Below are 143,368 nucleotides of genomic sequence, written 5' to 3' on the forward strand. Positions count from 1 at the left end.
AGCTGGTTGTATTTCATCATAGCTTATACTCGATAAAGAGTGGTTTGCAGGTGGCCCCAGGAGACGGAAGGTGATCTGAGTCCAGCTTAGCCTTGACAGAGTGCATGTCTCCACTTTCCCTGTGGGCAAGGTGGGGGACAGGGCCCCAGAGAACATGGCAGGTTTGGACTCCTAGATTAGCAGGGCACAGTTGCACCCCACAAGGCTGGTTCACATATCAGTTCCTCTTAGTTCCCAAGAAAAAAGTTGTAAGACTTTGGAGATGGACGGGAGCCTGGAGGTCTCTAGTTCCACTGGCTCACCTTTTTGGATGGGGAGCTAAGCAGTCCAGCCTGGCAGCAGCGTCAACACCAGAACTCAGACCTTGACTCCAGGGCTGTTTCTCCAAGGGCAAGAAGGCTGCAGAGAGCCTCTCCAGCCTGCGAGAGGAGTCTTTGCTTATCCTGTGATGAAGCCTCGGTGTCAGGGTAAAGCCAGGCCTCCCATGGGAGGGTGAACTTGCTGGAAGAGGCCATGGTGCCTGGTGTCCGGGCCTGGATGGCCTGGTCCTGCCCTTGGCTTTTCCTTCCCCAGCTCTGAATGTCTTTGCAGATCCTGGTTTTGGTGCCCTCAGCCCCAGAGTTGTGGAGTATGGGACATTCTTCCTTAACTCTGCAGTATGGCGGCCGTCCACTCCCTCCCCAGCATTTGTGATGCATAGAACAGTAGCATGACTCTGTGGCTCACCTTTGATTTCAGGCCTCCTGGGCCTGCACAGTTGAGCCATGTCCCGATTCCCGTAAACCTAGAGTCCGCCGAGGCGGGGCTTGCTTAAAAAAAGCAGTCATGATGCAGTCACACTGAAGCAGACCTGTGGCTGGGATTGATTGGAGAGGCTTAAGAGGGCTCAAGAAACTCAAGATTAGTGGTGAACTTATTTTAGGCTAAATGGTCCAAAGTGAGAGTTCCTGCACTTAACTAGAAAAATGTCAGTGTCCCTGAAATTAGTTTACTTTTTTCCCCCCAGAAACACCAAAAACTTGGCCCTTCGAGCCACTGAAGTTGTTTATTATAGCTTCCGGGAACCAGTCATCTGAACCAGATATTACTGTCCCTCTGCTCTGGCGAAACACAGAGGAGTGGGAGAAACATCCTCAGAAATACTGAAGTGTAGTTCCATTAAATTATTAGCAGGGTCTTAAATAGAGAATGGTGACAAGAGTCCTGCTTTGAGAGGTGTTATGGGCTGAATTGTGTCCCCAGATAATTTATATATTGAAAATCTTCACCCCCAGTATCTCAGAACATGACCTTATTGGAAATAAAGTCTTTGAAGAGATGATTAAGCTGAAATTAGGTCCAATCTGACTGGTGTCCTTCTAAGAAGAGGAGGTCAGCACACAGTCACACGTACGGAATCACCATGTAAGGACCCTGGGGGAGGATGACCATACATGTTGACGAGAGAGGCCTCAGAGGAGCCACCCTGGCTGGTGCCTCGATCTGGGATTTCCAGCCTCCAGAGCTGTGAGAGAATGAGCTCCTCTTGTCGAAGCCACCAGGTCTGCGGGATTAGTCAGCAGCCACAGCTGACTAATGGGCTGGGGATAGACACTCAGAAGCAGTGTCTGACATCAATTAAGGGTCCCACGTTTGCTGCAAGCTCCAAGACCGGGGTCGGGGCAAGACTGAACGACTACCACTTTTGCTTCCGTACACCTTCATAGGAAGACTGTACCGTCGTAACGTACAACTTTGATCCTCGTCACATGTTAACTATGGACAGAAGGAGAAGACCGGTAGTGAGCATCACCTTCATAGCTTTTGGACATCTGTGAGAGGTTGCTGGTACCCACTCCTGCATCCACCTTCCCCTTCCTTTGGAGCAATAGAATACCAGTTTCATTTGAGGTGTGGGTGTGCTCGGCTTTTTCCAGCCTCTTGGGCCTCGTATGATGTTCTGCCAAAGGAATGTCCGTGAAAATGTGGGAATTCTGTTTGGTCTCCTCCAAAGGGAAGAGGCACTTCTCTCACATCCCCCTGCTTCTTTCTTTCCACTGCCTGGAACGTGGGTGCTGTGACTGGAGCTCCAGCAGCCATCTTGTTCCATGAGTTGACTCTGAGAAACCACATGTGGCAGAACTGAAAAACAGAAGCAGCATGGGGTCCACTGACTTCATGAAACTGTTGTATCTGCCCTGTAGCGTTTGCTTTAGACTTCTTTTACGTCAGAGAATTAAACCTTTGTGCCTTTAAGACACTGTCGCCAGATCTTTGCTATACTCAGCTGAACTGAATCCTAATGTTTTCCATGGACTGAGATCAAATGAAGAATCATTGGTACAAAGAGGTTAAAAAAAATACATGAGCACACATTTTGGTGATGAGAAATTCCACCTTCTTTTCTGCTGCCCCATGTGGTCTGAGAATCACTGAGTTAAATGGGGCTGGTGAACTCTGGGGTGTCCTTCTGGTTCCCATATTTACCACTTTCAGTTCATGATGGAAATGAAAGCCCCCAGAAATTCATGCATCAGCAGCCCTGAATCCCCGCTTGCCCCACAGAGGAAGCCCTTTGGGACCCAGGCAGCTGTGCCATGAGCAGTGAGTATGGGGAGCTGCTGATGGAGAAACTGAACAACTTTTTCCTCTCCTTGTTTTCCTGGCTTTTGCATGATCTTAATCCATGTTAGCATTTCCATGTGTTTTTCTCCGTAAAATGAGTGACTTTGGAAGTCAGTTGGAGCTTCACAGTTTGGAAAAAGAAGTGGGGTGAAGGAAGGGTGAGACCTGGGTGGGAGTGGCCTAAGCCTTCAGCGCCCACTGTCTGTCTCCAGGCAGGTGCCAGTCAGGATGGTGGGGTGTGTGTGAAAGAGACCCCCAAAGGCATCCCAAAAGGTCAGCACAGGGGGCCACGTTTCCCATGGCCATGGTGCAGGGACTCACCCCAGGCAACAACGGGACTTTGGCCCAGCTGCGAGTAGAGTGGCTACTAACAAGGGCAGGGCCAGAGCCATGAGCCCAGAAGACACTCAGTAATTGCTGCTGATTGACGGAAGGTATCTGTGGTCAAACCAGATGACTTATTTCAAAACAGCAGCCAGACTAGGCACAGCTGGGATCTTCACACTCAAAGACACTCTCTTTCCCCATGTCTAAGGGGTTAGAATTCTTACAGATGCTGTGAGGGCCTGGTGTGTGTACGTGTGTGTGTGTGTGTGTGTGCATGCTCAGTTGTGTCCTACTCTTTGCAACCCTGTGGTCTGTAGCCCAGAATGCTCTTCTGTCCATGGGATTTCCTGAGCAAGAATACTGGAGTGGGTTGCCATTTCCTTCTCCAGGGGATCTTCCTGACTGAGGGATCGAACCTGCGTCTTCTACATCTTCTGCAATGGCGGGTGGATTCTTTACTACTAGCACCACCTGGCAAGCCCAGGAGACCCAGTTATATCCAGAGGCTGCTCTTGCCTAGTCACGCCCCAGGGATAAGGATTTAAAAGGTGAGGGCCTAGAAGATAGTCCTTAGTGTCAGGCTTTCCTCTGGGGGTCCTGACAGTTGAGGCTCAGCCCTGGGGGGACTGGCTTCCATCCAGCCCAAGCTGATCCAGGTGAGATGCTCCCTGGCTGCTGGGTGTTCCCAGGACTGGCCTAACCTGACAGGCAGGTACTGTGCCCTCATGGGAGTGGTTCACCTTGAACCTGCCCCTCCAGGAGGGTGGCTGGTGGGGAGCCACCCTCACCCAGCCCTTTTCTCACTCCTGGGTGCTCATCCATCCTGCTGCGCCTTTGGTTCGAAGCTCATTTTAAAACAGAGTGTCTCATGAATGACCAGATATCATGGTTTGCAGACTTTAAACATATTTACATTGTGCATAACTGGTGACTGGCCTGCTGGGCAGCCTCTAGAATGAGGATGGAACCTCCCTTGCCTGATGGAAGTGGCCCCGGCAGCAGTATTCAGCCTTATTTTGGCAGTGATCAGACTTGGCTGGGGAGTTTTCCAAAAACCTAATGCCTAGGCTGCGCCCCAGCCCAATCTGCACTGGGGAGGGGGGCCCTGGCTAGATGGTGATACAGGTGGGTGTTGCTGCTGTCGGTTCACCAAGCCCTCCCCTCGAGGACCCTGTCTATGGACCAGGGTCTGCAACCAGGAGATCTGAGTTGATCTGAGGTCTTGTGGGCAAGCTCAGGCAAGCTTTGGTCCCAACCTCTGCCCGGGGATGGCAGGACCTCCTCTGCAGGTGTACTGTGAAAACCAGGTGTGAGATCAGCTGGGCGGCCCTGCGGCATGCAGCACAGACACCCTTCCATTAACACCTTAACCTCGCTTCTGGGTAGAAATCAGACAACCCGGGAGGGTGAAACTCCCTGGCTGCTCCCCCCTCCCGCTGGTCTCAGTGTTTTCACACACCCTCCCTGCTCCTTACAGCACTGACTTTTTTCTTCTAAGCATTCTTTCTCTTTTCTCTCTCTCAGTCCCTGTTCATTTCATGTCAGTTTCCCTGCCTGCAGCTCCTCTCTGGAAACACCATAGCAGATGTCTTTTGCTTTCTCCTTCCTTGGCCTTTTCCCTCACAAACATCTAGAATTTCCTGAACTTTCAGGCTTCCCCGCCCCTGCCCCCACCCCCTCCCCAGTCTGTGCCCTTGTCCAGGTGAAGTTGCCCATTCCTTTCTATCATTTCCAGTTTTTTCGCTCTTTCCTTTCATGGGGTTCTATAGTCACCAGAGCCTTTTCCCCAGGTCCAAACCTCTGGAAAGTTGGATTTTGGTGTTCTTCCCATATGGCTCCTTTTGTAGGGCTAAAACACCTTCCATGTGACCACACCTTGGTTGGATGAGTTCGCTGAATGGTCCTCTGGACCTTTGGCTCATTGTACCTCCAAGCTAGAGGGACCTTTAGAGGTCCAGATGGACAAGTCAAGACCACATGTGTGCGCATATTTGCACAGCTGTGTCATATGTGTACATGTGTGTATATATGTGTGCATGTGTGTGTACATGTTCATGGGGGGATGTGTAGGAGTCTGTAATCTGCACACAGTGAGCTGCTTCTCTCCTTCCATCTGCCAGTGTTTCATTCCCAGTGGGCGGAGTATGATACAGTTTTCCGTGAGATTCCCATCAATCTTCCAGCAAGAATAGAAGAAGTGAAACATTGATTTCAGTGGGATTTGTGCTTGCAGCTCTAGGCTGCAAGTAAGGAAAACGCAGTGAGTTTACATTACTCTACTGGGAAAGGTTTCACCCTGAGGATGTTATAAGGATAGTGTTAGGGTGTGGGCAGCAACATGCATCATGGTGTTTTGATCAAGGTTATGAAAACTGACTCCTGAGTTTACAGTTGCTAGCACTCGTTAACAATTGAATTCCAGGGCACCAGGCTCCCAGAGCCTAAAGTCTGCAGTTTAGGTGAGACGGTCATGGTCCTGTGGAGGCTGTTGCCCTCGCCAAGCCTCCTGTGGGCCCCTGAGCTGGGGCTGACCATGAGAGGGCCGGACGGACTCACCCCGGGATTCTCAGGGTTCATGGTTGGGCCCCCCAGGATGAGGGAACCCGCTGAGAATCCATACACTGGCTTGACCTGATGCACAGACTCTTGGCAGCAGGAAGTGGTGTGTGTGTGCATGCCGAGTCGCTCAGTCCTGTCCAACTCTTTGCTACCCCATGGGCTATAGACTGCCAGGCTCCTCTGTCCATGGGATTTTCCAGGCAAGAATACTGGAGTGGGTTGCCATTTCCTCCTCCAGGGCATCTTCCCAACTCAGGGGTCAAACCCAAGTCTCCTTCATTAGCAGGTGGATTCTTTACCACGGCACCACCTGGGAAGGCCAGCAGGAAGTAGGCCATACACTGAGCAAGGCAGAGCTGTCCATAAATTCTAAGTGATAAAAGGCTTGGGATGGTTCCGAGGGGACTGGGGTACTCCCTGCATCTCCTGCCTAGGGAGGCAGAGAAGGGGTCACCAAAGGCCCCAGCCTAGAGCTGCAAGCACAATTCTTTTGTGAGAAAGAACCCAAAAAACGGGGGGCTGTGGCTTCTTCACAACTGCTAAGAGGTAGAGACAGCTCACATGCCCATCGGCAGATGACTCTGTCCACGCAGTGGAGTCTCGTTCAGCTATAAATAAGAACAAAGAGCCGATTCCTATAACAACATGGCTGAAATTTGGAAACATTCTGTTATACATGAGGCCACATTTTGTATTATCCTGTTTATAAGAACCCAGGAGGCTCAGTGGTAAAGAATTTGCCTGCCAATGCAGGAAACACAGATTTGATCCCTGGATCAGGAAGATTCCCTGAAGAAGGAAATGGCAACCCACTTCAGTATTCTTCCTGGGAAATCCCATGGACAGAATGAGCCTGGTGGGCTACAGTTCATGGGATCACAAAAAGTCGGACACGACTTAGAGACTGAGCATGCCTGCATAGGAAATGTCCAGAACAGGCAAATCCACAGACACAGAAAATAGATAAGTGGTTGCCCAGGGCTGGGCGGGGGTGGGGGCGGGGAAAGCTGGGAGGATTGGGGAGGTGATCCCTAGAGGGTGTCTTCCTGAGATGATGAAAGTATTCTAAAGAGGACTGTGGTGATGGTTGCACAATTCTGTGCTTATACTAAAAATGATTGAATTTTGCATTCTAAATGGGTGAATTGCAATCTAAATGGCATATGAATTATATCCCACATAAAGCTGTTGTGACAAAAAGAGAAAAGAAACTGAAGTGGGCGAGCAGCTGTGGACTGTCCAGGTATCACCAAGGCTGACCTGGAGCCCTCCTACTTCTTGGATCTGCCACTGTGCTCTTGTTCTATTTGGACACCTGGACCCTACTAGTTAAATTCTCCTTCTATGGCTCCAGAGAGTCAATCACGATGTCCAACTGCAAGGGCACTTCCTAGTGGTGGTAAGGGAGGCCCGAGTCACCAGAAGCAGATCAAAGTCTGAGCAGAGTTGCTGCCAGGGACTCAGGTGTTGCACAACTAGATAAATGAGTGATGGGAGTATGTCAGCATCCAGGTTGGTTAGGAGCACAGATTTACATGTCAGCACGTCTCATCTTGAATTGACATGAAGTTTTGTCAGTTGCTGCCATTCTTGGCATGGGTCTCATTCATTCCATTTGGAGCCATGTGGTCTGGATCTCAGAGAATGGAAATATCTGTGATGGCTTTCCAAGCTTGTTTTTGTTCAGACACTGAGTCGTGTCTGAGTCTTTGCGACCCCATGGACTGGAGTACACCAGGCTCTTCTGTCCTCTACCAAACCTGGAGTTTGCTCAAACTCATGTCTATTAAGTCAGTGATGCTATCCAACCATCTTGTCCTCTCTCGCCCCCTTCTCCTGCCCTCAATCTTTCCCAGCATCAAAGTCCTTTCCAATGAGGCAGCTCTTTGAATCAGGTGGCCAAAGTATTGGAGCTTCAGTTTTAGCATCCATCCTTCCAACAAATATTCAGGATTAATTTCCTTAAGGATTGACTGGTTTGAGAATTCCAAGGGACTCCCAAGAGTCTTCTCCAGCACCTCATTTTGAAAGCATCAGTTCTTTGCACTCAGCCTTCTTTATGGTCCAACTCTCATATCCATACATGACTACTGGAAAAACCATAGCTTTAACTAACCAGACCTTTGTCAGCAAAGTGATGTCTCTGCTTTTTAATATACTGTCTAGGGTTGTTATAGCTTTTCTTTCAAGGAGCGAGCGTCGTTGAATTTCATGGCTGCAGACATTGTCCACAGTGATTTTGGAGCCCAAGAAAATAAAATCTGTCACTGCTTCCACTTTTCCCCCATCTATTTGCCATGAAGTGATGGGACCAGATGCCATGATCTTCATTTTTTGAATGCTGGGCTTTAAGCCAGCTTCTTTGCTCTCTTCTTTCACCTTCAACAAGAGGCTCTTTAGTTCTTCTTTGCTTTCTGCCATTAGAGTGCCTTTCAGAAGGTAGTTCCCAGGATCACCACCCAAACCAACTGTTTGCACTCTGATCCTCACCTTGGAGTTTGTTTTGAGCAAAGTAAAATTCGGGCTTTGATGCAAATTCTCCTTATATCAGTCAGTCAGTTCAGTCAGTTCAGTTGCTCAGTCGTGTCCAGCTCTCTGCAACCCCATGAACCACAGCATGCCAGACCTCCCTGTTCATCACCAACTCCAGGCGTTCACCCAAATATGTCCATCAAGTCGATGATGCCATCCAACCATCTCATCCTCTGTCGTCCCCTTCTCCTCCTGCCCCCAATCCTTCCCAGCATCAGGATCTTTTCCAATGAGTCAGCTCTTCACATCAGGTGGAATACTATCATCAATTACATTCATTTATTTGGAAAATGAATAAGGGTGTGTTATATATTGACTATGCCAAAGTCTTTGACTGTGTGGATCACAATAAACTGTGGAAAATTCTGAAAGAGATGGGAATACTAGACCACCTGACCTGCCTATTGAGAAACCTATATGCAGGTCAGGAAGCAACAGTTAGAACTGGACATGGAACAACAGACTGGTTGCTAAGAGGAAAAGAAGTGCGTCAAGGCTGTATATTGTCACCCTGCTTATTTAACTTATATGCAGAGTACATCATGAAAAACGCTGGGCTGGAAGAAGCACAAGCTGGAATCAAGATTGCTGGGAGAAATATCAATAACCTCAGATATGCAGATGACACCACCCTTATGGCAGAAAGTGAAGAGGAACTAAAAAGCCTGTTGGTGAAAGTGAAAGAGGAGAGTGAAAAAGTTGTCTTAAAGCTCAACATTCAGAAAATGATCATGGCATCTGGTTCCATCACTTCATGAGAAATAGATGGGGAAACAGTGGAAACAGTGTCAGACTTTATCTTTTTGGGCTCCAAAATCACTGCAGATGGTGATTGCAGCCATGAAATTAAAAGATGCTTACTCCTTGGAAGGAAAGTTATGACCAACCTAGACAGCACATTCAAAAGCAGAGACATTACTTTGCCAACAAATGTCCGTCTAGTCAAGGCTATGGTTTTTCCTGTGGTCATGTATGGATGTGAAAGTTGGCCTGTGAAGAAAGCTGAATGCTGAAGAATTGATGCTTTTGAACTGTCATGTCAGAGAAGACTCTTGAGAGTCCCTTGGACTGCAAGGAGATCCAACCAGTCCATCCTAAAGGAGATCGGTCCTGGGTATTCACTGGAAGGACTGATGCTGAAGCTGAAGCTCCAATACTTTGGCCACCTCATGCGAAGAGTTGACTCATTAGAAAAGACCCTGATGCTGGGAGGGATTGGGGGCAGGAGGAGAAGGGGACGACAAAGGATGAGATGGCTGGATGGCATCACTGACTCGATGGACATGAGCTTGAGTAAACTTTGGGAGTTGGTTATGGACAGGGATGCCTGGTGTGCTGCAATTCATGGGGTCTCAAAGAGTCAGACACGACTGAGCAACTGAACTGAATTGAACTGATGTCCATTTAATTGAAAATGGATAAGGGCGCATCATGTTTTAGAAAGGGAAAATATTATTCTAGGAGTAATGCTCTGTGATCCATTTCATTCCATGACAATGAGTCCAAATTATCCATCATAATCTTTAGGTAACAGTAAAACATCTGGAGCTAGGATTTTCTGACATTTAGAAACTTGCTTCTAAATTAATTTGTCCTACAAAATCGACGCGTAGCTGCCAACTGCCATCCTACTCTGATTAAGCGTGAAGGGGAGGAGGGAATTCAGCCCAGTGGTGCGTATCTGGGGCGAGGTGACCATCCTAATGAGCCTGGAATCGCACTGCAGAGGAATCATCTGGTCAGCTGGGCCTGAAGGGGACGTCAGTCCTGATCTTCTCGCCACGAATTGCACCCAGCTGGTGTCTTCCCTCAATTACACCCAGCTGGTGTCTCCTGCAGGGTGAGATCTGAAACAGATGAAAACACAGTGGGAGCTTTGGATGTCGGGGAACAGGTGGCTGCCAGCATGTTGAATCCATATGTGATGGGCCTCAGAGACTTTTAATTGACAGCAGTGGTGAATCACGAAGGTAGATGCTTTGCTATGACTGGAACCAGAGCCAAGGATGGGCAGAGACTGCAGTCCTCGTCGACCTTCCTTCTTTCACTGCTGGCTGTGAGGTATTGCAGCCGAAGGCAGAAGGAAGCTCAGCATCTGGGCATGCCCTTGTTCATTATGTGTCTCCTGCTGCAGTAGTTCGTGGGTGCAGGCTTGCCCAGCTGGCCCTGGTGGTGGCAGGTGGGTCCTGCTGGCCCCTCGAAACTGTCTATGTTCCCTGAGGCTGAGGAGGGGATCCCTCCATGAGGGGTCCTAGGTGGGCTGCATGAAGTGGTGGTGGGGCTGGGGACCACAGGTTCTAAAAGGTGATATCCTATTTCAGAGCATCTGTTTACCCCTTTGTTAGGGCACTCGTGCCCCCTCCCCCTCCAGGACACAGCCCCTCCTTCAGGGGCTCCTTACCTCTCCATCTAAGGAGTCAGTAGACCAGGGCAAAGACTGCCACATGCTCGAGACCTCAAACCTCACGGTCTCTTGGGGGGAATGAGAGAGCCATCGGACACCTGTCGTGCTGAGCAAAGGGTACACAGGGCCAAGGGTTGTCACCTTGACAGCTAGTTTAATACCATCACCCGTATTTATGACACCATTAACATGACAACTCAAATCACTTTACAGTTTTACAAAGGCTTCTGCCTCCATGATTTCATTTGATGCTGACGAGGACTTGGGGGCCAGGTATGAACCTCCTCCTCATTTTACCCACGAGGAAGCATAGACTCAGGGAAGCAAGCTGCAGCCAAGTAGGTGGTAAATGATGAAGCCGGACCCTGTTGGAACTTTGAGGCTCAAGACCTGGCTCTGGTTCTGTCTGGGGACAATGGCTCTTCTTGGGACAACTGTGCACTTGCAGGAGGGTAGGCGCCCTGGCCAGGCCCACAGTTCCATCCGTGAGCTCTTGTCCTGCCCCTAAGAACCAAGAACATCATTTGTCAGATGGCTAACAAGGGCCATGTGTTGCCTTGGGATCCATTGGGTTAAGGCTCAAACATATAAGTCCCATGTAATTAATTCCTTTTGTCAAGGACTCCCAGTCCACCTTTTGTATCCTGTTCCCTTCCCCACCCCACCCAGTCTGCTTCAGCCTGGGGGTTTTTCTGGGCATCTGGTTCCGGTCTTGGCTCACCCCACATGCCCATGGGCTATGGTTTTGATTCCCGGAATAGGCTTCTTCAAGATCTGGCAGTCCCCTGCATGGGAGGTAACCGTGAAGAAATGGACAAAATTCCATCATCACACAGATTCTGTGTACCTGCTGTGGCCTGAAGGTTTGAGTCCCCCACCCCTCAAGTTCACATGTTGAAATCTTAATGCCTGATGTGATGATGGTCTTGGGAGGTGGGGACTTGGATAATTGATTAGGTCATGAGGTTGAAGTCCTCATGAGCAGGATCAGGGCTCTTATAAAAGAGACCCCAGAGAGCTCCCTGCCCCTTCTTCCATGTGAGGACCCAGCAAGAAGGCACCATCTGTGAACCAGGAAGAGACTCTCAGCAGACACCGAACCTCCCACAGCCTTGATCTTGGACTTCCAGCCTCCAGAAGCATGAGAAACGAATGTCTGTTGTATCTTAGCTGCCTGGTCTCTGGTGTTTCAGTTGCCTGAACTAAGAAGTTATCTATTTATATTGTATATATTTTCAGCTTGGGCCGCTTCTTGGTGGGAGGGAGAAGAAATTGATTTCACAGGTTGACAATCTATTGCATAAAGCAGTGCTATTTTCTTATTTCCCTCTTTCTGATGGTGTGGAGCTCCTCTTGGGTATGGGGCTTGGGATTAGTATAAAGACATCTGAGCCCAGCCTTTCTCTGGCTCAGCCACCAGCTTTGACTGCCATCATGAGCTGTCGTCCCCAGCACTGGCCCCACCCAGCACCTCTGGTTCTGTTCAGTTCTGGTCTCGTCTCGTCAGCCAGGTGACCACAGGGCAGGAGGGAGCAGACCCCTCTTCTGTCCACTTTGGGTAGTCACCAGGCTTCCCTGGGGCTTCTGAGGTCTTGGCCTTGCTTGATTCAGTGCTTGTGAGTGCGTAGGCCCCCTTTGGGGCTGGGTGGGCAGGGGCAGTGAGAGGGGGCTGTGGACAGAGTGAAGAAAATGCCCCCGAAGCAGATGCCTTGACCTTGACTCCTCAGTCCTCCAAGTCCTGGGACTGGCCAGTAAGTCACTTGCCAACCGCACTTAGACCCTTAGCTAAATCTCATGTGGGAGATTCCATCTAAATGATGTAGGTACGTGTTTATGTCTCTGTGTGCAGTATTACTATGAATTTTCCACCTTAAGAATTTCAAAGGGCTTTCCTGGTGGTCCAGTGCTTAAGAATCCACCTGCCAATGTGGGGGATGCAGGTTCGATCCCTGGTGGGAGAATTAAGAGCTCATGTACCCCAGGGTGACTAAGGTCTCACCCTGCAACTGCTGAGCCCTTGCAGCAAAATTAAAAAAAAAAAGATTTTCAAGACCTAGGGATCTGAAGCATCCTTGTTTTCACTATCCTTCCCCTCCCCAAGCCTTGCCCACCCACCCCCCACCTCCCCACCTCCCCCCCACTTCCTTGGTCAGTTCTCCTTCCCTTCCTGCTTGTTTCAGGGCAACCAGGTCCCTGTGGTCCCTGGAATCTGCCAACGAAGGCTGGCATCTGTCAGGGTGCGGGATATATCTTACAGGAGCACAGACCCGAACAGGTGGAAGAATGGAGAATTCAAATCTGCTCTTTTGGTGCTGCACATGGAATTCAAATGCAGACAGGTCTTCTCATCACTGGAATCCACGGTAGAGAGCAGAGCACAATAAAGAATGATTTGTTGGAAGGCAGTCTTTCCTCCAGTGGTTCTGCATTTCTGTGTGTGACTTGGGCTGAGATTAGCTCCTATCTATCCTCAGACATCCCTGAAAGGAGGCATGAAAGTGTAGGGAGGCAAAGGCGGGGCAGGATGCGGCCTTGGAGATGCAGGGCAGAGCAAGCTGATGGGGGAGAGTCCCTCCCCTAGATGTGAGTGAGTGAATGTAGGAACCGCTGGTTTTCATGCAAATCAGAGTGGCCCTATTGACAAGGCAGGCAGGGAAGTTAACAGGTAAATAAGCTAGAAGACATCGAGTAGAATCAGAAGTGTGTGCTTTCTATGTACAACTTAACTGCATTTAGGGAATGTTGCCTTCCTCTACCCTAGCTTCCCAGAGGGTTCCGAGGTGGCTCCATTATTACAGCCACCTGTTAGGTGACTTTAGGGTGTGGAGACCTTTCATTCCTTCATGACTGCAGTCTCCACCACCACCTTTGCATAAACAGCTGAAAGGCCAGCTGCCCAGCATGTCTGGAAGCCTTAGGAGGTTCCTGCTGGCTGCCCTGGACTGAGGCTGACTCCTGCCCAGCATCCACCCCATCCCCCTGGCAGGTATAGGAAGAGGGGCTCCAGGAGAAGACTCTGCCTCCTCGATTCAGCATGATTTTAGGACAAGGGTCATCATCCATTACTCATCCTCTCCCTGTGTCCCAAAATGCAGAAGAAAAAGTCAGGCCATTTCAGCAGACTCCAGCACAAGAGAGGGTCAGGGCATCACGGCTTTTACATTTTGTTTTTAAAACAATAAAGGCAGGATTTAGACATTGGCAACTGACTAGTCTATGTTTGGTTGAAACAGGATGGAATCTTTGACAGCATTTACTCAAAACCTGGCTCAGTGGGGAAAAAGATTTTGGCTCGTCGGAGGCTGTGCTGGGGGAGGGGAGTGGGGAATTCCGGGAAACCAAAATTGGGTTTCAGCATCTCCAGTCCAAACATTTGGGGAGCCGTTGGTTTCCATGTCTGTTGGGGAACAGGATGACCTCATCCTGATGCATGTGGCCTGACCTTGCTGCTGCAAAAGGGGCTGTGTGTTGGGGAGAAGTGATCACCGTTTCTTATCTATAGGGAAAGGTACCCACTGTGCATATCAGAAGTTAGAAGGTGTAAGTAAAGCAATAGAAAGCTGTCACTCTAAGCCTTCAGAACTTCAGTGTGGCCAAAAGGAATTTATTTTAAGATTCTGATGTCATAACCTCGGCAGTTTATTTTCTGAGCAATGCGCCTTGTCTTGGAGACACGGACACCTCACTACAGCGTTAGGTCATTACCACAGCTCCCAGATGAAAGCCAGGTATGAGGTCACTGGCTGGCTGCTACTGAGTCCAGATTTACAACTGAGCTGTGGACCACTTAGTGGGGCAGCTGCCATCTCCGATGCTTTATTGCTCTTACTGATTCTAGCTGATACTTTTTGGCACATGAGGTGCTGCGCTATAAGGAGGTGAGGTCCAGGGAAACAGAGCTGTACAAACACAGGGAAGTAGTAGATGCTTCTATCCTATTGGAGTGCAGGAAAATATCCAATTATTTCCTTTCTTCCACAGTAACAAGGTCTTTAGTAGTCTTCCCTGTTGCCTCAGATGGTAAAGAATTTGCCTGCAATGATGGACCTGTGTTCCATCCCTGGGTTAGGAAGATTCCCTGGAGAAGGAAATGGCAACCCACTCTAGTATTCTTGCCTGGAGAATCCCATGGACAGAGGAGCCTGGGAGGCTACAGTCCATGGGGTCTCAAAGAATACATGACTGAGCGGCTGTCGCTCAACAAGGTGGGGGAGGATCAGCTTCTCTGGAGACTTGCTTGCATCCAACTGACCTCTTTTGTAACTGTCTGTTAGTTGCTTGTCTGATGCAAGGGACAGGTCATCTGGAAGTGGTGGGAATTTGTGCTGCAACTTGGGCATTTACACCTGTAGCAGAATTCATTGCTCGTGGGTGGACATCCTTGATTAAAACTCCATCACCTTTCTTTTTTCTTTTTTCCCCATAGCAAGCATCCTCTAAATGAGCTGCTACTCAAACACTGATGTACCTGTGAATCGTCTGGAGGGTTTACGAAACGGCAGCTTCTGATGTAGTGGGTGTGAGGCCAGCCTGGGTCAGTGTGGACTAACTGTGATGCTGCTGCCAATGGTCCGGGGACCACACTTTGAGTAGCCAAACCCAAAACCTCCTTGGGCCCCAGGAGACTTCTAGACTGCTTCTGATATGGTTTCCTCCATAGCACCTGAGGTCCGCAATCCTGACAGGTGAGTGAACACACAGTCTCCGTGGCCCAGCTGATGGCACAAACGTGGATGGACAGTGAGTTCCTATTGGTGAGAAGCAAGGGAAAGACAGACGTACCTGTCAGCTGGGAAGGCATGGGTGGGAGACCCTGAGGTCGGGAGGAGAGAAAGCCATGGGGCCTGAGACTCAGAAGGCAGAGGGGCTCTTGCACAGAGGGCGGAGGTCAGCAGGGTCCATCTCAGAAAGGAGGAGAGAGGACAGATGGTGTAGGGGAACTGAGCAGGACCTGGACACCCTCGAAGAGACCTCAGGGGACCTCGGAAGTGGGCAGCCAGGGGCTCACCTGTCAGAACACCACGTGTAGCCAGTGATGGCTTCAGCCCAGAACCCAAGAGGGAACTTGCACTGACCGCACTGTCCAGGGACCCTCTGCTCCCAAGGTGTGTGGTCTGCATGTCCCCACTCATCATGTCACAAAGCCCAGCAGACAGCAGCCCATGAGACCTTATTGTAGGCTTTTGACTCTATTGTTATTGCTGTTGTTCAGTTGCTAACTTGTGTCTGATTCTTTGCGACCCCATGGACTGCAGCACACCAGGCTTCCCTGTCCTTTACCATCTCCCAGAGTTTGCTCAAACTCATGTCCATCAAGTTGGTGATGCCATCCAACCATCTCATCCTCTTTCACCCCCTTCTCCTCCTGCCTTCAATTTTTCCCAGCATCAGGGTCTTTTCCAATGAGTTGGCTCTTCATATCAGATGGCCAGAGTATGGGAGCTTCAGATTCAGCATAACTGCCCTTTAAACCCTTTATGCCTATAAACTCCAAGCAGGTGTCTTGACTTGTAGGAGTCTTCAGGGCAGATGGCCTGGACAAGTACTGCCCAATGAGAGACCACCTTTCTCTGTTCCCAGGTCAGCCCAAGGGGTCAAGGCAGTGTGCTGCCATTTTGATTATTTAAAAACTCATTGTGATATAGAATTTCAGCCTTAGGAAAAAAGTTACAAGAACAGGACAAAAAATTCCTGTACTTTCAACTGATTCTCGAGCTGGTGGAATTTTGCTCCACTCTCTCTCTCTAGTTTAATCTCTATGTATATATCTTTTTTTAATATTTATATAGCATAATCTCTCCCATCACTTCATGGGAAATAGATGGGAAAACAGTGGAAACAGTGTCAGACTTTATTTTTTGGGCTCCAAAATCACTGCAGATGGTGATTGCACCCATGAAATTAAAAGACACTTACTCCTTGGAAGGAAAGTTATGACCAACCTAGATAGCATATTGAAAAGCAGAGACATTAGTTTGCCAACAAAAGTCCGCCTAGTCAAGGCTATGGTTTTTCCAGTGGTCATGTATGGATGTGAGAGTTGGACTGTGAAGAAAGCTGAGTGCCGAAGAATTGATGCTTTTGAACTGTGGTGTTGGAGAAGACTCTTGAGAGTCCCTGGGACTGCAAGGAGATCCAACCAGTCCATCCTAAAGGAGATCAGTCCTGGGTGTTCATTGGAAGGACTGATGCTGAAGCTGAAACTCCAATACTTTGGCCACCTCATGCAAAGAGTTGACTCATTGGAAAAGACCCTGATGCTGGGAGGGACTGGGGGCAGGAGGAGAAGGGGACGACAGAGGATGAGATGGCTGGATGGCATCACCAACTCAATGGACATGAGTTTGAGTCAACTCCGGGAGTTGGTGATGGACAGGGAGGCCTGGTGTGCTGTGATTCATGGGGTTGCAAAGAGTCAGACATGACTGAGCGACTGAACTGAACTGAGCATAATCTCTTTATGTCTGTATCTTTTCATGTATATAGTATAATCTCCATCGGCACATGGATATCTTTTCTAAGATATTTATAGTATAATCTGTCTCTCTCTATATTTCCTTTTATATATACATATAGAATAGTCTGTTTATGTATATACTTTTCATATATATAGTATAATCTATATATATATATATATATATATATATATATATGGCAGAAAGTGAAGAAGAACTAAAGAGCCTCTTGAGGATGGTGAAAGAAGAGAGTGAAAAAGTGCAAAAGCTGGCTTAAAATTCAACATTCAAAAAAATGAAGATCATGGCATCTGGTCACATCACTCCGTGGCAAATAGATTGGGAAACAATGGAGACAGTGATGGATTTTCTTTTCTTGGGCTCCAAAATCACTGTGGACAGTGACTGCAGCCATGAAATTAGAAGATGCTTGCCTCTTGGAAGGAAAGCTGTGACAAACCTAGACAGCATACTAAAAAGTAAAGACATAACTTTGCTGACAAAGGTCTGTGTAGTCAAAGCTGTGGTTTTTCCAATAGTCATGTACTGACATGAGAGTTGAACCATAAAGAAGGCTGAGAACTGAAGAAATGATGCTTTTGAACTGTGCTGGAGAAGACTCTTGAGAGTCCCTTGAACTGCAAGGAGGTCAAACCAGTCAATCCTAAAGGAAATCAGTCCTGAATATTCACTGGAAGGACGGATGCTGAAGCTGAAGCTCCAATACTTTGGCCACCCGATGTGAAGGGTTGACTCATTGGAAAGGACCCTGATGCTGGGAAAAAATAAAGGCAAAAGGAGAAGAGGTGGCAGAGGATGAGATGGTTGGATGGCATCACCAACTCAATGGACATGAGTTTGAGCAAACTCTGGAAGATAGTGAAGGATGGGGAAGCCTGGTGTGCTACAGTCCATGGGATCACTAAGAGTCGGACACAACTTAGCAACTGAACAAACAAAAATTATATAGTATAACCTTTATGCTATGCTATATACATATACTTATATGAGTATATATAGTATAAACTCTGTGCTATGGTCTGAATGCTTTTTTGTCTTCCCAAAAGTCCTATGTTGAAATTTAATTGCCAATGTGATGGTCTTAGAAGGTGGGGCCTTTGGGAGCTAATGAGGTCATGAGGGTGGAGCCCTCATGAATGGGATCAGTGCCTTATAGAAGAGGTCCCACAGAGGTTCCTCACCCTCTACCATGTGAGAATACAGTGAGAAGATGCCCCCTACAAACCAGAAAGTTGGTCCTCATCAGACACTGAATCTGCTGGAGTCTTGATCTGGACTTTCCAAGCCTCTAGAACTGTGAGATATAAATTTCTATGGTTTATAAGTCACCCACCTAGTCTCTGGTGGCTCAGACATCTGCCTGGGATGAAGAAGACCCAGGCTTGCATCAGGAAGATCCGTTGGAGATGGAAATGGCAACCTACTCCAGTATTCGTGTCTGGAGAATCCCATGGATAGAGGAGCCTGACAGGCTACACTCCATGGGGTCTCAAAAGAACTGGACACCACTGAGCAACTAACACTTCCACTTTTTCATCTAGTCTAGGTATTCTGGTTTAGCAGCCTGGATGGACTAAGACACTGTGTCTAAACATGTATCTTTTCATATATATATTTGAATCTTTATGTATTTGTCTTTTCATATGTACATATAACATCTCCGTTTCATCTGTTTTCATATGTGTGTTTGTACCAAAGACATCCTCTTGTGTCACCATAGTACATTTGTTAAAATCAGGAGACAACATTGTTACGTTCTAGTCTCTCATCTGTCATCCATATTCACAGGTAATGTCTTTTTTTATGTTAAAAAATGTAAATCTGGTTAATAGCATGACTATCTGATACTGATCAGTTCCACTTCCACCATCAATGCATCAGAGCAAATTAAAATGATGGTGGCTTGTTCCTGTGAACAGGATGACTTTAAGTGAAACAACTTTGCTATGACCTTTTCCTGGTGGGTCAAAGCTGCTGGTTGGCTGGTTTGTCATCATCCTCACAAGTTCCCTCCCCAGGACGAGTAAGGGAGCTGCCTGATTCTATTCCTTTGAAAAGGTTTAGAGAGTTTGACAAACATTCAGATAATTATGTGTTCTGAGATTACTTCCTTAGGAAAATAGAGGGATCCTTTCTGCGAGGAAGATATTGTCCCTGGTGATGAGTGCAAGTAAAGAAGTCTTACAAATGAGCTAAACGTTTTTGTAGCTTATAAAATACAAAATTACAAAACAGAATAGAGTCATGGATGTAAAAAGCAGACTTATGGTTTCTAAGGGGGAAGGTGGGGAGGAATAAATTGGGAGATTGGGGTGAACATATACACACTGCTGCTGCTGCTGCTAAGTCACTTCAGTCGTGTCTGACTCTGTGCAACCCCATAGACGGCAGCCCACCAGGCCCCCCCATCCCTGGGACTCTTCAGGCAAGAGCACTGGAGTGGGTTGCCATTTCCTTCTCCAATGCATGAAAGTGAAAAGTGAAAGTGAAGTCGCTCAGTCGTGTCCAACTCTAGCGACCCCATGGACTGGAGCCTACCAGGCTCCTCTGTCCACGGGATTTTCCAGGCAAAAGTACTGGAGTGGGGTGCCATTGCCTTCTCTGATACACACTATTACATATGAAATAGATAACTTATAAGGACCTACTGGGGCTTCCCTGGTAGCTCAGGTAGTTAGGAATCTTCCTGCAATGCAGGAGACCAAGGTTCAGTCTCTGGGTTGGGAAGATGCCTGGGAGAAGGGAATGACAGCCCACTCCAGTATTCTTGCCTGGGAAATCCCACTGGCAGAGGAGCCTGGCAGGCCATAGTCCATGGGGTCACAGAGAGTCGAACATGACTTAATGACTAAACCTCCACCAAGGACCTATTGTATAGCACAGGGAAATCTACTCAATCCTCTGTAATCACCTATATGGGATAAGAATCTGAAAAAGAGTGGATATATGTAAAGATATGGCTGATTCACCTTGCTATACACCTGAAACTAATACATTTTAAATTGACTATACTTCAGTAGAAATTAATAAAAAATATTGCTGTTGTTTAGTCACTAAGTCGTGTCTGACTCTTTTGTGACCTCATCGATTGTAGCCCACCAGGGTGCTCTGTCCATGGCAAGAATACTGGAGTGGGTTGCCATATTCTTCTTCAGGGGATCTTTCCAACCCAGGGATTGAATCCACATCTCCTGCACTGGCAGACAGATTCTTTAACACTGAGCCACAGGGGAAGCCCAATTAAAAAATACATATGCCCTTTACAACTACTTTTTTGGGGTCCAGAATCCTTTTCAGAATCACATGTTATTTTAGTTTTATGATCATAATGATATTGAGGGAAAATATCTTCACTTTCTTTCAGTTCAGTTCAGTCGCTCAGTCGTGTCCGACTCTTTGTGACCCCATGAATCACAGCACGCCAGGCCTCCCTGTCCATCACCAACTCCCAGAGTTCATTCAGACTCACATCCATCGAGTCAGTGATGCCATCCAGCCATCTCATCCTCTGTCGTCCCCTTCTCCTCCTGCCCCCAATCCCTCCCAGCATCAGGGTCTTTTCCAATGAGTCAACTCTTCTCATGAGGTGGCCAAAGTACTGGAGGTTCAGCTTTAGCATCATTCCTTCCAAAGAAATCCCAGGGCTGATCTCCTTCAGAATGGACTGGTTGGATCTCCTTGCAGTCCAAGGGACTCTCAAGTGTTCTCCAACACCACAGTTCAAAAGCATCAATTCTTCAGTAAAGGAAAATGCAAAACTAGAGTCAATGGCATAAATATTGCTTTATTTAAAGACTTGGAATCCACAAATTCTTTCTATAGATAAACAAACATCTAAACCAATCAGCCTGGGCAAACCTCCAGTGACTGACACTGTGGAGCAGGGGTATAAGGCCCAATTTCAGGTGTGTCTACGGTTCATGCCATCCTGACCCTGGCCTGGCCTGGGTCTGGGAGGTAGTGCCTAATTCTCTGCCCTTGAACCTGGTTTGAGACTCTGCTCTTGTGTTAAAAGGCAGATTTCTGACCCCATTCTTCCATCATGAGGTTGATTACAAAGTTCTCCCTAGCCATGAAGGAATGAAAGCTCCCCAGATAAGTTTAAGCCACAAGTCACTGGGTTTCAAAGGGATCAGCCATCTTCCCATAAAGTGAAAGTGAAAAAGTCACTCAGTCGTGTCTGATTCTTTGCGACCCCATCAACTATATCGTCCATGGAATTCTCCAGGCCAGACTATTGGAGTTGGTAATCTATCCCTTCTCCAGCAGATATTCCCGACCCAGGAATCGAACCGGGGTCTCCTTCATTGCAGGTGGACTCTTTACCAACTGAGCCATCAGGGAAGCCCATAAATGAATAATAATTCTCTGTCCAGAGTGATGTCGGTCACCCCAACCTCAAAGTCCTGTCCCTCTATGGGGTGGCATTATCACCGAGGTCCTGAGTGGTTTAAGGGATAAGAGAGGCAACAGTGAGATGGTTCTTGGCCACACTCTTTCAGCCCTAAGCCAGGGCAGGATCGAGACCGGAGTGTCTGAGCACGCCCAGGGCTGGGACCTCCTGCATTCCAGCCTCCAGCAGGAGAGACTGTGAAGTACCACCTGCAAAATTAAGATGTGTTTTTAGCCTGTTTTTTATCTTAAAAAACAAAAACAAAAACAAAAACAACCAAACCTTTGTAATGTTTATTAAATGTTTTACCCAACAGCAAAATGTCCAGGATGCTTCATGGGTGAACAGAGGATACTTACAAGGTAACTAAATCTGGCCCAAGTCACACATTGGATTTCTCCAGGTGGGGTTTTGAGGTGGTCTCACCTTCCTACATGTGCTTTGATAGTGGTAGCAAAAAAAAATGTCCCGTGGCACCTGTCCTCCTTTGCAGGTGAGGAAGCAGGGGCTCACAGCATGCAGGAAGTTTGTCCACGGTGACCCAGTTAGAGCAGGGCAGAGCCAGGTTGTTTCAGAGGCTAACATTTTCAGAGGTCACCGGTACCTCAGAGGCCATCACCTGCAGTATCATCAGGTTTGAGGCCACCAGTTCAGAGGTCACCATCCCAGAGGTGGCCAGGGTACGGCCTGGTACCGGAGGTTGTGGGGATGCTGTGTGAGCCAGAAGCCAGTCATCTGGCGGTGTGTGTGGGCACAGCCTCTGCACCTGGCCGGCTGCGCCTCAGCCCCGATCTGCCAGGCGTGTCCTGCTGCGCTCCCTTTGATGATTAACAGCCAAGAGATCCCCAAACGTCGCTCCCGTGCATCTGCTCTTCTGCCCAAAGCGCCCAGTTCCCTGTTGAGGCAGGATGGGGGTGGAATCAGACGGTATGAGTCTGAATCCTTGTTTTCTGTCTGGAAAGGAGCACCTGAGCACGTTTCCTGTCCACTCCCTCAGCTGTTTCAAGAAATCCACGCACTCGAAAGCGACAACCCTGTGGCCTGCATCTTAACAGCATGATCAGATACACAGAAGGAACCTGGCCAGGCTTTTGCAATTGCTGTCTGTACACCTTCTGAGGGATTAGGGCTTTTGGGAACCAGCACTTTTTTTTTTCCAAATTTTAAAAAATTTATTTTTAATTGGGAGACAATTGCTTTACAATATTGTGTTGGCTTTTGCATACAACAACATGAACCAGCTATAAGTGTACATACATCCTTTCCCGGAAGCCAGCTTTTCTGTCCTAAGCATTTTATTATGAAAATGTTTAGACATACAGAAAGGTTGGCACAAATTGTGACAGTGAGTACTCTAGATTCTACAATTAACACTTGCTACACTCACCTTCTCACATCTTTAGTATCCATTTCCCTCCATCCTTCAGACTGGGCTGTCTTGTTTTTGACACAAAGTGACTTGCAGATGTGAAAGCTCTGCATCCTGAATACTTCACTGTGGGTAACATTAGAGTCCAACATTTGTTTACAGCTTTTCATTTTTTAAAAATAAAATTTAGATACATTGATATGCACAAATGTTACATGTACAGTCACTGAATCTTGATGAATTGTCAACATTAGTGGCTCCCAAGGATGTCTCTGGCCTCTGAATGTCCTTACGTGATCCAAGTTCACATTGTTTTTCTGCTGCTGTGCTCTCTTCCCAAAGCTCCCTCCCACTCACTGGACAAACCCACTTTCCCCTTTAGGGACTTTCCTGTGAATCAGTGTCTAAGACTGTTGCCCCGGGCAAGGGCTCAGCCTGTCCCAGCACCATGGGGCCAGCCTGCAATCCTCCAGCTCTTAGAACCATACATGGTCTGCAGTCTTCTTGAATACTCGCAGTGTCGGGGAGCTTATTACCACCCTTGAAAGCCATCTACCCTGATCTAAACGTGAGAAGGATAATTCCACGGACAGATGAGCCTGCTGGGCTATAGTCCATGGGGTTGCAAAGAGTCGGACACAACTGATCGACTAACACTTTCACTTTGGGTCTTCCTAGGTGGCACTGTCGGGGAAGAGCCCGCCTGCCAATGCAGTATACATGAGAAACGTGGGTTCAGTCCCTGGGTTGGAAAGATCCCCTAAAAGGAGGGCATGGCAACCCACTCCAGTATTCTTGCCTGGGAAATCCCATGGACAGAGAAGCCTAGAGGGCTACAGTCCATGGGGTTGCAGAGAGTTGGACAAGACTGAAGCAATTTAGCACACCCACAAGCATGAGAAACCTCTTCCTGAGCTAAGCCGAAACCCACCTGGGGATAACCTCCAGCCATCATTTCTTGTCTTACTTTTTGGCTTTCTACCAAATAAATACGTGCTGCTTATCCCTGACAGACGTCCAAACATTTGACATCGGCCACTAGGCCTGCTTTTGATCTTTTCTGAGAGAGCTATTTGCATACGTGGGCACCATACCTGTTCTGCCCGCTCCTGACCCACTTCTAGCGAGCCCAGATTTCATCAATCTTTTCTCTTCTGGCATAGATGTCAATTAACTAGTAGTTGGCCCTGTGTTTCCAGAAGATCTGGATTCCAGCTGGTGTTGGCAGAGACGGGTACAGACCAGGACTGGGTGTCCAGAGTGAAGTGGGGTCAGTATGGCAAGCTGCAGAAGGTGGGCCTAGCCTGGCCATGCCCTTGCCCCACACCATGTGACTGGAGTGGAATGAGTTGCGGGGGCAGGTGTTGTGAGCCTGGGCCAGCAGGAAGGTGCTGAGACTCGGGAATGGAGGGAAGACCCCCAAGAAAGGGTAGATTGAGACTTAAAACCTGCCTCCCAGCCTTGCCCTGGGCATTGCGGAGCCAGCCTGGCACAGATGAATGACTTGGAACTCAGCTGAATAGACGTCTCCTTACTTGGGACCTTCTGTGCAGGGAACACAGGCCACAGGGCCAAGGGGGTGACACCACAGGGAAGGGCCTCTCCTGGTGTCCCCCCACCCTTCGCCTCTGGGGTGTCGGGTCCCTGGGTGGTAGGTGAGTCTCATTCTCCCCACAGAGATGAGGCCCGAAGGCAAAGTCACAGGTGTCTCTGCTGGAACTCCAAGCATATGATGACAAGTCCAAGGCCAGGGCTGGACTCACTAGCCCAGGGCAGTGGGGGTGGCACCACGGGGAACAGAGTGACCATGCAGGAAGATGGCCCTGACCCCCAGGGAATAGCCATCTCTCTGGGAGCTTTTCCCTCCTCCCTGCCTCCTTCTCTCCCATCCAGTCTTCCTTCTTTCCTTCCATTCTTCTAAGAAAGCATCTCCAGGAGAATAAATTGGATGATCACAAGGCCTTTTTATTTCTATTTTATAAAAATTGAGAAAGTTCAGTTCAGTTCAGTTCAGTCATTCAGTCGTGTCCGACTCTTTGCGACCTCATGAATCGCAGCACGCCAGGCCTCCCTGTCCATTACCAACTCCCGGAGATAACTCAGACTCACGTCCATCAAGTCAGTGATGCCAGCCAGCCATCTCATCCTCTGTTGTCCCCTTCTCCTCTTGCCCCCAATCCCTCCCAGCATCAGAGTCTTTTCCAATGAGTCAGCTCTTCGCATGAAGTGGCCAAAGTACTGGAGTTTCAGCTTTAGCATCAGTCCTTCCAAAGAAATCCCAGGACTGATCTCCTTCAGAATGGACTGGTTGGATCTCCTTGCAGTCCAGGGGACTCTCAAGAGTCTTCTCCAACACCATAGTTCAAAAGCATCAATTTTTGGCGCTCAGCCTTCTTCACATCCAACTCAGAAAAGGAGAATTCAAAATTATTGTACATCCCTGTGTTTCAGCTCTGCAGGGCCCAAGGCAAGATGTGGGTGAATCCCTTGGTTGACAGGTGGCCGTGTCTCCGGTTTAAGCCCCTTTGGCCATGCAAGGCCCGACCTAGCCCAGTTGGTCCTGCCTCCCACCCCCCATCCCCCACCACCACTCCCCGGCCATGCTCCCTTTCTTGGGCGCTTAGTGAACTACAACGTTCTTCCCTTGGCTCATTGGCTGGGGGAGAGGAGATTCCTCAGCCTGGAAGCAGAGTCCAAGCTCGGTTTCAGAATTCCTCACTGTATCCTCTGTTCCCACCACTGCCTGCTCAACAGTTTCCTTGTCTAATTTTCTCAAAATAGTTTGGGAAATCCTGAGGGCAAACCACTTAAAAACTTTGCACTAGTTCTGTGTCCAGAGGCCTTAGTTACTGTGTGCAAACATATCTCAGCAGGAGAGCCATCCCCTTCCTGTGGTTTGCCTCCGAGCAAGCATTAACACACGCTTCTACCTTAAGACATCTGTGGATACGGGCAAAGACTTAGGGGTGGGACCTGCCTGAGACCTGTGGGTTGCCTAATCCCTTTCCATTGTAATAGTGTCCTGGGGCTGTTGCAACAAATTACCACAATGTCTGTGGCTTAAAACAACAGAAATTTATGGTCGGAATTGTGGAGGCTGTCCACAGGGCCGTGCTCCCTCAGCCGGCTCCTGGGATGAACTGCTGCCTCTTCCAACTCTTGAAATTTCCCTATCCGTGGTGTCTGTCCTTCTGACCTGGGCCTGGAGATGGATCACTCCAGTCTCTGCTCCTCTGGATGTCCTCTTAGAAGGACAGGCTCATTCCATTCAGGGCCCACCCAGATCCAGGGTGATCTCACTCTCTGTCTTTACCTTAATTACGTCTGCCAAGGCCCTACTTCTAAGAGTCACATTCTGAGGTTCTGAGTGGACACCACTTTTTGGGGGGTGAGAAGGGCTGGATAGCATCACGGACTCAATGGACATGAATCTGAGCAAACCCTGTGAGATTGTAGAGGACAGAGGAGCCCGGCGTGCTGCAGTCCTAGGGTCACAGTCGACAGGACTTACTGACTGAATGACAACAATGAACACTGTTCAGCCCACTACATTTAATACCCTTGCCTCTTTTCCTTCTCAGATGCCCTTTCTTCCTTCTTCTAATCAAAATTCTTTTTATTTTTTAAATTTAATTTTTTGGAGTATGGCTGCTTTACAACGTTGTGTTAGTTTCTGTACAGCAAAGTGAATCAGCCGCATATACACACATATCCCCTCTTTTTTTGGATTTCCTTCCTGCTTGGGTCACCACAGGGCACTGAGTAGGGTCAGGTGCCCTTTCTTTTTCCTTCCAGCGCTGCTGAGATCTGTAAGACGGTTGCCCCCAAACACTGCGTGTATCATTTCTCCCAAACTCTTCAGCAAATTCCCTGGGTGTTGTGCTGGAAACGCTGTGTGCCCGGTTTCCTTCTGGGATGGAAAACTGTTCTCCACAGCCCCGCCAGTCAGTGAGACATTCCAGTCCAGTCTTTCCATTTGGGCTTTCTCATCTGTCTGTCTTTTATTTACACAAGCCCCAAACCACCGAACGCTGCGTGGTAAACACTCATTCATTTACTCTGCAAATGCTGGGCTTGGAGTCCCAGGCCCTCCCTCTCCTGGGGAAGCCTAGGCAAAGCACTGGGATGCCAGGGGACTTTCTTCACATACTTTGAGGTTTTCTGAAACGGTATGTTTTTCCTAACATCACTTCCAATGTATTTCTTAACCAAAAAAAACAAAAAAACGTCCTAAGCTTCGGAAAATGGAAAAGGGTTTACTCATCTCATCTGGAAGGAAGCTCACAGTTTTAAGAACCCATCACCAAACCCTCAGGTGATTGTGATGGCCTGGCTGTCCAGCACCCCAGAAAGCATTGTTCAGCAGAGATTTCTGTGTTATACCGGGAATCTTCCAGGTTCAAATACTGGCCAAGATTTTCCAGAGGGTCTTCCTTGTCCTATTGTGTGATACTCTTTTTGAGTCTTTTCTTGGTTAATGATTTGTAATGCGGTCCTGTTTAGAGGTACCTGGATTATCACCCTGCTTATTTAACTTCTATGCAGAGAACATCTTGCAAAATGCCGGGGTGGATGAATCCCAAGCTGAGATCAAGATTGCTGGGAGAAATAGCAACAATCTCAGATGTGCAGATGGTACCACTCTGGTGGTAGAAAGCAAAGAGGAACTAAAGAGCCTCTTGATGACAGTGAAAGAAGAGAGTGAAAAAGCTGGCTTGAAATTCAACATTCAAAAAACTAAGATCGTGGCATCTAGTCCCATCACTTCATGGCAAATAGAAGAGGGAAAAAGTGGAAGCAATGACAGATTTTGTTTTCTTAGGCTCCAAAATCGCTACAGATTGTGATTACAACCATGAAATTAAAAGATGCTTGCTCCTTGGAAGAAAAGCTATGACAAATCTAGATAGCATATTAAAAAGCAGAGACATTACTTTGCCAACACTGGTCCATAAAGTCAAAGCTATGGTTTTTCCAGTAGTCATGTATGGATGTGGGAGTTGGACCATAAAGAAGGTTGAGAATCAAAGAACTGACGCCTGGGAATTGAGGTACTGGAGAAGACTCCTGAGAGTCCCTTGGACTGCAAAGAGATCAAATCAGTCAACCCTAAAGGAAATCAACCCTGAATGTTCATTGGAGGGACTGATGCTGAAGCTAAAGCTCCAATAGTTTGGCCATCTGGTGCAAACAGCCTACTCATTGGAAAAGACCCTGATGCTGGGAAAAACTGAAGGCAAAAGCAGAAGGGGGCGATAGAGGATGAGTTAGTTAGATAGCATCACTGACTCAATGGACATGAGTTTGAGCAAACTCCGAGAGATAGTGGAGGACCAAGAAGCCTCACATGCTACTGTCAATAGGGGTCACAAGGAGTTGGACACAAGTTAGTGATTGCATATTAAATTTCAATTAATATAAAATTCAGATGTATTTCCAAGACCATATGCACTATTGGGCGTCAGTTTCTCTCCTGGGAATGTCTTCATCTCACTCTTGGATACCTACTTTAGGAAGTAGATGAAGAAACCTGCCAAAAATTACGGTTCCCCATTTTCAGTCTCTAAGGGGAAAGGAGGCCCAACCGGTCTAATCACAAGAAGGAAGCATTTTCCTGAAGGGCTGAACACCAGCGTGGTCTTGGTTACTTGGGGATGCAAGTCTGTGGTTCTGTTAGGGTATGTTTACCCCAAAACAAGGTGCCCTCAGGGCAGAGGGTGGGGAAGCCAGCCATGGGGACCTCTCTTCCATGTGCTTGTCTTGGTGATCCTCTAATGTGCGTGTGGGCCGACCCAAAGCCATTCATGCAATAAGCACTTATTGAGCACCTCCTGTATGCCAGGCACTGGGCTAGGTACTAGGAGGAGGTGGTCTTAGCTATGATTCCTCCTGTTGAGTTGCCCATCATCCATCAGGGGAAGACACATTTATTGCCATGGCTACAGGGGGCCAAGGGGTCAAAAACATCAGAAGAAAAAGAGATGGGAGAGGGCAAGGACAGGAGGTCGAAAGGAGGAATTAGTATTTGAGCAGGTGCTGATCAGACCCATATTTGTTTCCCTGTTGGGCCAACTCTGATCTGATGGGCCTGGGGTCCTTCCTGAGCATCGGCCCCTTAGGCCGAGCTCTAACTGTGATGCCTGACCTTGGCTTCTGATCCCAGGCTGGCTTGGACCTTGGAACATTTCCTCCTGCTCAGCTTTGCCTCTGTCTGTGCCCTGGTCCTGTGGTCTGTTCAGGGGCCCTCCTGGTCTTGAGATGACCCTGAGCACTGTCCTTCTGGGATCAGGAGTTTCTGGCCCATGACCAGCTCTGCCACGCCAGTGGATCTCCCTGAAGCTGGCTGGCTCACCCCTGCCCTGGTTCACTGTTTGTGGTACCTATGTACCCGTGATCCACACTGTGGGTCAGCCCACAACTGACATGGCCCTGGCTGAGTGCCTCTCAACCCCACACCACGAGTGACAGCAGCTCCCCCAGCACCACCAGCTTCCATGGGGTCCCTTGCTGCCTGTGTATCTGTCCCTGATCACCAGTAGCAAGGAGTCTACGTGTTCAGTGGGACCCACACATGGACATGACATTGCACAGCCTTTTCCTACACAAGGTCATCTCATGGTCACTCTCGTTTTCTGTCTTCACGAGGGGGAAACTGTGATGAAGCAATGGTCACATGCAAGGGTCTCCAGCTCATCAGACCACCCATGAGGAGGTGCATTGTCCCTGTCTGCAGACAAGGCTGTGCCCAGGTGCCTTCCAAGGCTTCTCAGAAAGCCATGAGGACCGGGCGATGGAGCCGGATCCTTGAGGCCAAAGGCCAGGGGCAGGCTCCTCATCCTCTTCTGCCTGGTGGTCCGTGGGTCCCTCTTGCTCTGTATCCTGTTTCCTGGAGCTGAGTTCCTATTCACCCCCAGCTGAAGTCGCCCTCTTGGGAAGTGAGCCTTGCCCTGTGCTGTAATCTCAGACGTGGAGTCTGGAGGCGTGGAGGTGGGGCTCCTGGATGTGACCTGGTGGGGAGGATGGGGTGGGGTGGGGGAGCCCCAGAGGCCTCGGCAGGTTCAATAGCACTAGATTTTCCTCATCACAGTGCTCTGGACACTGCATTCCGGGGCTTAACAGCCCTCATTATCTGACCCACATACCTCCTGCTGAAACTAACCTCGACCTCCTGTGACTCGGCCCTGAGTGACCTGGAGGCCGCGTCATGCATCTCCTGGAGGCCGGCACCTTGCTCCTGGGTGGAGGTGACCCAGCAATGCGTTCCCTGGCTCTCTGCCTCGGTGCCCACTTCAAGAGAGGCTCGGCTCTCAGATGCCATGTTGTTCTCAGCTGTTGCTGGAAGGATGCCATTTTGTGAGGACTGGGGCGGTGTCTGGCCTCTCTGAGCCTCGGGGCCCTCCCCTTCATCAGTTCCTTAGAGGAGCTGAGCTCCTGGCCCAAGGCCTTTGCAGCCAGTGCCTCCCCCTCCAGGTGCAGCTCTCACCCCAGGGCAGAAATAGCTGTGAAATGGTCACTTCAGTTTTAGTCTTCTCCAGCTTCTTGGAGAGTCTTCTCTGTGCTTCTTGGTGCAGCGGTAAAGAACCCACCTGCCAATGCAGGAGACATGAGATGTGGGTTTTATCCCTGGGTTGGGAAGATCCCTTGGAGAAGGAAATGGCAACCCACTCCAGTGTTCTTGCCTGCAGAATCCCATGGACAGAGGAGCCTGGTGGGCTACAGTCCATGGGGTTGCAAAGAGTCAGACACGACTTGGGGACTAAGCAACAACAACAAAGTCCACTCTGTAATGGATTTCTAGGCCCACCCTAACAAGCACCACAAACTGGGGGTCTGAAAACTATAGAAACGTGTTCTTTCATAGCCTAACCGGAAGTCCAAACTTGAGGTGTTCGCAGGGCTGTGCCCCCTTGGTGGTGGCAGGCAGTCCCCAGCACCCTTTGACTGGCAGCTGACCCCACCTCTGGCTCTGTCATCTCCCGGCTTCTGTAAGTCTGTATCTAAACTTCCCTCTTGGGAGGAAAACAAGCTCATTGGATTTAGGGTCCACCCTAAGCCAAGACAACCTCACTGTAACTAAATTACAGCTGCAGAGACCTTATTTCCCATGTACTGGGGGTATGGTTTGAATATATTTTTGGGGGAGGGGGACATGATTTAACCCATAGCAGCCCAGACTGTTGAGTCCCCAGGTGGCCCCAGAATGCATTCAGCGATGTCTATGGGATAAATAGACAGACAGATAAGGAGCTGACTGAAAACATGTTGTGGATGAAAAGGTTGGACATCTCAGAGGAGTCTGATGTGCGCTAGTGAGCTCTCTGTAGTCTCCTTTCTTATACCTTTGATTCTTTCTGACTTGAATCCTCTGTGTCAAGGTTTCCCTTCTCCCTCCTCCTTTCTCACTTCCTGTTTCCTGCCCCTCCTCCAAGCTGTTTCAGAATGAAGCCGTCAGAGCTGGATGTTCTCCTGGGCTCTGGCCCACATCCATCGGTCCCCAAAAGCTTCTCCTGTCACCTTGGAAACGAGAGCACGCTAGGCTGTGATGTGGACCCCCTTCCCCCATCGGAGGCCGAACAGCACCTCTGTGTCCTCCTGTTTCCACTTGTCTGCCGGCAAAAATCCCACCCAGGGTGCCTCAAGAGCCCAGCTCGGGCTGTGATCTTGGGAACTTGCTCTGCCACCAGGAGGCATGGGCCTTATCTCTGACCCAATCTCAGAAAACCAGGAAGATCCACAGTGCTGAGTGGTCACTATCATTAACACTGCTTCTGGCACTTAGTCAGCAGGGGCCACAGACTGTGTGACTCCAACAGTACACATTAACTCTCTCACAGTTCCTGAGGCTGGACGTCCACCATCAAGGTCCAGCAGGGTAGGTGGACCTTGCTGGTGAGGAATCTTCTCAGCTTGCAGACAGGTGCCTTCTCACTGTGTCCTCACGTGGCTGAGACAGAAAGAGAGAGAGAGAGGGTTCTGGAGTTTCCTCTGATAAGGGCACGAATCCTATCAGATCAGCCCCCGCTCTTTTGATCTCATTTGTGGAAGAAAAGCTATGACAAACCTCAGTTCAGTTCAGTTCAGTTCAGTCGCTCAGTCATGTCCGACTCTTTGTGATCGCATGAACTGCAGCACGCCGGGCCTCCCTGTCCATCACCAACTCCCAGAGCCCACCCAAACCCATGTCCATTGAGTTGGCGATGCCATCCAACCATGTCATCCTCTGTCAGCCTCTTCTCCTGCCCTCAATCTTTCCCAGCATCAGGGTCTCTTCCAATGAGTCAGCTCTTCGCATCAGGTGGCCAAAGTGTTGGGAGTTTCAAGTTTCAGCATCAGTCCTTCCAATGAACACCCAGGACTGATCTCCTTTAGGATGGACTGGTTGGATTTCCTTGCAGTCCAAGGGACTCTCAAGAGTCTTCTCCAACACCATAGTTCAAAAGCATCAGTTCTTCAGTTCTCAGCTTTCTTTATAGTCCAACACTCACATCCATACATGACTACTGGAAAAACTAGTCTTGACTAGATGGACCTTTGTTGGCAAAGTAATGTCACTGCTTTTTAATATGATGTCTGCTGCTGCTGCTGCTAAGTCTTGGTTATAGCTTTCCTTCCAAGGAGTAAGCATCTTTTTATTTCATGGCTGCAGTCACAATCCTAAGTGATTTTGGAGCCCCCCTCCCCCAAAGAAAGTCTGCCACTGTTTCTCCATCTATTTGCCATGAAGTGATGGGACCAGATGCCATGATCTTTGCTTTCTGAATGTTGAGCTTTAAGCCAACTTTTTCACTCTCCTCTTTCACTTGCATCAAGAGGCTCTTTAGTTCTTCTTCACTTTCTGCCATAAGGGTGGTGTCATCTGCATATCTGAGGTTATTGATATTTTCCCCAGCAATCTTGGTTCCAGCTTGTGCTTCATCCAGCCCAGCATTTCTCATGATGTACTCTGCATATAAATTAAATAAGCAGGGTGACAATATACAGCCTTGACATACTCCTTTTCCTATTTGGAACCAGTCTGTTGTTCCGTGTCCAGTTCTGATTGTTGCTTCGTGACCTGCATACAGATTTCTTAAGAGGCAGGTCAGGTGGCCTGGTATTCCCATCTCTTCCAGAATTTTCCATGGTTAATTGTGATCCACACAGTCGAAGGCTTTGGCATAGTCAATAAACCAGAAATAGATGTTTTTCTGGAACTCTCTTGCTTTTTTGATGATCCAGTAGCTGTTGGCAATTTGATCTCTGGTTCCTCTGCCTTTTCTAAAACCAGCTTGAATATCTGGATGTTCATGGTTTACATACTGCTGAAGCCTGGCTTGGAGAATTTTGAGCAGTACTTTACTAGCGTGTGAGATGAGTGCAACTGTGTGGTAGTTTGAGTATTCTTTGGCATTGCCTTTCTTAGGGGTTGGAATGAAAATTGATGTTTTCCAGTCCTGTGGCCACTGCTGACTTTTCACAGCATATTAAAAAGCAGAGACATCACTTTGCTGACAAAGGTCATTATAGTCAAATCTATGGACCATATAGTTAGAGCAATGTACAGATGTGAGTGTTGGACCATAAAGAAGGCTGAGTGCTAAGGAACTGGTGCTTTTGAACTGCAATCCTGGAGAAGACTCTTGAGAACCCCTTGGACTGCAAAGAGATCAAACCAGTCAATCCTAAAGGAAATCAACCCTGAATATTCACTGGAAGGACTGATGCTGAAGTTGAAGCTCCAATACTTTGGCCACCTGATGCGAAGAGCTGACTCATTGGAAAAGACCTGATGCTAGGAAAGATTGAAGGCAGGAGGAGAAGGGGACGACAGAGGATGAGATGGTTGGATGGCATCACGGACTCAATGGACATGAGTTTGAGTAGCTTTTGGGAGATAGTGAAGGACAGGGAAGCCTGGCATGCTGCAGTCCATGGGGTTGCAAAGAATTGGGCATGACTTAGTGACTGAACAACAACAAACCTTAATTAATCCCTTACTCCAAATACAGCCACAATGGGATGAAAGATTGTATCTATGAATTTTGAGGAGACAAACATTCAGTCCACAATGTACTTGCCAATTCTTTCAACACAAATCTATTTTCTTGTGAAGCACACAAGGACTGCTGCCAGGTACTACTGGTTGAAGCCATGACGGGCACAGAGACAGAGGTGGGGTCTGGATTGGGGCCCTGGGCACCCAGTGCTGGGTGCTGGGTGTTCTGGCACCACCCCTGGCTCTGCTAAGGCCCCAGTGTTGACCCCCAGGACTATGCAGAGGGATAAAGCCTCAGGACAAAACAGCACTCACTGTAAACTGCCTACTGTGGGCAGTATGAGAAACAGTGTGAGAGAATCTCTAAGTGAGAGTGAGTGGAGGTTTGCAGAGAAGCCAGGCAGGGCCAGCGCCAAGCGGGAGCAGCTGAGGGTGGGCCACTTGTGAGTCGCCTCTGCAGGGGAATCACCCAGACGTGGCTGAGACAACACAGCCAAACCCCAAGCATACCTCCCTCCACCAGAGGATGGAAAAGGTGCTTTCCTAGTGGGATGAAGGTGTTATAGACCCATTCAATCAAAGGGAGAGACCTTCCAGGGCATGGCTGGCAGTGCAGGGCCGTGGGCTGAGCGGTGAACGGGAAATGCCCAGGGTGATGATTCTCAGTCATCTCTGGAGACACCTCCTGAAGGCCTTCTCCCAGCTCTGCAGGCTGCAGAAAGCCCCCCACACCTGGAAGCCATGGAACCCGGCCGGGTTATTTTAGGTTGATGCCTACACTTCCTGAAAGGATGAATATGCAAGTCACCTCCAGACCCCACGATCTTCAAATGTTTCTCACTGTTCACCACAAATAAACTCTGCTGGAAGTGGGCCGACTTGTGGAGTGAAGAGGGGAGGTGGGCAGAGGGCGGGGGTGATGGGAAGCGCACCACCACCCGGGGGCCCGGCGAAAGCTGGCTGAGACCACCTCTGGCCAGTGCGGTGCGTGAGTGTCCTGGGGCGACTGCAGAGCAGCCCGGCAGGCAGGGCCCCCGAAACAACAGAACCTCAGTCTCTGACAATCCTGGGGGCCGGAAGTCTGGAACCAAGGAGTCAGCAGTGTGGTTCCTTCTCAAAGCTCCTTCCTCACCTCTTCCAGTTTCTGGTGTCCCTCAGCTGCGGACGCATCACTCCTGTCTCTGTCTTGGTTACGTATGCAAGACTCTATTTCCAGATAAAGGCACGTCCACAGAGACCAGGAGTTAGGACCTGGAGATATCTTTTGGGAGGGCCGCTCTTCAGCGGGGACACGGGGACACCTTGTCCAAGGGCATCTCACATCTGTCTCTTCGTTGGCGAACTGCCCTGGGTCTGGATTGGACAAGGGATTGTCCACCTTGCTGTCTCCCTGAAACCACCCTCCTCGATATGCCTTAAAGGAAGAGGATCCTTAATCAATGAGGTCCCACTGCACAGCACAGGGAACTCTGCTCAATGTTATGTGGGAGCCAGGATGCGGGGTGTTTGGGGGAGAATGGACACATGTATACATATGGCTGAGTCCCTTTGCTGTTCACAACATCGTTAACTGGCTACACTCCAGTATGAAATAAAATGTTTTAAAAAGGGGAAAGAAGTAACTGCTCCTCCCCGAGAGGGTCTAAGCCATTTCCTGGGCTGGGGATGGGGAGAGGGAACTGGTGTTTCTTAACAAGATTCCCAGTAGTTGACAAACTCATCCTGGTTTTCATGGGGCTTTCCTGGGGTTTGTAGTGAAAGTCCCACATCCTGAGAAATGCCTCAGCCTTGGCAAACCAGGAAGGTTTGTTACCCCATCCTTAGGGCAGGCAGGAGTGAAAACCTCCAGCTGGACACCCTGGGGTGGGCCCTCTGGCTGGGAGGAAGGGCAGTGAGGCAGCCACCAGGAGTGTCACCCCACGTTCCACTGGCTTGCCCCTTCCCTCTGCCCCAGAGCAGGTGGTGTAGCCTCCAGGCACCACAGGTAGAGTCGGATGTCCATCCAGAGGCAGCGCAGCTGGAGCAGAGCTTGCCTTGGGCATGGGCCCTGTTCCCAGGCCAGTCTTCTGCACCTCACTTCCTTGTATCTGGGCCCCTTCTGTGCATCTGTCTCTGTGTGTGTGTCTCTCTGTGTCTGAGTGTTTGTGTGTCTGTGTGTGTCTCTGTGTGTGTCTGTGTGTGTCTCTGTGTCTGTGTGTGTGTGTCTCTCTCTGTGTGTGCCTGTATGTCTGTGTGTGTGACTGTGTATTTGTGTGTCTGTGTGTGTGTCTCTCTCTGTGTGTGCCTGTATGTCTGTGTGTGTGTCTCTGTTTGTGTGTGTGACGGTGTATCTGTGTGTCTGTGTGTGTGTCTCTCTCTCTGTGTGCCTGTATGTTCGTGTGTGTGTCTCTGTTTGTCTGTGTGTGTGACTGTGTGTTTGTGTGTCTGTGTGTGTGTCTCTGTGTGTGTCTCTGTGTGTGTGTGTCTCTCTCTGTGTGTGCCTGTATGTCTGTGTGTGTGTCTCTGTTTGTCTGTGTGTGTGACTGTGTGTTTGTGTGTCTGTGTGTGTGTCTCTGTGTGTGTGTCTCTCTCTGTGTGTGCCTGTATGTTCATGTGTGTGTCTCTGTGTGTCTGTGTGTGTGTCTGTGTGTCTCTCTGTGTGTCTGTATGTGTTTGTGGAGGAGGAGAGATGAGTGTGTGGGGAGGGACCATAAGAGCAACCACACTGAAAATGAAGATGCTCTGAGAACCCTCCAGAAGAGATGTCAGCCATCATGGGGCAGGCTGATGTGGTTTTGCCATCTGGTTGCAGGGAGGACCAGAACCCCTGTGGGTAATGGCTTCAGGGTGGAGGTCAGCTTTGATGCCCGTCGAGAGGAATTTTCCAGCAGAACCACTCCCCACGGGACGGGCTGCTCCCCACAGGGCTGTGTCCTCAGGGATTTAGAAGGGTTGGTGGGTGTGCTCAAGCTTCTGTGTGCTCCTGAGGGACTTCAGCCCCTTGGGCCCCTGTACAGCCTGAGAAGTTTGGGGTGAGGCTGGGGGCTCCTGCACTTCCAACAAGCCCATCTGCATGATTCTGATGTGGAGGCCCTCACTGTGCCCTGGAAAACATGGCTCTAAGTGACCGGGGTGGCAGAGAGTGGCCTGGAGTGGGTCAGGTGCCGAGCCAGGATCCTAGGAGGTCTTTGAAATCCGACGTTTTCCCATCTTGATGAAGCTCCTTTTCAGCTGTCCGTCCATCAGGGCTAGTGTCCAGTGGACTTTGTCCATTCAGGACTTCGCCCATCATGGCTAGTGTCCCTGGAAATGACCCTTTAGAGACGGGGGCACCTCCCCATCTCCAGCACCAACCTCACCAATGGACACCAAGCAGAGCTGTCTCCAGACCCCACCCCGTCCCCAGGGCCCACGTGCAGCTCCCACCCTTGGTCCCCACCTCTGCCACCCACACCCCTTCTGTGCATCCTGCCCCTACCTGGGTCAGATAGAGCAGGAAGGCACCTGGTACCCCATGGCCCCACCTGCCCGCCCTTCCAAGTGGACAGTGGCCACTTGGGCTGTGTGTGGAGCAGGATTCTAGGAAGGAGGCTGTGAGTAAAGCCGCCCGTGCTCTCTCCACCCCAGATGACATCTGGAGCCCATAATGGCCCTGCACACACACGCACACATGATGCCACATCCCAGGTTGACACTGGGCACGTATGCATTCTGGAGTGCAGGGTAACGGCAGGTGTGATTCTGTAGTGGAGTCAGCAGAACCTTGCTCTTAGGACCACAGAACTCAGAACCGGAGATGAGAAAGGCCCTCTGGAGGTCACCTAACTCAACCCCTCCTCCTCCAGAAGGCTCAGCCGAGGCTCTGTCACCGATGGCAGCGGGCACCGCTCCGCCCTTGAAGATGTGTGTTCTAGGGTCGGGGAACTCATCCTCATCCTGCATGTTTGTATGTGTGTGAGAGAGTGCAAGGGTGTGTGTCTGCACATACGGGCACACATATGAGCTTGTGAGTGTGCAAGCATGCTTGTGCAGTGTGCCTGCAAGCACTGTGAGATTGCACACATACACATGTGTGTGCCAGCATGCATGTGTGCTTACAGACACACACACATGTGGGTGTGAATGTGGACATGTGTGGGTGAGCCTGCATGTGTGACAGTGAGTGTGTGTGAGTGTGTGAGTGTGTCATAGGTGACTGTGAACATGCCTACATGTGTGGATACCTGTAGTGTGAGTGTGGACAAGTGTGTGTGCAGGTCCTTGGATCCAGCCTGCACCCTGCGGGCTTCCCCCAGTCCCCTAGTTCTTGGACACAGCATCGGCAGGATGCTGGATTTATACACCAGGAGGGGCACCTGGGGGCCCTTTTCTGGTTAAATTGGTGGCCAGATGCACCCAGATGTGACGTCCTGGAGGGCCATCCCTCGCACTGCTTACAGGGCATGGTTCTTTCTCCTCAACGTGTTTACAGGGGAAAGTCAAATGTGGGAAATCCCTGTGGCATCAGGCAGAAAAGCACACAGGAGGGAAACACCATGCTGTGGATGAACCAGAAACACACAGCCTACACGCTTACCCTGCCTGTGCCCGGAGGATGCGAATGCAGGGCGAGAGCGGACAGAGCTAGGCCAGGCTGCCAAGACTGAGGGATTTTTTAATCCCATGGTTTTGATATGAAGAGAAAGCATACTGTGACAATATTTCATGGACAATTTCTGGTTAGCAGGAAGTGCTCAGCAGACAAAATGTCTTGATTTTGCTCCCCTCTCTTGAGTCTGAGGCTGGGTTCTCTCCTGGTTGAACTACGTCCAGACAGGGGTGGAGCGTGAAGAACGTGGGCTTCAGAACTGAATCCCCCTTGCCAAGGGCCTCTTGGACCCTCAGTCTCTTTATCTGTACAAGGAAGATAAGGGACCTACTTCATAGGGTGGTTCTGAAGATGAGAAAAAGTGGTGCCCGAGGCCAATTTCCAGTTTCAAAATACAAGATTATCCTTGATTCCACCTCATCTTTTAGGGAAGTGCTCATATCTTACAGCATCAAACGTTCTGAGGGGTGATGGAATACTGGAATACAGATTCAACTCATATTTTAAATGTTCATATTTAGCTTCATTATAATACTTTTCCTATTGGTGGCTCAGCTGGTAAAGAATCTGCATGCAACTCTGAAGATCCAGGTTCAATCCCTGGGTCAGGAAGATCCCCTGGAGGAGGGAATGGCAACCCACTCCAGTATTCTTGCCTGGAGAATTCCATGGAGAGAGGACCCTGGCAGTCCATGGGGTTGCAAAGAGTCAGGCATGACTGAGCAACTAACACACATACACAGATTTATTCTGTCAGTGCTAATTGAACTTTATTCTCTTGCATGTTCTATTACAACTTTAGCATGCATTCTTTTATTGACACTTTTTAAAATTTTTTTTTTTTTTTATTTTATTTTTTTTTTGGATTTTATTTTATTATTTAACTTTACAATATTGTATTGGTTTTGCCATATATCAACATGAATCCGCCACAGGTATATACATGTTCCCCATCCTGAACCCTCCTCCCTCCTCCCTCCCCGTACCATCCCTCTGAGTCGTCTCAGTGCACCAGCCTCAAGCATCCAGTATCGTGCATTGAACCTGGACTGGCAACTCGTTTCATATATGATATTATACACGTTTCAATGCCATTCTCCCAAATCATCCCACCCTCTCCCTCTCCCACAGAGTCCAAAAGACTGTTCTATACATCAGTGACTCTTGCTGTCTCGTATACAGAGTTACTGTTACGATCATTCTAAATTCCATATATATGCGTTAGTATACTGTATTGGTGTTTTTTTTTTTTTTTTGGCTTACTTCATTCTGTATATTGACACGTTTTTTTAAACCTCTGTTAGAGCAGCAGGATTTGTGAGTCAGTCCTGGAGTACTGTTTTTCTATAAAGGGTACTGGCTCCCAGGAGACTCGCTCTGAGCCCCTTAACTGCACGATTATTTCCAGTTTTTTTCTCTTGTCCTGGTATCTGTGATCTAGTCATTAACCATGCAAACGAGCAGTTAATAATCTCAGGGGTTAATCTCTGGAGAATTAAAGATGTAGTCATGTTCTTTGGGAATTAGGCCAGAAGGGCCCTCCTGGCACAACTGTTTTGTATGCTGAGCACGAGGGAATTATACATCTGAACCATGGAGCCGAGCTGGATCTTTATTATCCTATTTGAAAGTTTTCTCAGTAGAACCAATGAGATCTTTGTATAATGTTCACAATTGTGCCTAGTTTAATATTAAAAATTGTACCACGCAACGAAAGATGACCCGATAGAGGAATAAGAAGATGGCATTGGCTGGGAAGTATTCGATATGAAATTTACAAATTCAGTTCACACCTGATGGCTACTGAAATAAAACATAAATCAGCTATCATTCTGTCATCGTTTGTCGCTCAGTCTCTCAGTGGTGTCTGACTCTTTGCGACCCCACGAACGGCAGCACACCAGACTTCTCTGTCCTTTACTATCTCTCAGAGTTTGCTCAAACTAATGTCCATTAAGTTGATGATGCCATTCAACCATCTCATTCCCTGTTGCCCCTTTCTCCTCCAGCCCTCATTCTTTCCCAGCACCAGGGTATTTTCCAGTGAGTTGTCTCTTTGCATCAGGTGGCCAAAGTATTGGAGCTTCAGCTTCAGCATCAGTCCTTCCAATGAATATTCAGGGTTGATTTCTTTTAGGATTGACTAGTTTGATCTCCTTACAGTCCAAGGGACTCTCAAGAGTCTTCTCCAGCACCACAGTTTGAAAGCATCAGTTCATCCTTACCATGTTTTATTTCTCCGGCCCTTCTCGGGCCGGGGCCACTTTTATAGAATCATGGAGTTGTTATTTTTTCTTGGAGACAGAACTGTTTGAGGTTCTGCTTTGATGTCACAAGATGAGAAGCTGTTTCCACGCTGCTAAGTGTCCTTCCGGGGTGCATGTCTGGGCGATGTTACATTCACACGCTCTGTACTAACTTACTAACCCCCTACCTCCCTGAGGCTCACTTCCACACCCTGCGGCTTTAAATTCTGGCAAGTGATGAACAGCTCTGAGAATGCAGCTTCATGGCCCTCAGACCCAGCTTCAGGCAGGAATCACTGGGTCACAGGGGTAGGTTTATGGCTTTTGATCTGTTTGTCCAATTGTGCGAAGGATGCTCTCTGAATCTGATGTACCACTTTGATTTGCTGCTGTTTTCTCCTGCCAGTTTGCTATGATAAGGTAAGAGAATACTTTGGACTTGATGGAGGGAGTCAGATTCGGGTCTGAAATGTGTTTTCTGCGTAACAACGAGATGGGACCCTGTGATGTAGTCTGGCAGGTGGGTACTTACCTTTCCTGAGAGATGCCATCTGCCTGGATGGAGAATGAGCCATGACACAAAGGTGCCCCGGGGGACATGGCCACAGTGGTGGCTGGTGTTTACGAGCAGGCATAAGGGACTGCTCCCGGCAAGCACACGGTCTGAAGCCACTGCCACAGTCAGTGGTGCAGGGGAGAGACGGGCCTTCTCTCTGGGTCCAGGCAGCCCAGGCCCCTTCGTGCTGCCACTCAGGAGAGACCCAGAGTCACCACCACTGCCCAGCCATGCTCAGGACCCTTGGGATGGCCCTGCTGGCCCTGCTCATCATTGTGAACCCGAGCCAGGCCAGTGGTTTCACAGGTGAGGGGTCTGGGCTCCGTGTGGGTGATGCTGGAGGGGCAAGGGCTCCCAGGAGAGGGTCTCCTGAGGACAACAGCCCTACCAAGAGTGGGGCAGGCAAAGATGCACCTGCTGGGAGAGTCAGGGACTGCTCCTTTTTGGGAAAACTTTCTGTAACCACAAAAGAGGTGATGGGAATGCTTCAGAATCAGCTAGGGGTGAGTGGGGTTCAAGGGCAGGTTCTGAGTCATCGGGTCTGGGGTGGGACCCAGAACTCTGCATTTCTGCCAGTAGTACAGATGCTATAGGCCTGCTGAGAGTAGCACATGCCTGGAGATGGAGAATCGAAGTCTCTGGAACCTTGGCCCATTAGTCTTCAATTTACAGATAAGGGGAGGGAGACCCAGAGTGGCCAGGGACTCACACAGGGTCACACAGCTGGCCAAGGGCAAGATTTCCACCAGGACGACCCTGCCCTTGATCCTGACTCTGACCTCCTTTCCCCCACCAGGGAGGGGGGTTCAGGATGTGGGTCTTCCCACTCACCTGGGGCTCTGCCAAGCCCATTTCCTCGACATTAAACAAGGATGCTTATGGCTCAGGGGGATCAGAAGGGTCGGGAACACATCCAGGGCCTTTGAGAGACACGTGTCAGCTGCCAAACACTGGGATTCACAAGCCCCAGATTTCAGAGCGCTGAGATTGCAAAGCTTTTAGGTCGTTTTCTCCTACACATCCATCTTATTCTGTTGGGGATTCAAACAGAGCCCTTCTGAGTTCCTGCTCTCAGTTTCAGTTTTGAACTGGTTTAAAATTTCTTCACAAATTGGCAGAATTTTGTTATTTCTTTTTATGAACTGTGATTTTGTAAGGAAACTTGGTATTTCCTCCGGAATGAGTAACGTGCACATCATTCAGGCCAGTGGCAGGACAATGGGAATGTCGGGAAGCCAGATGAGATCTCAGGGGGCGTTTCGTGCATGTGAGGGCTTGGGCGGTGGCAGCTCAATGGTCCTTCAGGCTGCAGGTCTGTCTGCTCCCAGGTTCCACATACTGAGGCGACGGCCATGATGCCATTTAATCCTCCTACGATCCCAGGCACAGCTATGATTTTACTAAAGGCAAGACCAGGGCACCGAGAGGACCTGAAATGAGGTCAGAGCCACATGGCTGGTATTTGTGGAGCTGGTGTGAGTGCTGGCCTCAGCACCCACCAGAGCACTTAGATTTTCTCCCTCTGGGATTAGAACCAGGGAACCCCGCTTTCTGTGCTGCGGAAAGGATTTGTTGAACAGCAGAATATGCCCAGTGGTTTCTGTGGTGGGCTCTGGCAAGAAGCCAGGCCTGGGAGGACTTGGTGGCCTCCAGCACAAAGTAAAAGACAAAGGAGAGGCAAGTGGAGTTTGGAAGATTTGTGTGTGTGTGTGTCTGTTTGTGTGCCTGTGTCTCTGTTTGTACGTGTGTCTGCTGTGTGTGTTTGTATCTATGTCTGTGTGCATGTGTGTGTGTCTCTGTGTCTGTGTGTGTGTGCATGTGTCTCTCTGTGTGTGCATGTATCTGTGTGTGCGTGTGTCTGTGTGTGCACACGTGTCTGTGTGTGTGGTGTGTCTGTGTCTCTGTGTGTTGTGTCTCTGTGTGTGTCTGAGTGTCTCTATGTGTTGTGTGTGTGTGTTTGTATATGTGTCTGTGTGTCTGTGTGCATGTGTGTGTGTTTGTGTGTGTGTGTGTGTGCACGCGTGCATGCCTGTGTGCAGGAGGGCTCTGCTGAGGATCAGCTGGGACCTTGTCATGATCAGGCCCAGAGGCTTTCTGGAGGCAGAGGAGTAATCTTCATCAGTGGTTGCATCTTGCCTTCAGTTCAGATGAAAAACAAGGTCTAGGTCGGCCTCACCAACTTCTCCATGCAGGAAGCTTCGTCCTGTTCACCCCATTGCTCCACGGTGACCCTGCTCGCTGCACATCTTCTCCAGCCCCCGTCCCAGTCACCTCTAAGCTCTGGCCTCGGAAGCTGTCTGCTCCTGCCTCACCCCACCCAGCCAGGGGCCTCCTGGTCCCTCCCAAGACTTCCTGGGACCCGCTCTTTGGTGGGTGCAGGTTGTGTCCACTCCCAGAGGCCTGGCCATCCCCAGGGAGGCCACCATGTGGCTTTGGAGCAGACTCGCTCTGGGGTGGTGGGATTCAGCACCCGACTCTGTCTGAAGGAAGGCTGCAGGCTCTCCCGCCAGCCTGAGCACGAGGGCTTGCTTGGCCTCATTCCTTCTGGGGGTCACCAACCTCCAAGCCTCGCTTTCTGCCTGCTTGTGGGCACCCATGGGCTTCCCAGGTGGCACTAGCGGTAATGAGCCTTCCTGCCAATGCAGGAGATGTAAGACATGTGGGCTCAATCCCTGGATCAGGAAGATCCTCTGGAGGAAGGCATAGCAACCCATTCCAGTACTCTTGCCTGGAGAATCCCATGGACAGAGGAGCTGGCGGGCTACAGTCCATGGGGTTGCAAAGAGCTGGACACGACTGAAGCAACTTAGCACGTGTGCACTTGAGCACGTGGAGGACAAAGGTGGGAGTCACCAGGGGTGTTGTGCTGGTGTGGGGATGAAGGTGATTTCTGATGTCCCCTCTGAGCTCTGCCCCAGAAATCCAGCTTCTCCCTGAAGGTTTACACTGTAACATAGAGCCCTGTCCAGTGAGTGTACAGTCTCATAGAGCTTAGAGCTCTATATGAGGTTGAATATATGAAGACGTAAGATATATTCAAGTCATTCATTCGTCCTTCACTGACAGCCCATGAATGCAGTGAGTCCCACACTAGTCTCAAATGTGGAGGGCACCCCATGGTCCCCATGTCAGCCCTGGGGTCTGCAAAGCACCACAGACTGGGGGACTTGGTGGTGGTGGTTTGGTCACTGAGCTGTGTCTGACTCTTTGCGACCCCAAGGGCTGCAGCCCACCAAGCTCTTCTGTCCATGTGATTCTCCAGGCAAGAATACTGGAATGGGTTGCCATTTCCTTCTCCAGGGAATCTTCCTGATCCAGGGGTTGAACCCGGGTCTCCTGCATTGCAGGTGGATTCTTTACCACTGAGCCACCAGGGATTCCTGGGGGACTTAACAGTTGAGATTTATTTCCTCTCAGTCTGGAGGCCAGAAGTTCAAGATCAAGGTGTGGGCACGGTGGATTCCTCCTGAGTCTGGGAGGGGGGTCTGTCCCAGACACCACGTCTCCAGAGGCTTGGGTCTACTTGTGGTTTGAGTGACCTTGGCCTGTAGGAGCATCACCCTGACCTCAGCCTCATCTCCCATCTTATCTCCCTGGGTGTATTCCTGTCTCTGTGTCCGTTTCCCCTTTGATAAGGACACTGGTCATGTTGCATTAGAGGCCACTCTGCTCCAGTATAAACTCATCTCAACCAGTTATGTCTGCAGAAACCCTACTTCCAAGTAAGGTCACATTCTGAGGTCCTGGGCCTTAGAACTTCAATGTGTGAATTTGGGGTGGGACACACTTCAGCCTGGATGCAAAGAGCTGACTCATTGGAAAAGACCCTGATGCTGGGAAAGATTGAGGGCAGGAGAAGGGGACGACAAAGGACAAGATGGTTAGATAGCATCACTGAATCAACGGACATGAATCTGAGCAAACTCTGGGAGATAGTGAAGGGCAGGGAAGTCCGTGCTGCAGTCCATGGGGTCACAAAGAGTTGGCTACGACTAAGCGACTGAACAACAGCCACCACCCTTCAGCCCATAATAATAGTCCCTGCTCCATGAGGCAGTAGAGGCTCCTTGGGCAGATAGAACACCCCAGGACCCCAAGCGAGCTGGTCCATGACATTGAGACACGGGGCTGGTAACAGCAGGTGCCACAGGGTATTGAGAACCAAGTAGTAATGCTGACGAAGGCCATGGGCATCTGTGCCCAGGAGCCAACCTCCAGGTGAAAGAAATTCAGGGCCGGATAAGGCAACCTGGGTGTTTCACTGCAGACGCTGTGCCCTCATCTCCTGCTGACGATAGCAACAATCAGACTGTACTTTACCATCTATGCACGTCTCACATGGGCTTGACATGTGTGTTTATCTTCCATCTCATTCCAAAATGGGTGTCACTGCCAGTGTGCCCAGCATATGTTGGGCTGGCGTATTCACTGAGGGAACTTCTGTGTGTTCACGTTGCACATGACAGCCCTTACTGTGGAGATGAGAGGTGTGCACAGTGTCTCTGGCCTGGAGAGTCTGAGGACCCACAGCAGAGCCCAGGACATGAGCCCCAGATGCTTGGTTCCTCTGTATCCCTCCCTTCAATGTAGAGCACCGCTGGGAGGAGGAGCAGGCTGGGAGGTGTCTCCTGTCTTACAGAGGAGGCTTGCTCATCATAGGTGTCATGCTTTATCCCTTGAGTCTCCATGCCTGCATTGCCTTCTCAGATACAGGCCAGTGGGCAGACCCTCTGGGGTCTGCCCTGTGCAGGGATTTTGTTTCACCTGCTCTTGCAGAAGCGGGGGACTTGCAGAGGACCCCACAGATTGTTTGATCCTAACATTTTCTTCTCTTGTTTCTCCATCTTCCTCCCTCCCTCATAGAAAAAGGCCTCTCTTTGCTGGGCTTCCGGCTGTGCAACTACAGCGTGAGCCAGAGCGTGCAGAGCGTGAAGGCTGTGCAGATGTCCCGCCTAACCCGCGTTCCCTGCGGGGGCTGGATCCCCTTATGGCGCTGCCCGAAGACCGTCTACCAGACCCGGTACCTGGAGGTGGAAGTTCCGGAGCCCAGGAATGTGACCGACTGCTGCGAGGGCTACGAGCAGCTGGGCCTCTACTGTGTCCTGCGTGAGTCCTGTCCAGTGTTGGAATAGCCACTGTTCACACCCTTAGCCCTGAACTGACTAGATCCTTCTGGAACGCTGCTTCTCGGCCTCCCGTGAGCAGCTGGGTCATTCAGAGGGCTAGCCCAAGCGCAGGGCACTGGCCTCAGCCCAAGGTTTCACATCCAGGCGTGGACTACACGTTCTCATGGGTGCTGATGCTGCTGGCATGAGGCCCCACTTTGAGAACCTGTTGTGGGTGTTGGCTCTCAGACATGGCTGCACATTAAAGTCCCCAGAGCTTTAAAAATGCTGATGGCTGGGTCTCTTCTCAGAGACTGTGATGGATTCTGTCTGGGGCAGAGCTTGGGTACTGAGATCTTTTTTTTTAAGGCTCCTCCAGCAATTCTTGGGCTTCCCCGGTGGCACTAATGGTAAACAACCCACCTGCCAATGCAGGAGACATAATAGACCAGGGTTTAATCCCTGGGTTGGGAAGATCCCCTGGAGGAGGAAACGGCAACCCACTCCAGTATTCTTGCCTGGAGAATCCTGAGGACAGAGGAGCCTGGTAGGCTACAGTCGGTGGGGTCACAAAGAGTCAGACGTGACTTAGTGCTTAACAGGCACAAATGTGCACCAGAAATTCTAACCGGCGGCTAAGTTTGAGAACCAGAATTTGTATCTCCTCTATGTTGGCAGCCAGGTTTTTCATTCTAAAGACTGTGAAATCCTTATCTAAACACCAATCTGTAAGAGATGGAAAGGGGCCCCCAGGGGCCCCTAACTGTCCAGAGGCCTCCAGGCCCTCTTATCCTTTCTGTGTGATTTAAAGATGCTTGGGGTGGTGATCAGCACTGGTGTGGCTGGTCCTGGCTATGTCTGAGATTGAGGGGACCAGGCTGTGTGGGAGTTTGGGGCTCAGCCTCTTGGCCCAAAGGGAACTTCCCAGAAGACTTCTTCCAGGGTGAGGGTGCAGGTGGGTGCATGTGTGAATGTGGGGGAGGTGTGACCGTTACTTTGAGTCAGTTCCAGAGCTAAGATGGGTTTCTGAACAGTCAGGAGGTTGCCCTGTCCCCACACCCATGATGGAGGGGAAGCGAGATGGGTGGGGCTCCGTGGGTGGCCATGGGGCACCCTGAGACGTGAGGGCCACCACCTCCAAAAGCAGAAAGTGCCAGCTTGGGAGGGTGCAGGGAGGGTCCCAAGTGCACCATCACCAGGGCCAGAGGCCAGGACAGGCAGCAGGCTAGGTGTGGACCCCGCACCCCCAACCCCGGGGGCTATAAGATGTAGAGTCGGGAATCAGCCAGACCCTGCAGATGGTTGTGTGGGTGGAACACAGAGTCCTTCTGAGCTTGCCCTCCCTCAGGCCCCCAAAGTCCGCAGAGGTCAGGAGAGCTGACATCTCTCCACTCAGTGGCCAGACTCAGAGATGACAGGACAGCTCAGAGTGAGCAGGTCCAGGAAGCGTACCTCTCCCTGGAATTTTGAAATGATACCATGGCCACCACCAGTAAAGCTAGGAAGGGGCAGGGGGCATCAGGTCTGGAGCTGGGCAGATGCTGTGCATTCATGCTGGTTCCTTAAAGGGAAATTTGTGGGCGTTGTGTGTGGAGGGGCTGTCCCTTGGTTCTGGGTTCAAAGAGTCTCTTCCTGTGCTGAGTGTGGGCCCCTCTCCACTCTCCCTGTCTCTAAGGGCCACATGTACAAAGGGTGGTGTCCCTGCCCTGGGAGCACCCTATTCCTGGGGGGTTGCCATGTTGGGGAGGCCTTGGATGGGGCTCATGGCACTTGGTTTGGAGCATCAGATTCTGGTTGATGGAGGGGCCATCCTGCCTCAGTCACCTTCACTACACTTCCCACCTGCTGGCTGTCATGGGGCTGGTGAGGTCACAAGTCCAGAAGGCCAGAGGCATCCTCGGCTCCACCCAGGCCCAGCGGTCACCTTTCTCTGCACTCTGCTGCCCTGCAGCGCTGACAAGCAAATTCTCCCGGATAGAAGGCAGGGAGGCACCTGCCGCACATGTTTCTTCCCAGCAGACCAGCCTCTTGGGGACTCAGCCCCACTTGTAACGTGTTAACACCTTTAAATAGAAACTCACCAGGCAGGAGAGGCCCAGAACATTCTAACTAGAGTCCTGTAGGCAGATCTGCTCTGGGAACTGCAGATCGTGGGGTGACTGATGTTTGAGGGTGGGGACCGGGTGGAGGTGCTGGGAGTGAAGGAAGGAGCACTCACCCAGAAGGCCCCCCAAGCCCCACAAAGGGGGCTGAGATGGAGTGGGGGGTCCGCAATCCTCCTGGACCTTAAAAGGGTCACTCCAGAAGCAGCATGGAGAGGAGCCAGTCAGGAGCCCCGAAGGATGGAGAAGAGAGAGGAAAAGGGGGCTTGATTGAGGGCATCCTATAATGTTCAGTGGAGGCTCCTCCTCACTACTGGACAGGAGCTGATGGGGACACAGCCCGGGGAAGGCGAGTCCCTTGACCAAAATGGGGCAGACTTGGGCCTGAGTCTCCCTGACCCCCATTGGGTTCAGTGTGTGGTGATGGGCCCAGAGCCCACTGGGAAAGTCCCGGTTTGGTGTCTGGACCCCACTGGGCATCGCGGCTGCTGAGGGGACTGGTGTGTGAACACAGAGCTGGGGCAGGGATCTGCAGCGCTCATTTGCTATGGCTTGTAAGGTCCCTGGTGAGCATTTGATTCCCCCCACCTCCAAGCTCAGGGGCACCATGTGGGCAGCTGGAAAGTACCCCGTCAGAAGAGTTTACACCATGGGTACCAGCAGCTCAATTCTCTCCACGCCTGCCTGGCTTCTCTGATCAAAGCCTGAATGTTGGACCAAAGTTGGTTCTGTGATGCCTCCTGACAGCCTGGCTCTTTGGAACTGGAAGTGAGAAGTCTCTGGAAGTGATGTACCGAGACCTGTGCTGGGGCTGACCGTCAGGGAACCAGGCAGAGGCCAGACCCTGAACGTGCTGGCCAAACGCGGCTCACCTGTGTGTGGGGCTTCTCACGTCTCGGCAACCTCAGCTCAGGGGTCTCATCTCAGCAGCACCAAAACCTCAGCCTTGCTGAGGATCTAAAAAAGGGAAGAGCATTATGAGAGCATGTGGTATGGTTTTCAGTCTAGATGACCTTTTCAATTTTTTTAAGTCCCACATTTTGAAAGCAATGATAAGCCATATGTGGTTTTAATTAAATGTCTCCTTAAAACACAAAAAGGAATACACAAGCCATGGAGAAAATTTGGAAACAAAGAAGAGAGAGAGAGGAAAAAAAGGGAAATTGCCCATAATCAACCCCCTCCTTGCCCCACAAGAATAACCACGGTTAACATTTTCTTCTAGTTTCCTTCAGGGCAGATGTTTTACAATAGCAGGGTCACCCTGTTGAAGACATTTTATAGCACGCTTTCACCCCTTGGCAATTTATCTGGAACATCTTCTGTGTCAATGGATTGCATTCTCCAGCATGATTTAATGCCCACAAGGCATTACCTCATAGGGATGGATCAGCACTCAGCAATCTCCTACCACTTAATATCTCGTAGTTTCCAATTTTTTTTCGTTATAAATAATGCTGCAATGAGTAATATATGGTGCAAACACGGCTGCGCACAAGTTGGAATATTGACCCAGGATGGATTCCTCAGAGGAGGACCGAGCATCACAGTGGACACTCAATACCTGCTGTTCCTGCATGGCTGGTCTCCTTCACACAACACACCTAGGACCCCGCTGGACTGGGAGCCTACCCCAAACTTCCCATCTCCTGGGCTGATGGCCAGGGTCCCTTTGAGGAAAGAGGATTCTGAGGAGGGTTATAATCTGATTATCCCAGAGTGGATCAGATTCCCCAGCCCTGGAGAGTCCTCAGGGCTGTGGCTCAGAAAGCTCTGCCTTATCTCATTGAACGTGCCTAACGTGGGATGGCCAGGTGCTGGGCAGTCCGGAGGCATTGCTTGTGTCGGGTTAGGGAAGGAGAAGCAGATTTTTAACTTTCTACCAAGTCGGAACTGTTGACTGTTCTCTTGGGCTCTCCGTAGGCTGGACAGCCCTGAGGGACAGAGAGAGATTACCAGCAGCCTTCCAGTTAAGACAAACTGTAACTCGAAAACGCTTCTGTTGTGAGCAAGCAAGCATTTTGGGAAGTCAATTTTTCTTCGTGTCCTGTATTTTCCTTTCATTTAGATAAACCTCTTGTTGTTCAGTCACTCAGTCGTGTCCAGCTCTTTGCAACCCCATGGACTGCAGCACACCAGGCCTCCCTGTCCATCACCAACTCCTGGACCTTGCTCAAACTCATGTCCATTGAGTTGACGATGCCATCCAACCATCTCATCCTCTGTCATCCCCTTCTCCTCCTGCCCTTAATCTTTCCCAGCATCAGGGTCTTTTCCAATGAGTCAGCTCTTCGCATTAGGTGGCCAAAGTATTGGAGTTTCAGCTTTAGCATCAGACCTTCCAATGAATATTCAGGGTTGATTTCCTTTAGGATTGACTGGTTTGATCGCCGGTGCTGTCTAAGGGACTGTCAAGAGTCTTCTTCAGCACCACAGTTCAAAAGCTTCAATTCTTTGGTGCTCATCCTTCTTGGTTTAGAATAGTTTTAGATTTCCAGACAAAGATTTGTAAAGACAGTAAAGAAAGTCCCCCGCCTCCTCCCCCAGAGTCCCTAATGTTAGCTCTGACATTTCCAGGGTGCATGTACCAGCAAGTATCAACCCTAGTGCCTTACTGTTAGCTCTACTCCATGCTTTATTTGGATTTCTGTTCCCCCCCGTAACATCACTTTTCTGTCCCAGGAGACCAGGTTATTAATACATTTAGATTCATGTATCAAATACCTTCAGTGCTGAGGTGGTTGGTTTTTATGATGGATGAGAAAGCACAGAGCTCCGGATCCCTGGTTGGTGGCCCTCCAGGGATTCCCGCATTTCCATCCCAGCCCCGCCTTTCGGGCTGCCCTGCATGTCTGTTCTTCACACCCCAAAACCTTCCCTGTGTGGCCGCTTCTCCAGGACTTCAGACATTGGACTAGCCACCAAGACAACTAGGAAGTGAGGAAGGAGCCAAGGGCAGCGAGGGGAGGAGAACACTCCTGAGAGTGACCGCCAAGCCCAGACTCGGCTTCCACAAGGAGAGAGCTGACGGGGACCCTCTCTGCATGTTTCAGCAGCTAAATCTTCTCCTTGGCTGATGCAGCTGCCCTGGTGATGTGTTCCCAGCAGGAGGGGCCACTCCCCTTTTTTTCTGTCTGTGGAGCATCCTGCAGAGAGCCCAGGGGACCCCAGAGGACCACTGTCAGTACTCAGCACTTGCCTTCCACCAGGCGAGCCCACAGGTCTCCCCAGGGGTGGGTCCTTCCCAGCTCTGTAGGCGTCCTTCCAGAGCGTGGTTGTCACGCCTCCTCTGACTTTCCAGGGGTTTGAGGGGCCTGGAGCTGTGCTTCTGAATGTCGTGTGGGACACAGAGCCTTACGTGGATCTGGGTGGGAGCCGGATGGGTTTGAGTGACATTCATGCTGGCATGGAGCACTTATCCCAGGGTGGGTAGCCAGACCTCATGCAGGCCCTTTCTCGGATGCTGGCACTGGGGTCTCACCTTCCTTGTACTTTTCTCCCTGCTGCTCTTAGCCCCCTGGAGCTCAGGGCTGTGAAGCCTTTGGTGTCCTGTGCCGCCCTCAGCTCCATCTACTGCTGGGCTTGCACAGACCCACAGATTCTCCCAGGGGTCAGTCCTGCTGCCCCCAGTGCCTGGATCCTGAGTGTCCCGTAGCATTGGCTAATACCTGGCCACCTGCCTCCAGCCAGCTTCCCCAGGTTTCAGCTCTATCCATCCTCTGTGCTTTTCTATCCCTGAATATGAGCACCTGGCTCCTGGCTAGATCCCCTAGGAGCCTGCAGATTCTTAGATAGTTCTTACCTTTCTTAGATCTCTAAAAGCTCTTTTTCTTTAAAAGCCCACTCGTGACTCCCCCAGACCCCTGGCTAAGGGTCAGGGCACCGGTTTCCCCGAGTCTCACATGGTGGCTCCAATCACATCTGGCCACACGCCCCGACTCTCCATCGTTTTCACTTCCTGTGGGCTCTTGCCTGCTCATCTGCATCATCTACCTGGAGCTGTATCACTCCAGGTGGAGCATGTTGTGAGTGGTGGCCCTGCCCTTGCCCGCATGTCTGCATCATCTGCCCAGAGCTTTATCACTCCAGGCAGAGCACGTTGTGAATGGTGGCCCTGGAGATGTGCAGCCCACAGCCATGCTGCCTGATCTTGGTGGACCTCCCGGGAATTGACCAGAGGAGGGGACAGCCCAGGCTGCCCACATTTCCATGTGTAGGTCCCGAAGGCGTGCCAAGCTTCCCATCTGCACAGCCAAACCCTGGCTGTGCCTGAGCCCGTTCTTCCTGCAGCTTCTCCCAGGAATGGGGCCAAGTGGATGACCAGGCCTGAAGCCTTCTTGAAGCTTCTTCTTTCACATCCTGTCCTGTCTGTCAGTACATCCTGTGGACAGTTGCAGCTGCATATTCCCAGGATCGGAGGCTTCCCGCTGCCTCCACCCATCACCCTGGTCCAGCCTGCACCATCTCTCACCTGGAGCATCACAATGGGCTCTCAGACAGGCCCCTGCCTCCCTGGCAGCCGGGACACAGCTCAGACGAGCAAGTCAGACTGCTCTCGTGGAGGTCAGCGAAGCAGGATAGGGGAGGGAAGGAGCGGAGGATGTGGATGACTTCATGGCGTTGGCAGAGGGGTGGAAAGATGGTTTGTCAAACTACAGGTACTGGGGGCTCTACGTATGATGTGCGGCAGCTCCAGTCCCCAAGAACCACCTGAGGGTCCTGGAAGATGGGGACACGGAATAACGTGAGATGGGGTCAGAATAACGTGAGAATCTGGGCAGGGCAGCCACGGTGTCCCCTTCACCGCAGGACTGCCCTGACCCTCCAGGCCCCCTGTGACAACACCAGAGGGTTTTCCATGACCCAGCCCCCCTGCTTACCCACTATGCCATCACCAGGCCCACTCCTCATTCTTGCCTTACCCCTCACTCTGCACACTGCTGCCCCCTGCCCAGGCATAAAGGCTGACGGTTTGCAGGCTCCCCCACCTCCCTGGACCTACAGACGCTCGTCTCCAGTGCAGTCTTCTTGCCCACCTGCTCCCGGGCCTTGCCTTCCTCCCTGCAGTGTTCATCTGCTCAAACTCCCATAGTTCTGTTTGTACATTGGCCCCCATCCACTAGGCTCTAAGTGTCCTGAAGGCAGAGACTTTGCCTCTAGGCTTCTGCTGGGTCCTGGGCACCTTGTGCTGGGCCTGGCACATAGTAAGTGCTCAGTAAATACTGGATGAGTGAGTGAGCTGTTAAGCTGCAAAGCAGCAAGGGGGCCTCTCAGGGGGTGGTGGGGGCCTCTCTACACAGACTCCTAAGGCCAAGAGAGAGGACACCCAGGCCCCCAGCCAAAGTTGCCCTCCTCCCAGAAAAGTCAGTCAGGCTGCATTAGAGTCAGAGCAAACAGTCTTAATGGCTGCTCTGCAGGGCATGGCGAGGCCCTTGAGCGGGTTGCTCTGCGTGCCTCGGAGCCGCAGATGGATCCCTCTGCCCAGAGGCATCCGGATGCAGCACCACATGGCCCACTGGGATTCTAGAGCCAACACCACTCATCACTCATCACCTCATCACCTGTTCCCCCAGCCCTGAACCGGTCTCAGGAGTTTGCATCCAGACCTGGGAGCTGCCCAGTGGTGGGGTTGGAAACATCCGCCTTGCTGTGCACTTTGGATGCTGAATGTCCTGGTCTTCAGAAGTGCTGCCCCTCATCAGGGGGCCACCGCTGCTCAGCCCCTGCAGCCCCAGGTAGGACAGGGGCCTGATCTTGGAGGAGGGGGGAGTGGGTTTCCGGAAGCAGCTGCTTGGGTTTTACGGGGAGCCTACAGCCTGTGTCTGGCCTGCTTCACTCATCAATATCTGGCCACTGACCTCTGGGGGGAACTGTGCTCACAGATGCCCCAAGTGGGGAAGACGTTCCTGGAAGAGCAGGTGCCTCAGTTTCCCCACATTGCCAGGGGAAGCCCTTGGGGCCCCGGTGAGTTTGCTGGGAGCTGAGCTGTGTCAGAGCTGGGCGGTGTCGGGCTGTCAGCTGGTGCAGCCCCGTGAGGACCCCCCTGTCTGGCAGGTCCATGGCCTGGTTCTCAGTGCAGGCCCCTAGGAGAAGGCGTTCGTCAAGGTTCAGAGACAGGGAAACACACATTTGTGTACATTTTATACAGGCTTCCCAAGCGGCACTAGGAGGTAAAGAATCTGCCAGCCAATGCAGGAGCCACAGGAGACTCGGGTTCAATCCCTGGTTTGGGATGATCCACTGGAGAAGGAAATGGGAACCCACTCTAGTATTCTTGTTTGGGAAATCCCATGAACAGAGGAGCCTGGTGGGCTATGGTCCATGGAAACAATCGGAATAACTGAGCACGCGTGCATCATATTATATATGGTGCAATATATATTGTAATTCATTATTTATTGATATGTTACATGTAGTATATATAATTTACTGTATTATATTACAGGACTTCCCTGGTAGATCAGCTGGTAAAAAAAAATCTGGCTGCAATGCAAGAGACCCCAGTTCGATTCCTGGGTTAGGAAGATCCTTTGGAGAAGGAATAGGCTACCCATTCCAGTATTCTTGGGCTTCCCTGGTGGCCCAGCTGGTAAAAAATCTGCCTGCAATGCGGGAGACCTGGGTTCAGTCCCTGGGTTGGGAAGATCCCCTGGAGATGGGAACGGCTACCCATACCATCATTCTGACCTGGAGAATTCCATGGACTGTATAGTCCATGGGGTATTATATTACATATATATATACTATAAATAATATATACTGTATTTTCTAGTATCAAAGTGAAGTTAAAGTGTTAGTCTGTCAGTTGTGTCTGACTCTTTGTGATCCCATGGACTGTCATCTGCTGGGCTCCCTTGTCAATGGGACTGTCCAGGCAAGAATATGGGAGGGATTGCCATTCCCTGCTCTAGAGGATCTTCCTGACACAGGATTGAACTCGGGGCTCCTGCATTGCAGGCAGATACTTTACTGCCTGAGCTACCAGGGAAGCCCATCTAGTATACACTGTATGTAATAATATATTATATAGTATACATAGGATTATCTGTAATATGAGAGGAGCGGGGACGGGAGGTGGGGGAATGTGCCACACCGCCCCAGTGACCTCTGACGGCCCCACCCTGTCCTGGGCCTGTGGCTCACCCATGTTCCCTTGCGCAGCTCCAGAGAGCAACCGGGAGGGTTGCTGGTACAACGTGACAGTTGTGGTGAAGATGGACTTCAAGGAGCTCCAGCAGGTGGACCCGCGGCTTCTGGATCACATGAGGCTTTTGCACTCCATGGTAGGTCGGGGGGAGGAAGGGGCTCCATGAGTGACCCCAAGTGACTGCCTCTGAACCAAACGTGAGATCTTCCTTAAAAATGGCTTGAAAGAGGTATGATTTTTCATGCAACAAAATGCACTCTTACAAGCGTGCAGTTTGGCGTGTTTTGAGGTATCTAATATACAAGCCCTGCACCCTCATGGCGCGGAGCAGGGAACCCCTCCTCTCTCCAGGGTCTGTTGCTTAAACACAAGGGTGCCGGGTGCAGCCTTCCCAGGCCCTGGAGCTGTGCCCTCGAGTACCTCCCTTAGGGATCCCAAGTTCTGGCTCCCGATTGAGGGAGTATCTCAGAAGTTTGCAAGGTGCTGGATGAGGCCTCTAGGTAGGGCTCCACCCCCTCAGCACCATTCACGATTGGGGCTGGACAGGTCTTTGCTGTGGGGCTGCCTGTCCCATAGGATTTTGCAGCAGGCCTGGCTCTAAGCACAAAATGTGCCCAGCTGTGACAACCAAAACTGTCTCCAGGTGTAGCCACAGGTCCCCCGAGGGGTGACACTGGCCCCCGGGGGAGCCCCAACCTAGACACAACTCAAACTTTCTGGCGCCTCAGCAACACCTCCAACCAGCAGGATATCTTCACCTGCTGGGTGTCCCCCACAACCCCCACCCAAGTTCTAGGAACCCAGCCAGCAGGGGCAGGCACTGCTCGTCACCCACTGTGAGGTGCCTGCCCTAGATGGTGGTCTGACCTCAGGCGGATGACCCACACAATCCCCCACATGTTGCGAAAGGCCCTGCACCTGGTGAGATGCTTGGCCACTGCCTCTTGAAGTGCTTGATGATTCCTGAACGAGGGGCTGCACATTTCCCCTGTGCACTGGGCTCCGCACGGTGTGGCTGGTTCCGCCTGACCATCAGGCCCAACAGATGTGTCTCATGTGCCATGACATCAGACCCAGAGTTGGATGGGATGAGCCCAGTTAACAGAGGGCACACTCCCTCCCCTTGCTCTGGGCTGTGCAGTAACTGGTTTGAGAGGTATTCTCAGTCATCACCTTGACCCAGAAGTGTCCTTAACTGCCCCCACTGGAAGAGATTTCTGTCTCGCCTTAGCTTGTTGCAGAGTTTGGGATGCACAGTAGGCCAGTAAGAACATGGCCAGTCTGCAGCCAGATTGCCTGGATTCAAATCCCAGCACTGTCACTCATCAGCTGTGTGACCTTGGGCAAGTTACTTAACCTCTCTGTGCCTTAGATTCTGTTAAACAGAAATAATCATAATCTTACCTGAGACAGTGGCTGTGAGGTTGAGACAGTCCATGTAAAGAGCTTAAGATGATGCTGATCTGGGTAGGTTCTGAGCTGGGGCAGTTGCTGGGTTTTGTATGTCACTGTCTCCTGTCGCCCTTTATCTCTTCGTGTGTATAAGCTTTGTTCCTCGCTGCTGGAGGGGCCTGTCCACACGGGACCCTGACTGTAGCAAATGTTAGGCACTCTGACTAAGGGGTTTGCAAGAGGCCGGTGTTGGCTTTCTGCTCTGCTGACCCTCGTGAAGGGTTTCAAGCCTGCTGAGGAGGGCACGGGCTTTGTGCCCCCACCCAAACACGTTCTGGTTCCCTGGGGAGACTCAGGAGCTTTTTGGCAAAGCCCACTTCAGGGTTCTCCTGGTGGTCATGCTGCTTTGCCTGGCTTCCCAAGGCAAATAATACCTTGAGATGTCAAGATCCTAGACTGGAGCAAAAGGAAGTCAAGTGGAATAAGAAAAGGGATCATTACACTTCAGAAAATACCAGACGTGACTTGACACCTAATTCCAGACCTGATTCTCTGCTGTCAGCTGCAAGGGGTGGTGGGGGGGTCCCGCACTGACCCGTGTCTCTTTTTGGGGCTGCCGTGGCAGAGCGCACAGGCAGGGGTACGTGTCAGACCTCTCCTTGGCTTCTCCCTGTGTCTTCACACCATTCCCTTCTGCCAGTGTCTGTCTGTGTCCAAATTCCTTGGTGGAAGGACACTAGTCACATTGGAGCAAGGCCCAACCTAATGAGCTCATCTTAATAATTACATCTGCAGCAGCCTTGTCTCCAAATAAGGTCACATTCTGAGGTGCTAGGACTTCAATGTGGGGATTGTTTTTTGGTAGCGGGGGACACGATTCAGCCCCTAAGTATTTATAATCCGGTTTGCAGGACTTTTATTGGAATGAAGGCAGAAGTGAAAATATTGTAAAGATTTCTCTTTTTTGCACAGGTGAATGATGCGTGTGTGCGTGTACCTTGTGTATGTATAGCTTATAACATCTCTGGACCTCCGTCCTCTCCCAGTCTACCTGATGGGGTGCCCTTCTACCGCGTGATGCTCTGACCCTGGTTTCACAGGTCACCAGTGCTCTGCAGCCACTGGACACCACTGTCCACCACCTGCACTCAGCGAGGGGGGACACCTCCACCACAGTGTCCTGGCTGCTGCTGGGCCTGCCAAGGCCGATGCCCGTGGCCCGCGTCTCCGCAGTGCTGGATGGCATGGTGAAGCGCATCTATGAAGTGATTGATGTCCAAGTGCAAGGTGGGGCTCCCTTCAGTGGTCCCCTTGGGTCAGGGGCTGCAGGACTGCTAGGAGAATCATCCAGTTGAGGGGGTAGGGTGGACTCGTCTCTGGCTCACTCTAGCTCGAAGTTTAAACTCTAGATGCTGAAGCCAAGACTTTGAGAACTGATTCTGTACCAGCATCGCCTTCCTCTCCCCTCACCCCACCTTGTCCACCTCTCATGACGGGTTTCTCCTTCCATCCAGGTGGGACTGGAGGCTGAGTCCCAGAATACCCTACAAGTAACCCACGTCCTCTGTTCTTAGGGTCCCAAATTGCCCTCTAGTCTCTTTCCCACCCTTGCCAAGGACATCCTTGTATCTAGAAGGCTCTTTTTTAAGATTTCTTTTGGCCATGCCGCATGGCATGTGGGATCTTAGTTCCCTCACCTGGAATTGAACCTGAGTCCCCTGTATTGGAAAGCAGATTCTTAACCACTGGACCATCAGGCAAGTCCCCAAAGAGTCTTGAACCAGAATTTACACAGAGCTGAATTTGGTGAAGCACACCAATGTGTTTCTGGAAGAAATTACCTGGTATTTGTGTGTGTGTGTGTGTGTCTATGTCAGGGGTCGGCAAACTTTCTGAAAAAGGTAAATTTTTTTTACCTTCTAGTAAATTTTTAGTAAATTTACTAAAAATTTTTAGTAAATTATTTTGGGGCTGTGGGCCTCACGGGCTGTTTCAGCCGCTTAGCTTTGCCACGTGGCATGAAAGTAGCTGTGGCCAGTCCATGAGCAGATGGGTGGACTTCAGTAGAGGGCTCTTTTGAGCTACAGGAGGCAGCTGAAGATTGCTGTGGCCCTGGGAGGGTGGCTGCTCTTATGAGAGGACGCTGAAGGCCATACACCAAGATGCCAGAGAAGCAGCCTGGGGAAGGCTCTTTTGCTGCTGTTGTTGTTTAGTCACCAAGTCGTGCTGACTCTTTGAGGGCCTGTGGACTATAGCCCACCAGACTCCTCTGTCCATGGGATTTCCCAGGCAAGAATCCTGGAGTGGCTTGCCATTTCCTTCTCTAGGGGGGTCTTTCTGACCCAGGGATGGAACCCACATCTCCTGCATTGGCAGGCGAATTCTTTACCACTGAGCCACCTGGGGAGCCTGGGGAAAGCTCTAATGATGGCATTTAATTATCTTCAAATTCCACGAATGTTCTTGAAAACCAGACTGAGCAGTGCCCATAAGCCAAGCACTAGTCTTGTCTGTTCTGACAGGTTTCCATAGGGGGGACCCTGAGAACTTCCCTGTAGGTGAACAAGGAGGGATTGTGTCTTGATCACTTGCATCTCCTGGGGGAGGGCGTTGGAGAGCATCCATTATGGGTACAGCTTGAATTGGGTGGTTTGGGAGAAGAAGGGGTGAGGATGTGGGGCTTGTTCTAGCTTGGGTGCTGTCCCAAAGCAGAGGCAATTCTGTGATTGGGATCTCAACAAATCTTACCCACAGGAAGGGGCAGCCAGCATGAAGATGTGCTAGGGTTGGTAAGAATGAATAGCCCATCACTGTGGCCAAGAGAGGGGGTTGGTAGTTAGTGGACAATGCTGGTCTTTTTCCATATGGCTTAGATAAATGGTCTTGCCTTCTGTCACTCTGTCCTGGTCATGGAGAAGCCTGGTTGCCTGTTCTGAGCTGTGCTCCCACCAGATAGGGGAGGACCAGGCCCCTTCTGCACCGCAGGGGCTGCTCTACCCTCTTTCCCCGTCCACACACTGCTGTACACAGGGCTGATGCTTGGGGAGGAAGCCCAGACGCCATGAAATCAGACTCAACACAGCCCCAAAGTGATTTGCTCAGGCCACAACCATACACTGAGCTGTGAGCTGGCTGCTCCGGTGGAGGAGGCTGTGGCCAAAGAGGCCTCTGGGGCAAGGCGTCAAGACGGCCCCCAAGACTGCAGCCTCACCCACTTCCTCAGCTCGTGTGACACACATCTCGAGGTTGACGGGGATGGCTCCGATGAGCGTCCTTACCTGTTCTCCTTCTCCGCAGATGTGAATGAATGTTCCTATGGTGAACTCAACACCTGCTCAGGGAGGGAACTGTGTCTGAACGTGGAGGGCTCACACCAGTGTGTGGGTTACCTGAAGTCCCCCAGCTCATCTCCCCCGGGGCTGGACGGCGTGTGTGCAGGTGAGCAACTGGGCTTTCCGGGTGGGGAAGAAGGGCCTTAAGGAATCTTCCAGGCCGGACGGTCCTCTGACAGCAAGACCCTCTCTTCTGCAAAGAGGGAAAGACTGGCTTATAGAAGGGAAGGCTCACTTAGTTCTTTTGAGCGTTCTCAACCTCGTGGCTGGATATTCGTCTCTTTTGTTTTTTTTTTTATACTGGTTTTCCATGTTGTGTTAATTTCAGGTGTAGCAAAGTGATTCAGTTATACGTGTGTGTGTGTATTTACATGATTTTTCAGATTTTTTGCCTTATAGGTATTACAAAATATTGAGTAGAGTTCCCTGTGAAAGAGTGGGATATTCTTATTCTCTTTGAGTTAACAAATGTTTATTTATATGCCATTCACCATGCTGCTGCTGCTGCTAAGTTGCTTCAGTCGTGTCTGACTCTGTGCTACCCAATAGACAGCAACCCACCAGGCTCCCCCGTCCCTGGGATTCTCCAGGCAAGAACACTGGAGTGGGTTGCCATTTCCTTCTCCAGTGCGTGAAAGTGAAAAGTGAAAGTGAAGTCGCTCAGTCGTGTCTGACTCTTAGCGACCCCATGGACTGCAGCCCAACAGGCTCCTCCGTTCATGGGATTTTCCAGGCAAAAGTACTGGAATGGGGTGCCATTACCTTCTCCAATTCACCATGCTAGATGCTGGTAAACATTTATGAATATGGTGTGACAGATATATGAACAGGTCATAATCTTTGCTCTCGGGGAACTCAGTAGAGAACATGCCAGATACTCTCCAGGCTGGTATGTAAACAGGATGCCTTTATAATTTATTGTTTAAACTGGGACTCTTTAAGAGTGAAGGCAGCATGATTACTACTTACACTGGGTCCCCAGGAGTAACCTGGACTGTCCATGGGTTGGTGTGGTCAACTCCACACCAGTTTAAACTGGTTAAAAAAGCAGTTGAAAGCAACCAACTGGATGGCAAACAAAAGTGCCGAGTGCTGGTGGACATACCTGGAAGGAAGTCCTACTCTGTGTGGGTCTGGTCATGGGGTCATCTGCGGGAGCCAGGTATGAACAAGCTGCTGGTGTATGTGACTGGCTCCTGTAAGAAATCACTGTATTTCGCAAAGAGCTGAGTCTAGGTGGTGAAAGGCAGCAAGGAGAGACGGATTCAAGGAACATTTTAGAGACTGAAGCTTTGGGACTCACTGATTAAAGAAATGCAGAAGAGGAAGAGAGGAACAAGGCAGCGTGTCCGGGTGTAACCACGAATAGAAGACTAGGGTTTTAAAATCATGTTGACAATAACAGTTTAGACTGAGATGGAGATGAAAGCGGGTGGAGATGCGAGGTGCTGACTGTGCTGGATCATTGGGGCTCGAGCTCAGAGCAGGGTCTGGGATGCAGTAAACCTGGGTCGTCCATGTGCAGGTGGCATTTGAACTCTGGGCTGGTTGCGAGAAGGGAAGGAGCCCTGTATTTAAATATCTTCCCAGGTGGCTCAGTGGTAAAGAACCTGCCTGCTAATACAGGAGACATAGGTTTGATCCCAGGGTCGGGAAGATCCCCTGGAGGAGGAAACGGCAACCGACTCCAGTATTCTTGCCTAGAGAATCCCAGGGGCAGAGGAGCCTGGCGGGCTACAGTCCATGAGGTTGCAAAGAGTCAGATGCGACTGAGTGACTAAACGATACCAGGAGGAGGGGCTTGCAGAAGTGAAGTGAGGTGGAAAGAAAAGCAGGAAAGATGATACCCAGAAGTCAAGAATGGGTGATGATTTACAGACATTTACCAAGAAGGGGCTCAGAGACATCAAGCAGAATTTGGAGAAAATATGGGCTTCCAGTTTAGTTCAGTCACTCAGTCGTGTCCGACTCTTTGCGCTTCCAGGAGGGTCTTATTTAAAGACGGTGGTGCCAAAACATATCTGTGTGCAGTGGAAGGGACACACTGATTCTCACAGCTTCAAATGGTGGGTTGGAGATGAACAGGTAGAGGGTTCAGCTGACACCGACAGGGCACTGAGGGTCAGGGGCACATCCATTCACTTACCGGATACATTTTAAAGAGCACCTATTGTATGCCAGTCACTAACTGCTCTAGCTGAGGTTCTTCAGAGTCCGAGATTCCCTTGCTCCCTTGGAACTCATATTTCAGTGCGGAAGATGAAAAAGATGTGGACAAATATGATACAAATTATGGTGCAACAGTTCTGCTGCGGAGGAAAATGATGTAGGAAAGAGGTGGGGCAGGTGCACTGTCTCAGGTGGAGTGGCTGGGGCTGCCCCTGGGGTGGGGTGAGCTTTGTGAGTGTGAGGGGGTCATGAGACCGACAAGGGACAAGGAGGAGGTGGTGGGCTGAGCCATGATCCCCAAATGACCTCTCCCTAGTCCAGGACCTGTGAGAAGGACATCTCATACCACGAGGTGCAGAGGGCGCTCTGCAGGTGGGATTAGGCTGAGAACCTTGACACAGAGGTGACCTGGATAATTTGGGTGGGTCCAATGTCATCACAGACTCCTCAGAACAGAGAGGCTGAGGGTCAGAGCCAGAGACAGCAGACATGAAGAGGGAGGCAGAGAGGGGAGAGGAGCCGCCTCTCTGGCCTTGGAGGTGGGACGGGAACACCAGCCTCAGAGTGTGTGCCTCTCCATGGACTAGAGCAGAAAGAGATGGTTCTCCCTGGAGCCTCCAGAAGGATTGCAGCCACATCTCGATGTTAGGCTTCCGGCCTTGGGCTGTGAGAGCACATTCCTCTTGTCTTTAGCCTCTAAAGTGAAAGTTCTTTACAGCATGGACTTTACTTTCACCACCAGACACACCCACAACTTGGCATCGTTTCCACTTTGGTGCACCCTTTCACTCTTTCTGGGGCCATTTCTCCATTCTTCCCCAGTGGCATATTGGACACCTACCAACTTGGGGGCTCATCTTCTGATGTCATACCTTTTTGCCTCTACGTACTGTTTATGGGGTTCTCAAGGCAAGAATGCTGGAGTGGTTTGCCATTCCCTTCTCCACGTTTTGTCAAACTCCACCATGACCCGTCCGTCTTGGGTGGCCCTACATGGTTTGGCTCATAGTTTCATTGAGCTACACAAGGCTGTGATCCATGTGGTCATTTTGGTTAGTTTTCTGGATTGTGGTTTTGATTCTGGAGACTGTGGGATTGTCGTTCTTGTTTTTTCTATCTGCCCTCTGATGGATGAGGATAAGAGGCTTGTGCAAGCTTCCTAATGGGAGAGACTGGCTGTGGGGGAAATCTGGGTCCTGCTCTGGCGGGCAAAGCCATTCTCAGTAAATCTTTAATTTTCTGCTAATGGGTGGGGCTGTGCTCCCTCCCTGTTAGTTGTTTGGTTGCCCTGAGTTAAGTCAGTCCTGGGGTCTACAAACTCTGTGGTAGGGCTAATGGTGACCTCCACGAGGGCTTATGCAGACACACGTCTCCCAGGGCCGCGGCTGCCAGTGCCCCGTCAGCAGGTCACTGCTGGCTCATACGTGCGCAGGAGACCCTCAAAGAGTCAGACAAACCTCCGCGACTGAACAACAACAAAGCGAAAGTGTTAGTCGCTCAGTCCTGTCTGACCCTACGACCCCAAGGACTATGTAGCCCACCAGGCTCCTCCGTCCATGGGATTCTCCAGGTGAGAATACTGGAGCGGGTTGCCATTTCCATCTCCGGGGGATCTTCCCAACCCAGGGATCAAACCTGGGTCTCCTGCATTGCAGACAGATTCTTTACTGTCTGAGCCACCAGGGAAACCCGAAGTGTGTGGTAATTCTTCCCAGCAGCCACAGGAAACTGATGCCAGGAATCAGGGCCCAGCAGCATGGAATTCAAAGACCAGGAAGCCAGCGGGGGTGGAGCCAGGCAGGAGGGTCGGGGACAGGAGGCAGAGCCAGGCAGGCCCACATGGTGTAGGCACAGCAAGACCACGGGGAATTGTAACATTTTACTCTAGAAAATTGTAGACAAGTATTGGAAGGAAAGTTATGACCAACCTAGATAGCATATTGAAAAGCAGAGACATTACTTTGCCAACAAAGGTCCATCTAGTCAAGGCTATGGTTTTTCCTGTGGTCATGTATGGATGTGAGAGTTGGACTGTGAAGAAGGCTGAGTGCAGAAGAATTGATGCTTTTGAACTGTGGTGTTGGAGAAGACTCTTGAGAGTTCCTTGGACTGCAAGGAGATCCAACCAGTCCATTCTGAAGGAGATCAGCCCTGGGATTTCTTTGGAACGAATGATGCGAAAGCTGAAACTCCAGTACTTTGGCCACCTCATGTGAAGAGTTGACTCATTGGAAAAGACTCTGATGCTGGGAGGGATTGGGGGCAGGAGGAGAAGGGGACGACAGAGGATGAGATGGCTGGATGGCATCACTGACTGGATGGACGTGAGTCTGAGTGAACTCCAGGAGTTGGTGATGGACAGGGAGGCCTGGCATGCTGCGATTCATGGGGTCTCGAAGAGTCGGACACGACTGAGCAACTGAACTGAACTGAACTGAACTGATACACACAAAGAAAAGAGTACAACAGATATCTCCTCGTCCATCCACCCCCTCCTCCCCCATCCCCATTATGCCGAAGTCTCCTTCCTCAAACCACTTCATCTGTTACTACATCAGAATGAATTCCTAGGAGAGAAGAATGAGATTTTTAAAACATTTAAAAAACCAAAGCAGTAATTCCTTAATATCATTGAACAGTGTGTTGAAATTTCTAGTGGTCTCACCTAGTGGTCTCATTTTCATAATTTTTCAATTTGAGTTACAATTTAAATCAGATCTACCCATTAGTAGGCTTCAAGTTTGATCCCTGATCGAGAAGATTCTCCTAGAGGAAGAAATGGCAACCAACTCCTGTATTCTTGCCTGAAAAATCCCACAACAGAGAAGCCTGGTGGGCTAGAGTCCATCCCCACAAAACAGCTGGATATGACAGCACACAAGCATGCATGCTCACCCGTTAGTAATGGTATCTCTTACGTCATTTTTTAGACTAGAAGTTTGCCCCTCCATCTCTGTTTCCTTGTAGTTGCTGGAGGATCCTGCTCCCTTAGCCCAGCAGAGTTTCCCACCGACTGGGGTCTGCCAGTTTGCATCCCTGGGGCTCCCCATCATCATGACCCCTTGCTGGAATTTCTGTAAACTGCAGCTGGCTCTGGGGCAGGCCTTTCTGGTGGTGCCCAGGCCTGCTCTGTATCAGGTGAAGTTAATGAGTGCTTACAAGTGCGTTGAACATATAGGGTGGTAGAGTAAACCAGCTCTACCGAGACACAACTGTGAAAACCTTACAACCCTGACCGGGTGACACAGCTGTCGCTTCCCACCTGTTGCATTCAGAATGGGCTGCACTCAGCAGCTTTGTGTGCCCTGCTCCCTCACTCCGAAGCCCTCACCAACGGCTCTGGAGTGGTTTAAGGACACCCCCAGCTCCCTCATTCTTCAGGGGAGGGGGTACGTATGCTGCACCCTGTTCCGGACTTTCCTGAAGGGTCCCACTCTGCTCGCTGCCTGAATGACATACACTTCATTGCCACCTTCCTTCCTCCTGGGACATTATGCCCAAATGTCCCAAACAAACCGCGGGCTGCGGAATCCCTGTCTCCAGGCCAGCTTCCCAGAGAACTCACACTAAGTAGTAATCCAAGCACATCTTCACTCATTTATCAAACCGTGACGCCTGGCTGTGGGGAGAGGAGTGCAGGCGACACTGAGACGGGCCACATGGTCCTGCGACGTGAGACCTCCTGGGATGTGTGTGCACACCAAAGTCACAACGAAAGGAAATGTGACGTTTTAGACCGAGGTCAGTGAAGATAAAGATTTTTTTTTCTCATCTGAATTTTGCATGAGTGCTACTGAACCAGACTTCGGTCCGTTTGCTCCTGTGTAACAAAGCCAGTCTACTGATGCCAGTCACGGTGAAGGTCATGAGCCCCTGGGCAGGGGACCACGAAGGCCGAATCCCATCGGTCATCAGAGTCATGCGGTGGCCTTGTGGATAAGCCCCAGTTACCAAGGATGGCGGAGCAGAGCGCGAAGGAGGCTGGGCCTGAGGATCAGGGACGTTTGCTTAGGGCAGACGACCTAAGCCACCCCTCCAGCCTGACCGCTGGACCTGCCCCTACCCTCACCCCATGTGAAGAACCTGCTCACGGCCCCCCACCCACACCTTGGGAGTGAGCAAGGGACACTGTTACTTGTTCACGGCCCCGCCCACCCCACCCCTACTGCAGCAGGGGCCCCTGTAGAGCCTCACCTGCATTTCTACTATTAAAGAGGCCAAGAACCCTGGTCAGTAGCAGGGGGACAGAAGAGGATGCTGTGGGGGAGGTCTTTGATGGCCTTAGTATCTCCTCTCAAGCAGTTCAGCAGAAATGTGGGTACACCTGATTCAATTTAGCCTCTAAAACTTCCTCTTATCATTCTGGGATCTGATCTATTACTTTAACAACATGCTAACAGCAGTGGAAGGATAAGTCACCCCTAGTCTTAGCACCCCAGCAAATTATTTTTATTTTCCCCTGTTTCCTTCCAGGTTTTTGTTTTGTTTTTTTTTTACCTTATTTAAGTCCTGCTACGTATGCAATTTTATATTCTGGCTTCTTTACTTCCCATTATGTCGTGTAAAGATTTCTGAGAAGCAACCTGGTCTTTTTGATTACGATTTTCCATGGTTGGGTAACAGTGGTATGCTATAGCAGTGATATAATTCGCTTAGCTGTTTCCCTCGGGGGCAGCTTTTAGGTCACCTCCAACATTCTGCTCTGAAGACTAGAACGTTCTTGCTAACATTATGAAGTGGTTCTGGAGAATATTGTTACAGTTGAGTTTGAATTAATAATTTAATCCACATGTTCCTTTCCCTTTGAAGGGAGGGGTTGGCTATTCCTAACGTCTCTGGGTTTTTTAAAACTTTTTATTTTATATTGGATTATCTGGTGGCTCAGACTATAAAGAATCTGTCTGCAATGCAGGAGACCTGGGTTTAATCCCTAGGTCAGGAAGATCCCTTGGAGAAGGGAATGGCTACTTGCTCCAGTAATTTTGCCTGGAGAATTCCATGGACAGAGGAATCCGACAGGCTACAGTCCATGGAATCACAAAGAGTTGGATACCACCGAGCAACTTTCATACTCATAGCTGATTAACAATGTTGCGATAGTGGACAGAGAAGGGACTCAGCCATACATATACATGTATCCATTCTTCCCCAAACTTCCCTCCCATCCAGGCTGCCACGTAACATTGAGCAGGGTTCCATGTCCTATACAGTAGGTCCTTGTTGGTTATTCATTTTAAACAAAGCAGTATACTCATGACCATCCCAAACTCCCTAACTTCCTTACCCCACTGTCTTACCCACCTGACAACTCTAAGTCTTTCTCTAAGTCTGTGAGTCTGTTTCTGTTTTGTTAAGTTCAATTTAGTTCAGTCGCTCAGTCGTGTCTGACTCTTTGTGACCTCGTGAACCACAGCACGCCAGGCCTCCCTGTCCATCACCAACTCCCAGAGTTTACCCAAACTCATGTCCATTGAATCGGTGATGCCATCTAACCATCTCATCCTCTGTCATCCCCTTCTCCTGCCTTCAATCTTTCCCAGCATCAGGGTCTTTTCCAGTGAATCAGTTTTTCGCATCAGGTGGCCAAGGACTGGAGTTTCAGCTTCATCATCAGTCCTTCCAATGAACACCCAGGACTTATCTCCTTTAGGATGGACTGGTTGGATCTTCTTGCAGTCCAAGGGACTCTCAAGAGTCTTCTCCAGTACCACAGTTCAAAAGCATCAATTCTTTGGTGCTCAGCTTTCTTTATAGTCCAACTCTCACATCCATACATGACTACTGGAAAAACCATAACCTTGACTAGATGGACCTTTGTTGGCAAAGTAATGTCTCTGCTTTTTAATATGCTGTCTAGGTTGCTCGTAACTTTCCTTCCAAGGAGTAAGCGTCTTTTAATTTCATGGCTGCTGTTACCATCTGTTTTGTAAATAAGTTCATTGGTATCATTTCTTTTTAGATTCCCCATATAAGGGATGTCACACAACATTTCTTTCTCTGACTTCACTCAGTATGACAGTCTCTAGGTCTATCCATGTTTCTGTAAACAACATTTCTTAATGATGGGGTAATATTCTGGTGTGTGTGTGTGTGTGTGTGTGTGTGTGTGTATACAGACCACATCATCTTTTTCTCTTTTAAAAAAGCACCTGCCAGCCCCACTTCTGCAACAAAACACTTCTCTCTTGTGCCCTGGGTCTTTGTCTGATTAGAACCTTGTGCCTCTTCTGTGCACAAATGCCCCCACAGAGCTTTTCACAGAACCCCTACAGACCATCCCAGATCACCTGGACCGACCCCCAGTGAGCATGAGCGCTCAGTCACTTCAGTCATGTCTGGCTCTTTCCGGCCCTATAGACTGTAGTCCACCAGGCTGCTCTGTCCATGGGATTCTCCAGGCAAGAATACTGAAGTGGATGCCATGCTCTCCTCCAGAGGATCTTTCCAACCAGAGGTTGTATCCGAGTCTCTTATGTCTCCTGCATTGGCAGTAGATTCTTTAAATCCTAAAGGAAATCAACCATGAGTATTTATGGGAAAGACTGAAGCTGAAGCTCCAACATTTTGGCCACCTGATGTGAAGAGGTGACTGATGGGAAAAGACCCTGATGCTGGGAAAGATTGAAGGCAAAAGGATAAGGGGGTGACAGGATGAGATGGGTGGATGGCATCACCGACTCAATGGATGTGATTTTGAGCAGTCTGGAAGATGGTGAAGGACAGGGAAGCTTGGTGTGCCGTGACCATGGGGTCACAAAGAGTCAGAGTCAGACACGGCAGAGCTACTGAACAACAACAAGTACCACCTGGGAAGACCAGTGGCCATAGAAGGTCGGAGCAGTCATCGGCTCAGGCATCTGCAAAAACATCAGGCTCCACTTACAGACAGGAATACTGCCAAACTGCCATGCTGCTGCATTGTAAGTTTCCCTCAAGATAAAGGGCCACCTGAGAGCTAAACACAAACAGAGAAATAGCAACACCCCAGATTCACTTCCAACAGGGCAGGAAAGACATGGCTGGTGTCTCCAGATCAGAAATTTAGAGTGAATTCCAATTGTATATGGCTAAGGGGAACAGCACATGTTTTAAATTTAGAAGCTAATATAATAAATGAGCTATCTGCTGGAACGAGTTAGAGGTACAAATTCATGGAAAATACAGCACAAATCTCAGATGCTTTTCTTGTGAAATTAGTCACCCAATTAATGACACACGGGGCAGCTGGAATCTTGCACAAAACAAAAACTGTAAGAGATATCGCCCAGTTTGCACTTAATGTTCCAGGAACGTGTTCTGCGTTTAGGATGGATGGAAGGAACTGGATTCAAGGGTCATCCTAACTCCCTTCAACATGGTCCCTTCCCAGCTGGGGCCTGATCATGGTGAGCATCTTGGTAAATAACTGTGCTGGGTCTGCTGCTTGAGGAAGGCAGGCTGCCAAAGACAGCCACTCAAGTTCACAAGCCTGATCTGCAATCAGGTTTCTGACAATTGAAGGCTCAACACCTTCGCTCTAGTCCTGTGTTTGTACCTTTACAAGGTTCAGGTGTTCAACTGAGAGGTCCAGGGGTTAGAAAGGAGTGGAGCCTGACACGGGAGACACGGGAAAGGCCATGGTGCGGGCATCAACCTTCCGGCCCCACCAGACGTGGGTCAGGGCTGCCTGGAGAAAACAAGGGCTGAGACCCGTGGACACAGAGAATCTAACATGCTTCACTGAGATCAACGTTGACTTCTGAATTCAGGTTCACAGCTGTAGCCTGGGGAGGACCACAGGGCAGAGGTACCCTGGGATCACTCACAGTCGAGAATCGACTGATTTATTTTCTGGGACCACATTTTAAAAGGAGGGAGCATTGCCAGGCCGGGGACAGCAACAGAAATTGTCCTGGCCGATGAACTTAAATCCAAGTCAGAGGGAAGGTGGCAGGGTCAGAAACAAAGGATTATTGCCAGCTTACAGTATCTGTCTGTCCTACAGGAGAGGGAGGGAGTAGCCTTAGCGTGTCAGAAGTTGGCTGGGTTTGCAGCAACATGGAGAACTTTCCAACCAGCTGTGCTGTCTCGCCAACTGCTGCCTTGAGAACTACTTAGACTGGGGAGGTGGATTCATTTTCTGGGGCTGCTATCATGAAGTGCCACAAACCTAGGGGTTTAAAGCAACAGAGATTTGCAGAAACCTGTCATCCTTATCCCTGGGTCCAGGTCGAGGTGTTGGCAGGGCAGGTCCACTTTGGAGGCTCTAGGGAGACCGCTGCTTTGTACCTCCCTCTTTCTGGGGGAGCACGAAGTCCTTGGCTGTGGCCACATCACTCCCACCTTCGAGGCCGACACAGCATCTTCAACTCTTCTGCTCCTTCTTCACGTAGTCTCCTCTTCTGTGTGTGTGTGTCCACTCTCTCATCTTGTGATTGCACTGAGGGCCCACCTGGATAATCCGGGACCGTCTCTTCTCAAGACCCCTAATTTCATCACCCCTGAAAAGACTCTTTTTCCAAATAAGGTCACATTTGCAGGTTCTAGGGATCAGGAGCTGCTGTCTTTGGAGGTCAGTCTGTTCCTGGTGATGGAATCATTTAGGAGTACAGCACAGGGCAGTGGGGAGCTTTGTCATTAATTATTAGACAGCTTTGCCACTTACTTTCTCCTTGACATTTCTAGGCCTCAGTTTTGTCCTCTGTAAAATGGGATCATAGTAGTACCTGGTATTGTTGGAGAGGCTGTGTGGTATGACATATCCTGTGCAACAGCACTCAGCCAATAGCATCTCTAAGTGTGTTACTGATAGCCTGGCCAGCAGTGTGATGGAGTCATGGGAGGGGGTTTTCCCATATCCCTCTGCTGATACGATGCCAGCCACACTGGCTTGCACATCCCATGCATGTGTCTGGTATTGCTGTGGACATTAACCCATCTTTGTTTCCGTCACTGCCTGGGGGCACAGTAGCTACTCAATAAACATCAAACCATATGAAATTGCCACTGTTTGTTTGACAAAGGCACAGAAAAACACTGGATGATTCAGTGAAAGGACTGACGTGTACAGGCTCCCTCCTCCTGCAAGGAGAGGTCTCAGAAAGCTGCGGGAATTCAGATGGAGGGAAGCTGGGCTCACATGTCTCTCCAGCATCCGCTGGTTTATACCCTCTTCTTTGAGGAGTCTCGCAAGGGCTTCTGGTGGGGAAGCACAGGGCACTGCCATTTCTAAAGGGCAGCTCAGGGAGGGCACACAGGGCTGGGTTGCAGGGCAAGGGAGGGACTCCGGTCTGACCCTGAGCCTCTTGGCAGCCAGGGCAAAAAGTGAGATGGTTGACTTGTACCAGTGATAATTTTTACTAAAAGGAAGCATACAGCTTTGTCTGAAAAGACATTTTTTCATAATATTTGAAAACATATATCCTATGAATCCTTATAAGTAGGGCTTTGAAAACAATGCATATTTTAATTCTTTATTCTCTAGTATGGCTTTACAAAAGATTAAAAAAATTGCCTTCTTGCTTCTTATTGTACTCGAATTCTGCTGTAAAAGTGATTGTGCCTAGACTTTCGGCCACCTTACTTTTTGTATAATTCATGTTGCCCAGTTGCTTGCTGTAAAGCCAGAATTTTTCTCCCACAAGAGGGATTTAATTCCATGTGAGCATTAAAATATATTTTGGTTGTTATATTCAAGTGTTGCTCTTTAAAACATGAATTTCAATTTGAAAACACAGAGCACCTCAGCCTGACTCTGGTCTTGCTTCCCTACCGGGCCATTGTTTTGGGGATGAATTAGCCAAGTAGAAGTCCAAAGGAAAGTGATGAAGTGTTCCTGAATCAGAAGAGCGGGCCCTTTGATTTTGTGTTGAGATAAACATAGCACAGAAAGCTCACACCATGTGTTAATCTGCTCAGGCTGATGATACACATCACAAACTGGGGGCTTAAACAGCAGACAGGCTTTTCTGGTGGCTCAGTGATAAAGAATCCGCCTGCCAATGCAGGAGACACAGGAGACTTGGGTTCAGTCTCTGTGTTGGGAAGATCTCCTGGAGGAGGGCATGGCGACCCACTCCAGTATTCTTGCCTGGAGAATCCCATGGACAGAGGAGCCATGGTTACAATCCATGGGATCACAAAAAGTCAGACACGCCTGATTGGCTAAAGAACCACAACGAACAGCAGACATTTACTTTTCTCTGTCTAGAGGCTGCAAGTCCAAGATCAGGGCATGGGCAGGCTGGTGCCTTCTGAGGCCTCTTGGCATGTAGATAGCTGTCTTCTCCCTGCGTCCTCACAGGGCCATCTCTCTGCATATTTGTGTCCTGATTGCCTCCTCCTGTAAGGACGCCAGTCACACTGGGTTAGGATCTAGCCTAATGACCTCACTTTAACTTAATAACTTCTTAAAGACTCTGCCTTCAAATACAGCCACATTTTGAGGCATTGGGAGTTAGGACCCTAACACATGAATATTAGGGGAACACAATTCTGTCCATCGCACATCATAATGTGTTTTGACCGCAACTACAAAAACAGCTTGGTTATTTCCATGGCTTGGTTATTGTGCATAATAACGCAATGAACATGGGGGTGCAGGTGTCTCTTTGAGCTAGTGATTTTGTTTCCTTTAGATCAATATCCAGGAATGGAATTAATGGAGTGTATGGTAGCTCTATTTTTCTTTTCTTGAGGATATTCCATGCTGTTTTCCATGGTGGCTGTACCACTTTATATTCCCACCAGCAGTGCATGGGGGTTCTCATTTTTCTTTTTTTTCACATTTTAAAATCACTTTATTGAGGTGTGATTGGCATATAAAAAGTTGTATGTATTTAACGCACATGACTTGATGAGTTTGAAGATAAGTATACACTCTTGAAACCATCAGAGGTTTCCCATTTTTCCATATCCTCGTCAATATTTATTATCTCTTACCCTTCTAATAATAGCCATTCTAACACTTATGAACTGCTACCTCAGGATGGTTTTCATTTCCATTTCCTGATGATTAGTGACATTGAGCATCTTTTCTTGGACCTGTTGACCATCTGTATGTCTTCTTTGGAAAAATGTCTATTCAGATCTTCCATCCATTTACAAATTGGAGTATTATTTTTTCTTGCTATTGAGTTGCATGATTTCAAATATATTTTGGATATTAGCCCCTGATTAGAGGAAAAATTTACAGATATTTTCTCCCAGCCTGTAGGTTACCTTTTCATTTCGTGGCTGGTTTCCTTTGCCAGGGAGTAGCTTCTCAGTTTGATGTTGGTTCACTTGTTGACTTTTGCTTCTTTTGCTTCCCTCTGATGTTTTCTGCATCTTTCTTGTTCTACCCTTTTGCAGATTACCCTCCCATCAGGGACCTCATGATCCTCAATGTCACCAGCAGCAGCTTTCAAGTGTCCTGGAGCTTAAACTCCACCCAGAACCACACTTTCTGGGTAAAGGTTTACCAGGGTGAAGAGTTGTTCAGGAGTGCCAGCACCCCCGGGACGAGTCTGGAGGTGGCCGGGCTGGAGGCTGGAGTGAGGTATGGGGTGAAGACCAGCTACCAGGCATGCGGGGCCAACATCACTGCCATGGTCACTGCCAGGACCGGTAAGGCCACATCCAAAATCCTTATCACCTGTGAGTTTCTCAGTCTAGTCCAGTTCTGTTGGCCGTAGTGATTCAAATCATTGTGCTTCCTGTGAGCAGAGCAGGGGTGGTTACTGGCCTGACCCCACCCCTCCTGGGAGGGGGACAGTGGACGCGCTCCGTGTCCTGGAGCAGTGCCACGGCACTCCTTGTCTGGACAGGCTCCCTCGCTCCCCAGCACCTCACCCTGACTGAGGGCTCGATGAGGGCTCTGTGGAGACCTCATCTTTCTGGGGTTTGAGGGATGCATGAAGCGGTCAGATAGAGTGAGGCCCCAAGTGAACTAGAGCTGAAGACACTTTTCCTCCCACATAAACACAATATATTCATGAATTGGGGATTCCAGTATCCATGTGACTCTGACTGGTGGCTGACACTGGCCACCTCCCCTCTGCCTGGTCTCAGTGGTGCTGGGTTCTAGAGACTTCTGTTGGGTTTGGCCCCCGGGGTCGGGGAGTTCCCTCCTAGGCTGGCCCCTGGCAACAGGACAAGGAAGTGTGCGTGGGGACAGTGGGCTCTGAGACATTCTGGGGACCAGAGAAGCGGGGAGCCCCAGCCTAGGGGTTCTGAGCAGGCAAAGGGCAGAAATCCCTGCATGAAAGACCCTATGAGGAAAGGGTGGGGAGGAGGGATATATTGGGAGTTTGGGCTCAACATGGACACACTACTATATTTAAAATGGATAAGCAATAAGGACCTTCTGCAAAGCATAGGGAACTCTGCTCAATATTATGTAACAACCTAAATGCTACAAGAATTTGAGAAAGAATAGATACATGTATATGCATAACTGAACCACTTTTCTCTATACCTGAAACTAACATAACATTGTTAATCAACTTTACTATAATATAAAACATTTTTTAAAAAAGGAAAAAAGAAAAAGACCCTACGGGGGTCAGTTTCATGCACAGGGATAATACCCATGACTGAAATAAGTGAGGTATGACAGGAGCAGTCATACCCTGCTGTCCTGTCATACCCTTTATGAACCAATTCAGGGCTGTCCCATGCAAAATCGTCAAAGCACACAGCACAGGTCCCTACCCAGAGGGCCCCTAGAGCCCTAGCCATGCAAACAATGTAAGCCCTTGACTTTGCTACAAGCCTCCAATTTCCAAACTGGTGCCGTCTCCTCTTCTTGTTTTATTTTCAAATTGTTCCATGAAGAAAATGGGGGACCACTTGCTTCCCTTTGAGGAGACAGGGATGGGTGGGGCTCATCCCTGTGAGTCATCCTGGGGATGGCCCAGCCCTTCTGACTGCTGGCTTCTTTCTTCCGCCCCCTGCCCTCTACCTCCCCCTAGCTTGCCTCAGACATGACCATTTATGGAGCCAACATCCCAGCACAGATTCATCTCTGCTAGGACGTGTAGTAGGAACACGTAGCTCCCCTCACTCCCACTGACTCTGTGCCCCCTTCCCTCCCTTCCAATGCAGGATAGATAATTTGGAAGATTCCAGAAGACTCCTGATTACCAGCTTATTCATTCCCCAGCTGATTCTCTTTCCTTCTGTATATTGCAAAAATGCCTTCTATTTGCAGAGCCTTTTTTTTTTTTTTAAAGAAACTCGATTGGCTTTAGAGGTCTTAGCTAATTAATTTGACAGTGGTACAAGCCTGCTATGTTGGAGGCAGTGGAGATTATTGTAGCAATGGAGACCCAGGGCCTCATGGTGAATCCCGGTTCCCCAAGCACTGGTGGATACCGACCACTCGGGAGGCTCTGTGATGTGGGCAGGGCTGGGGCTCGGGAATCCTGGGCCTCAAGGTTCACTCGTTTCTCTTGCTGAGGTGGGAGACAGTTCAGAAGAGTCCTGGTCTAGAAATGGGCACTATTCAACCTGGGGACATTTCTGGGACTGTGTATGTGCAGCGGTGATAAATTCTGCCTTTGCTGGCTAGTGGAGAGAGCCAGGGTGGGAAAGAAGTGTGAGTGGCCTATAGGTCATTAGAGCTGCTGCAGCATCTGCTGTGGGTGTGGGCTTCATTTTTGATAATGAAAGAGACATACGTAAGCTCCCACATCCCACCTTGAGGCTTCCAGCTTCCCTTATGTCCACAGGAAAGGATGCTTTCTTTGTAGGGTGACCAACCCTACCATTTTGCCCTGGAGTGGGCCCTGGAGAGGTGGGAATTTTATTTTTGGAAAGCCAGAAACTCCTGGGCAAGTCAGGATGAATTGGTCACCTGAGAGGGTGGGACATGCACTTGTGATCCAGGCCAAGGAAAGCAGCGGCCACAGCTTGTGAGGGATTGCTGGAGGGAGAGGTCTTCATAGGCTACGTGGCTGGTTGACCGGTTCCTGCTGCTATGAACTATGTGGCATTTATACCTCGTTCCCCTGTGCTGGCTCTAAAGGTGTGTGTTTGCGTCTGAGTTTCCATCATGCCAGTGTAGACGTATCATATTCCTTGTGTTGGTTTCTCTAATGTGGCCACCAACCTGAGACACATGCCTCAATCTGTTTTCTAAAGCCTCCCCCTCCAAAGAGTAAGAGAAATTGGAAAATGTTAACAGAAAAGTTCACGGGCTTCAGCTAATTCACATTATCGTCTATCTCAGATGCCCGAGTGTTTGAGGTCGTGGTCAGGATTCTAAACCGCAGTGTGACGGAGGAGCTGCTGGACGGTGGGAGTCCCGAGTTCCAGGACTTCTCCCAGCAACTGATGCATGAGGTAAAGCCTGGGAGAGGGGCTTCCGAGGGTCTGAGCCAGGAACCCAACTGGTGACCAATGTGGGTGTGGGACGAGCACCTGTCAATAGGGCTGGGGAGGGGGCAGTCTCAAATCCCATGGTTTTACTCAAAATGCCCCCTTTATGGGTAACTTACCTAGATTTGGGGCCAAAGTATCTTGGATTCAAATGGACTGGACCACTTGATGGCTTAGCTGGGTTTTCTGTTGAACCTTCCATCTCGGGGGGTCTGGGGCTGCTACCCTCCTGCTTTGGGGCAGATTCACTGAAGATGTATTTACCAGTGATCACAGCATCCGTCCCTCCCTGGGGTTGAAGGGAGTCACCAGCACAAGGCTTGGGAGAACAGGGCCAGTAGTGACTACCATTTATCCTCATAAGCTGAGTAGGAGAAAAGAACAAAATGCTGAACTGTCAGAAACTACGAAAGGTCTAGGATTTCATCCTGCCTGCAAGCTGGTAAGTTAGACTACTGGATGGAAGCTGGCAGAGGATGCGAGATGCCTGGATCAGAGATAAGGACTTCATTGCTCACAGCAGAGCAGGCAGCATGAGCATCAGATGGGTGCCAGGTCCCCTGCTGGCCCCCAAGTCCCGAGCAGGTGACACAGAGGGAAACTGGTTCCCTCTGCATGTGGTTGACGCACATGTAGGACCTCTGCATCACTGCTGACAGTCCCCATGCAAACCTGCCTAAACCTTGCAGAAAGAGACCTTATCTTTTTTTTTTTTAATATTTATTGCTATTGGTCAGTTGCTGAGTCATGTCCAGCTCTTTGCGACCCCATAAACTGCAGCACGCCAAGCTTCCCTGTCTTTCACCATCTCCCACAGTTTGCTCAAACTCATGTCCATTGAGTCGCTGATGCCATCCAATCGTCTCATCCTCTGTCACTCCCTTCTCCTCCTGCCCTCAATCTTTCCCATCATCAGGGTCTTTTCCAATGAATAGGCTTGCTGCATTAGGTGGCCAAAGTATTGGAGCTTCAGCTTCAGAATCAGTCCTTCCAATGAATATATTTGCTTTTATTTTTTATTTTTATGTCTACTTTGCTGTGACATGTGGCTTGTAGTTCCCTGATCAGGGATCGCACACAGGCCCCCTACATTGGAAGCCTGGAGTCTTAGCCACTGGACCACCAGGGAGCTCCCAAGAGACATTATCTTTGCGACATCAGACAGTGAATAGATCTGCCCTTGGTCTGGATCGGGCCATCCTCTCTCTCTCCCAAGGCGTTTATCCCACACGTGTCTTGGAAAGATATTCAGGAGCAAGAAAGAAGTTCTGCAAGTTCCACTTGCAGGATGTGTGGAAATGGGACACCCTGAAGGAGGGTTGCCTCTCTACGTTCACCTGCGGGGGCGGGGGTCAGTTTTTGACCTTTCTTGGAGAAGTCTTCCTACTTTTTAGCAGTGATTGGCCTGTGGGTGCAGGAGTGGTGGGGACGGGTTGGGGTCTCCTTGCTCCAGCACAGGCTGCCCTGAGCACCTGTTTGTACCTGTGTTTCCTGGGGATACAGCCCAGGGAGGGGGGCAGTGCTAAACAGCCATGAGATTGCCCCTCTTGGTCATTCCACTAGCCCACCAGTCAACCCAACTCTCTGTCTCTCACACACACGTTAACCTTCACACCAGTTTCCGGGGCACAGGGAGTGGATCTAGGGCTGCAGGACGGGGAGTTGGCTGTCGTGGTCTCAGCATCCTCAGAAAGACTGATGAGGCCCGGCCCACTCTCCCAGGGCTCCAGTTATCTGGGGGTCGACACTGTTGCCCCAAGAGGTGGGTGAGGGCACCTCCTCTCAGTCATGAAGGGGACCCGTGGATTCTGTGCACCATACCTGTGCCACTCCGGGGGCCTCAATGAGTGGTGAAGACCTTGATGGCGAAGTCCGCTCCATCTGAGCATCTGTCGCCTCTCCCGGGCCAGGTTGCTGCCTCCTTGCCGCAGGCCATTTCCGACTTGTACCGAAGAGGGAAGCTGAGGCTGCAGGTCGTGTCTCTCCAGTCCGGAAGCGTGGTGGTGAGGCTCAGGCTGACCGTATGGGACTCTGAGTTCCCAGTGGGTGTGCCCACACTGGCCCCTCTGCTCCCGGCTCTGTGGGCGAGCACCGTGTTCCAGGTTGACCAGCAGGGGACACGCGTGCAAGGTGGGTCCCTCTCCCCGCACCCTGGGCATGCCACCCTCATGCCCTTGAGTCTAGGCTGCATCAGTTCTGGTCAACATTCACTTTATTCCAAAAGGTAGATGGTGGTGGTGGTAAATCACTTCAGTTGTGTCCGACTCTTTGGGACCCTATGGGCAATAGCTCACCAGGCTCTTCAGCTCATGGGATTCTCCAGGTGAGAATACTGGAGTGGGTTGCCATGCCCATCTCCAGGGGATCTTCCCCAGGGGATCTTCCCCACCCAGGGACAGAACCTGGGTCTCTTGTGTCTCCTGCAGTGGCAGGAGGGTTTTTAATCACTAGCGCCACCTGGGAAGCCCAAAAGGTAGATAAAGTAAATGAAATGTGAGTCCTTATTCTGTGCTCCTCCTTGGGAACTGGGGCCTGAGGCCAGCCCCCCCAAACCATGGAGCCCTCGTGCATCCCACACCTCCTGATTCTGACAGGAGAAGTGACCTGTGGGGCCTGAAGACACTTACTCCCTTGGATGGAGCCTCTCATCTGCAGTGGGCCTGGAACCCAGGGCAGAACCAGGCTGGAGGAATGACAAGGGGCACAAGAACGGGAGCTTCCTGGGTCTGCGTGGGGGCCCAGTGCCAGCTGGCCGCTGTGCGACTCGCCAGCATGGGGGTCTATGTCATTAACCCAAACACCTGTAATTTGACTTGGTGATGCAGGAAGTCACAGATCAGGGTAGAGGGGGAGATGGAGAAACAGAGAGAGTGGGGGGAGGGTGGGGGCAGGGGCAGTGAGAGATGAGGGAGCAGGGGGCTCAGAATCAGGGATAAGACAGAGACAGACACACTGAGAGACAGAGAGATACAGGGGATCCAGAATGGACTGGGTGGGGAGAGACAGGGACTTGGAGAGACAGATACAGAGATGACAGAGACAGTGAGCCTTAATGTCAGGAAAGTTTCGCCGTCCACTTGGGGATGCAGTTCCCTCGTGTGGTGAGGGCACCACCGTCTCTACATCAAAGAGCCTGTGTGGGGCTCAGTCTGGGCATGGCTGGTCCCCCTCAGTGGAGCGGGGCCCTGAGTGGGTGCTGCTAGCTCTTGTGAGCTCAGTCCCTTCCGGCTTGCTGTCTCAACCTCCCCCAACCCATGAAGGCAGGGAAAGTGCCGCTGGAGCATCACACCTGGGCACACTGCCTGCTTAGCCTGCCGTCTCTGTCACTCACCCCCACGGGAATGGACATGGTGGCGGCCCTCTCTAACATGATGAGCTCTGCCTGCCTGGGCTCAGAGGCCAAGTGCCGGGCAGACACCAGGCAGCCTGTGGTAGATCCCCCAGGGCCCACTTGAGGCAGATCTGAACCGTCTTTGGAAGATCCAGTCCTCCTCGAGGTGCCTCCCAGCCACATCTCCCAGCATCAAGGCTTAGGTTACTCCATATCCTTGTCAAGTGAGGCTGTGGGTTGAATGGTGATCTTGCAAGATAAGAGAACACAGAACTTCAGATGTGACTGTGTTTGGAAGAAGGGTTTTTGCAAATGACCAGGTCCCAGCAGCGTGGCCATTATGTTGTCATGACCTCATGTCTTCCCTGAGGTCCATTCACCGCCAAGACACTGGGTGGCCGCGTGCCCTGGTCTTCCTCCGGGGTGGTGTACATGTGCGGGGAGGCCCAGTGTTGAGCAGCACCCTGGTTCTTGGATCCTGTCCACACTACCCAGCAAAGGAGGCTGGCTGTGGTGGAATCCCAGCTCTGATGCTGGCTCGCCGTGGGCCACTGTACAAGGGGCTTTGCCTCCTGGGCCTCAGTGTACTCATGTGGGAGATGGGAAGGTGAGGACACATCCCACCTCGTGGGTAAACGAGGGAGTGCTGAGGGGGATGGGGGGCACTTAGAGGTGCCCGGCGCAATCTGACAGCACCGCCCAACACGTCGGGGTAATGCTTCTATAGGACTTACTTCCGTACTTTGGAAGAGTTCTCGGGCCTGGACGGTCCCCCACCGGACCTCCCCACTGCTCCTTCCCCTTGTTCCCCTTGTCTCTCCAGCCTTCGCCCCCCACCCCTTCCTAAAACTCTGCTCAGAAAGGGCTGTGCTGCTCACCTGCTCCAAGTGCCGACGACCCACTGGGCCTCCACGTGTGTCCACGTGGCCCCTGCATGCCATCATGCCATGTGCAGACCTCGGCCCAACAAGGCCCTGACGGTGGCACCGTTTAGTGTGAGGGGTCCCCTGGGACACCGCAGTACCCGGGCAGTAATGCCTCCTCCTGTGAGCTCAGGACAGGCCCAGCCACTCTCCCCAAAACTTCCCATTGGCCACGGACCCCTGACAGCCTCGCAGATGCAGAGGCCCTTCCTGTCGCCTCTGTGGGCAGTGGGAGAAGGCGTGGGCAGGGGAGCCTGGCCCCGGGACTGTCACCATCCCCCTGACCTGCTGATGGGGCTCTTTCACCACCATCAGTGGTGCTGCCTTTGGTGCCAGCTGCCGTTAGAACCCAGATCTCTGTGCCCACCTGCCTCCTTGAGTGAGACTCTGGCGCTGGCCCCCAGGAAGGGCTGAGGGCTCTGGCCAGGCAGGCTTCACCCCCAAAGGCCACCGGGGCCTCCAAGACAGCTTGGAGCCTCCCGAGGAGCCTGCCTTTTCAGGGATGGGGTGGCTTGTCCTTGGGCCTCCTTGCCTCATTCCTGAGGGTTACTTGTGTAGGGAGTTGCAACTCTCCCATGGCCTCCCCCTCCTCTGGTCAGGGGGCCACACCCTCATCCCAGCCTCCTGCCTGTAGGAGCAGAGCGCAGGCCCCATAGGGGATCCTGTCTGCATCCTTGTCTGGTGGTCCGGGAGGCACGAAGGTTGCGCAGCAGCTCCCACGCTCACAGGTCTGAAGCCGAGACCTGCACGGCCCCAGGCTTTGGTACAAGACCAGAGTTGTTCCGGCTTGCTCCTGAGCCCTGTGCTGGCTGAGTGAGCAGGGAACCACCTCCCCAAGATAACCTCCGAAGATCTGTGGATTGAACTCAGGTCTCAGTGGGGCCTCCACTCTCCTCATGGTCATCTGCCCCGGCTGGCCTGGCTCCGGCCCTGGCCTTAACCATCAGCACCTTTGAGCCACTGCAGGCTGGAGGGTGGGCAGCACTCCAGGGGATCTGGGCCAGCGGGGAGCCCAGAGTCGGGGTGTAACTGTTGCATCAGCTGATGAGCCTGCTGGTCTTCTGTGAAGATCACATGAAGCAAAACTGAAAACCACAAAATGGGCCTCTGAGCACCCAGCTGCAGAGCTTTCTCTGCACAAAACCGAACCTTTTATGCCTTATCTTCACTCAAAGCCCAGCCAAGTCCAGGCTCCTCGGGCACCCTGAGCCTGGCCAGGGAACCTGCCCTGCAGCTCTTGGGAAACCTGTGCAGAGGGCTGGTGACCACCCTTCATGGGGACCATCAGCCACCTCAAGTACCCAGCTTCCCCTGATGGCAGAGGGTGACTCTGCTCAGAGCCACCTGTTCTCTTGGAGTGGGGGTGGGACAGGCAGTGACCCACAGAGCCAGACCTGAAGGATGGATTTCCAGGGCTGGGGAAGACTGTTCCCCCACCTGGCTCCTCCCAGGAGATATAGCTTGAGTATTTTATTTTTGTTTACTTTTAAATCGGAATATAGTCGATTTACAATGTTGTGTGAGTTTCAGGTGTATAGCAAAGTGAATTACTTTTACATATACATTTGTTGTTCTTCAGTACCTAAGTTGTGTCCAACTTCTGCAACCTCTCTTGGCCAGCAGGCTTCCCTATCTTTACTATCTCCCAGAGTTTGCTCAAACCCATGTCCATTGAGTCGGTGATGCCATCCGACCATCTCATGCTCTGTCGTCCCCTTCTCCTCCTGCCCTCAATCTTTCCCAGCATCAGGGTCTTTTCTAATTTATCAGCTCTTTGCATCAGGTGACCAAAGTATTGGAGCTTCAGCTTCGGCATCAGTCCTTCTAACGAGATTCAGGGTTGATTTCCTTTAGGATTGACTCGTTTGATCTTACTGTCCAAGGGACTCTCAGGAGTCTTCTCCAGCACTATAGTTCAAAAGGATCAAGTCTTCATGGCTCAGCCTTCCTTATGGTCCAACTATTACATCCGTACCTGACTACTGGGAAAACTGCTGGAAATACATATACATAGATTGCACAGAGTTCTCTGTGCAATGCAGTAGGTCCTTATTACTTATCTATTTTATTACACAGTAGGGTGTGTATTGTACATGTTAATCCCAGCCTATCCCTTCCCCCTTTCCCCTTGTAACCATAAGGTGGTTTTCTACATCTGCGACTCTCTCTCTGTTTTGTAAATAAGTTCATTTGTACCCTTTTTTTCCAGATTTCCCATATAAGTGATATATGTTTGTCTTTGTTCCTTAAGGTTTTATCCTGCTAACTCTCCTATAGCACCTTATTGATCAGTCATGCGTCAACATGCCCAAAGCTATCAGATTCTTTCCTCCGGCAGGGCCACACATGGGGCTGGGGGTGACCAGGGGGCCCAGAAGAGGGGAGGGGAGGGGGCAGCGGGAGAAGGAGGAGGGGGCATGCTCCTGATGAGTTTTCCCTAAAGCTGGCCCTGGGTGAGAAAGGACGGGAAGCTTTGGGGGGATTTACAGGGCTGGGGGCAGTGGGTATTTACAGGGCTCACTTAACAGCCTACTTTGCCCAGATCAGAAGAAGGTTCAGGACTTCTAGTGGCTCGAGGCCTTTGAGTCTCTCTTGGTCTTTTACCAGACCCGGAGAGGAGGTGTGCAAGGGCCGTCCTGGGTCTCAGAAGGTTCATGTTGTAGTGACTGGATACCACCTGGCTCAGTTATTTTGCTGTTTCTTTCTTGAGACACTAAATATTAAGGGATGCTGGCACATCAGAGAGAAGAGACAGCCCCTTGGGAGCAAAGAATACACAAGATGGGACTATATTCACACCTGTGGGTGCTGGTGGCGGTGGTTTGGTGGTTTAGTCGCCAAGTCGTGTCTGACTCTTGCGACCCCATGGACTGTAGCCCACCAGGTTCCTCTGCCATGGGATGTTCCAGGCAAGAATACTGGAGTGGATTGCCCTTTCCTTCTCCAGAGGATCTTCCCAACCCAGGAAATGAACCCAGGTCTCCTGCATTGCAGGCAGATTCTTTACCGACTGAGCTATGAGGGAAGCCCATGGGCACTAGTACCCCCAAAGGAACCGACGTTGCCGTTTCTGCCTCCAGATCAGACAGCAATCGAGGCAGGCAGACACTCCATTCAGGTGGTCCTTGGTTCAGATGGAAGCTTCTGGGAGGGCTCTGTGCAGGGCCCCCCACGTCCCCATCAGGTGCTGGATGCCACGGCCTCACTGACGCCCTGCCCCAGACCTCTGTGCGTTCACTGAAAAGACGGTCATGGAGAGCTCGATGCCACGACCACCTGTTCTCTGAGCAGCCTCTGCAGTGTTCTCACCGTGTGGCCGTGTTCACTTATGTCCTCGCTCCCTCCTGTCTGCAGACTGGGACGAGTGTGCAGACAGCCTGGAGCACGACTGCTCGCCGGCAGCCCAGTGCATCAACCTCGAGGGCTCCTACACCTGCCGCTGCCGGACAGCCAGGGACGCCAACCCCTCCAGACCCGGCCGGGTCTGCCACGGTGCGCTCCTTCCCCACCCCCAGCTCTGGGCGGAGCCCCCTCCCCGAGGGCCTGGGCTGGAGCAGGGCCGACCTCCATCCAGCAGGGTGGGAACAGTGCCTGGGGCCCACCATACCGTTAGGGACCTATGAGCATGGCTTAATTTCTTTTAAAACCAAAACAAAAAATTAATATAATAACTGTCAATTATGAACCTAGTCTTTATAACAAGGCAGTTTTCAGAAAATGTATCTATTTATTTATTTTTGGCCATGCTGGATCTCTGCTGCCGTGTACACTAATTGCCGAGCACAAGCTTCTCAATGTGGTGGCTTCTCTTGTTTCCGAGCACGGCTCTAGGGCACTCAGGCTTCAGTAGTTGCAGCCCTCTGGCTCTAGAGCACTGGCTCAGTAGTTTTGCTGCACGGGCACAGTTGCTCTGTGGCATGTGGGAACTTCCCGGATCGGGGATCGAACTTGTATCTCCTGCATTGCCAGGTGGATTCTTTTCCACTGAGCCACCAGGGAAGCCCCTGTACCAATACAGTTGTAAAGTATGATTTTAAATTATTGTTTTGAATGAAAAGGCCTGAGAAAGTCCTGATGAAACCTCTAGAGGGAGAGGGTGGCCCCTTCCTGGGTGGCCCAGATCTTGAGAGGGGTAGAAGCCCAGGTAAGCAAGGAGAAGGCCTCGAGGTGAGGCCTTTGAGCCCCATTCTAGGCACCTCTCAGCCCCAAGATTCTGGGGATAGGGTGTGGTTCTGACCAGCTGGTTGGGGATACCTGGAGTGCTGAGCTAAGAAGCAGGAGGAGGTCATGTACAGATGCGCAGTGCTGTGATTGACTAGCAATGTCTGCTTTGGGGGCAGGTGGGCAGTGGAGATGCTCAGCCACCTGTCTGCTCTGCCATCCCTGCTAAAGCCTTCTGGCTGGAAGCACCAGCAGAGAATTTTTCCCTAGGGACCAAGCCTCTAGTCCTTACCTACTGTGTATACTGTCCTGCTTCTTGAGAACCACACAGACACTCCCCTCCCATCCTCTTTCTTACATGTGTAATGCCCAGCAGGCTGGTAAGAGTGACCAGCACCAACCCCCACACTGGGCACACATTTGGGGGAAACTGTCCAAGCTTCTTAAGGGCCAGATGCACCCATCTGAGGCCTGCAGGAACCAAGCCCTGCATTTATGTTCTGGTTCTGCAGCCACTGGGTGGACCCCCTACTGACAGTAGGGGCATCCTCACTGGTCAAATGAAGAAGCCTCCTGGCCTTTAAAGAGAGTTCTTGGGAAACCAAATACATGGGTCCTGTTGAATACTCTGAATCACCCACTGGGACAGCCTGTGTCCCCCTTGAATTCCCCTGGCGGGTGGGTGCGCTTGGTCGGGGTAGACCAGACACCCCGTCTGAGCCTGGCTGTGTCTTGGCAGGTGACATGGAGGGTCCCATGGATGTGCCATCTCCAGTGTCAGAGGTCACAGCCTCAGTTCCCAGCACAGAAACAACATCCTTCAGTCTGGAGACCCCTGCCTTGTCCCCCGGCCCTGGACACCTATGGAACACCCCTGCAGCAGGCCAGGCCTGGACCCTAGGGCTCCCACCCAGGAGAGGAGTCAGTGGCTTGGGCAGCCACAGTGGTAACAGCACCGGGCATGACATGGAGAAGGCCAGCGTGGCCCCAGGCCTGGGGACTGGCCAGTGGACGGCCAGCAGGGTGGCCTTCTCCCCCAGGGTTCCTGGGCCAACACACAGCTCCTCTCTTGGGGCCACGGACAGCCTGCCAGACACCCCTGGACAGTCACCCCCTAACTCTACTGTGGAGCTGCCCTTCTGGCCCACTCCTGCCCCGGATCCCAGGGGCCACATAGAGTGGCACTCCAGCCTCCCCGTGAGGGACACACCCCCAGCGCCTCTGGATCCCACGTGGGCACAGAACTTGGACCCCAGGCCCTTCAGCTCCCCAGACCAGCCCTTGGCCCCCACGCCTGCGCCTCTGAAGACCCCAGCCTGCGGTGAGTGGCAGGGAGGGCACGTCCTGGGCCTGTGTGGAGACACGTGGTGTGTGAGCTCCCTTAAGCAAAGGCTCACACCGTCCAGGGCCATCAGCAGCACTGGGCGGGCCCTCATTTTATGCTGTGTAGACCCACTGCAGCACACCCAGTCCCCGAGAGGCCAGCTCCCAGTCTAGTTAGGGTGAGAACTTGGTGTCTCCTCTTTCTCTCCAACCCTGTCTTCCCCCTTCCTGCTTCCCTGTTGGCCAACAGCAGGAGCAGGAAATTGAGCAGGTGTCGCATTAAGGGCCCTGAGCACGGGGGTGCTTCCCCCCAGTAGTGTTGGGCCCCAACCTTTTTGCCCCTCTCCAACAGGGCTGCACCCTTCACCCAGGTACAGACCCCAACAGGGCTGCACCCTCAAGCCCGCTGCAGCCCCCAGCAGTTCTGTATTCCTCCTACCACCTGCAGCCGCACCACCCCCAGCAGCTCCACATCACCCATTACCTGCAGAGGTTTGGCCATTGTCAATAGTCCAGGGTGATACCCCAGGAGTCAGGTGGCCACTCTGAGAAGGAAACAGGCCTGGCCATGTGGCTCCCATGGAAGGAGAGAGCCCTGGCACCCTTGTGTGAGTTCCCCAAGCCAGTCTGACCAGGGATTGCATCCACATGAAACCCACTGTCAACTGTGGCTCCATTGATGCATGTCCTCTGCTGCACAAGGCTGGATTCCAGACTAAACTCTTAAGCCTGCATAAACAGCCCCAAGTCACCTGCAGGAATGGTCTGTGACCAGCAATGGCCACCTGGCTGATTCCTTGGGAAGTCTGCCTGGGGGTTGAGGAGGGGGACCCCTAGAGGAGCCACCCAGGACCTCCTCAAGAAAACTTTGTTTCTGGAGGTCCTAGGACCTCAAGGTGGACACAGAGCCAACCTGAGGGCAAGGAAGCCATGCTTGGGAGCCCAGGGCTCAAGGGGGCAATCCAGGGACCCTGCACCCAAACGTGCAGCTGGTGGCAAGTGGACTTGACATCCCTTGAGGATGCTCGTGTCCCCGCATGGTGGGGTGAAGCTTATCCTTCCTGTTGCTGCGAACATTGGATTGATTTTAATCGGGGGCATTTATATTCTATTTCTCAGCTCCTGTCCCCATCGGAAGGGTCACTGTCTCCAACGTGACCAGCACGGGCTTTCATGTGGCCTGGGTGGCTGATCCCACCCTGCGCCCCACTTTCCAGCTCAGCCTGGTTTCTGCTCGGAGCCCCACCATGCACCTGCAGACACAGAAAGCAAGCCTGACGTTGTCAGGCCTGGAGCCCGGCGTCCTGTACCTGGTGGAGATCGTGGCCAGAGCATGTGGGCAAGAAAGTGCCAAAGCCCAGCTGAAAGTGAGGACAGGTAACAGGCTCTAGAAACAATGTCACCATGGGTTCTTAAAGGGAGGAGAAAAAGTAGGAAAGAGCTTTTCAATGTGTGAAGGTTTAAAACAGCTGCATTTATGTGTGGATGTTGGCTTTCCGTTCTTCTCAGTGTAGGAACACCTGGCTTGCTTCTTCCTCAGCTGGGGTTCAAAGGCCATACAGGAGGGGGCTTATTTCAGGGACAAATGAATGAAGGAGTGAAGTCGCTCAGTCGTGTCTGACTCTTTGCAACCCCATGGACTGTAGCCTGCCAGGCTCCTCTGTCCATAAAATTTTCCTGGCAAGGATACTAGAGTGGGTTGCCATTTCCTTCTCCAGGGGATCTTCCTGATCCAGGAATCAAACCCAAGTTTCATGCACTACAGGCACACTCTTTACCATCTGAGCCACCAAGGAAGCCCCATTTCAGGGACAGGTGGTGGGCAAAGAGGCTGCTTTGCACAGTGTCCAGACTCTGCAGAGGCTGCAGATCCTCGATCACCTGTGTCCTCATGGCTACACGGCAGGGAAATGGGCACAGTGCTGTGCCGTGTGCTCAGTCGTGTCCGACTCTCTGCAACTCTGTGGACTGTAGCCCACCAGGCTCGTCTGTCTATGGGATTTTCCAGGCGAGAACACTGGAGTGGGTAGGCATGCCCTTCTCCAGGGGATCTTCCTGACCCAGGGTCTCTTTCACTTCCTGCATCACTAGACGGGACCACCAGAGCCACTGTGGCGCTTGAGCAGTGCTGGTCTATGCAGTTCCTCTGACCTCTCTCACTCCTAGTGGACATGGCCTTCAGGAAAGATGATGATGGATAGATCTGTGCGTGAGCCCACCCTGAGCCTAGGGCTGCAGACTAAGAGAGAGGGGAGTAGAATTAAGCAAGTCAAATGTATTAATAAACTCTGATAAGGTGGACCTGATTTTTTTTTTTTGCAGGCGGGGGCGGGGGGGTCTGGGTCTCCTTTGTGGTGCTTGTGTTCTATACAAGCTTGTGAGAGCCTGTGGCTCACGAGGGCGTCTCAAGTTGCAGAGTGTGGGCTCAGTAGGTACAGCGCACAGGTTAGTTGCCCCAAGGCATGTGAGATCTTAGTTCCCCGACCAGGGATCAAACCTGAGTCCCCTGTGTTAGAAGGAGGATTCTTAGCCACTAACACAAACCTGTATTAGTTCCCTGTGTAAGATGGAGGATTCTTAACCACTGGACCACCAGGGCAGTCCCAAGGTGAAGGTGATTTTTGTCGATAGGTATATATTCAGGTAATATTCCTCTTTTCTCCTCATTAGCATTTGTCATCCACATATTTTCTTGAATATCTAACTTGCCTGAGCAGCCAAGGGCAGGCCTGGTGTTGCAGATTAGTTATCAAATCTTGGGCATCCATCCAAGAATTGGTAACAGTCATCTCCAAGGTGGGGTGTGCACCCCTCGGGTGATACCTAAGATGTCCCATTAGGGTGTAGTCAGAAATGTCTAGAACTTTTGTTTATATGCTCTAACTTCACTGTGGACTGGGATTTAGAGAGGAGACGGTGGGTGAGGGTGCTAAGTGCAAGTTCACGGTGAGCTGGAGAAGGGGAGGTCGCTGCTGGCTGGACGAGTCCAAGTTGCAACGGCTGATCTGGTTCTGTGGCTCCAGAAAGGTCTCTGTCTGTTTCCAGGCTTTGTCCCGCTGTCCTCTGGACCTGAGGGGCTGTGTCTATACACATCGGGTGCTGTTCCTTCTTTACAGAGTGCAAACCAGCCTCCCTTTGATGTTCTTCCTGACTGATATGAAAATACTACTATTAAGACAGAGATGATAACCTGTTACCTGACACTTACCATGGCAAACATGTTTATTCTCCATCCTGCAGTGGCTCAGAAGCTCAGTGGGAAAGTCAGAATAGTGAACGTCAGGTATTTAGAATCCTTCAGCAACACCAGCAGCGAGCAGTTCCAGGCCTTCCTAGAGCTCTTCTTGAGGACGGTAAGTTGGTGGAATCCGTCCTTATTTTCTCCTGGGATGTGAAGGAGGGAGGTGGTAGTATCCTGAAAGCCAATGGGGGTTCAGACTTGACTGAGGAAGGTCACGGACTCCTCGTTTCTGAAGGAAGCTGGGGCATCCAGCTCTGCTGAGGGGCCTGTGTGTTCCGATCTGTCATTAAATAGACACACCAGCAGATGAGGGACACACCTTCTCCTCTGCTTCTTGTTTTCTTTTTCCTTCTCTTCGTTGCAGTGCACTCTGGAACCTCTTTGGCATTTTTTGGCATCCCTAAGAATGTACATTGTTACAATTTATTTATAGTAGCAATATGTTATTTTTGCTGGTGGTTAGGTTACCTTTTGATGAATAGAGAATGCACTAGTTGAGATCTTGTTTGCATAGAGCAAGAGTCCCCAACCTCCAGGATCGTACGCCTGGAGATCTGAGAAGGAGCTGGCGTAATAATAACAGAGATAGAGGGCAAAATAAATGTAATGTGCTTGAATCATCCCAAACCATCTCCCCCGGGTCTGTGGAACATTTATCTCCCACAAAACCAGTCCCTGGTGCCAAAAAGGTTGGGGACCGCTGGCATAGAGGACATCTGAGATATTTTAGCATTTCCTTACTCTGGGAGTTTAAGATGCAGAACTGAGAGAGCTTGGCAGCGCCACCTATTGGTGGAGTCATAACAGGACGAAGCCTCAGCAACGCTGGTGGCTGCGATGTCTGGTGATACTTCTCAACCCCATCAGCGTTACTGATAAAATAGGCACACTGCCTCCAGGAACTGTCCCATTGGTGATGTTTGGGGTCTGGGATCCTGCTTTATTTATCCTGAGGTCCCCAGCTCCTGGCCCAGTGTGTGGATAGATTCAAGAGCTGTTGATGGTCTGATTCACGTGTGTATCACCAGCCTCCTTGGGTTAAACGATAGTTGCACATCACAAGTTGGACCATATAGAAGGCTGAGTGCCAAAGAATTGATTCATTCAAATTGTGGTGCTGGAGAAGACTCCTGAGAGTCCCTTGGACTGCAAGGAGATCAAACCAGTCAATCTTAAAGGATATCAACCCTGAATATTCGTTGGAGGACTGATGCTGAAGTTGAAGCTCCACTACTTTAGCCACCTGATGCAGTCAACTCATTGGAAAAGATCCTGATCCTGGAAAAGACTGAAGGCGAAAGGAGAAGAGGAGGGCAGAGAATGTTGAGATAGCATCACTGACGACAGACATGAATTTGAACAAACTCCAGGAGATAGTGAAGGACGGGGGAGCCTGGTGTGCTCTAGTCCATGGGGTTGCAAAGAGTCAGAGACAACTTAATGACTGAAAACGGACTGTAGCCTGGCCACCAGGCTCCTCTGCCCATGGAATTCTCCAGGCAAGCATACTGGCGTGGGTTGGCATGCCCTCCTGCAGGGGATCTTGCTGAACCAGCAATTGAGCCTGTGTCTCCTGCACTGGCAGGTGGATTCTTTACCACTGAGCCACCTGGGAGGCCCCTAAAACAACACGTATCACATTAAGCAACAATCACTGAGATCATATCACACAGCTCTAGTGGCCTCACGAGACAGCTTCATTACCACTCACTTCAGTTCAGTTCAGTCGCTCAGTCATGTCCGACTCTTTGCGACCCCACGAATCTTGGCACGCCAGGCCTCCCTGTCCATCACCAACTCCCGGAGTTCACTCAGACTCACGTCCATCAAGTCAGTGATGCCATCCAGCCATCTCATCCTCTGTCCGTCCCCTTCTCCTCCTGCCCCCAATCCCTCCCAGCATCAGAGTCTTTTCCACTCAAGTTCCCTGATTAACCTTTCTTTTTAAAAACATTTCATATTTTTGCCTATTTGAGGGGACAGTTTGCTATCTGGAATTTCTGCATAGCAAATAATTGTGTAACTTAACACCTACATAGGACATTAGGACACGTTTTGGGATGTTGTGGGATAATGTGTCTCTTTTTTCTTTGTCACTTCCTAGCAAGGGGCTTGGAGCTTTGCTTTGAGTCTGGCTTGTAATGCAGACAAGAGTGACTTTAACCCAAGGCTCTGACAGAGCCATCTCTGGAAATCCCAGAGAAAAAGAAAGAGAGACAGAGACAGAGAAGACCAGCTCTTCCAACGACAGTGGTGGCAGCCACGTGAATGCAGGCAGCTTTGGGGTCTCCTGAGTGTCCACAGTCTCTTGTGGGTGATATGCTCACACTGGCTGTCCCAAGGCTGGGGATCCACAAGCCTGTGCCTGAACCTCATGCAGTTTAGACGCAGATGAGGTATTCTTATGAGGGCAAACCATGGAGGTGGGCTTTTCCATGGCAGATTTGTGCTATATGGACCACTCAAAGCTCATCATACGATGGGGGTAGTTTTTAGGCATTTAGGCCATGATAGGTTAGAATGGAATAATATGATTATTATTATACACAGGGTTCTGTCCAAACTGATAGAATAATAAGCAAGGCTTATAAGGGCAGGACTCTTGAGAGTCCCTTAGACAGCAAGGAGATCCAACTAGTCAATCCTATAGGAAATCAGTCCTAAATCTTCATTGGAAGGACTGATGTTGAAGCTCCAATACTTTGGTCACCTGATGCTAAGAGCTGACCCACTGGAAAAGAACCTGATGCTGGGAAAGATTGAAAACAGGAGGAGAAGGGGACGACAGAGGATAAGATGGTTGGGTGGCATCACTGATTCAATGGAGGAGTTTGAGTAGGCTCCGGGAGATAGTGAAGGACAGGGAAGCCTGGTGTGCTGTAGTCCATGAGGTCGTGAACAGTTGGACACGACTGAGCAACTAAACAGCAACAACAGCTGGGTTGCTCAAGGAAGCGGTCTTTGGGAAGGCAAGCGGCGAAAAAGAAAGGCGAATGTCCTGCAGTGTGAGAATCACAAGGACTGTTCTGGAACAAACCAAGTTGGGGAGATGGGGTCACTCCCTTTGACCACTCGTTCAACCGTCCCCCACCCCCACGGCTCTGAGCCAAGAGTGATCAGCAGATCCTAACTGCCCTTGTGAGCCCCCTACCAGGTTACGAGCCCCATAGGGTAGGGCTTTGGCACTCAGCCCCTGACTGGCTGGTCGGTGGGGAGGACAGGACTCATTGTCTCAGACTCCACTGGTATTTGTGCTGGGCCTGGGGACTTGGCAGACAGGGACCAGGCCAGAGCTGACCCGTGGCTTTGACGCCTTTCCCAAGGCCAGCCCTGCTGCTGGCCACAGTCCCCAGAGGAACCACTTTAGAATGAGGACCCTGTCTCCTCTCTCAGTGGACAGCTCTTCTCACCAGCCCTGTTTCTCTGAAGGTGCGGAATTCCTTGCCAGCCTTCATGCTTCAGCACCTGGACACAGGCGGGGTACGCATAGAAGTGACCGGCATCTCCAACGGCAGCGTCGTGGTGGAGTTCACCTTGCTGGTCATCACAGACGTGGATGTCTGGGAGGTGTCTGCTGCATTCCTGGCTGCCTTTCGGAACACCTCTCTGCTGGAGGTGGTCAGAGACGACACCTTCATAGGGGGTAGGTGGAGGCCAGGCCCCCATGGAGACTCACTCCCCAAAGGAGGCAGTGAAATCCCCCCACTGGCTTCATTTCTGAAAGATGTGCCTCCTCGTAAGGGCCTCCCTGCGTGGGATGAAAATGGAAACCTATAGGACCCTTGTCTCTCTTATTGCTACTATGGTTTTTTGGAAAAGGTGTAAGGGTTGAACACATCTTCTGATGAACCTGCCAGGATGCCCAGGGACACTGTCTCCCTTCTGTGTCCTGCTCCTTCCTCCTCTGCTGCTCTTCAATAGGATGGGCAGAGGGCAGACAGGCCCCTCTCTGCAGCCAGACTTCCTCCCAGGCACAGTTGCCAAGGAGATCTTAGGAAGAATAATTGAAAAGAAAAGCAGGGAGTAGAGGCCATTCCGAGTCTCTTCTCATATTGTATTGGTCAGCCCAAGCTGTCGTTAAAAACAAAACAAAACAAAAACCACGGATGGAGTGACTTTGTTTATAGACATTTATTGTCTCACAATTCTAGACACTGGATGCCAGCTGATTTTGGTGAGGGCCCTCTCCTGACGTGTCGGGGCCACCCTGAGGCTGTATCCTTGAGTGGCCTTTCCTCTCTGTGTGTAGACAGAGGGCTCTGGAGTCTCTTATATAAGGCCATCAGTCCTGATCAGATCAGCGCCCCTCTCTTACGATCTCAGCTAACCTTAATTATCTTCTGAAGGGCCCATCTCGAATTACAGTCCTACTGGGTGTCAAGGCTTCAACATACAGATTTTGAGGGCACACATTTCTGTCCTTAGCACGCACCAGGCCCAAGAATACATGATAAAAGGCTTAGAGTTATATGTATGGGTAAAATCAAAGACAATATAGATGAATATTTTTCTGAATTTTGGAATGAGAAGGGTTAAGCCTACAGAGAAAAAGACTGAAATAGCTACCTCTATGAAAAATTCAAGCTCTCATTCAAACAAAATAGTCACCATTGTAAAGCAAGCAACAGACCAAAAAATAGTTTCAACAATCTGGTGAAGAATTATATCCCAAATATAGAGTGATCACTTGCATTGGTAATAAAATACTAAGAACACAATAGACACAGGTACAAAAGACCCAAATAGACGGTATGTGAAAGATGAAACACAAAGATGGAAGGCTTTGCTGAGCCCTTTTAGTTTTTATCCATTTTCTTTAGTAAAGCTGCATTATTGCTAATAAGATGAGTAGCTGAGTGTAGAGATGAGGGCAGGTGGGTGGCGGGGTCCCTCTGCCTGAGACCAGGGTGAGGGTGGGGTCCTCCTTGTCTTCTGGTCTCCAGGGAGCTGAGGGGATGCTGCTGTGCCCCTCCCCCACCCCAGCATCCCTGGGTCCAGGAATCTTCCATCCAGAACAATCTTAGCAGACTTTCTGCCACCTGCTCCCACCCCATCCCCTGTAGAAATTCAAGGTGCCACCCTGCTCTTGAGCCCTCCAGAACTGGCCATCTTTTCTGTCACTTGATAATTTTAACTTTACTCCCCAAGATGCACCTCCCCCATCAAGCTGCTGTGAACCACGGCACGGCCGCAATGCTCAGGTCCCCATGAGGGTTTCTCGTCTTGCTTTCTGAATGCTGCAGATTATGATGAGTGTGCAAGCCAGGAGGATGACTGTGCCCCGGGCTCTGCCTGCCGCAACACGCTGGGCTCCTTCACCTGCAGCTGCGAGGGAGGTGCCCCTGACCTCCTGGTGGAATTTTCTGGAAGACCCTGCGAAGGTAATATTATCAGGATCCTTTGTCTGGAATACCGTCAGATAGGCTGTTCTTTTAAGGACACTCATCCCCAAAGTGCGTCTTTTCTAAATGAGGTCAACATATTTTTAAGTCCTGGGCAAGTTTCTGGAGTGTGTGTGTGCATGTGTGTGCCACACATGTGCATGTGTAGATACATATGTGTGTACTTGTGCATATGTGTTCATGTGTATATATTCTGGTACCTCCCCATCCTTCCACACACCGCCAGCCTTCTGGAGGTACCTCATCTCCTAAGTGCCTCTGATGCCCGTGATGAGAAAACACACACAGCCACTCAGGTGTGTCCTCTCAGATGCTAAAAGATGATCTTTCAAAACCCAAGTCTGTGTGACAAACGACATATGGAAATCTTTCTACTCAGCCGCACTGTCCATGCAGCACTTCTTCCACTAAATGCGACCTTGTGGATTCACTGTTGACCCTGAGATGACCCCTGCCCTCTAGGGATCTGTGGTCAATTGGAGGAGACAGACGTTTATAGGAGTGAACACGATGCCTCAGGGGATGCGAGATGTGGGCTACTTGAGGTAGAAGCAGCAGGCCCAGAGGACACTAAGTTGCTTCAGTCCCATGGGTGATGGTCAGGGTGTGGTCAAGAAAGAGGTGTCTTAGCGCCAGTCCTAAAGGATGGCTCATTCGTCATCTGGCAGAGGGGCTGCTGCGGGATGGGGTGTGGTGGTGGGTGCAGGAGTGAGAACAGAGCTGTTGAGGGTGGGCAGGGTCCAGGCACACAACCTGGGCTGGCTGCAGTTAGCACCTGCAGGAGGTGTGCGGGAGAGCCGGAGCAGGCTGCTCAGCGAGGCCAGATGAGGCCAGCTGAGAAGGCTGTGAGCACTGGGAACAGGGATTTGGGCTGCTGCATGGGGCCGGGCAGCTGGCGAGCGCCTCAAGATGGGATGGCAGGGATCAGGGGGGCAGGTGGTGGAGCTGGGCTGTAGCAGAGGCCCCGGGAGGGCTGAGCGTGTCCTGGGTCTGCCCTCAGAGGATGGGGGATGTTCTTACAGAGCCTCATGCTCTCCCAGAGGTTGAAAGTGAGCGTGCTTTAGGGAAGCGGGAAGCTAGGTAGGAGTGAGGAATCTGAGGATCCAGAGTATACTTCATTAACCTGTTTTACTTACTTATGTACTTTATTCTTGGCTGCACTGGGTCTTTGGTGCTGCGTGTGGGTTTCCATAGTTACAGCGAGCAGGGGCAGCTCTCTAGTTGAGGTAGAAGGTCTTAGTTGCTCTGTGGCATGTGGGATCTTCCCTGGACCAGGGATCGAACCCGTGTCCCCTGCATTGGCAGACAGACCAATAACCACTGGACCACCATAGAAGTCTTTCATAACCCATTTTACAGAGAAGACTCAGGGGCCCCCAGGGGTGATGGCTGGTCCCAAGTCCATGGACTCATCACACGCCCAATGTCAGCCTGGGAGGACAGAGGGCCCCACAGTTCCCTGGCCACGGCGGCAAAAGTAAGCCAGGGCATGCCCAGCTGCTTGGGCTGGCGGGAACATACAACACGCGTGTGTGTGCAGCCGTGCTGGCATCTGTAACCTCATCATGCGTGGCTTCAGGCTGTGAGTGCTTCCCATCTGCTGTCTACCTTCTGCACACACCCTCCCACCCTGTGCCACCCCGCTGGCCAGGCTCACGTGGTGGGCCCTAAACACAGACCCACTCTATGCTTCTGTCTCCTGTCTTGCAGGTGACTCTCCTGGCAACACAACCCAGGCCCCTGGCCCAGAACAGCCCCCGACCCCAACGGGAGCTGGAGCTGCCTCTGGGCAAGATGCCCGCCCTGCCACCCAGGGCCTCTCCCCACGGCTGAACCTGACTGGGGCGGTCAGGGTGCTCTGCGAGATAGAGAAGGTGGCCATTGTCATCCAGAGGCACTTCCTGCAGCAGAAGGGCATCCCCGAGTCCTCGCTCTACCTGGGGCAGCCGTCTTGCAACATCAGCGACCGAAACAGCACACACGTGACCCTGGCAGCCACGTGGAGCGAGTGCGGGACCACCCTGCAGAGCGTGAGGCTGGGGAGAAGGCTCCGGGCATCTGATCTCTGGGTGGGAAGGGTCAGCATCTGGCCTGGGGGACTGGGAAGACACTGCACTCCGGGGTCTCCGACTCTGAGTGCAGAACTGAGCCGGGGTTAGAATAGGGTAGAGTTCTCATGGGGGAACAGGTGCAAAGTCAGCGTTTGTAAAATCCCCCCGGTGATTTGGCTGCACAGGCCAGAAGGAGAGGTAGTGAAGGAGAAGAAGGGGCAGGAAAGCTGGGAGCCTGCGTGTACATGTATGTTCACATGTGCATGTGTATGAGGAGGTGTCTGTGTGTACGTGTGTTTGTGTATGAGAATGTGTCCACGTGCATATGTGTCAGCGGTTGTGTATGAAGTGGCAGGAAAGCTGGGAGCCTGTGTGTGCATGTGTATTTGTGTATGACAATGTGTCAGTGTTCATGTGTGTTGGGGGGGATGTTTGTGAAGAATGTATGAATAATTGTGTGTGTGTGTGCGCATTGGTGGGGGTTACCTGGATGGAGGGCCATCCAAAATTTTATTTGAGGGTCTTTCCTCTGCGGTGCAATGTGGGGAGTGGGCTTGTCCTGGCCAGAAGGCATTCACATCTCACGTGCAGAGAGGGGCTCTTGGCCTCCTTTCACCACTGACTGCTGGGGTGACTCTGGGCCAGGTTCCTGGGCCCCACTCCACATCTCTGGTTTGCAGCATCCCCATATGGCGGGCTGACGGCTCCAGGTCCTGAGTCTCTGAAGGCTGTCTCTAGTCCACGGTTAAACCCCTGTTTCCCCCCATCTCCCCTCCCCCCGCTCCCCACATTTGGCCCCTGAGCACGAGGGCTCTGCTTTCAGGGCCACACCAGGCAGTGGCAACACATTCTGTGGGTTCAGCCAGCGCCAGGACTCGGGGAGAAGAAGCAGTCCCAAGCAGGTTGTCCTTGGAGAAACGTTTGGTCCTGGCATGGAGTGGGGGCCATCACCCAGTAAAGCCAGGTGGGGCCAGGCCAGCACTCAGCCCAGCACCCGGCTCGTGCCCTGGGGTGGGGAGAGGCCTCTGCAGGGAGCCTGTGAAAGGAGGCTGAAATGGTCCCAAGGGACATATGGAGGGGACCATGCCTATGGCCGGGGACAAGTGGTGGTGGCCGATGAGGGAGGCCAGGAGTTTACGTGATAGAGGGTATCTAAGTGGCTCTGGCCAGTGGGACAGGCTGGGCTCTGGGTGGGAGGGCCGCACCAAGGGGAAGGGTCCCCTTTTGGAAGTAGGCTAGGGAGGGTCTCGCAGAGGGTAGGCCATGGCCCTGGGCGGGGTGGGGGGTGGGGTGGGGGATAGTCCTTATCAGGGAAACTGCTGGGTTAACTGTGCTGCTGGGTGGGGAGGGCCCTGAGGGTCTTTGGCTTCATTTCCTAGAACAGGGGTGGGGAGGGTACTGGGACCTGCTGGCTGGGTATTTAGCTCCCTCATCAGCGCCAGGCTGGGTATTATTAGAAAGAAAGAAAGTGAAGTTGTTCAGTCATGTCCAAATCTTTGTGATCCCATGGACTATAGCCTACCAGTCTCCTCTGTCCATGTAATTTTCCAGGCAGGAGTACTGGAGTGCATTGCCATTTCCTTCTCCAGGGGATCTTTCTGACCCAGGGATCGAACCCAGGTCTCCTGCATTGCAGGCAGATGCTTTACCCTCTGAGCTACCAGGGAAGCCCCTGGGTATTATTATCCATGTTTAATCAATGGGACCTGGAAGCTTACCAAGGTCTAAGGGGTAGGTCAAGGTCAAGGTTGCCTGGCCTCCGAGAACCCTGTAGCCTCTGTGACTCTGCTGCTCCGAGGGTCTCAGTGGCACAGGGTGGGACCCTCAGCGGCTCTGGCTGGAGCCCTGGGTGAGCTCTCTCGTGGGACAGGGGAGCCTGGGCACAGCTTGCTGATGACCCCAAGTCTAGGGCACAGGGAGGCGGCATCTCAGGCTGAAAGGGTCAGAATCAGTGTTGTGCTAAGCAGGAGGCCCGGACATGACCCAGGGCCTGCATAGGATGGGCTGGGGGAGGGGAGGTTGGAGATGTGGTGCAAACGCAACTCAGAGTGCCAGCCCACCTTGATGCCAGACCCTGGGCCAAGGGGGGCCAGGCAGCTGGAGGTCAGTAGGGACCGGTGGGCCTGGCTGCCCCTTGGAGGGGTCCTCAGATCCACAGACAGGGCCCCTGGATTGAAGGACCAGTTAGGATGCTTCTGGTGAGCACAGCCTTCTTCAGCCCCTCTCCAACCCTCTAACCAGTACAACCGGAAACAACCAGGGTTATGGTTCTCTTTCTTAAAGATCCCTAAGACTCTCACATGCAGGTGGGTGCACAGAGAGAGGAGGCGAAGCTGCTGCCGTGGTTCTTGGGGCCACTTTGGTGCGGGGCTTGTAGAACCAGGGAAAGATATGAGAAATAAGATGCTCCTGCCTGTGGTGCTCAGGTGGGAGGGGCCCTGGGCTGCCCCATGGGGGAGTCGTCGCCGCCCACAGGACTGGAGGGCAGACAGGGGCCCAGAGACAAGGAGAAGGCTGCATTTGTCAGCTCTCCTGCTTGCTTGTCTTTCTGAGTTGGACAAACACCTGGTTGAGCAATTAAATTCAGTAAGACTCAGAGCCCATTCAGAACAAAAGGAAATTCATGTCTTATGAGTCATATCCAAGCCCTGGAAGCCACAGGAGCTCTTAAATGTTTTGAAATTTGTCAAAAACTAAGATTCTCCCCAAGGCTTCCTTATACAAATACAGCAGAGTATATGCTGTTAGTGGGTTCTGCCTCCTTTTCTTTTTGGTTAAATTTTATTGACTTCCTAGTTTTTAATAAAAGTGAAATTTAGGGTCTCCCTTCTGCGTTTGATTCACTCTACACAGATGATTTAGATCTGGCTAGGAGAAGGCACTGGCGACCCACTCCAGTACTCTTGCCTGGAAAATCCCATGGACGGAGGAGCCTGGTAGGCTGCAGTCCATGGGGTCGCTAAGAGTCAGACACGACTGAGCGACTTCACTTTTACTTTTCACTTTCATGCATTGGGGAAGGAAATGGCAACCCACTCCAGTGTTCTTGCCTGGAGAATCCCAGGGACCGGAGAGCCTGGTGGACTGCCGTCTATGGGGTCGCACAGAGTCGGACACGACTGACGCGACTTAGCAGCAGCAGCAGCAGCAGCAGGAAGAGATAGGGCTTCCCCAGTGTCTCAGTGTAAAGAACCTGCTTGCCAGTGCAGGAGACGGAACATGTGGATTTGATCCCTGGGTTGGGAAAATCCTCTGGAGGAGGAAATGGCAATCCACTCCAGTGTTCTTGCCTGGAAAATCCCCTGGACAGAGGAGACTGGCAGGCTACAGTCCACAGCGTCTCAAAGAGTCGGACACGACTGAGTGAGCACAGCGAAGCACTGGAAGAGATAGAAATGAGCCCATGCCCCAAAGATTTCCTGGAGTACAGAATCATCTTCATAATTTGTGTAAAATTCGTACGACGATGGAAGGAGACTGCCCAGGTTTTCCGAGGCAGTTTTTAAAGTGAGTTAAGGCACATGACGTCCACCGCTGTGAGGGAACGTGTTCTAGATTCGTTGTCTTTAATAAAGCTCATCCAAGATGTGACTTCATGGCTTTGTAAAACCAGATGTGCTCAATGAGATTCTGTTAATGAACTCAAAAAGCACGCGACTTACAAACATCATGCAGATCATTCAAAAACGCGGAAAAGATGAACGTGCGTGCGTGCTTCATAGATCAGTCGTGTCTGACTCTTTGTGACCCAATGGGCTGTAGCCCACCAGTCTCCTCTGTCCATGGAACTGGCCAGGCTAGAATACTGGAGTGGGTTGCCATTTCCTTTTCCAGGGGATCTTCCTGACCCAGGGATTGAACCCATATCTACTGTGTCTCCTGCTTTGGCAGGAGGATTCTTTACCACAGCTCCGCTTGGGAAGCCTGGAGATATGAACACAAGCACTTTATTTTAAAAAGCAATCATAGGAGATAGGTGTAAATTCAAAGATGTTTAAATGTTTTCATTTTGAATCGTTCACTTAAGAACCCGTGTGACTTTCTTCCTAGACGCTAATGCATCTGGAGTCTCTACCAAGGAAAATGAACTCTAAAAATTATGATGACTTTCACTCTAATTTCAGTGTTTGTATAATAACCTAGAGAGACCAATACTATCCAAGAGCTAAAGATTCTTTAAAAAATGTTTTCTTCCAATTTTATTGAGAGATAACTGACATATAGCACTGTAGAAGTTTAAGGTATATACCAAAACGACTAGGGACTACCCTGGTGGCTTAGAAGGTAAGGAATCCACTTTCAATACGGGAGACCCAGGTTTAATCCCTGGGTCAGGAAGATCCCCATGGAGGAGGAAATGGCAACCCACTCCAGTATTCTTGCCTGGGAAATCCCATGGACAGAGAAGCCAGATGGGCTACAGGCCACGGGGTCTCAAAGAGTCAGATAGGACTGAGCACACACACACACACATACACAGGACTACATTCATCATGAAATACTTATCCAATAAGTGTAGTGAACATCCATTATCTCATATAGATACAAAACTTAAAAAATATAAAAAGTTATTTTTCCTTGGGATAAGAGCTCTGAGGATTTACTCTCTAACAACTTCCATGTATAAAGTGCAGCAGGGCTAATTATATGTATTATGTTGTGATACATATGAGGTATGATACATCTTACCTCTCTAGTACTTATTCATCTTATAACTGCAAGTGTGTGCCTTTCAATCACCCTCATCCAATTCCCCTGCTCTCACTCCTGCCTCTGGTAAGCACACATCTAACCTCTTTCTCTATGTTTGTTTCTTTTTGAAGTATAATTGATCTATAACACTGTTAGTATCTGTTGCAACATAGTAATTCAATATTTCTATGCATTTCAAAATGACCACCATGTAAGTTTAGTTCTGCTGTGTCACCATACAAAGACATTAACTAGCTATTGACTGTATTCCCCACACTGTACATTTCATACCATGGCCCATTCATTTTGTAGCTGGAAGTTTGAATCTCTTACTCTCCTTCACCTATTTCTCCTCCCTTCCTCCTGGCAACCACTCTTTGTTCTCTGTATCTATAACTATTTCTATTTTGTTATGTTTGTTCATTTGTTTTGTATTTTAGATTCCACACACATGGGATAACATACAGTATTTGCCTTTTTCTGACTCATTTCCTTTAGCATGACACCCTCTAGGGCCATCCATGTTGTTGCAAATGGCGAAATTCCATTCTGTTTTTATGGCTCAGTAGTATTCCATTATGTATATTGTTGTTCAGTTGTCCTGTCATGACTGACTCTTTGTGATCCCCGTCCCTCTGCCTCCCTGTCCCTCACCATCTCCCAGAGTTTGCCCAAGTTCATGTCCATTGCATCAGAGATGCCATCCAGCCATCTCATCCTCTGATGCCCTCTTCTCCTCCTGCCCTCAATCTTTCCCAGCATCAGGGACTTTTCCAACTAGTTGGCTGTTCGAATCAGGTGATCAAAATACTTGAGCTTCAGCTTCAGCATCAGTCTTTCTAATGAGTATGCAGGACTGATTTCCTTTAAGGTTGACTGGTTGGATCTCCTTGCCGTCCAAGGGACTCATAGGAGTATTTTCCAGCCCCACGGTTTGAAGGCATCAATTTATTGGCACTCTGCCTTCTTTACAATCTAGCTCTTACAACTATACATGACCACTGGGGAGACCATAGCCTTGACCATATGGACTTTGTTGGCAGAGTAATGTCTCTGCTTTTCAACACACTATCTAGGTTTGTCATAGCTTTCCTGCTAGGAAGCAATCATCTTCTGATTTCATGGCTGCAATCACTCCTCTGCAGTGATTTTAGAGCCCAAGAAGAGGAAATCTGTCACGGCTTCCACCCTTTCCCCTTCTATTTGCCATGAAGTGATGGGATGGGGCTGGATGCCATGATCTTAGTTTTTTTTTTTAATATTTAATTTTAGGCCAGCTTTTTCACTCTCCTCCTTTACCTTCATCAAGAGGTTCTTTAGTTCCTCTTTGCTTTCTGCCGTTGAAGTGGTATCATCTGCATATCTGAGGTTGTTGATGTTTCTCCCACCTATCTTGATTCCAGCTTATAACTCATCCAGCCCAGCATTTCTCATAATGTGCTCAGCATATAGATTAAATAAACAGGGCGACAACAGACAGCCCTGTGGTACTCCTTTCTCAATCCTGAACCAGTCAGTTGTTTCATACAGGGTTCTAACTGTTGCTTTTTGACCCATATACAGGTTCCTCAGGAGACAGCTAAGATGGTATGGTATTTCCATCTCTTTAAGAGCTTCCCACAGTTTGTTATGATCCACAAAGTCAAAGGCTTTAGTGTAGTTGATGAAACAGAGGTAGATGTTTTTCTGGGATTCCCTTGCTTTCTCTATGATCCAGCAAAAGTTGGCTATTCAATCTCTTGTTCCTCTGCCTTTTAAAAAACTCATTTTGTACGTCTTAAAGTACTTCCCTGGTAGCTCAGATGGTAAAGTGTCTGCCTACAATGCAGGAGACCTGGGTTCGATCCCTGAGTTGGGAAGATCCCCTGGAGAAGGAAATGGCAACCCTCTTGCCTGGAGAATTCCATGGACCGAGGAGCCTGGTAGGCTACAGTCCATGGGGTTGCAAAGAGTTGGACACGACTGAGCGACTTCACTCACTCACTCAAAGTACTTGATTCGCATAATGCTAAAGACTAGCATGCAAGTTCTTAGGCATGACCTTACTAGCATGGGAGATGAATGCAATTGTCTAATGCTCAGCGCATTCTTTAGTACTACCCTTCTTGGGAATTGGGATGAGGACTGACATTTTCCAGTCCTCTGGCCACTACTGGGTCTTCCAGATTTGCTGACATATTGAGTGTAACATTTTGATAGCATCATCTTTTAGGGTTATTCAGATCCTGTGTCCATTTTTAAATTGGGTTTGTTTTTTTTGATGTTGAGTTGTATGAGTTCTTTGTATGTCTTAGATATTAACCCCATCAGATATGTGGTGGGTTAGTTGCTAAGTTGTGTCTGATTCTTGCAATCCCATGGACTGCGGGCCACCAGATTCCTCTGTCCATGGGATTTTCCAGGGAAGAATACTGGAATGGGTTGCCATTTCCTTCTCCAGGGGATCTTCCTGACCCAGGAATTGAACCTGAGTCTCCTGCATTGCGGGTGGATTCTTTGCCAACTGAGCCACCATATATCGTTTGCAAATATCTTTTCCCATTCAGTAGGTTGCCTTGTTTTGTTGATAATGTGTTTCATTATGTAAATTTTTAGTTTATGTAGTCCCATTTGTTTACTGCTGCTTTTGTTTCCATTTCCTGAGAAGACATATCAAAAAATACTAATAAGACCGATTTCACAGAGCATACTGCCTATGTTTTCTTCCACAAGTTTTATGGTTTCAGGTTTAACACTTAAGTCTGTATCCATTTTGAACTTTTTTTTTTTTTTGCATGGCATGAGAGTAAACCAGTTTGATTCTTTGGCATGTCTAGTTTTCCCAAAACCATTTTTTGGATAAGTTGACTTATCCTCATTGTGTATTCTCATAGATTAATTTCCCAAGTAAGTGTGGGTTAACTCCTGGGCTCTCCACTCTGTTCCGTAGATCTATGTGTCGGTTTAGGTGCCACTACCATGCTGTTTTAATTACTGTAGCTTTGTAGTATAGTCTAAAGTCAGGAAGTATGATACTTTCAGTTTTGTTCTTCTCTCTAAAGATTGTTTTGGTTGCTTGGGGTCTTTATGTTTCCATACAAATTTTAGAATTTTTTTTCTAGTTCTGTGAAAAAGGCCCTTGGTTATTTGGATAAGGATTGCCTTGAATCTGTAGATTGCCCTGGTAGAATGGTCATTTTAACAATATTAATTCTTCCGGTCCATGCACACAGTATATCTGTCCATCTGTTTGTGTTGGCTCCAGTTGCTTTTATCAGTGTCTTACAGTTTTCTGAGTACAAGTACTTTACCTCCCTATTTAAATTTATTCCTAGGTTTTTAATTTTATTTTTTGATGTAATTGTAAATGAGATTGTTTTCTCTTTCTGGTAGCTTATTAGTTAGTTTGATAGCTCCTGTTAGTGTACAGAAATGCAGCAGATTTCTATATATTAATTATGTTTCTGCAACTTTACTGATTTCATTGATGAGGTTTTTTTTTTTTTTTTTTGGTGATGTCTTTAGGATTTGGGGGCTTCCTTGATAGCTCAGTTGGTAAAGAATTCGCCTGCAATGCAGGCAACCCTGGTTCAATTCCTGGGTTGGGAAGATCTCCTGGAGAAGTGCTATTCTACCCACTCCAGTATTCTTGAACTTCCTTTGTGGCTCAGCTGGTAAAGAATCTGCCTGCAATGTGGGAGACCTAGGTTTGATCCCTGGGTTGGGAAGATCCCCTTGAGAAGGGAAAGTCTACCCACTCCAGTATTCTGGCCTGGAGAATTCCATGGACTGCATAGTCCATGGGGTCACAAAGAGTCAGGCATGAGTGACTTTCACTTTAGGATTTTCTATGTATAGCATCATGTCATCTGCAAAGAGTGACAGTTTTACTTCTTTCTTTCTAATTTGGATTCCTTCTATTTTTTCCTTGTCTAATTGCTGTGACTAGGACTTTAATAGTATGTTGAATAAAAGTGGTGAGCATTCTTGTTTTGCTCCTGATCTTAGAGGAAATGCTTTCAGCTTTGAGTGTGATGTTAAAGAGCTGAAGATTCTTTGATGTAAACAACTTTACCAGATTGTCCGGTCTGTTTATTATGCACACAAGTAAAACATACTCATTCTATGATTTATTATAATACAGCAAATAAGGAGTAGATGCAGTAGCTGTAGAAGGAAAGATAATTCAAAATGTCCTTCTGTTCAGGAACTTTCTGATCATCAGAGAGCAGACAATTCCCTTCCTACTCCTCTAAGCTTTGTCCTGCAGATGAAGTTTTGTTTTCAGACCCACTCAAGTCAAGGCTTAATTGTCCATTGGGTTTCTTGTCAGGTAGAGGCACAGGTCACATTAGTATCAGTAATCTCAGAATCTCTATTTTCAGCAAATGCTCTACTGGCAACCTTATCAGGATTAGGCCATTTATCATATGGCTCATACTCTGCTTTGCTCTGTCGTCCTTCAAGCAGTCCAATAACATTTACTTTACTTGGCTGTGTATTTCCACCAACTCTAATTCCAGCTTCTTCATTGGCATAATTTTCAGCCACGCCTCTTGTTTCCTCTTCACACAAAATTTCCCTTGTCTAGTTCTAAACTGTTAAGGTTGGTGACTTTAACAGAAGCAGAACAAGGCCCACTGCTGGCCATGGTGCACAATAAGCATTACCACCACAGGTCACCCAGGCTGTTCTCGGTTGGTACTGAGCTCTGTCCTTCTAGTGATACTTGTGAAGGTGTCAATAAGGGGTATTCATCTTGGGGAGGCTACTACCATGACAGTCAACCTCCAAGCCACTGGCAAGTAAAGCAACTCAAACAGGTAATTACAACTTCAGGCATTTTGTCAAACAAAAGACTTTGGCTTTCACAGAAATTCTTCAGGCATTTTGTCAAACAAAAGACTTTGGAATTTCACAGAAATTCTTATCTCCTCCAACAGTGCTCTCCACTGAATCAAATGATGAAACTGCCCATCTCAGGGTTTTCATCTCTGCTTTTGACTCTGGAAAAATTTCAGAACTCTCTTTGATATTGGCAAGCCCATCTCCTTGTACTGGTTGGTACACAACTGCCTGAAAATCTCTTTTTTTTTTCTGCTAAACATTCACATTCTGAGCAACCAGTCCTTAATACCAAGTGACCTTGGGGTCATTTCTCTAGCATGAAACCGATTTGCTCTGCACTTCTGCTTATGGGCTTAACCTTGTTAATACTAATGGGCATCACAATGTTCCCTGGGGACTCGTGTCCTCAGGCGTGAACTGCATTATCACCTCACATCCCCCAGTCCTCTTCCAGATCACATTCATTTTCTTTAGGTTGCCCTCTGGATCTTTGGTTCTGTGTTATTCTCTGCAAAATTACAATGCAGTTTTCTGAGTCACGGACTTTAACCGATTTATTTTAACTCGATTTCTTCAGTAAGGGCTCTGTACTCTCATTTTCAGAAATGCCCTTGAGGATTATTTGGGCAGCAGCCTGATCTGTTGTTTGGGGTATCTGATCTAGTTTGTCTCTGGCTCTCTTTTAATGCAGAAAAGGAGCACAGGAAATAGGCTAAATCAGGTGTCCCAATGTTAAGTTCTCTTTTGCAGTTTATACTGGGGGAAAAGTTGTCAGCGTTTTCACACTTGGAGGGGATAAACTTTAAACAGCCCCTGCACCCAGAGCCGTGATCGGCAGCCATGTTGGTGGCTGACTGGGGCCCGGGAACTCACTCACTTCCTGTTCGTTCTCAGAACATGACCACTACGGTGGTGAGGACCACGCTGAGGAACGACGTGTCCCCAGAGGGCATCATCCACCACATGAAGATTGAGAGCCCCATCCACTGCGCCTTCCAGAATGACCTCTTGACCTCATCCGGCTACACGCCCGAGTGGGGGTGAGTGCAGAGGTCTCTCCCCTACTCAAAGGGGCTCATACTGTTCCCAGCGCCTTCATCTGAGGGTTTCTTTAGGGTTTCAGTCACTTGAAGACCCTTCTGAGAGACTGAACGTACACACGGATACTGGCCAGGACTTGACTGCCAGTTTCCCTAGATTTGTCCCCTTTTCCAGTTTGAACCAACCAGAGATAGTCAGGTCTGCTCCCCCAGCCCATCACATAGGATGCCATCGGGCACACCTGAGCTCCCCTTTCCCCTGTGAAACTCATCCCTCCTCTGCCTGCCTTCAGGTCTCCACCAAGCTCTGGTCACCGGGGCTGGCCCCAGCTCCAGCCAGCTTGGGGGAAAAAATAGCCTTCCTCTGCTTGTTCTCACTGGATGGTCTTTTATTTCCGCCCTTCTTTGGAGTTGCATTCTGGGGAGGAATGGGAACAAGTGGGTCAAAGAAGCAGACCCCTGCAAACACTCTGTCTTGCAGGGTTTACACTATCATCGAGGACCTCCACGGCGCTGGAAGTTTCATCACTGAAATGCAGTTATTTATTGGAGACTCTCCGATTCCTCAGAATTACAGCGTGTCTGCCAGCGATGACGTCAAGATCGAAGTAGGGCTCTATAAGCAGAAAAGCAACCTGAAGGTGGTCCTGACCGAGTGCTGGGCCACGCCGTCCAGCGACGCCAGGGACCCGGTCATGTTTGGTTTCATTAACAACAGGTGAGGGCTCGGGGGCCACTGGGCACCTGCCCCCTGCTGTGCAGTCTGATTTTGCTGTTGTTGCTCAGCCATGTCTGACTCTCTGCAACCCCATGAACTGCAGCACACCAGGCTCCTCTGCCCTTCACTGTCTTCTGGAATTTGCTCAAATTCATGTCCATTGAGTCAGTGATGCCATCCAACCATCTCATCCTCTGTCGTCCCCTTCTCCTCCTGCCCTCAATCTTTCCTAGCATCAAAGTCTTTTCCAGTGAGTCCACTCTTCACATCAGGTGGCCAAAGTATTGCAACTTCAGCTTCAGCATCAGTCCTTTCAATGAATATTCAGGGTTGATTTCCTTTAGGGTTGACTGGTTTGATCTCCTTGCAGTCAAAAGGACTCCCAAGAGAATTCCCAGATACACGTGGATGCAGACATGGGTTTAGGCAGTGCCCTCAGGATACCGTCCTGTTGGGAACTGGAGACCTAGCCATCCTTGCCTACTTGGAGACTTGTGGGCATGCTCCAGCTGCACTCAGGTGCCGTGTAAGGAAATTCATCTGGCAACAAGGACAGGAGGGCCAGTTTAGAACTAATGAGTCACCTTCTCTCTTCCCAGCTGCCCCATCCCCAATACACACACGAACGTGATCGAGAATGGCAATTCCAACAAGGCCCGGTTTAAGCTGAAAATCTTTTCCTTCATCAACAACTCCATAGTCTATTTGCACTGCAAACTCCGCATCTGCATGGAATCCCCTGGAGCCACATGCAAAATAGTAAGTGTAACGCTATTCTAAACCTCTGGACTCACGCTCTATGCTATGAGGAGGGAGGCTCCAGGATCAGAAGCCTGGGGTTTGGGCAGCTCTGGGACCCGACTTCATGGAGGAGGTTCTGGGCCCCACAGAATTGGCTTTTAAAAGGCATGCAATGAGGTCTTGATGGTGGACAGTCTTGGGTGGAAGACCCATGCTGCTGGGTGATTCACTGGAGCCCTTCCTGGGGCCATACCCTTCCACTGGCTGTCACATCAGACCTTCCTTCTCATAGTGCTGTAGTGCCTCTCTTCAAGGTGATCGAACACATATTTAGGTGTAAAAATGTTTTAATTTGGAATTCTTTTTAGCAAGTTGACGGAACGCTACTGAATCCTAGCCATTACGCTGTTTAATCTTTTTTATTCTTTCCCGTTCAGCATTTATGCTGGGATTATGAATAACTTTACATTCTCATTTCCTCAGACCTTTGAAACTGAGATGTGCTTTGCATTCCTGGGTTGGAGAATTATTCTTTGTCTACAGACAAGTAGGTGCAGTGACTGTCACGTGTCGCCTGTGGCAGAGGATGGCACGGAGAGCTCTGCTGGTCTTTGAGTCAGCCACTGCCTGTTTCTCTTTCCTTTGGGGGAAACACTTTTTCCTGTGCTCCTCACTGAAGTTGGGTGGTTTTCCAGGGTGATCAGTGGCAGGGCATCGTCTGAATGCATAGGAGAAGCCCAGCGACTCTTGGTTTTTTTGTTACTTTTTCTCAAACAGAAGATCTTCTGGAACAACAGGAGGAAGGGAGCACGGACTCTCAGTGCTTGCCTGTGGAGGGACCCTGACCTGCATCGGCCCCTTAGAAGCACTAAGGGTGTTTTATTATTTATTTATTTGGCCGTGCTGGGTCTTGGTTGTGGCACACGGGATCTTTAGCTGTGGCGTGTGAACTCTTAGTTGGGGCATGTGGGATCTAGTTTCCTGAGCAGGGATCAAACCCGGGCACCCTGCACTGGGAGCATGGAATGGTCTTAGTTACTGGACCACCAGGGAGGTTCCAGCACCAAGGACGTTAATGGCCATGATAGCCTCGGTAAGGAGCTGCCAGTTCTCAAATTCTCTCTAATATGGGCTGCACATACTTCTTTCCAACTTCCTTTGGGATAGGTGTTGTATTGTCTTCCCAGGGCTGCTGTAGCAAAGTGTGTGCGTGCATGTGTGCGTGCGAAGTTGCTTCAGTGGTGTCCAACTCTTTGTGACTCTATGGACTCTAGCCCGCTAGGCTCCTCTGTCCATGGGATTTCCCAGGCAAGAATACTGGAGTGGGTTGCCATACCCTCCTCCAGGGGATCCTCCCAATCCAGGGATCAAATCCCCATCTTTTGCATCTGTTGCATTGGCAGGAGGGTTCTTTACCATTAACACCACCTGGGAAGCCCTGCTGTAACAAAGTAACACAGGCTTAAATAGCAGAAATCTCTCCTCGCACAGCTCTGGAAGCTGGAAGTCCAAGATGGAAGTGTCGACTAGGTTATTCCTCCTGGGGCTGTGGGGAGAATCTGTTGAGGTCCGGCTCTCTGCCTGGTCAGTGCCACCTTCTCCCTATGTCTTCACACATCTTCCCTCTGTGCACGCCTGTGTCTGTGTGCAAATGCCCCTGTTTACAAGGACACAATCACACTGGGTTAGGGTCCACCCTAATGGCCTCATCTTACCTGGATCCTCTGCAAAGACTTTAATTCCACCTAGCGTCACATCCACAGGTACTGGGGTTAGGACTGTAACATCTTTGGGGGCAGGGCACAGTGCACTCAGTCACAGGTATATAGCAAGTAGATTCTATGTCACTGAAACTTTTTGTAAGGCAAAGGCATTAAAAGGAGCAAGTGTCTGCAGCAGGCTGTGAAGAACACAAAGGTGACTCTGAGATGAAGCCAGAGCTAGTAACTGGAGACAGCTCAGGAGGCTACATCTCACTTCCTCAGACCCGCCTGCTGCCTGGTACTCCCCTCATTTAGCTGGGCATCCAGCCTGGTACAGTCCTTTGGTCCAGGTGATCTGGGCTCCCCAACATCCTTCCCCACTGATTGAACACATCCCTTGTGACTTGATGTTTCTAGCAGGAAAGAGCGTGTGCAAATCAGTGTACCATCCCTGAGAGTGGGTACCTTTCTCATAACCATTTTTCAACTAATGTGAACACTTTTTTCCTATGAAAACAACAGAACTGTGATGACTTTCGGTCACTGAGAAGCAGCGAGCCATCCGTGATGCACCAGATGTCCTGGGGACCCCTGATTCGGTCTGAAGGTGAGCAGGTGACTCGGATTAGACAACTAAACCTGGGCATTGATTCAGAAACTGCTAGCTGTCCCCAGATATCTGTTCTTCCCTCCTTCAATGGTAATAGAACCCTCAGTTTTTAGGGGACAGGTGGCTGCCAAGAAAAACTTTAGTTCCCAGCCAACTTCACAGCACGAGTGGCTGCATGAGTGAACTCTGGTTAATAAGATGCAAAGTGAAGTGAAGTGAAGTCAGTCAGTCGTGTCCGACTCTTTGCGATCCCATGGACTGTAGCCTACCAGTCTCCTCTGTCCATGGAATTCTCCAGGCAAGAATACTGGAGTGGGTTACCATTTTCTTCTCCAGGGGATCTTCCCGACCCAGGGATTGAACCCAGGTCTCCTGCATTGCAGGCAGATGCTTTACCATCTGAGCTACCAGGGAAGCCCCAATAAGATGCAAACGGGAGTGTCAAACGCCCTCCTTATAAACACATGTCACGCACCCAGCTGCCTGACACGCAGGGGAGGTGGCTGCAGCCAGCTACCACCTGGGGCCATAAGGACCATCCGGACAGGAGCTGGAAGGAACTGGTGCCCCAGGACACCCTGGAGCCAAGCTGCGGGGCCAGGCTTGAGCTCTGACCTCCCATTTTTATGCCAGAAAGAAAGAAACTGCCGTTTTCTTTGTACTGCTATTTTGGGGTTTTCTCTTTCTGACAGCTAAACCTAATCCTAGTTGATTTTCCCTTTTTATTCTGTTTCTTCCTAATCCGGATGGCCTTCTTTGTCTCTCTATTTTCTTGTTCAAGAACCTCTGGGTTCTGGAGGCAGGGTATAAACCAGGACAGGAGTCCTGACCAGAGCTTGGGAAGGAAGGCTTTCAGCCAATGATATTCAGCTGCTGGTTCTCATCCAGAACATTTCAGAAATTTAAAAGATCACAGGTCCCCAGCCAGGCCCAGGCCTGTCCACTCAGGGTCTCCCAATCTGGACTCCAGGCCCTGGCGTTCGCACTGGTCCTTGGGCAACCACTGGCCCGGGTCCTGGGACAGTGCTTTTCCTGGCCTCTTCATTGTCTTAAATTGCCGAGAGCTGGTTGATCTGGGGCTCTAATATGAAAGAGAACATATATGTGAATTATATTCACTAAGAATCATAAACTGAGTGGTTAAAATAACAGAAAATACTCTTGAAATCTGGAGACACATATCCAAGATCACATAGTGGGTGGGGCTGGCTCCTTCCAAAGTCTCCGAGGGCCTCCGTTCCAGGCCTGGCTCCCAGCCTCTGCCGGTCCTACTGGGTGACCTGGCTGTGGCCGCCTCCCTCCAGCCTCTGCCTCTGTCATCTCGTGGCTTCTCTTGAGCACCTCTGTCTTCTTATGGGGACACTGGTCATTGAATTAGGGGCCTCTCCCACTTCAGTATAACTTCTTAACTAATGACGTCCCCAAGGACCATATTTCTGAATAAGGTCGCATTCTGAGGCACTGGAGGTTCAGACCCAACACATATTTTTTGGAGGATTGTGCTTCAACATGTAACACTGTTTGCTGGCCTTTTAAAGGAAGAATCCACCCAGGCAATCCCTGAATCTGTGCTGCCAACAGATCATCTATCAGCATCATACTTTTTTGCACTTAATTTTTGGAAATCATCCATGGCCATTTACTTTTCCAGAGAACATAATTTCTCAGACACTACAGTTTTGTGTGTGTGTGTGTGTGTGTGTGTGTAAGGAGTTGAGAAAGTTTGAGGTTAATGTCCTATAGGCTTCTGAAATGAACCAGTGGGAAGGGTCTGGAACAATTGTGGAGGAGGCTCAGAAGTGAGAAGCCTGGGGGTCCCCAGATGGTGGCTGAGTTCAGCCTCTGGAAGGCCTGGGTTCTAGGTTCCCAGCTCCTGGGTTTTTGCACACCTCCATCACTATCCCTCACTGAGATGTGTCCCCGTCACAGGGGCAGTGACAGTCTTTGCAGAAGGAGTGGTCATGTACGTCACACCATGATGTCGCCACTGCCCTGTGCGTGGGTGCTTACGCTTCTGGGGGAGGACCCATGTCTTTTAAGTGTCTCATCCATCAGGGCTGACATGTGGATGTCATGTTTAAGGAGACATTCCCACTGATGGTGCAGGTCACGTTGCAACACAGGCTTGCTCTCTATTTGTAAGCTTCTCTCCTGAAACAGTAACCATTCCTGGACCCTGATAACCAGTGGATAGTACTGGCCTGTGGACTCCATTCAGAGCAGCTCTGAGTCAGTAGTTGGTTAAGACCACTTGACTGTAGGGAACAGAAACCCAGCTGGAGAGGCAGCAACCAAACAGGTTCCCTTGTCTCTGGAGCTGGCAGTCTGGGGCTGCGGCTAGACTCCACGGGGCCAACCATGTAGGGCCTCTTCTGCTTTTCTGCTGCAGCATCCTCAAGGGAGACAGTCCCCCCCTTATGGTCACAAGCTGGCCCCTGACATGAGATACAGAAGGAGGGTGGAATCTCCATGGTACCATCCACTGGAGGCTGGATTTAAGGGCCAGCTGTGAATGAGTTGTTAGGAAGCTGGTGACCCAGAGTCTTGGGGCCTCAGGTTCCTTAGAAGGTTGCAGGTGCTCCAGCGATCATTCCCAGTATCCTCATCCGAGTGTGGCCCTCCCTTTGGAGGACGGGGTTGCCTGGTTTCCAGCTGACCCATCATGCAGGCTGTCTGAAGGGAGCCTCTTCTAAGCCATCATTGACCACTTTGTTGCACATGCCTGAGCTGTGACTGGGGGCCCAGGGCAGCAGGCACTTCAGGCCACAGCCCCAGAAATGGGAAACGGGGTCTCAAGTGTCCCTTTTTGCCCAGGAAGGCTTTCATACCCAGACCTTTCTGATAAGCTCCTGTGGTAAGACTGAGATAAAATTTACCTAATATAAAGTTAACTTTAAAAATAAACTATTGGGTAGAATTTAGCATGCTCACAGTGTGGTACGACCATTACCTTTCTCTAGCTCCAAAACATATGCATCCCCCAAAGCAGTTGCAAGCCCACAGAGAGTGAACCCCAGCCCCACTCCCACCCCTGAAACCATGAGGTCGCTCTCTGACTCGTTTCCCTAAAAACAGGATCACAAGACTACTTGTGGTCCTCAGCAATCGTGCCTGTCACTCAGCGCAGTGGGTGTTTTCAAGGCTCATCTGTGTCCCACGTAACGTGTGGCAGAACCTCCTCCCTTTTATGGCTGAATGCCATTCCTCTGGGTGATGGATCACGTTTGTTCATTCAGCCTTTGATGGATTCGGGTCTGTTTCCCCTTTCTGCTGCTGTGAACCTGCATATATAAGTATTTATTTGCATCCCTGTTTTCAGTAGTTTTGGGTCCAGACTCCCATGCGCTTTCTTGCCCCTGAGTCTGGGAAAGGCCGGCTCCCCGGTGCTTTGTTGCATGTGGGTACAGGCAACGAGTCCACTGAGCTCTCTGCCCCCCCGCACTGCCTGTGGCTCCCACGTGGCCTCCTCTTCTTGGCCAGTGACCATCCAGAGGATGAGCAGGAGGAGCTGTCCCCTCTGCTGTGCTCTCCTGGGCTTGAGGCACCTGCTCTGGCACCTCTGGGAGCCTGCGGGTTCACAGGCACACTGAGCAGCTGCCACGGGAGAGCCTGCTCCATCATGGGCTCCAACCTGAATCTTCCATCTAGGGGCGGTGCTGGGGCTCAGCCGGGACCCGGCCCCGCTGCTGTGGGTGGACCTCCCACCCGCACCGTCTCACCCCTGTAGGTGTTACCCAGTCCAAGCTCGCTCCGTTCGCTGCATGATAGGCCAATACATCTGAGAGACAAAGGGTTAAGATAAGCGACTTTATTCAGGCAGCCCACTGACCAAGAAGATGGCAGGCTTGTGCCTCAAAATAACCATCTTGTCAGGGGTCTGGGTGCCAGGTTCCTTTACAGAGTCAGAGAGAAAGAAGCAAGGAGGAACTAAAGTCAAAAGGCAGAACAGAGAGGGAGGGGCAGTGGGGAAGTAAAGCGAAAGGGTCTGCAGTCTTGCAGAACATCTCCACGGGAGTGGCCAGCCTTTGGAAGGGGTGTGCTAATCACTTCTGTTCAAAGGTGGGTCAGTTCAGTTGCTCAGTCATGCCCTACTCTTTGTTACCCCATGGACTGCAGCATGCCAGGCTTCCCTGTCCATTACCAACTCCTGGAGCTTGCTCAAACTCATGTCCATAGAGTCAGTGATGCATTCTAACCATTTCATCCTCTGTCATCCCCTTCTCCTTCTGCCTTCAATCTTTCCCAGCATCAGGGTCTTTTCCAATGGGTCAGTTCTTCAGATCAGGTGGCTAAAGCATTGGAGCTTCAGTTTCAACATCAGTCCTTCCAATGAATATTCGGGTCGATTTCCTTTAGGATTGACTGGTTTGATCTCCTTGCAGTCCAAGGGACTCTCAAGAGTCTTCTCCAACACCACAGTTCAAAAGCATCAATTCTTCGGCACTCAGGTTTCTTTATAGTCCAACTCTCACATCCATACATGACTACCAGAAAAACCATAGCCTTGACTAGACAGACCTTTGTGGGCAAAGCAACGCCTCTGCTTTTTAATATGCTGTCTAGGTTTGTCATAGCTTTTCTTCCAAGAAGCAAGTGTCTTTTAATTGCATGGCTGCAGTCACCAACTCCTGTGACTTTGGAGCCCCCCCCCCCAAAATAAAGTCTCTCACTGTTTCCATTGATTCCCCATCTATTTGCTATGACGTGATGGGACCAGATGCCATGATCTTCATTTTGTGAATGTTGAGTTTTAAGCCAGCTTTTTCACTCCCCTCTTTCACTTTTATCAAGAGGCTCTTTGTTCTTTTTCACTTTCTGCCATAAGGGTGGTGTCATCTGCATATCTGAGGTTATTGATATTTCTCCTGGCAATCTTGACTCCATCTTGTGCTTCATCCAGCCTGGCATTTCGCATGATGTACTCTGCATGTGGGTAGGGTCCGATTATCTGTAAGCTGAGCAAAGGCACTCTCAGACATGCAGAGGGACAGAGTCCTCTGAGGCTGACCATTGTGTATGATTGTAATAATAGTCAAAAGCAATGAAAAGCAAGTTAAAGAAACAGTTCCAACATGGAGTCAGAACTGGCTTCTTCTGTGCAACACAGGGTCACCTCTGGCGGCAGGGCCGGGCCTGGGAGCCGGCTACCTGGTCCTCATCGTGGGGACCGCCTGTGCCTTGGTGGCCGGGGCCACTGCCCTCCTTGTCCGGCACTACCAGAGAATGACTGGAAAATACGACTTCAAAGCCCGGACCGACAACTTCAGCTACCGGGTGTTCCACGAGTAAGGAGCCCGGCTGCCCCACAGGTGGGTGCCAAGCGAGACCCTCTGACGTGCGAGTCCCGCCTTCACCACTGATGGCGACCACACAGCGTATCCAGGGGTTTTGGCTGTGGGTAGATTTGTGGGTATTATTGTCTCATACCTGCAACACTGTGTGATTTTTAATAAGAAATATATATTTGGTCTTTATCCACTGTTCCTGGTACATGTGTGTGTGCTCAGTCGCTGTCATGTCTGACTCTTTTGTGACCCCATGGACTGTAGCCCCCCAGGCTCCTCTGTCCATGGGATTCTCCAGGCAAAAATACTTGAGTGGGTTTCCATGCCCTCCCCCAGGGGATCTTCCTGACCCAGGGATCAAACCCACATCTCTTATGTCTTATGCGTTGGCAAGCAGGTTCTTTACCACTAGTGCCAGCTGGGAAGCCCAACTTCAGCTCAACTTTCCTCTAACATTAAAGACAACAGCTGCCTTGGCCAGGTACCTTCTCATCTGATTTGGGACCCTTGAGGCGTGGTCATGAAGACCCTTACATTTACTGACCCTGCTCCATACTGTCCTCGTTGGGGGTACTGTCATGTGGACATGCTCTGCAGTGGCTAGCCCATGTCCCCTTCTTCCATCCCATTTAGCCTGTCATTCTCTCGAGATAACAGACCTTCAGCACAAGTCAGTTTTACAGTGTGGTAGACCTGGGATTCATTCTTTAAATGAAGACAGTGGGCTCAGAGAGCTCAATCACCCGGGTCGGTCACACAGCAGAGCCTGGGTTACTTCTCCATGAGGTAGCGTCTCTTTCTGATTGACTTCGTTGTGACCAGAGAAATTATCCCCTGCTCCAGGAGCTGGTCCTGGAGACACTGGGAATGTAATGTCCTCATCTGATCTCACCTGGTCTCAGCCCCCGCTAACCTGAGAGCCCTTGTGACTCCAGGCCCTGGAGCCCTAACATCCCATGGGAAGGACTGGGCCCGGGCCCATCACCACCCCACATAGAATCACAAGGAAATTTCATTTTCTTACTTCAGATATAAAATAAGAATGACAAAGGAGGCCAATACTTGTCCTGGGGAATTTCCAAAGAAATCTGGTGAGTTGACCAGGGAGGCTGGCCCCTCCTCAAAATTAAAACACGGAGGGAAAATTGGCCTCTGGTCTTTTCTTAAGCTCCTGGGACTTCTGTCTTCCCAAGTATATAAGGAAGAAACCTATAACTAGTTCTCAAGTTCTTGCAAAAATCTACTCTTTGGAAAACATCAAAGAAACATCCCCGAGGTTGACGCTTGGCACAGCCCCACTGGGCGACGAGCCCTGTGTCCGGGTGGGTGGTCTACAAATAATGCAAAGGCACAGAGTCCCCCGGGTGTGGCCGCCTGGCTCAAGTGTGTGCACCGTCAACTGCCTGCTTACCAGAGGGGGTGGCCCTCAGCCGAGCCCAGGTTCCCATACCTCCTGGAGTCTCTGCCCTTTTATTGGGCCCAGCCTGGCCCCATTCAGCAAGCACAGATGTCGTGTCCTCAGCACTGGCAGTAACTCTCTGCTCCTCACCCTCCCAGGGTTTCCAGCATAAACCTTGCCTTTCCTGGCACAGACTGACCCAGATGATCTTCCCTACACAGGTAGCTGTGATCAAGTTCCAGTCATCACTCAAGCCTTGATGGGAGCCTGTTTTGTCCTACATCCAGGCTTCGATGAGCCCCAGAATGGAGAGAACACACAGACTATGCCTACCCCCAGGAGGCCCGTCCTCCATGTGGGTCCCAGACAAGCAGCAGCAGCAGGAGGGCGAGAGGAGCTGGTGGAGAAGCATGCAGGAGCCTGGACGCCGGGAGCCCCAGACACAGGGATTTTCAAACCAAGCTCCAATACAGCTCTGCCATCACCCAATCACCGCCACCACCCAGAGCTCCCAGCCCTGTTACCACCGCAAGTGTTCCAAGCCCCTGTCTTGGCTTTGCTCACTATTGACATCTATCACTTACCACCCACCCACCCATCCTTGTGCCCCTCTGTTAAATACACAATATTTCACTTTCTCAAAGATATTTGACATCACACTTGAAATCCTATTTTTAAAAATAGGTCAGTCATAAAAAAGTACTGCTAATGTGATTTTTAGTAGACACATATACCTTTGACTTTAGTCCTGCATTATTATCAAGATATTGTTTCTATGTACACAGCAGTGACTCAGAAAGCACTCTATTAATATGAAAATCTTTATAGCAAGTAGGAAAATACTATATATATATATATATCCCTATTTTATATTTTTCCAAGCATTTTCACAGCTACTAAAATAAATAAGTTACCTGGGGGTGAGGCACTATTTACCCATTGCATAATGGGTAACCATAAAATGAATGGGTGAGTTCTTTACATAAGTTTACAAAATGAGCTCATGAGGAAATAGGTCTAGAAACTACGTTTTAGTTTAGAGTTTTCTTCATTGCACCATGCTAAGAGATAATGCTTCTTACTTTACTTGAAGTACATGGACTTGTATTTGATACCTAACACCTAAGAGTATAGTGTTTTTCCTTGATGAACTTGGAGTTAGAACATGGTCTTAGTTTTTAATTCATAGTTAATTTTATTGAATGTTTTTAATTCATAGGATTAATTTTATTGAGTGTAATTAACATGGGACATTAGGGAGATGTATTTTGATTTATTGAAAATCCCAGAGTCACGATAGAATTACAATATGCAGTACCATGGATAATGATTCTGAGCGAATGGAATAAATTGCTACGACACTGAAAGAGGCCCGTGCTGACTGCTCTGTCTGGTTCCATCCACTTCACAAACTCACTCAGCATCTGCACATGCTGTGTGTCAAGGACACCAGGAGCCCGTCTTGGCTCTTCCTGAGCTGTGTCCACTTGTTCTGACATCAGCTCAGGACCTCTCACTGACCTTTCTTGAGGAAGAGACAGTTAGTGTTCAAGCTTGAGACCTGTGACTGTGTGGCTGTTTGGATCTTAGGTAAAGTGGTGGATGTGGACTTTAGAACTCCATCTTTAAAACTTCATCCACAGTGTTCGTGTAATCTCAGTTACCACTGTGTCCATTCACTAGTGTTTTCTGTAATAATGAAACTTTGGTCACCCCCTCTTTTTCCTTCCACTGCCCTAGTCCCCTCTTTGACAAGTATTTCCTGAGTGTATACTATGCACCAGGGCCTGAGCTCAGAGCGGGAGATCATGAGAGGCAGCTTGGTTCTGCCCTCAAAGGGCACATGGTCTTGTGGGGGAGAGACACTCAAATTGACTGATGATGGGAGTCATGACAAGTACTGAGAGGGGCAAGAACGTGTGTGTCGTGAGGTGCCCTGACCTGGTCCACCCATCCACTCACCCACCCGTCCACCGTTCTCCTCTCTGCCCATCCACCCAACCACTCTTCATCCATCCCTCACCCCCTCCCTCCAGCCTTCCTTCCTCCCATTCATCCATCCATCCAACCAGCAAAGATTGCTGAGTTCCCGTTCTTATGCTGACATTGTGTGCGTGCACACTAAGTCGCTTTAGTCGTGTCTGACTCTGCGACCCCCATGGACAGTAACCCGCCAAACTCCTCCATCCGTGGTATTCTCCAGGCAAGAATACTGGAGTGGGTTGCCATGCCCTCCTCCAGGGGACCTTCCTGACCCAGATATCGAAACTGTGTCTCTTATGCCTCCTACGTTTACCACTAGCGCTACTGGGAAGCCGTATACTGACATTCGGAAGACAGAGTGAAGTAGAGTCCATGTCCCCAGAAACTCAACATCCAGCTAAAGAAAAGCCCCTATGAATCTTATGTGCAGTAAAGTCAGGGAAGCCAAGGAGAGAGGGAGGGAGCCAGAATTATGCATGTGTGTGCCCGTGTGCTCACATTACTCTCCAAGAGAGTCTGGGGTGCTGCTGGGTAAAGTTAGGCTCAGGCTGTATGTTGCTTGTGGTTTAATCCCTCTGATTGAAGACTCTGCTGGCATGGCTCAGGAACTGAATTCAAAGCATTGTGAAACAGAAGGAGGAAGGGCAGGATCCAGGGCGGCCCTGGACGTCTGTGGAGATTGTTCACTGCTTTTCAATGCAGAGGTCACCCCCAGAGTTGTGCAAGGCACACTCTGTGAGGCCAGACTTGGGAACCTCGGAGACCCTCCAAAAGACCCCTCCCGGGACAGAGTGGGCTGTCCTGCCTATCCAGGGTGGGGATTGCATGAGTGTGGTGCACACACCTGTGAAAGTGAAAGTTGCTCAGTTGTGTCCGACTCTTTCGACCCCATGTGCTATACAGTCCATGCAATTCTCCAGGCTAGAATACTGGAGTGGGTAGCCTTTCCCTTCTCCAGGGGATCTTCCCAAATCAGGGATCGAACCCAGGTCTCCTGCATTGCAGGCAGATTCTTTACCAGCTGAGCCACAAGAGAAGCCTGTGCACACACCTTGTAGATATTAATTATACACCTTCTCACTTTAAAATGGAGAAAGTAGGGGAAATGGAGTCTTTATGCAACTTTCCCAAACAGCTAGTAAGTGGAGACACTGGAACTGAAACCAGGCCTGCCTGCTTGGAAAGTCCTGTGAGCCTCTCCGCTAGGGGGAGTCTGATGAAAACCAGGGATCTGATGGAGGCGGAGACTCACCGCATCCGCCTGGTACCCTCCGGCCCAAGCTGCGCTACCCCTAAACCACCACGAGATGGCGGCGCAGACCAGGGAGGGAGACCCGTTTTTTCTGCAGCCACCACTGCCCTGCTTCTCTGGTTTGAACGGTTTCGCCCTGTTGTGAGCTTCTCGGCTGCGAAGGAATGAAATCTGAAATCATTCCATAGAGCTTCGGGGTCTCAGGGGCACGTGTCTGCTGGGGTGGGACTCAGACAACCGCGCTGATGGTGAGGAAAAAAGTAATCAATAGTCAATCTAAGAATGAAATGAAAATTTTTATTCTAGCCAACCTGAGGATTATGACCAGGAGATGTCTTGCAGTAGCTCCCGGGAATGTTCCAAAGAGGTAGAGGGGAGGGGCGTAGGTAGTATACGTGTGGTTTGGGGGAGAGGGTGTGCAGTCAAGCATACACCTTAGTGGAAGGCTGCTGCTGTCACAGGAAACAGCATCTCGGTTAACGCTTTGGGTGCTTTCTTGAGGATGGAAAGATGCAAGAATCCAGGATCATACAAAATTTCTCCTGAAAATCTCTATCTGAGGGCCGGTCTTCCCCAAGCACAGAGGGCCTCATCCTGATCTTCACCTTGTCGGTCAGCGACTGCAGAGCTTGCTGACTTGATTCTTGTGGAACTGGAGGGAGGGCAACGTTCCTATTTTACAGTCCCTTCCCTTTTGATCTTAATTTCAACCAACGTTTGCAGGCATTTCATGACCAGTTTGTTCCAAGGCTCTAAGAGTGCTCTTTCCTGGGTCAGGTGCAGGCTGACAGGCTGCTCCGTGCACTTGTTCTTGGACAAGGCCCTGATGACAGGGGCCCAAAGCTTCTGGCCCGCCTGTCCTACTGGTCTGGCCCAGGAAATGGGTCCCTCCTGTTGCTTCTTTCTGCAACTAATTACACGATTACAATCATTTTTCTTATGGGACTACATATTTGGTCAATCATTTCAGGTCACCTCGTTGCTACTGGGACTTCCCTTATGGCTCAGTGGTAAAGAATCCACGTGCAATGCAAGAGATGCAGCAGATGTGGGTTCCATCCCTGGGCTGGGAAGATCCCCTGGAGGAGGAGATGGCAACCCACTCCAGTATTCTTGCCTGAGAAATCCCATGGACAGAGGAGCCTGTGGGCTACAGTCCATGAGGTTGTGAATAATTGGACATGACTGAGCACATACATTCACAAAGTAAGTATTGCAGCTAAGAACTTCCGTGAAATGCAGCCCAGTACTCAGCAGGTCATCTGAGCAGTCTGTTCCAATGGCTACCTTTAAGGGAAATGATATATTGGCATTTTACATCAAGTTCACTGAAGACGTCTGCATGCACATGCTGAGTGGAGGGTCATTGTGACCCCTTACAGGACTGAGAAAGGGAAGCTGTCTTCTAAGGAGTTATGGGGTTGGTGTCAGGAGAAGAAAAATTGATGTTTAGGGTTGAACAGGAATTTCTGCTCTGGGGAGGTCTGGTTAAAACACAATGTACACCGGAGGAAGGGGAGGGGGGGAGAAAGCGGGCCCAACAGCAGAAAAAAAGGCTTATATTCAGTTCCCTTGTTTTATCTTAAGATGTGAGTTTTTACTTCATCCCTGGTCTTTCAGGGTGGGCAGACCCAGTGCCTTCATAGCAGGGGACTTAGAGGCGCCGGCCTGGGCGGCTGTGGGGCTGGCTCTGCGTGGACTCTGCCTTCCTGCCTGGACTTCCCGAGGGAGGGGCGCCTTCCTTCTCACCCCTCTTTGTTTCTGGGAGGAAAAGGGCAGCCACGGCAGGAAACGGTGTCTCTGTGAGGTAAAACCCAGGGTAAACGTCCCTGGACCAGCACTGGGGTGTCGGGGCCACAGCGGGACTGCCGGCAGCGGGAGTTCCGGCTGGCATGGGGAGATGAGTCCTAGAACCGGGCAGGCGTGGGCTAAGCTTCACCAGCCTCATGTGGGCACAGGCCCCTGGGGCGCATCTTGAATACTCTCTGCGGTTGTCCTGAGTCTTGGGCACGTCTCTTTCCAGGGACACAGAATGAGGTCAAGGTGGCAATGTGGCCAGGCCTGGGATGGAGACCCAGTCCACCACCCGCTCAAGTGGCTGAGGGGTCCCGTCTGTGTCCAGGGTCCCCGGTAGCCCGGTCACCACGGGGACCCCTGGTGGAGGAGGAGAGTAGCTCAGGGAGGGAACGGCTGTGGAGCCTGGGCTGAACATGAACGGGGCACCTCAGTGCTCGCATCGTCCAGGAGGTTGCGTCACGGTGGAGCCCGGCGAGGCCTCCGGCTCCCGCTGTGGCCCTGTGCTCCGGAGACACTTCCACCCCTGGACCAGGCTTCGCGCTCCCTCGGGGAGGGGGCGGGCTGGCCCAGCCTCAGGAGCGCGTGGGCCTTCCTGGGAGCTGGTCGACTTCTGTCCCGAGGACTGGCCTCTATCAGGTTTAGCTCCCCCTTTCGCCAAGATGGAACCACGGCCATCGTTTGCTGCTGTCCCCACCCCAGCAACCCACACAGCACTCCAATCTAGTTTCTAACCTGAGCTGCCCTCTCCAGAGGCCTGGTCCCCATGACAGAGGTCCGGCTCACCAGACGTTCCGTCTCTTTCCCAGCAAACCTCCTGTAACTCTTGAGTTTCACCAGGTCTGGCCACGTGCTGCCTTAGGGGTGAACAGACCGGACCCCGAATGCCCCAGTAGCCCCTGGACGCCTTGGTCATGGACAGAAGTGCCACCACTAAGCTGATCCCGGAGCCCTGCCTGGAGCAGCTGGGGACTCCATGTGGGCAGCCCAGTGCCCGGGTGACCTGCTTTTCAGGTCAGGGAAGATCTGTCACCCGCTTCCCACCCCATGCCCAGAAGGGGGCAGGTGCTGGGTGGGCAACTCCACCGGGCCCCTCCCTTACCTGCGGGCCTGCAGCCAGGCCCACCCCTGTGGGTGGGGAGGGATGGGACGCAGCACAGGATCCAGGTTGCTGCCCTGGCTTGTTCATCACCCTGGGGCTTCCGGCCTCCAGTCCTCGGACCGTCTGGTCCCACTCCTGCCAGCTGCTGACCAAGGTCTGGGGCTCTGATGCCCTGGGAGGCTGCTAGGTGCAGAAAACACCTTCATGGGGACTGAAAATTTAAAATGTCATTTATGAGGTTGATTTTTAAAAGACAATTCATTTTCCTTAATTAAATTCAACTTGTGAATCTTTTAAATTTATTTTGCATGCATCTGGGGACTTCTACCAATCACTTTGAAGGGGACCTTGGAGTTTGGTGAAAAGTGATAGAAACTTTCATGACCAATCCTGTTAATTAAATTGGGCATTTAAAACTGTATTTACAAATTTTATTTCTTTGATTTTCCTTCTAAGGAGCTTCAACTGTATGACCCCTGTGCTTTAAAAATCTCCAGTGAGGCTGCTAAGAACAGACCAAGCCTAGAAGCTTGGTCTCAGGGTCTGAGGCACATACGGATTCTCTTTACATATCTAATCCATTTCTCTCATGCCTTTCAACTTGAATGTACAAGCCTACAAGGAGCAGGGCATTTTAAACTAGAATCAGCTCTTCTATTCATTGTTGTTCAGATGCTCAGTTGTGACTGACTCTGCAAGCCCATGGACTGCAGCACACCAGGCTTCCTATCCTTCACCATCTCTGGGAGTTTGCTCAAACTCATGTCCATTGAGTTGGTGATGCCATCCAACCATCTCATCCTCTGTCATCCCCATCACTTGCCCTCAGTCTTTCCCAGCATCAAGTTTTTTTCCTAATTAGCTGGCTCTTCACATCAGGTGGCCAGAGTATTGAAGCTTCAGCATCAGTCCTTCCAATGAATATTCAGGGTTGATTTCCTTTAGGATTGACTGGTTTGATCTCCTTGCAGTCCAAGGGACTCTCAAGAGTCTTCTCCAACACCACAGTTCAAAAGTATCAATTCTTTGACGCTCAGCCTTTCTTATGGTCCAACTGTCCATACATGACTACTGGAAAAACCATAGCTTTGACTATACAAATCTTTGTCAGCAAAATATCTCTCTGCTTTTTAATACACTGTCTAGGTTTGACATAGCTTTTCTTTCAAGGAGCAAGCGTCTTTTAATTTCATGGCTGTAGTCACTGTCTGTAGTGATTTTGGAGCCCAAGGAAATAAAGTCTCTCACTGTTTCCATTTCTTCCCCACCTATTTGCCATGAAGTGATGGGACTGGATGCCATGATCTTAGTTTTTTGAACGTTGACCTTTAAGCCAGTTTTTAGCTATTCTATGGGATAAACTAGAAAAAAAAAATCTATGCTGTGGGAGCCTCTAATATGCCTCATTCTCTTAAATTCTGCAGAGTTTAAAGCAAATACAGACTCTTCCTGAACGTAACAGGAAAGAATTAACACAATGGGTTTGCTTTATTTTATCACCTGCCCGTTGTTCTAAACATCCCTGGAGTTAAAAGAGGCTTCTCCACTTCAGAAACCATCTCACCACTCCAAGCAAGTTATCCTGTCACAGTGGGAGAGGGTTGGGTCTGGACTTGAGACCAGGGACTGTGACATTCCAGATGCTTCTATCAGGCCACTGAGGAGACCTCTGCTGAGAGTCGTCACCCTGAAGCCTGCTGAAGTGTCTCCCAGGTGTCTGTCTCCCAGGCTAAGCCCATGGGTTCCCCCAGATCATTTCCCATCCGCCCCTCTGACTAGTCTTCAGTCATCTCCCAGTGGTTCCATCAGTGACCAGATTCAACTCTCTGTGGCTGAGTAACCTGGTAGGGGGGTGACTGCAGCCCTGATCAGAGTTCAGGGCTGGACTCTGCCTCTGACTTGAGCGTGGGCACTCTTTCCAGGGCTCACACTGACAGAACCTCAGGTTTCACATAGATTTTACAGTTTCATCCACCCTTTGAGGCAGGAACCCAGCTCCACATTCTTCAGGTGGGGAAACTGAGCCCAGAGGGAGGAAGGAACTTGCCTGAGGCCCAGGGTGGTGGCGGGGCCGGGCTTCCGAGTGGCCGACCACCATGCGTGGCTTCAGTGTAGGAGCCCCAGCTTGGGAGCAAGACCCCGGTTGTAATCAGGATGGGCACCGCGCTGTTCTGACTGTCCTAGAACACGTGAAGAGAGGCCCAGTGCCTTCTCCCGGGCTTCGTGCTGCAGATGAGGGCTGGGCCGCATCAGCTGGATCTCAAGTCTTAGAAGCACCAAAGGAGGTGATGTCATTTTCCTCCCCTTCATAACTGCCCACCCCTCCTCCTGTCATGAGAATGTGAGAAGGCCCCATAAAGGGCAGGAATCATCTTGATCTTATTTTGATTTAGGCTCCAGTCAGGGATGGGCTTCCCTGGTAGCTCAGCTAGTAAAGAATCCACCTGCAATGCAGGAGACCCCAGTTTGATTCCTGGGTTGGGAAGATCTCCTGGAGAAGGGATAGGCTACCCACTCTAGTATTCTTGGACTTCCCTGGTGGCTCAGTCTGCAGTAAAGAAATCTGTCTGCAATGCAGGAGACCTGGGTTCGATCCCTGGGTTGGGAAAATTCCCTGGAAGAGGGCATGGCAACCAGCTCCAGTATTCTTGCCTGGGCAATCCCATGGACAGAGGAGCCTGGCAGTCTACAGCCCATAGGGTCGAAAAGAGTTGGACACAACTGAGTGACTAAGCACAGCGCAACCAGTCAGGGACATTGTTGTGGAGAAGGGTGTGCGGGGGTTCCCAAGACCACCTTTCGGTTTGATGACCCTCTAGAAAGACTCAGGCACAGACGTTACAGTTTATCACCCTGTGGACTGCAGCTGGCCTGGCTCCTGTCTTGTGGATGATGCTAAGCTCTGACAATGGCATGTGATGACCCATGGGGGTCACTGCCAACCAGGGCACCTCACAGGCCTCTGTGTCCAGAGTTTTTCTGGTTAGTTGTATAGGCATGAAGCACCGACACTGGTGTTGTGAACTACTCAGACCCCAGCCCCTTCCCCCGCCAGGCCAGACTGAGGTGCTCAGCCCACAGCTCCCTCATCACTCACAGCATTAGCAGGAATACCAAGCAGGACCTGGGTCCCTGGGTGCACACACAGCCTCATCAGGTGGACATTCCTCAGTTTAGTTCAGTTCCATCGCTCAGTCACATCCAACTCTTTGCAACCCCATGGACTGCAGCATGCCCGGCTTCCCTGTCCATCACCAATTCCCTGAGCTTGCTCAAACTCATGTCCATTGAGTCGATGATGCCATCCAACCATCTCATCCTCTGTCATCCCCTTCTCCTTCTGCCTTCAGTCTTTCCATCATCAGGGTCTTTTCCAAGGAGTCAGTTCACATCAGGTGGCCGAAGTATTGGAGCTTCAACGTCAGCATCAGTCCCTTCCAATGAATATTCAGGGTTGATTTCCTTTAGGATTGACTGGTTGGATCTCCTTGCAGTCCAAGGGACTCTCAAGGGTCTTCTCCAACACCACAGTTCAAAAGCATCAATTCTTTGGCACTCAGCTTTCTTTGTGGTCCAACTCTCAAATCCATACTTAACTTCTGGGAAAACCATAGCTTTGACTGTGGACATTCCTAGGACCCAGCTAGAACTGAAAAGTGCACGGTTCAACACCCTAGCCCCACTGAGCCTCTCCTGCATAGGGGCGGGTGGGGGTGGTGCAGAAGGGGCCGGGCGTCTGAAGTCATCGAGGGCCCCTCTGAGAGCCGAATCTGGCTAAAGAGATGCTCAGGCTGCCAGGAGACTGGCCCTTTTCTGCCCCAGCTCTGATTTCCTTACAGAGCAGAGAAGTCACCCCATGACCCAGGCAGAGCTGGGCTAAGGGGGTGGGGGCGGCCTCAGCTCAAAGCCCCAGACCTGGCCATGTGTAACAGCCAGCACTGGGGGGATGGGGTCATAAGAGTACGCAGGGGAAGACATTCCCTCCATCATTTTGGGCAGCATTGGATTTTACGCATCTCTCCAAGTGTTTATAAATATGTTTTAGAATGTTGCTGAATTTGCCATCATCTCAGTGAAATAAACATGCTGGTAATCATGGGGACTTGGGTGTTTCAGTCCAGGGCAGAAACCACAGCAGGCAGACTCAAGGTTTAATGGTTATCCTGGGGTTTGATTCCAGGTGGAATCAATCAGATTGAAGATCTTCACAGTGTTTTTCATCCTCCTGCAGAGCGTCTGTCCAGTTTCACAACCTTTGAAGCCCCAGGCCGGTCCCCTGAGGCCACAGGCAGGAGTTCCCCAGGCACAAGTTCTGTCCACCTGGGGCGAGTCCTGCACACGGCACATCCAGGCTTCCTTCCCGGTGGCCCAATGCTGTTGGTTCTTTTTCACAAAGTTGTTGCCAGGAAGCCCAGGTATTGCAAAGTTGACCAGCTAACTCCAGCCTTCTCTCTGTGGATTTTGTGATTAAAGAAAAAAGAGAGAGAGAATGAAAAACAACAATAAAACCCCAAGGGACTAAGACAGAGAGAAAAAAATATATAATTAGCATGCAGAATTTTCAGTGGAAAATTACCCCCAAATCGTCGACAACTTCCCCACAAATTATGGAGACTTTTATCTGGTACAAGTTACAACTAGCTTATCACATCCACGCCAGGTAAGGTGAGAGGAGAGCCCTGCAGGGTGACTCTGAGTTTGGGCACCACGTCTATGCTAAGGTGTGATGTGGAGGTCTCTCCACCCTGTAACAGGAGACGGAGGCACCATGGGGCAGAGAAGGCAGGGGGGAGCATGACAGAGGGCCAGCAGGAAGCACACCCCCCAGGAAGCAAGGACTGTGATACTGGGAGGAGAGAGGGGCCTGGGCACGGTCAGCATCTGGTCTGAGTGTTCAGGTCTGGGCATGCATGCATTCTTGGCATGAGCTAAGCTGGGGTTGGCAGCCTTAGAAGAAATGTTTTGTGAAAACGATCTCAGGATATTTGGAAAATGCAGACAGGACCCCACATCTCCTTCCTGTGGCCTTGCCCTCCCCTTCCAGTGCAGTTCAGAAAGTTCTATGACCTCAAATGTGCTGTGGCCACGGTGGCCAAGCTGAGGGAGGGCCAGCCTGCCGGGTGCTCGCCATCAGCGACCCTTGGTGGTCCTTGGGGCCAGTGGGGCACTGGCAGCCCCTCCCACTATGAAGCCCTCGTACAGGCACCAGGGGGAGTGTGAACTTGAACCAGAGCGCGTGGCAGGAAGCCTGGCTGTGCTGGAGGTGGGCCAGCGGGCACGTGGCAGGAAGCCTTTCCTGAGAGTGGGTCTGGGGGGGGTGGCACGCTGGTGGCACCTATGCGGGGCCCCTTGGGGAAGAGTCCAACAGCACAGGGAGACGAGGAGCAGGGTGGGAGGAGGGGGCTGGGAGGACAGGCAGAAGGGGAGCCTGGCGTCCCGCAGCTCATCCCCAGCTCCCCACTTTGCTCTCAGTGTGCCCTGCTGCAGCAGCTCAATTCTGTGGAATTTTCCTAGGCTCTGAAGCCTGTATTTTTTTAAATTGAAGTATAGTTGATTTACAGTGTTGTGCCAATCTCTGCTGCATAGCAAAGTGACTCAGTTTTACATATAGACATTCTTTTTTAAATATTCTCTTCCATTATGGTTTATCCTGGGAAATTGGATATAGTTCCTTTTGCGTTACAGGCTTCCCAAGTGACACAGCGGTAAAGAACTCCCTGCCAGTGCAAGAGACGTAGCTTTGATCCCTGGGTCGGGAAGATCCCCTGGAGGAGGAAATGGCAACCCATTCCAGTATTCTTGCCTGGGAAATCCCAGGGACAGAGGAGCCTGGTGGGCTGCAGTCCATGTGGGGTGGCAAAGAGTCAGACACGACTGAGCACTCACTCCATGTGTGTTACAGAAGGACCTTGCTGCTCATCCATCACATATGGAATAGTTTGCACCTTCCAGCCTCAAACTCTCAGTCTGTCCCTTCCTGTCCACGACCCCCTTGGCCTGTATCTGTGAATCCAGAGGGACTCTGACTCAGCCAGGTCTGCTGTGGCAGGTGGGAGGAATGTTGGAAACAGCAGACTGTTGTCTTGGTTTCTGGTCTTTATCCTCATTCTCTCAGCAGGTGCTTCTGTGATAGTGTGGTCTGCCGGTCCACGTCCTAGCCTCTGCCAGCGCTTATACCTGCTCTGCCTCCAACACCTGCTTTCAGGTGAGACCACGCACAGGACTCAAGGTGGGCACCTCCATGTGAGCCCTGGGCACCTGAGATGTGGGTGCTGGAGGCTGGGGGGGGGGCTGACACTCCCCCACCCGCCGCCCCCACCCATCCAGCTGTGGCAGAGAAAAGGGGTATTTTCTGCTTTGTTGATCCGTTTGAAGGACGTGTTGCCCAGAGATGGCTTTTGCCCAAGACATTAAAGGACAAAGGCAGGCAAACACATCAGCGGCCTCGCTGGCCAGGGGCCACGCTGCGGTCAGGATTGGGGAGCTGCTGCAGCCACAGCTGTGGGGAACAATGCCAGCCGGAGGTCTGGCTTCCATCTGTGGCTGACTCTGGACCCAACCTCCCAGAAAAACTGGCTTCATAAGGACTGGCCCCTTCCCGCCTCCAGTTTCTGCAGCTGCGAAGATAATTGTGGCCCATGGGCACTCGGAGCTTCACCATGCACTAAAACCTCTGCACTTGTGATCTTCTTTAATCCTTATAACAACCCACCAAGGTCAAGGCGGCTCTTCCGGGTCCTCTTTCAGGGCTAAGTCCTGCCCAAGGCCCCGGTGGGTCAGCACAGACCCCCAGCTGCTCCCCTGCTGGGCTATTCACAGGACTCAGAGAACAGGAGCTAGAAATATGGAAGGTGGTGCGCTCCTCTCCTGTGGCTGAAACACACCAGCACAAACTTGGCGGTTTAAAACTACACAAATCGATCATCGTACATGTCAGGGGTTAAACCTCTGACGTGAGTCTCACTAGGCTCAAATCAGGGTGTGGGCAGGCCGGCCCCTCCTGGACACTCCAGGGGAAGATTCATCTTTGCAACTCAAGGGGTGCCTCAGTTCTTGGCTTGTAGCCCTTCCTTCATCTGCAAGGGCAGGATGGCAGGTCATGGCCTCCTCATGTCCCATCGCTCTGAGCCTCTCTGCCACCTCCCTCTGCCAGGTTTGCGGATCTGGTTGATTATTCTGGGCCCACCCTGATAATCCAGAATAAGCTCCCTATTTTAAGGCCAGCTGATTACCAACTTCAATTCCATCTGCTCCCCTTAATCCTTCATGCATGTAAAATAATACATTCGCGAATTCCAGGATGGGGACCTGGAGAGGCATGGCAGGATCTGTGTCTCCACAGCCACCTTCCCTCTGTCGCTTGGACTGGCCGCCCCTCCAAGGTCCAGTCTCTACCTGCAGATTAGCTTTTGAGAGCTGAGTGTTATGAAACAGTTGTTATTAAAAGTGGATATAAATGTGCAATGAAATATATTAAAAAACAGAGGTAAGAAATGCTCAAAACTCATCACTTCCTTAAGTCAGACAGAGGATAAACATCGTATGACATCCCGTATATGTGGACTCTAAAAAGAAACGATACAAATGAATAGAAAGAAACCCACAGACTTAGAGAATGAATTTATGGCTGTCTGGGGTGGGGGTGGGGGGCAGGGAAGGGATAGTTAGGGAATTTGGGATGGACGTGTGCACACTGCTATATTTAAAATGGATAACCAACAAGGACTTACTGTATAGCACAGGGAACTCTGCTCAATGAATTGGGGCAGCCTGATGGGAGGGAGTTTGGGAGAGAATGGGTACATGTGTTTGTGTGGCTGAGTCCCTTTGCTGTCCACCTGAAACTATCACAGCGTTGGTAATTGGCTATACCCCAATATAAAATAAAAAGTTTAAAGGAAAAAGACTCATCACTTCCTAATCCTTTTACTGCAGGTTACTATCACCTCTGCCTTTCCGGTTATTTGCCTCTATTGCATCTGAGGGGCAGAAGTCCTAGCTAATGCCCGTTCCCCGCAGCCCCCTCCCTGCACAACTCTTTTGACTCTGTCTTCAGTGACATCATGGCAGCAGCTTGAAATTGGCCACGGGGGGAGTGTTTACATCCCAGAATTCAGCAGAGGCTACAGATTAGGGCTTGCTATATTTTGGGTTGATGGTTTAGTCTTTAGAAAGTGGCGGAGAAAAGATTAGTAATGCAGATTGACCTAAAGGTGTATCGTGTTTGTAACTATTACATTGTGAAGAGCATAGAAAATTGTCCCATCAGAGCTGAACTGCAACTCCAGATTGGCTACAGATGCAAGAGTTTGGCAAGAAATGAGGACTCCCCTGGTGGTCCACTGGTTAGGACACCATGCCTCCAATTCAGGGGGCAGGGATTTGATCCCTGATCGGGAAAGTTCTAAATGCCCTGTGGTCAGAATAAAGTTATCAGAAAAAAAAAAAAAAAAGGGCAAAAATCAACCAAAGCATTCTGAGTGAATCATGGCCACAGGGACTTCATAACAAAAAGTACTTTCTCCTTTGTTATTATGTGTAAACGGCATACTATACTTTCTTAATCTCAGGAAAATGGAGACTAAACTGACATCTGTATGCTTGCCCATGCTTCTCTTTGCAGACAGCTGGTTATTAATCACTTACCAGCACATCCCCACCTACTCCTCCCCGCTGCAGACTCTCCTGCCTGTCCCGCTGCTTCCTGCCCTCGTCCTCTGAACCTCTTACACTTTCCAGAATCCTCCCTGCTGTACACACGCTGTTTGCACAGTGTGGCATGACCTCTTCCCGCTCTGCCTGTCCCATTGTCCAGCTGGCCCTGCAGGTACCACGCTGGAGTCACCTTCCTGGGAGCCTTCCTGGCCCTGGGTGGGGTGGAGTGCCCATCCTGGGTGCTCACTGCCCCCCACCCCTGGCCTCTCCCATCTCAGCTCACAGTGCCCCCCACCCCCTACCCCTGACTCAGAACCCAGCCACTTCTCTCTCTCTGCCACTGGCCCTGGCTGTGCAGAGCCCAAAACCACCCCAACATAGCAGGTTCTCGACAAATATCCTTGGAAGGAGCTGGGACTGTTTTCAATGGGTAAGGCCTTCGAGTCTCTCCCAGGACCCCGGAGGAAGCCCTGCTATTGACGGTTGTGGAGGGAGCCAGTTCCTAGCTTATAAGGCTCTCCAGGGAATGTCAAGGGGGTGAGAGAACGGCCCCCTACCCCATCCCCTTGAGTCTGGAGGGAGCCCCTACCCTTCCGCCTCCACATCTAACATCCCCAACAAAGGGCTTCTGGATGCAAACCCACAGGGGTTGGGGATCTAGGGATCCGTTGGGGGTCTAGACCAGATTAGTAGCCTCTTGGGGGATCCTGGGAGCTGAGATCCTGGGTCAGGTATGCTCAGAGGATCAGCAGGAGCGAAAGTGAGGTGGTTAATGAGGAGACAGCTCCCAGAGCCCCTGGTGAGATGGGAGGCAGGGAGACTGTCTGGGTGGGGGCCCTCCGTGGGGGGCCCTCCCCACTGCCCCACCTCCCCACTTGCCCAGCCCCACCAGGCACATGGTGGAGGCACTGATGAAGGCTGCAGGCCTCACCTGCCTCACGTGTTTGTGTAGTTACTGGTGGGCAGGGTGATGGGTAGAGGTGGAGGAGAGACCACATGGAATCCCAGGAGAGGTACCGAGTCGGGCGGGGTGCCTTGGCTGTGCTGGCGGGCACCCTGCCCTGCCGGCACGGGGCCTTCTTTATGTGCAGGTCCATGTGGACGACTCTCAGGATCACTCATTTTGCAGATGGAATACTGAATGTTTTTCCCTGATGAATGTCAGCACCACGATGGCCTCCCAGACACAGGCTGGGACAAAATACCACAGAATGCTCTCTGACCGTGATAGTCAAACACGGGGTGCCATTTGCAAGCTCCTGGCCTTGAACTGTGAGCCCGCAACATCCTCTGTGCTCGTCACTAACTGGGGGCTCCTCTACTGTCCCCACCTGATCCCCAGGGGGACACACCCACCTGGGAATGCGGGGTGGGAGGGCAGGACCCCTGGGTCCCTGAGGCCCCTCCCAGCTGTGGGCCTTCATGCTGTCTGTCTGTCCTGTCAGGACGCAGCCGTGAAATGCCAGCGGGCATCGAGGCAGGTGGTAAGTTAGGGAACCAATGAAGAGGCAGGACATGTGGCCTCTTTCTGGACTTGGGAAGTGGTGGGAAAGCAGTGTTCCTCCAGGAAGGCCTGCTGACCAGGGTAGACAGGAAGGAGAGATGGGAGACATACAGACAGGGAGACGGCAGAAGGACAGGCCTCCAGGGGGATGGCTCCAGCACTGTTGGCTGCAGGATTCCCTGAGATGCCCTCATACGTCTCAGGGGATGGCTGAGTGCCTGTGGCCACAAGAGATATGAATACGTTCTCTTACGTGTGAAGAAGCTAAACTCAGGATAATAAGCAGTGGCAAGAAGGATGTTCCGAACAGCTCCGACTGGGAACAGTGCCAGGTTTTACCATGACTGCAAACATAGTTAGAATCACTTCCAATCAGAGATGTGATGGGCTCGAGGTAGCAGCAGCTCACAGGCAAAGGTTAACCAACTTGTTTGCTTATTCAGCAGGTTACGTACACACACACACACACACACACACACACACATACACACACACAGAGGTGCATACTTGTGGCTACCCCCAGTGGCCAGGACACAGCAGTTTACCTGCTACCCTGTTCACAAGGCTGCTTCTATTTGCATAAACACTACCAAACATAGCCCTTTGAATTTTCAAAATACCTGTGGTCCTAATCTCATGCCAAAGTCTCAGGAGGAAGTTTCTATTATTCTCATTTGCTTTTCAGATTAAAAAAGACTCAGGAGACCCCTGTGAGAAGGGGACAGGGTAGGAAGAAGAGATGTAGGGAGGGGCAGGGTGGGCACAGAGAGGAGGGGGAGGAGAGGATGGGAGGGAGAAAGGAAGGGGGGTGCAAAATGGAGGGCAACGAGGAGGGGGAGCTGCCTGCAGGTGGCACCCTGCAAGTGGCCTTGAGCTGAGGTGGGTGGGTTCAGGAGGCTGGGTTAGATGGAGGGGCTGATGGGAGGGCGGTCCTCAAACCTGCTTTGGTTCTGAGAAGCTGAGCATGTGGGGCTGAGTGAGTGAGGAACTACCTAGCAGTTCACACTACAAGGAGTCTGTGTGTGGGTGTCCCGTCTTCTTATTACATAAACAGGAAACATACCCTACACAAATACAAGAGAAGGAGGATCACACACACCTTGGGTCATTAAATACAAGTGGAATCAGTTCAGTTCAGTTGTTCAGTCGTGTCCTACTCTCTGCGACCCCATGGATTGCAGCACGCCAGGCCTCCCTGTTCATCACCACTCCTGGAGTTTACTCAAACTCATGTCCATTGAGTTGGTGATGCCATCCAGCCATCTCATCTTCTGTCGTCCCCTTCTCCTCCTGCCCCCAATCCCTCCCAGCATCAGAGTCTTTTCCAATGAGTCAGTTGTTCACATCAGGGGGCCAAAGTATTGGAGTTTCACCTTCAACATCAGTCCTTCCAATGTACACCCAGGACTGATCTCTTTTAGGATGGACTGGTTGGATCTCTTTGTAGTCCAAAGGACTCTCAAGAGTCTTCGCCAACACCACAGTTCAAAAGCATCAATTCTTTGGCGCTCAGCTTTCTTTATAGTCCAACTCTCACAGCCATACATGACCACTGGAAAAACCATAGCCTTGACTAGACAGACCTTTGTTGGCAAAGTAATGTCTGCTTTTGAATATGCTATCTAGGCTAGTCATAACTTTCCTTTCAAGGAGTAAGCGTCTTTCACTTTCATGGCTGCAATCACCATCTGCAGTGATTTTGGAGCCCCCCAAAATAAAGTCTGACACTGTTTCCACTGTCTTCCCATCTATTTCCCATGAAGTGATGGGACCAGATGCCATGATCTTAGTTTCATGAATGTTGAGCTTTAACCCAACTTTTTCACTCTCCTATTTCATTTTCATCAAGAGGCTCTTTAGTTCTTCTTCACTTTCTGCCATAAGGGTAGTGTCATCTGCATATCTGAAGTTATTGATATTTCTCCTGGCAATCTTGATTCCAGCTTGTGCTTCCTCCAGCCCAGTGTTTCTCATGATGTACTCTGCATATAAATTAGATAAGCAGGGTGACAATATACAGCTTTGATGTACTCCTTTTCCTATTTGGAACTGTTGTTCCATGTCCGGTTCTAACTGTTGCTTCCTGACCTGCATACAGATTTCTCAAGAGGCAGGTCAGGTGGTCTGGTATTCCCATCTCTTTCAGAATTTTCCACAGTTTATTGTGATCCACACAGTCAAAGGCTTTGGCATAGTCAATAAAGCAGAAATAGATGTTTTTCTGGAACTCTCTTGCTTTTTTGATGATCCAGCAGATGTTGGCAATTTTATCTTTGGTTCCTCTGCCTTTTCTAAAACCAGCTTGAACATCTGGGAGTTCACGGTTCACATATTGCTGAAGCCTGGCTTGGAGAATTTTGAGCATTACTTTACTAGCATGTGAGATGAGTACAATTGTGCGGTAGTTTGAGCATTCTTTGGCATTGCCTTTCTTAGGGATTGGAACGAAAACTGACCTTTTCCAGTCCTATGGCCACTGCTGAGTTTTCCAAATTTGCTGGCATAGTGAGTGCAGCACTTTCATAGCATCATCTTTTAGCATTTGAAATAGCTCAACTGGAATTCCATCACCTCCACTAGCTTTATTTGTAGTGATGCTTTCTAAGGCCCACTTGACTTCACATTCCAGGATGTCTGGCTCTAGGTGAGTGATCACACCATCATGATTATCTGGGTCTTGAAGATCCCTTTTGTACAGTTTTTCTGTGTATTCTTGCCACCTCTTCTTAATATCTTCTGCTTCTGTTAGGTCCATACCATTTCTGTCCTTTATCAAGCCCATCTTTGCATGAAATGTTCCTTTGGTATCTCTAATTTTCTTGAAGAGATTTCTAGTCTTTTCCATTCTATTGTTTTCCTCTATTTCTTTGTACTGATCACTGAGGAAGGCTTTCTTTTCTCTCCTTGCTATTCTTTGGAACTCTGAATTCAAATGGATATATCTTTCCTTTTCTCCTTTGCTTTTCACTTCTCTTCTTTTCACAGCTATTTGTAAGGTCTCCTCAGACAGCCGTTTTGCTTTTTTGCATTTCTTTTTCTTGGGGATGGTCTTGATCCCTGTCTCCTGTACAATGTCACAAACCTCCGTCCATAGTTCATCAGGCACTCTATCAGATCTAGTCCTTTAAATCTATTTCTCACTTCCACTGTATAATCTTGTAAGGGATTTGATTTAGGTCATACCTGAAGGGTCTAGTGGTTTTCCCTACTTTCTTCAATTTAAGTCTGAATTTGGCAATAAGGAGTTCATGGTCTGAGCCACAGTCATTTCCTGGTCTTGTTTTTGCTGACTATATAGAGCTTCTCCATCTTTGGCTGCAAAAAATAGAATCAATCTGATTTTGGTATTGACCATCTGGTGATGTCCTTGTGTAGAGTCGTCTCTTGTGTTGTTGGAAGAGGGTGTCTGCTATGACCAGTGCATTCTCTTGGCAAAACTCTATTAGTCTTTGCCCTGCTTCATTCCGTATTCCAAGGCCAAATTTGCCTGTTACTCCAGGTGTTTCTTGACTTCCTACTTTTGCATTCCAGTCCCCTATAATGAAAAGGACATCTTTTTGGGGTGTTAGTTCTAAAGGGTCTTGTAGGTCTTCTAGAAATGGAATAAGCTCAACAATTAAAAACACAATTCTGTGCCTTATCCAGGGGGCACTTCTAACCCAGAAGATAGGTGTGAAGAGAAGTCAGTTATGTCAGGCCAGGCTGGGTTTAAGTAGAAAAACATTGAGCAAGACCAAGAAGGGCTCTTTTGATGAATCAAGAATGCAATTCACAACCAACTTGTTCACAAACAAGGCATTAACATGCAGGACAGGTTTCAACATGTACAGAGTAAGAATTACAGGAGATGTAGTGACATATGCATAGGATCAATGTGCTAATAGCCGACTTAAGAAAATACATGCTGTGGTTAATTTTCTACCCTTTTTTGGTATTTTTCCCATTATTTTACTATGAAAAAGTTCCAAACACACAGAAAAATTGAAAGAAATACACATTGAACACTCATATACCCATCCCTTAGATCAGGGGTCAGCCACCTGTGGTCTGTGGGCCCAACCTCACCACTGCCTGTTTTCATAGGACCTGTGAGCTAAGAACACCTGTCTTTATGTTCCTTTTTTTAAAATTAATTTATCTATTTTAATTGGAGAATAATTACTTTACAATTTTTTTTTGCTGTCTTTATATTCTTAAATGGTGAAAAAGCATCCAGAAGAAGAAAAATATCTTGTGACATATGAAAATCATGTGAAATTGAAATTTCAGCATCCCTAAATAAAGCTGTATGGAAACACAAGCTCAGGCATTTACATATAGTCTATGGTGGATCTCTTGCACCAATGAATGAGCTAAATGGATGGATCAGATAGTATTTAAAGTCTAAAGCATTTACTATTTGATTTTTACAGAAAAGGTTTGTCCACCCCTGCCCTATATTCTAAAGTTAATATTTTTCTATAATTGCTTTATCACACATCTGTCTATCCCTCCATCCATTAATCCAGACTGTTTTGGAATCACCTTAACGTTTTAGATAGCAATATATTTCACTGTTTAAATGATTCAGTATGCATATCATTAATTAGAGTTCATTACAGTAAGTCCCCAACATATGAACAAGTTCCGGTCTGAGAGCATGCTCATAAGTCCAATTTGTTTGTAAGTCCAACAACGTTAGCCCAGCTACCCAACTAACACAGTCAACAAGACCGAACTGTGCCTGTACTAAGTTGCTTCAGTTATGTCTGACTGTTTGCGATCAGGCTCTTCTGTCCATGGGATCCTTTCTACTGGCCAAACTCTTGGCCTTCTCTGCCCACCAAAGCTGAATACAAAAACAAAACAAAAAAACATACAGAGACAGAGTTTGGAGGAAATAAAAAGGTGGCTTTGATAGCCAACAGAGATTGAAACACAGTAGGCTCATGTTTCAAGAACTGTGCCCCACTTCCATGAGGAGTCTAGGGGTGTATACAAGGCAAGGACTTGCAGCCAGGAGTCAGTGATGAGGAACAAAGATGGGAGGAACTTGATTTCTTCCTCTTGCATTGCTTCAAAGACCGTCATAAACTGGCATCAGTAACCCAGTGATTGAGTCTGACAGTTCGGTCGCTCTGCAGCCTTCTTTCCTTCTCTCTGATATGTAACTACAAGGGGAAGGGTGTTGCAAGGATAAACACCAGATAGGGAATGTATTTAGCTTAGAATCAAAGGAAAAAAATGTAAAGTGTAGCTCCTGCAGAGTTAGGGGGCAGAAAAACAAACTTAGTTACAGACATGCAGAGTTAAGAGCAGTTAAAGTAAAAAAACATAAAATAAAATAGGAGTGTTCAGGCCCGGTCATTGTTCTATTTATCTTCTTTGTTCTCAGGAAAGGAAAAGAGAAAAACTCATTCCTATTTTTTCCTTTCCATGGTAACATTCTCCAGGCAAGAATACTGGAGTGGGTTGCCATGCCCTCCTCCAGGGGAACTTCCCAACTTAGGGATCAAACCCATGTTTCTTATGCCTCCTGCATTGGCAGGTGGTTCTTTACCACTAGTGCCACCTGGGAAGCACTACAGTACTGTACCATAATAGGTTTATAATACTTTCCACACAGATAATTATAAAAAACACACACACAATAAAGAAAACAGTTTTAACCTCTGAGTATAGTGCATTAGGTCCATCTAGTCAAAACTATGGTTTTCCCAGTGGTCATGTATGGTTTTGAGAGTTGGACTATAAAGAAAGCTGAGCACTGAAGAATTGATGCTTTTGAACTGTGGTGTTGGAGAAGACTCTTGAGAGTCCCTTGGACTGCAAGGAGATCCAACCAGTCCATCCTAAAGGAAATCAGTCCTGGATATTCATTGGAAGGACTGATGCTGAAGTTGAAGCTCCAATCCTTTAGCCACCTGATGCAAAGAACAGACTCATTGGAAAAGACGCTGAAGAAGATTGAAGGCAGGTGGAAAAGGGGATGACAGAGGATGAGATGGTTGGGTGGCATCACCGACTCGATGGACATGAGTTTGAGCAAGCTCTGGGAGATGGTGAAGTATAGGGAAGCCTGGTGTGCTGCAGTTCATGGGGTCGCAAAGAGTTGAACATTACTGAGTGACTGACTGAACTGATAGCACCTTGAAAAGTACAGTAGTCCAGTACAACAGCTGACATACAGGGGCTGGTATTGAGTGAACAGACAAGCAGAGTTACTGACTAGAGGAGGGAGAGGAGATTGGAGATGGTAGAACTGAAGGATCGTTGGAGATAGGAGACAAAGGGCAAGCTACAATGTCACTCATGACAGACTTTGATGGGAAAGCACGTTCACATCTTTGAAAGTTTGCAACTTGAAGGCTCATGATATGGGACTTACTGTATTAGTTTATGGGTTTTTTTTTTTATAAAATTTCTAAGCAGCAAAATATATCAAATTTAAGCCTAACCCAAACTTCTATCAAAATAGACAAAATTCCAGACCCGTGGTTGCCAAAGGAGAAAGTGGTGAGGAAGGGATAGATAGGGAGTTTGGGATTAGCAGATGTAGACTATTTAGAATGGATCAGCAACAAGGTCCTAGTGTATAGCACAGGGAACTATATTCAATATCCTGTGATAAACCATACGGAAAAGAATATGTGAAATGTTTGAATCACTTTGCTATACAGTAGAAATTAACACAACATTGTAAATTAACTATATTTTAATAAAATACAACTTTAAAAATCCTCACATCTAAAAAAAAAATCAACATTCCCTCAAGGTCTTTCCCAGGCTTCTCCCAACACTAAGGCAACCCAGTTCTGATTTTTTCCACTCTAATTAGTGCCAGAGTCCAGCTCCAGCAGCCAGAGAATCAGCCTGAAGGGATGAGCGGTGTCAGCAAGGAATGATGTAGCCTCTGACTCAAGGTACGGGACTACATGTTTATTTCAAGCATCAGGTCTTCTTTTATACTTTGACAAAAGCATTAGGTCAGCACTTTTACATTTTTAGCTTATGGCAACCCACTCCAGTGTTCTTGCCTGGAGAATCCCAGGGACGGGGGAGCCTGGTCGGCTGCTGTCTATGGGGTCGAATAGAGTTGGACATGACTGAACTGACTTAGCAGCAGCAGCATCCAGATTTATTGTCTCCTTGTTGCCCTTCAAACAGAGTTTTTGCTTTAGCGATTCTCAGAATCTTGTTTACTTGTGAGTGCATTGTAACATGCTTATGTCTGGGCTGCATACCACATTTTTCAGTTTATTTTTTATCTTTTTAAATCCTGTTTGCCCCTAGTATCTTAAGCTCACTATCTCCTAAAAAGGCTTTTAGCTATTTTTAATTATTTCTAAACCCTAAGCTCTTTGGAGAAGGAAATGGCACCCCACTCCAGTGTTCTTGCCTGGAGAATCCCAAGGACGGGGGAGCATGGTGGGCTGCCGTCTATGGGGTCACACAGAGTCAGACACGACTGAAGTGACTTAGCAGCAGCAAACCCTAAGCTCAGCAAACTTCCTTTGCCATAAGCATTCCCCTCACAAATATAACAATCTTTCCCATGGCCTTGGGCTGCGGCCTAGGTGCTCATCCTGGAACATTCTTTGTAAAGATCCTTGAACAAATGTCAATGGTTACTTTATAGTTATTTTCTGGGCACAACTGCAGAAGGCTTTGTGCTTTTTCATGTTTCTCTCAAGAACAATAAGCACCTTAACATTCTTTCCAGCCAACTCAACTGAAGAAAGGAAAGAAAAAGTCAGAATCACAAAACTTAACTCCTTCATCTCGGGACCGTGCCTGCGGGATGAGGAGAGGGGGTTGGAGCAGTGCCCCCATTTTGTCAGTAATGCCTAACGCGGCTCCCGACATCTCCCTTTTCTTATTTTTTAGAGCATAAGTATGAAACTCAGCAGATAAAGCAGAAAAATTTCGGTTGAGTATTTTGAAAAGTCATGGGGCTATTACACAAATCAGAACCAACAGGCATAAGCACATGGCTGCATTAATCATTATTGTAAAAAAGGATTCATGGGAAAGATATCCCTTCATTTTTAAAAAGGGGTTTAGAAAGCCATTGAGAGGAAAAGTCAGACTCCGCCTGCTTCATATTTTGAATATCCTGATGTAACTTAGAAATATCAAAAGTAAAATCTGAATGATTCCAAATGCCTAAAATATGATTTTTAATGTGATTCCAAGAATGTACGGAACCATTCACTTGTAGAGGGGTAATGCACATCCATTTAAATTCAGTATGGCACTTTAAAGACAACTCAATTTTTTAATTTGTAATTTTTTGTCTTATAAGCAGGACTGCTTCTTCTAAAGCATTGACCTTATATTCTATTTTCCTATTTATAATTTCCTGTGTAGTAAAAGCTATGAAGACATTTTTGGACAGTTGATCGACAAACGAGGCAGTATGCACTCCTTTTGACAGGGCAACAGCAGAAACCATAACTGAAGCAATTATGGCAATCAAGGCAGTTATTCCAGCAATCAAGGCAGTTATTCCCACAATCAGAGCTGCAATGAATCTCTTAGGTCGAGAAAATAAGCCATTAAGTTTATACAAAACTTTCAATGCATAATCATCAAACCATTGCCCCTCTAATTTTACAGGAACCATCAAGTATGGTGGTTGTTTTACAATCATCACAGCCTTATAATTACTATAATCATTCTCATCAACACAATTTGATATAAAACAATTTACACATTCAACATTATAAACAGTTTTTCTTTCAAAAACTCTCAACTCATTCTGATTTTTGGCCAACAAAAAGGCATATGGAGAATGTATGCAGGCCTGTACAATATATCTTTGTTCATTTAAAGGTCTACATAAAATCACCAGTGTCATAGCAGCCAATGCTCTCCATAATTCAGGTTGTATGGGACCTGTTCCATCAAAACTCACTGAAGGAGGAACCCATCTATTAACATGTCACCTAGTAATTGTTAAAGGATAAGGGGTGAATTTTCCACAGTTTATTGTGATCCACATAGTCAAAGGCTTTGGCATAGTCAATAAAGCAGACATAGATGTTTTCCTGGAAC

At 49.9% G+C, this 143,368-nt stretch overlaps 1 protein-coding gene and 1 pseudogene across 1 annotated transcript; one reads left to right on the forward strand and one right to left on the reverse strand.

Annotated features, from left to right (window-relative positions):
- The first annotated feature begins 41,238 nt into the window (after positions 1-41,238).
- Positions 41,239-116,647, forward strand: UMODL1 (uromodulin like 1). The gene is made up of 22 exons (XM_005893032.2): positions 41,239-41,314; positions 45,872-46,114; positions 53,789-53,950; positions 55,377-55,498; positions 57,855-58,041; positions 60,052-60,184; positions 70,182-70,189; positions 73,587-73,841; positions 76,447-76,559; positions 78,506-78,725; positions 84,204-84,341; positions 85,750-86,331; positions 87,453-87,710; positions 89,574-89,686; positions 93,004-93,217; positions 94,818-94,955; positions 96,687-97,006; positions 107,441-107,586; positions 108,068-108,304; positions 108,904-109,063; positions 111,271-111,355; positions 116,466-116,647. Exons 1-22 carry the CDS (start codon positions 41,239-41,241, stop codon positions 116,645-116,647), a joined length of 4,092 nt encoding a protein of 1,363 aa, XP_005893094.2.
- On the reverse strand, positions 105,822-107,388 carry LOC138989160 (ubiquitin carboxyl-terminal hydrolase 1 pseudogene; annotated as a pseudogene).
- Positions 116,648-143,368: the final 26,721 nt, after the last annotated feature.

This window comes from Bos mutus, chromosome 1 (genome assembly GCF_027580195.1).
Source record: "Bos mutus isolate GX-2022 chromosome 1, NWIPB_WYAK_1.1, whole genome shotgun sequence".
In the NCBI taxonomy this organism is placed as follows: Eukaryota; Metazoa; Chordata; class Mammalia; order Artiodactyla; family Bovidae; genus Bos; species Bos mutus.

What these genes read in the sequence shown, in the direction of transcription:
- UMODL1 (XM_005893032.2), top strand. Translation starts at nt 41,239, where the DNA reads ATGCTCAGGACCCTTGGGATGGCCCTGCTGGCCCTGCTCATCATTGTG. An exon ending in GGGCCTCTACTGTGTCCTGC is followed by an intron (nt 46,115 to 53,788) that starts GTGAGTCCTGTC and finishes CTGTTCCCCCAG; the next exon opens with CCCTGAACCGGTCTCAGGAG. An exon ending in ACCCCTGATTCGGTCTGAAG is followed by an intron (nt 111,356 to 116,465) that starts GTGAGCAGGTGA and finishes TGTGCAACACAG; the next exon opens with GGTCACCTCTGGCGGCAGGG.